A 130,236-nucleotide genomic window follows, 5' to 3' on the forward strand; every position below is an offset into this window, starting at 1 on the left:
CCCCGAGAAATCTTATCTCGCCCCCGCCCTGGCCGTCACCCCTCTACATCCCCTTTCCTCCTTTTCCTCTTTAGCGCCCACTGTAGAAAACTGCGGTCCTAGAAACACCCCACCCTCGGCCAGCGGCTGATGCCCCCAGGGCAAAGCCTCGGGAAGACCAGCCGAAAAATCAAGCGAGGACAACCCCCCTTTCCTGCAGAAAGGGCCCCAGACTCCAGCGAAAGGGCCCCGACTGCTGAGAAGCCCCTCCCGCCCTTGCCTCATCTTTCCGACTTCCCTGCCTGCCACGTCTCCTTTCCTTTCAAGCAAGGTCGGTCCTAGCTCGGTAACCCCTCACCCGCATCTCTTTTTCCTCTTTCTCCCCTTCACCTACCGCCCCCCACTCCAGCTCCTAATTCACCTTTCTCAGAAGCAGAGTGTGGAACCCTCATCCATTCCCAGCTGACAGCAGAGCCCGGTCTGTGAGTCCTTGACACCCACACACCCTCTTCCACCACCGCGGGCAACATCTGAGCTCTCCCGGGGAGGGGGGAGGGGGCGGGCAGCCTGACAGCCCCGGCCGGACTCCCTCCCTGGCGTCCCCAAGCCAGGATGGGACCAAGCGTGGACACTTACCTGGCTTCTCCCTAGTCACCGAATGCTGTGGCTCCGTCTCACACCCACAGACGTGCCTTTCCAAGCCCAAGCACGCTCGCGGGGTCAGCGGGGTGGGTGGGCACAGCAGGCTGAGGTCACACGGAGGTGTGGGAGGTCCCTGGGAGGTGCGGGAAGGGGCTGTGTCTTGGGCAGCTTGTGTCGCCTGAGTCGGCATAGGGCTTCACTTCAATAAGCACTGGCTGTGCACATAGTAGGTTCTTGAGAAATGCTGAGTCCACCCCAGAACAAAGCCTCATTCCCAATTCAGGCGGGGGAGGGGAGGTTTGGGAGGTAAAAGGAGCAGCAGCAAAAAGGGTAGTGTCAAGTCACCAGAGCGCTGGGAGCAGCCCAGGGAGGGGCTGGGTCGAGGACCGCCTCTGGCAGAGAAGCACCCCGAGCGCTGGGGCTTCCTGAGCCTGAGGAGAAAGCCAGCCTCGGAGTGGGGCTGAGGGGCTCCTCCTGCACCACACATGCTGCCTAGCCTTTCCTAGACCTTGAGACTCAGCACTCAGAGAGGCAGCCTTCAAGACAATCGGGGCTGCTAGCCTCTGTGGCAGGGAACTAGAACTCTAAAAGATGGTTTCCCCATCTGCCTCCAGAGCTGTCAAGGGGGCCCAGACAGTCTAAGCTGTGTTGGGAAACACGTTTAAGGACATGGTCACCCAGCAGGGGAAATGTGTGAATGAGAGCTGAAAGCTAAGACCATGGCACGGAAACTTTTCAAAGGGCCAGCTTCTCCCAGGACAAGTGCCCCTACTTCTCCTACCTCCCACCCTCAGGGAAAGCAAATTCCCCAAACCTGTAAAAAAGTGGGACACCAAAGGATTTCTCCCCTCCCTGAGCTTCCCAGGACAAAGATTCCTAGCAGTTCCCCCCCCATCAGGCCAGCCCTACCCCCCACCTCCCCAAATGCCCCTTCTCCCTGTCCCAGTCGGCCTCATGGGCTGATGTCCCCCACCTCATCAGAGACTGGTGGTGGAGGGTAACAGCAGCAGTGGCCGCTGGAGCTGAGCCATGCCATTCTGGCAGCCTAGAGCCAGAGCAGAAGAGGGGACAGGGCTTCTGTCAGCAGCCCAGCCTGTGCTGACCTTGGCTTCATGCCCACTCATGGGCAGGGATGGAGGCCAAAAGGGTCAGAAGAGAAACGTACCTAGTCACAGGGAAGGAGACCCAAGTGGCAGGAAGCCCATGCTTGGCCTAGGAAGTGGTTGCAGGGTGAGGTTGGAGGACTGCCCCCCCCCCCCCAGTAACCAGGAGTGACCATCCATTGGCTCTGGGAAAGGTGGGGGGAGAGTTGTCTTTATTTGGGGTCCTGGTGGGAGAGAGAGAAAGGAACACTGACTAGAGAGGAGGCTGAGGGGTCAAGAGAGCCCATTCCCACCTGCCCAGCCTGCCCAGCAGCTGGAGTTCCACTCTGAGCCTCCCCCACGTGGGTGGCTGTCTCCTTTGCCCCAGGAGGCTCGGACTGAGTGGGCTACAGTCACAGGCTGGCTCAAGGCACTTGATGTTCTTCCTGTGCCTGCCCACTGATCTACCCCAGTTCCCTGCCCTCTTTGTTAAAGCTGGGCAGCAAACCCACAAAGAAGAGGCCAGGGGCTGCACACCCTGCCTGTCCCCCAAGGGACCTTTTGGCCTCTCCTCTCTTCCTTCACCCCACTTGCCAGGACCTCCTCACCTGGGCCTCCTTCCTTCCCAGTCCAGAGCCCTTCCACGCCTGGAAAGGCCTCCACCTCTTCCTCCTCTAACCTTCCTTCGGCTCCTCTAACCTCTCCTGAGTGCTGCTCCCACCCCTGCCTCCAAGGCACTTGTGCCAACGCCTGGGCCCCATCACCTCTCCTCGCCCCGGGCACACCCGGCAGCCCAGACGTCCCCATTGCAGAGGACTTGCCACTTGGTCTGGGGACAGGAATGGATCCATCAGTTCTCCTAGACCACCTCTCCGTGCCTCCAGGCAGGGGGCTCTCTCTACCCCGATGCCTTCAGACCCATCAGGAAGGGTTAACTGCCTCAGAGCGGGAGAGCAGAGAGAGGGAGATGCAGAGAGGAAAACATCCAGGGCTGAGAGAAAACACGCTGCACACCCCTCCCCCACCGTGCACGACCAGACTGACAGCCGGGACAGACTGGCTGCTCGGTCATCTCCAGTCCAGCCGCTGAGCACCTCCCCCACCGCCCGCCGCAGTCCCTGCAGACCGCCTGCCCTTGGTTCCAGCTACCTGGCACTGGGCAGGGCACCTCGGCAGGGCAGCGAAGTCCCTGCAGTGATGGCAGTACCCACTTTCCCCTTCCTCCATTCCACTCCCTGGTCCCCTCTCTCCTGGGAGTGGGGCGGCTGCTCCCCAGCCCCCTAAAGTGCCTGAACTTTAGGTCCCAGGAACACTTACTGAGCCACCTGGCCCCTCAGCCCCAACGGACAAACTGGAGGGCACAGCTCCTGGGGGGAGGGACGCCAGGGCACCAATTAAATTTGGCTGCAGCACTTGCCCCCTCCCCGATCAGAGGAACCCCCCGGGGGTGGGGGAAATAAAGAAAGCTGGACTTTTATAGTCCTTTTATCTGACCCACTCCCTCTTAAAGGGATCGGAACCCTCTCCTTAAAGGGATCTCCTGAAATTATTTGCCCCCAAGCAAATCCAAGTGCAAGCTTCTGTTTGGTCTTTACCTGCTGGGGCCCCTTTCTCTAGAGATGGGGGAGGAAGACGTGCTCTCCCTGTGACTCTGAACTGGAGGGCCAAGGCCCCCTCCTGCCACCAAGGAGCCAGCTGTTGAGTGCCCAGCAGAGAACAGGACCCCTCTCTCGTCTAATGGCACTCACTGCCACAGCCTTGTGGGGGGGGGGGTCAAGGTGAGGTGGGGGCCTATGTGGGCCCAGTCTCTGGTAAGACAGAACAAGGGGGGCTATGTGCACTCAGACTTTGGGGAACACATGTCCATGGTGCTGTGTCCAAAACCCCCATCTGTCCAGTGCAAGCCTCCAGATTGCTGGCAGGGAAAGTCTTAGCAGGCTGCCTCTCCCCGCAAAAGCTGCATTCTCCTTTCTTCTCTCCCAACTCCTGACTCTTACCCTCCTTGGGGCCCCTGGCCCTCCCCTTGGGGTGCCCTCTCTGCCCCTTATCCAAGTTGCCTCTGCCACAGCCCCAACAACTGCAGACTACATCCCATTTCAAGCTCTTTCCTGCCCTAGGACTCGTCCCTGGGGTCCGTCTCACCCCCTGCGCCCTACCCCCACCAACCAAGGGGGTGGGGGATGGGCACACCTCGGCTCCCGGGAGCCCAGCAGAGCTGCATCCTCTCCCTCCTGCTTACCCGGCACCTAGTCTCACCCAGCCCTTGGGGCTTCAGGGTTCGAGGAAGGGTGGGTTGTGAACGGGGTGGTGGGGGGAGGCAGAAGGTCCGAGGGCACTCCAGCCCGACAGAGGGGCATAGTCGGAAGCAGACACTCATTGAAGCCACCCCTTCTGCCCCTCCTCCCTTCGCCCGTGGAGGGTCGAGACTGCCAAGGGAGGGCTTCCCCAGGCGCTTGGGAACTCGCCAGGGCCCCCNCCTTCTGCCCCTCCTCCCTTCGCCCGTGGAGGGTCGAGACTGCCAAGGGAGGGCTTCCCCAGGCGCTTGGGAACTCCCCCACCCCCCTCCGGCAGCTGCTGCAGCCTCCGGCTGAGGTCAGGCTCCACCTCCTTTCTCCGGAGGGAGAGCGCGAGGGTTGTTTGTTGTTGGGGTGTGAGAGGGAGAAGGTTCGAGATCACCTGGTTGGGTGGGCACGGGCTACGAGGACGGGAGAGGGGCCGGGTGGGCTGGCTTCGGCAGGAGCCTCCTGCGGTGGATGACACGCTAACCTCACCCTCCGCCGCCGCCCTCCCCCGCCCCCGCGGGTCCTGAAAAAGCAGCCCCGTCCACTGCACTGGTTCGTGCATCCAGCCGCCTGCTGGCCCGTGCCCCCGCCCTGCTAACCGTCCCTTCCGGAGCGGCCAGAATGCCCCCGGCCAAAGGGCAAGTCCTTGAGTTACCGCGAGGAACAAGACTGTTCCTGCTCTCAAGAAGCTTCCAGTCGGGGGCTGGAATGTGTTGGGGATAGAGGGACAAGTACACAGCAGACAGCGTGATAAACATAACTTCATGACAGCAACGCGTAATGGCTGCTGCGGAAGCAAAGGGAAGGGTGCCATGGTCTGCCCCGGGAGTGGGGCTGGGGTGAGGTGTGAGAACGTTCGAGAAAGGGCTAAGCTGTGCGCAGTCTTTTTGAAGGCGCGGGCATTCTTCCCCGCAGACCTGCCATCGGTAGGGGGAAAGCTGAGGAAGCCCCAGGCGGGGCGCCGGCGTTAGCAAAGGCATAGAGCTGTGAAATAGGGGCCGAGGCTGGATAGGAGACTGGAGAGAGGCTGGGGCCACCCAGGCTTTGTAAGCCTTGTCACGGAGCTTCATTCCAAAGGCACTGGGGGCTACTGGAGGATTTTAAGGGAAAGAAGGTCCTGGTCAGATCTGTTGTGTCTGACAAGGGATCTGGGGAGGTGGGTTGGGGGAGCAGCGGAATGTGGCTCATGGGGGTTGAATGTTGCGCCTCGGTTTCCACCCAGCCGACTGGGGGGCATCCCAGAGGGATGGGTCTCTACCCTCCCTCTCAGGTCCGGGTTGGGCAGTGGAATGGTCCATCTTTGGGGAAGAATCCTCTCTCAGCACTGCTCTCAGTGCTGTGCAGGGACTCTACCTTCTCTCACCCCCATGGGAAGGGATGGGGGGGCCCAATATCTCCATCTCCTCTCTCCTAGATAGTTCTGCCCTCCCAGAATCAATGCTATTTCCTGGAGCAGCGACAGGAAAGAAGTCGGCAAACACGGGGACCGACTTTCCCCTCTAGGTGCTTTTTCTGCACCTCACTCGGGACTAGAATTCTCAGGTAGTGGATATTAGTGATAAAAAACCATATAGAGACTCTGGCAACGGTCCCTCAGTGGGGCCCTCGGGCTGGCATCGGGCTGAGCATTTGCCTTTCAGGAGCTGGTCCCGCCCTCACCTCAATACCAAAAGGTAGGGATGATTACTGTCACCATTTCACAGATTTGCAAACCGAGGCTTAAAGCAGTTAATGTCTGTCCCAGGTCACACAGGCAGCAGACTCAAACCCTAGCCTGCCTGACTCAGATCAGGGTCAGATTCCCTAGTGCCACTGCATAGCACTGGAGAACCTTGCCCTGCTTGCTTACCCATTTCCATTTGACCACGACCACAACTGGGATTGCCAGGTGAGTAGGACATGGTGTGGGGGTGTCAGTGAAATCTCACACTATAGCCCTGCCCTTTCTAGCGAGCCTCTTCCTATAACATCTGGAAGCAAACTCTGTGGCTTTTCTTTGGGGTCTCTAGCATAGGTCGCACCCATTCATATTTGCTCCTGGGGCAACCTGGGCTCTGCCTCCACCTCTCAAGCCTTACTTTCTGTAAAGGTCTCCTGAAGCTCTGGTCCACCTTGCTCCCCAAATTCCCAGGGAGTCCACCCTGAATTCACAGGGGTTCTACACTCTCTTCCTAACCATCTGCTGCTGTGCCTGGGTCTCTGTGATGAGAAGATAGACCCCTGATGGGTACGACTATGGTTTCATCTTCCTCTTTATGGCTTCTTATGTGTCTAGCACATCCCTGGACCCCAGGAAGGATGGCATTCTAGGACCCTCAGAACCTAGCCTCAGGACATACAACCCTCTACCTCTCTCCTTCCACAGACCAACTCAGGAATCCCAAACTGGCAATCTTGGAACAAAACTCGGCAGGCAGACAAGTTCTGCTTGTCAAATTCTTTTTTTTTTTTAATTATTCATTCATTTAAGTAATCGCTACACCCAACACGAGGCTCAAACTCATAACCCCAAGATGAAGAGTCTCACGTTCCTCGGACTGAACCGACCGGGCACCCTGGTTTGACAAGTTCTTATCTCACAGGGATTTCAAAAAGATTAAAATTAGGAGCTAATGCTGAAATTTCTTTTTTTTTGTTTTGTTTTTTTAAGATTTTATTTATTTATTTGACAGAGATAGAGACAGCCAGCGAGAGAGGGAACACAAGCAGGGGGAGTGGGAGAGGAAGAAGCAGGCTCATAGCAGAGGAGCCTGATGTGGGGCTCAATCCCATAACGCCGGGATCACGCCCTGAGCCGAAGGCAGACGCTTAACCACTGTGCCACCCAGGCGCCCCTGAAATTTCTTGAGATCTAAAATGAAAATTCAGATTTCCCGTTTCTCTTGAAAAAGCAGAAAATCTGGCTACCTTTGGCCCACATCTGCACTTGCGAAAGTAGGCTGGTGCCAAGCAGCAAATGCCATCCTTACGGGACAGGCGTGCTTCGGTTTGCCATGGTTCTGCCTGGCCCTGTTCAGGCACTTCTAAGTCCTGCCTGATCCCAGAAGGTTTTCAGTCCTATGATCCTTGCGCTGTGGCCACAGAAACACAGATGGGTGTCAGGGTCCAGGCCTTTGGAGTGTCTGCCTCCCTTGGACCTACGTGAGGAGCCGTGTTATATTCTCACGGGCCATCCCTAATAACACCTTTATTATTGCCCCGGGTGCAGAAGCCATAGACATCGGCTGGAGATGAAAAGGGACGTTCAACATGGTCCAGAGTCTTTGGGCTTCTCTAAATGACTACTCCCAAGAGCAAGGCATAATGTCTTGCAAAGAGTAGGTGCCTAATAATGTTTGATGAAATGAATAGTATATGGTTAGTAAGCAGTAACTAAACAAACAGATTAATGGAGAAGGGAAGACCATTCCAAGAAACAATGTCTGAGATGTTCAGGGTGTGGGTTGTTGCTTGGGACCTCAGCTTCCTCGGGGTCACTGCTGTCATGACGCTTGTCTGCTCAGATATCAAATGGGAATATTTTAAGGGAGATGCCTCCCTTGAGGAATCCCACGGCTGTGGATTAGAAGCGTGTGGGGGTGGGGCACCCACTGTGGTTCCTTCAACCCAGACCTGCAGACGCCTGGGATGAGGAGGAAACTCAGTGTCCTGAGAGCCTCCAAAGCCAGGGGTCTTGAACAGAACGCATGGGCAGGCGCTCAACACCTGTTTCTTTCTTTAATCCTCAGCAACCCTATTAGCAAAATATTATTCTCAAATTTATAAACGAACGAGGAAACTGAGACCTAGAGAGTCTAAATATCTTCTCAAGATCACACAGGTCTGGAGTGATTCCAAACCTTTGCTTTTTTAAGTAGAGGAGTTAGCAGAAAGGTTAAACAGAGGTCTAACCCTTTGTAGGTCTAAAGCCTTTACTCTTTCTACATTTCACAGAGTGCAGTGGTTAAGAAGAAAAACTCTTTAGCCAGACTTCCTGAGTACAAGTCCGGGCTCTGCAGCTTCCTAAAACACACGAAGGGCTTGCAGCAGTGCCCAGCCCCTACCAACTGCCCCCGAAGCATTAGCAGTCATGAGCCTACTTCATCACGCCTCCATCGGGCCATTCCTGCAGTCTGCCCTGTTACCAGATTCGAATCTCGTCCTGCAACCCCTGTTTGCAGCCTGTCTCCCACGTGGAGTTCCTACTACATCGTGCCCGTGGCTGTATTCTGTGCACCCGGCTGCCGCATGTCCTACTCTGGCTTCAGCCAGGCTGCCTGCCTTCCTTTGCTGGCTCTAAACGAAGGACCAGCCTCTCTCCCCAGGGCTTATCCACTACACCGTCCCAACACCAGGGCTGTCTCTGTGACCCCAGGCGTCCTCCTCTGCATTTGGACAGATCTCCCCTGGCATCCCTAATCCCATTCCCCAAGGTGGGGTGGCTCCATGTCCTCCAGGCTCCCAGCCACAGCCACCGAAATCTTGCGTCTTCCGAAACCAAGACTAGAGGGAGAATCACCTGTGCCTGGTTTTGCTATCTTCCCTCAACCTCAGTGAACCCACAAGAGCCAGGACCAGCCCCCCTCTCCCCCACCAGAGACACTCCCTGGAGAGGTCCCCGAACTACAGTCTGGGCCACAAGTACTGTGTCAACCAACGTCATCGAGCACTCCTCAAGCTCAGCACCATTCAGGCACCAGTGGGACCTAGAAGGTGATGCTAATCATATTGCTTCTGACCTTGGGAAGCTTCCCCTCCACCCAGCAGAGGACCCTCTGAAACTGAAGAACCTGGCCCAGAGTCCATGACTCAGGCAAGACTGGGTCAGATGATAAATGGCTGGGCAGGTGACACCAAGACTTAGGCACGAGATCTGACAAATATTGTTCCCGATTCGTGAATTTCACTGTATTTAGAAAACTCTCAAGAGGGGATTTGTGAAATTCACACTTAGTTATTTGGGCAACTCTGCTTTATTCAGACGCATATGGGGAAGTCAGCAACTGCCCTCTTCATCTGTTTCTCTCTGTTGGAGTGTGTTCTGTGGAGATAGGTAACATTCCTAGAGAGACCTCGTGAGCCAGGTGCTTTGTTAAGTTCTTTATATGCTCTCATTTAATCCTCAACCAGTCTTATGAAATAGGTTCTGTTATTCCCATTTTTACTGATGAGAACGCGGAGGCACAGAGAAGTTCAATAACTTGTCCAGAATCACACAGTTAATAAGTAGCGGAGGCAGGGTTCAGATCCCAGCCTTTTCACTTCTAATTGTTCCTCTATCACTTGTTCCTAAATGAGCTTCCCCAAACAATTCTCTATTATGTTTTCCAAACGTCTGTTAGCAACTCATTTGGATTTTACACGTGAAGTTGTAACATTCATCTCACTGTTAGATTGGGGGCAAAATGTTGTGAGTGTATTGTCATATTTCTTTATAAAAAGAATATTCCTTTTGCAAAGCCTCATCAAAAGTACCCTTTCCCTGCCCTCTGCACTCATTTTGACACTGAAATAACAATGTGGTCTTTCAGGCACATCAGATACACTACAACCAACTTCCAGCTACAGGCAAACCCAGTGCTCTCCCAGTGTTTTGATTTTGGGGTAAAGGCACCACCTCTCACCCAGTTTCCAAAGCCAGGAATATTCCCGTCTTCCTTGGTGCCTCCCTTTCCCTTGCCAGCCACCTCCCATAGCTAATCCATCACCACAGCCTGACTGTCATTTACCAGCACTTCGACCACCCCCTCCTTCCCACTCCAGGGACCACAGCCCGGTCGTGCACACACCCCACCCCATGTCTGTTTTCTACGCAGCAACCAGAAGATCTTTCCAGAACAGACTGCATCATATCATTCTCCTACTGAAGCCCTTCTGAGGCTCCTGCTGGCTGTCAGGATAAAGGTCCGAATCTGGGACCCAGGACAACCTGAGGCTGCCCCAGCAGGGAGGCTTCCTGACCCCAGCCCCTCTCCCCCAAATGACACTCCTGAACCAGAGATGTCCCTCTCTCCCCAGCCTGGCTGAGCAAGTCAGTGGTTCCTGGGTGAGGCCTGTCTCTCCGCCTAGGCGAGGGGGAGAACCCCATCTGCTTTGGGTCCCCTTGGTTCCCCACAGTCTGGCCAGGTACCCGCACATGGTGGGTTCTCAGTTACTGAATGGCGAATGAATAATGGCCGGCAGAGGACTGAAGCCTTTGTCTGTGTCACAGTGGCTCTGCCGTGAGACTGCTTTGCCAGGTGGCCACGGTGCTAGACTTTTGTACCAGCTTAGCAGACTACCTCCTGCAGCCACACTGTGCGCCGGGCCCTGCCTGCTTGCCCTGAGACTCACTCCTCCCAGCCCAAGTTTGCCTGGTTTCAGGACCAATTATGATGTTACCCTGGCCTGTGAGTCTCCACCATTCGTGGGGTTTGTAATGTGTGTATATTCTTACTATCAAATCTCCTGATTTGATTAATTCAGTGACTGGATTATAATAGTTATGGTTCCGACAGGGCAGACTCTGAAATCTGAAGACAAAAAAGTCACAGTTCTGCCTTTGGCAGTCCAGATGGCTTCTCCAAGAAGCTAGAGTCTGTGACCCCAGAACCCCGCTCTTGCTCTTTCCGCTGCTACTAAAAAGATGGGAGAATTTAGTTCAAGGCAAAGCCTTGGGATTTGCCCTGCCCCCTTCTGTCCCTCCGCCTGCAAGTCTGCCCTTTATGTTTCAGTTAAATCTGATTTCATATAGAAAAGCTCAGTGGAGGACGGCAGGGAAAGACGTGGTCCCCTCCTGCAGCCCCCAGGGCAGGCATTCATTATGCAAGTATTTATTGGATGGGCACCTCTACTTAGCCAGGCTTCGTGCTGGGACGATAGCACCAAGCCAGAGACAGGTATGTTTGGGTCAGGAGTGCTCAGGGCTGGGTCTTAGAGAATAGAAAACCTTAAAAGTGACTGGAGTGATGGAAATGATCTGGTTTATGTCTACCTCCTCAACTATCTCGTAAGCTCCTTTGGCCCCACAACTCTTACACCCCTGGCACACAGGCACCACTCAGTAAATGCCAGTTATTCTTAATTCAACTGGGGATGGTGGGTGAAGGGGCAGGTCACTCAGGTAGGCTGAGCCTGGGGTATACCAGCCGCGGGGCGGGAGGCCAGGTGGCAGGAGGTCCATCTATTGACTGAGGACTGGGTGGTGGGCCCCAGGCAACCCTCGCAGACTCTGAGGTGCAGAGAGATGAAGTTTCCAGGAGGCAGCGTGGAAATGAATTGGGTGATTGTTCCTGGTGAGAGGAGCAGGCTGGGGGTGGGGTGGGTGACGGGAAGAGGCTTATCAGGGGACCTGGTGGGGAAGCATAAGATGGTTGAGCCCACGGGAGTGGCCACTTGGGGCTTCCAGCCTCAGAGCAGAGGGGACAAAGAAATTTCAGGAATGCAGACAATGGGACAGGAAGGGTCCCCATCAGTGAGGGAGGTGGCCCAGAGCTAACACTGAGAAGCCAACGTTCCCGTCTGACCCTCCCTCAGGGATGGCTAACCGCCTCACTTACGGGTTGTCTTGGTGCCCATTGACAACAGGCTCCACTCTCCAGGGGCTCTTGCCCCACCCCTCCCGCCCGGGGCTCACTCCAGGGCTCAGGAGACCAGGACAAGAGGCTCCAGCCAGTTGGAGGTGTGGGTGAGAGCAGAAAAACCCGCAGCCCGAAGCTCTCCAACAGGCTCCTAGGAGTCAGGAGTGGGGCACAGGGGTGTGTGCGGCAGGGTTCCAAGCCCCTGGGAGGCCCGCACTGAAGAAGACCAAGGAAGGCCCTAATTGCTTCCCAGGGAGACTTCACTTTCTTCACTCCGGAGCCAGGCAGCCTCCCAAGGAGTGGTGTGCCCGGGTGATGGAGATCCCAACAGCCAGCCTATTTCCCATCCCCTCCTTTTCCGCTTTGCAGGACCACAGGGGATACTCTGCCCAGGGGTACCTGGGAGGTGGGAGCAGGGAGAGAGGTGGGGAGAGCAGCTGGCACTTGCTGGGTCTGAGTAGCTGGGTGGGGATTCTTTAGTCTGAACCGTCCCCAGCTCTGGCGTTGGATGTGGTCTCAGCCCAGGAAGCAGATCCCTGCTCTGCCAGGCAACCACAGTTCTACAAAATTCACATACCTTCAGCCTTAATTAGCAATCTTGCAGTGGCTCCAACCTCCCCTGCCCTTCCGCTCTGAGCCAACGGTGGGAGTCTGGACAGCAAGGAAGGACGGGGCAGGCAGCGTGCCAAGGACGAAGGACAGCAAGTCTCACCTCCATGCAGCCTGTTCTCCTTTCAGATTCCTCCTTCCCCTATTTCATTTCATTTATTTATTTTTCTTTAAGGTTTTAATTTTAAGTAATCTCTACACCTAACTTGGGGTCACAACCCCGAGATCAAGAGTCACATGCTCTACGGACTGAGCCAGCCAGGTGCCCCCCTTCCCCTATTTTAAATCTGAATTCATCACACAATAAATTTAATTAAACAATTTTACTTCCACAAGCAAAGGGACCTGACGCATTGTCAACCCTGCCCAGCCTGGTAGCATCAGACGGGGTAAAGTGCGGACTAAGAGACTTTGTTACCCCACTCCCATAAACAGAGCAAGCATGTGGGGTGGGGCCTCAGGTGGTCCTGAAAACACTCTGCTTTGCAGAACCTGCGTGTGGGGAGCCCAGGCGGACTCTGCAGGTGGGCCAGGCCGTGGGCCCCCAGTGCTGGGCTTATCTCCCGAGGGCAGCTGCAAGCTGATGCTCCTTGCCTCTGCTCCTTCAGGGTGTCTAACAGCCTGTCTCTTGGCGTGTGTGGCCGTGTGCATGTCTCTGTGGTGTGTGCACATCCGTGGTTGGCCCCGGATGGGCACGAGGGCCCAGGTGTGTTTGGATGGAGCGGTGTCCATCTCTGCGGTTCCAGGCATAGCCCTTCCTTATTTCTTCCCTCCCTCTGTGGCTGGTGAGGGTAGCCCTCTGTCCTTGCTCCACTGATCCACTGCCCTCTTCTGAGGATGGAAGACACTGCCTGTGCTGTAAGGCCCGAGATAGCCTGGGCCTGGAATATTGTTCCTCTCTTCAAAAAAACTCCCACCTGCCTGCCTGTCCCTCACTCTCCCATGTCTTTTGGGGCAAAGCTGCGTCAGATGGCTTGCAGAGGAAGTGGAAACATAACCAGCTGTCTCTGAGGCTGATCTGTGCTCACTCAGTGCTGTCTCCCAGGCCCTGGCTGGTGCACGGTTCTCAGCTTGTCTTTTAAGATTTGTTGACCATGTGGTTTATGGGCCTGGGCAGGGAAGCAGGGATGGACACTTTTGTGCCGACTTCTTCCCCTTGCTGAAAATAAGCTCATAGAATTGGTTGGCCCTGGGGCTGGCAAGCCACCTCTGTCCCAGGTCACCTCTGGTAGCACCAATCTAAAAAATATAGGCACACAACGACTCGGGAAAACAGTTTGGAATTACCTAGTCAAGTTGGTCACATGCATACCCTACAACAGAAAAATTCTATTCCTGGGAACGTACCTAGACTCTGGCACACAGAAACCAGAAGACACATACAGAATGTTCTGAAGTAGTCCCAAACTGGAAACAACCCAAATGTCCATCAACACTAGAATGGATAATTAACTTGTAGTATTTTCACACAATGGAATGCTATACAAGAAAAAAATTTTGACCAAATTATAGCTCCACTCATTAACATGAATGAATCTTTAAAAACCATACAATGATAAGCCAAAGAAGCAAGACACAGAATATATTTAGAATGAGTCTAATGGTAAAAAGTAGAAAAAAAAACCAAACACCAAAACCAACCAAAACCCCAAAAACCAAAAAAAACCCCAGGCAAGCTAAATAATNAAAACACAGGGGGAGGAAATCGTTAAAAAAAAAAAAAAAAAAAAGAAAAAAAGAAAAGAGAAGGAGGGATTGGGGAGGAGAGGGCTGTCATTAAATGGAGGATGGTGGCTCTTCTGGGGAGAATGTGTCAAGGTCGGGCACGTGGGCTTCTAAGGAACTTGGAACATTCATTGACCTGGGGGCTGGGCACACAAGGGTTTGTTTTATGATTGTTTTTTACACCGCATGTATGCAAGTTACATACTCTTTTGTCTATATCAAACATTTTACCCAAGAAAGAAAAAAAGGATGGTACGTGCTCAACTCTGCTCCTTTTCTCCATCCAATCCCCATTCTTGTCCTTGACTGCCCCAGGAGGGGCCAGGGTCCCTCATCCACAGTTCTCCTCTGTTTCAGAGTAGGTCAGAGGAATACGGGGGTGAGGGCCTCCCCTCTGCATCTGGGCCCTGGCTACTCCAGGGTGAGAAGGCCTGGGGAAAGCGGGGCCAGGCGAGGCCGGCTGGCTCTGCTCTTTCTGCCAATTCTGGGGATTAGGCCAGGGCTCTGGCCCACCTGTTGTTTCACTCAGTCAGCATGCACAGAGCCACTGAACGCTTACTGTGAGCACTGGGTGCTGCTGGGAGGGTTCAGATAAGTGAGAAATGGTCTTTGACCTCAAAGATCTTACAGTATACTCAGAGGGAATCATATACACAAATAATACGGTACCAGAAAAACCTGAGCTAAGCGTTACAGGACTACTTATCTACTCTTTCAATAAACATTTCTTGAGCACCTATTATGTACCAGGAACCGTGCTGGATAGTGAACATATAAAGGTAGTGGAATCACAATCCTGGCCCTTAAGCTCTTAGCCTAATTCGGAGGAAACACACATACAAGATAAATACAACAGTGGGGCAAGCCCACTAAGGCAGATAGGCCCAGGGAGAAGCAGGAAGGCCACCGCCAGCCCTGCCTGCTTAGGATAGGTGAGATGGAGTGGGGAAGGCTGGACTGAGACTTTAGGGATGAGGAAAACAAGAGCAAGGCGAAGGGCTGGAAGGACATCTTTCGCAGAGGGACCGGCTAGGCAAAGGCACAGGAGTAAGGGACAGCGCCTGAGGACTATTTGCTACCAAAACACAAGTCCTCAGCAGGGATGGGGAGAGAAGCAGGTGGAGGGGAAGCCTAGGGGGATCAGACGCATATTTGCCTCGTAAAACCTTAGATTCTATAGATGCTGAGATCCACGGAAGGATTGGGGGAGCTGGATAGTTCCCTCTGGCTCAGAATAGAGGAAGGGTTGAGGGACATGGATTGGAGGAAGGCAGACAAGTTGTCAGGTTGTTGTGGATCCAAAAAATATTTAGATAGGCTAGTTCTGTCTGAGAGTGGATGGGTGGTGGGTGTAGGAGACACCAGCTCCTGTCCAGCCACCAGGTGGAGCAGCGTGAAAAGAGGGCTCCAAGCCAGAACTAGTGAGGCTCTGGGCTCTGGGGACCAAGGAGCACTAAGTGTGGGCAGAGGAACGTGAAGGGGATTCTGCACCATTTGGTCCATCCCAGGGTTCCCAAAGACTGGCTTGTGGACAGGACTGGACTGAGGAAGCGAGGAAAATACGGGCATGTAATGAGCTGCTTATAAATTAAACGTATGCACACTGAAGAACTATCCTTAGAAGTGTTTGCAATTAAATCAATAAAAAAGCACATCATTTAGAGGCATCAAGTGCATTACCAAAGAAATCTCTTAAAGATTCAAGAGTGGTTTTGTCCTGGGGAGGAGGGATGGGGGCAGGGATGATTTTTTAAAAAATAAACGTGTTAAACTATCATATTCTAAAACTCATGAACATAAAACATACGAAATTTTAAAAATAAAAAAAGCACTGGCTTTTGTTCTGAGTTTATGTCCCTTCTTTTTTTAATTGCTAAAAGTGGCTTTTTTTTTTTTTTATGAAACGACACAAGATAGAGGATAGCCAGCTTCTCCCCTATCACTCTCCCCTCAAGTCCTCATTTGGCAAAACAAAAAACAAAACAAAACAAAACACAGACAAAAAAAGACCTTGAGTCCTGTGCATCCTGAAATCCGAGACGGGGGGGGCCGGTAGACCAGAGAACCCGGTCAGAGGCTGGAGAGCGGCGACTCTGCGCGCCTGCAACCCCGAGAGTGGCCGGTAGAGGTCAGGCGAGTTCCACGCAGGCCCCGTGGAACCGCGCCCGAGCCCGCGAGTCCACGCAGCGCTCCGCGGCGCGCGGTCCCTCGGCGGCGGCGGCGGAGCGGGGTACAGGGAGGCCACCCGGCCCGCCCTAACCTAGGGGTCGCGACTAACGGCCACTTGGGCTCTGGGTCCCGGCTCTGCCGGGCTGGGCGTGAACTGCGCGCCAGCCGCCAAATTAGAAAGGGTTCCCCCACCCCTCCTCTCGCGCCGCGTTCACACCCGCTCTGGTTCCACCTCGCGTCTGGGCGTGGCTGGCTCCCTGCCGAGGTCCATGCCCCTGGGCCACTCACCTAATCTGTCTTGTGGAAGCCCCGCTGGACAATATTGTCTCCCGCACGGGGGTGTGGTGAAGACCCAGGAGCTAATATATCAAATCCAGACTTGCGAGTGCCACATAGGCAAGACTATTTTTTACTAGAACTAGGATTCAGGCCTCTTCAGGTCAGTTATTCTAAAAGGTGGCCCGTGCCTCAGAATCGCCCCTGGAGATGTGATTCGGTCTGGGGTTGATCAAGGAATCCGCATTTTACAGTTTGCCAAATTCTGATCCACAGCGTGGCCAGACCACACTTGGAGAGCCACTTTCAGCTCCTGTCCCCATCCCACAGGGCAAACAGCAGGAACACAATGAATGGGATGGTAGTCAACAGGGGGCTGGGCTGATAGTGTGACCTGCCTACAGTTGGAGTGGGTGGAATTAGAAGCAGCCCCAGGAAGGACTAGTGCTGGCAGCTGGTGCTGTAGTTACAGAATGCGTGGAAACCAGAACCCCCCCCAAAAGAACCAAAGTGATGTGCGCCTTGCTCTTCCATTCACGGCTCAGGCTACACTCTCTTACTTATTTTTGGCTTTACTTTAAAATATACCTTTTCTATTTCATATATAGCATCAGAACAATCACATTCTCCCCGAGTTGGTGGTAGGGCTCCGTAACGCACGCGGACTGGAGGAAACGTTCCATCCTGTCACGTTCTGAGTGTCTCTAGGCTGCTTGTTCCAGCAACACGTTAGACCCAGCAAGACCACTATTTTGGCCACGTTCATCTCCAACAGAGCAGGGGGCAGGCTGGGGGAGTAAAGGGACAGTGCAGCAAGCCCTGGGTTTCTCCCTCAGGACATAACTGGGCTGGGATTGGTAAGGAGCTAACAACACCTATCTCAGGCATCAGGCTGGAACAGCACTTGTCCACTGGCCACGACCAAAAGTCAGAAAGGCACCCCTGGGCCCAGATCCAAGAAAAGCAGTTCTTTTAGGGAGTTTACATACAGTGGAACAACCCAAACCCATTCCACTCTTAGCTGTGCGGTGGGGCTCCAGGCCCACATTCTCATTTCTGCTGGTCTGGATTCTAGCTCCAGTTCTGACCTTGGGAAAACCAAATTGTCGTGATCTTTTCAGATTGTGTTTATTTGAGAGAGAGTGTGTGAGCAGGTGGAAGAGCAGAAGGGGAGGGAAGGGGAGGGGAAAGAATCTCCAGCAGACTTGTGCTGAGCGTGGAACCCCACATGGGGCTCAGCCAAATGACCCTGAGATCATGACCTGAGTCGAAACCAAGAAACCAAGAGTCCGAAGCTTAATCGACTGAACCACCCAGGTGCCCCTTAGTCTTAAAAACCATGGGGATGGTGTCCAGAAATGTATAAGCTTCCTTCTGGCTCTAAGACTTTTACCTCTCTGGACTCCCTCCTTCCTTTAAAAACCACTGGGAGATCTGGGGAAGGGAGGCTGAAACCTCTTCTGTCCTCAAGGCAGATGCCATCTCTTTGTTCCCCATAACCAATGCTTAGGCAGGAGTGCAGGAGTGGGACCTGGATTAGCTCCTCTCCAAGGACACGGGGCTAGGGCCAGGTAGGAGGCAGTAACAAGTGGATTGCTTTCCCCCAAAAAACACCAGTTTGGAAGCAGATGGGTTTGCTTCCTAATGCTTAATATAAAATGGCAGTGGCCGTGGAGCTGTTGTAACAAAACTAGCATAGGGCATCCAGAGAAATGTACGCAGGCAGCCTTGGCTGAAGTTGAGCTGCCAGCCAGGCCTGCTGCCCAGTCAGCTGTAGGCTGTCATCCGGCCAGGACTGGATGGTGGCGGTGGCAGAGCAGGGCTGAAGGGCTCAGAGGTGCTGTCACGGAGGCTGGCGCCGAGCCGATCCCTCACAAGACGCTGACCTCTGCCGCACGGCGGAGTCTGGGTGGCCCAGGTGTTCTGAGATGCCTCTTCCTGGAGCTCCACCCCAACCCTAACAGGTGAAGGTCTGGGGGAATGGAGGGACTGCTGCCGAGCGGGTGCCTGCTCATAAGCTACTGGGAGCTGATGCCTCTAGAAATCGGCAGAAACAGAGGCTAGTTTGGGGTTTTTTTTCCCCTAGAAAGAAGAGGCTGCCAGGTTCAAATACATGTAGAAGGGCAATGCTTCTGGTGTACTGGGCTCCCTGCCAGAGGCATAGCCCTCCTCCCCTCCAAAAAAGAGGTGGCTGCCTGCCCGCCCCCAAGTGCAAACCCAGGGAGGTGGAGGGCTCGGACTTTAGAGTCACCAAAGCCTTCCCAGCAAGCCCCAGAAAAGCCAGTATGCTTCCTGCTGAGTCCATTTTAATCCACAGAACACTTTTCAGGTCGGCCCTCCACCCACCACAACCCTCACTGATGTCCTGCAGCATCCTCAGACCAGAAGGTGTGACTAGGAATGCCTCTCCCTTTCCCCCGCTCCTGTCTTCAACTTGCGGCATCCGGGCAGGCGGGCCGGCGGGTGGGCCCGGGCTCTGAGGCCCGCTGCGCGGGTCAGCCGTGGTAGACACCTCACGCAGAGGCCAGGGCCTGACGCAAGTGCAGCTGAGCAGTGGGAGAGCTGCCGTAGCTCTACTTCCAAAGAAAGGCCTCTAGGTGCTGACAAAGGGGGCGAAGGGTCTTGGGGTTAGTGGAAGTCCGCGTTGAAGGCTCTGCCAATGATCAGCCGCCTCACCTCACTGGTCCCAGCCCCGATCTCATAGAGCTTGGCGTCTCGCAGAAAGCGGCCCATGGGAAAGTCGTTGATGTAGCCATTGGCACCTGCAGTCAGGGTTTGGGCGGGGAAGAAAGGACAATAGGAGGTGATGGGCAGTGAGGAAAGCAAACAGAGAGCCAAGTATCCAGAAACAGGCCAGAGGAGGAGAGACTGAAGAAAGAGAAGCAGCAAATGGTGATGAAAGGGGAGGCTGTGGAGAGACCCTGGCTGCGGGAGCGGGGACGAGGGGCTGGCAGGCCACCCATATTGCTGAGGACACCAGGCAAAGATGGGGACCGCCGCCGGCAGACCCTGGGAAGGGGAACAAGAAGGTACTGCAGAAGATTCACTGGGGTAAGTCATTTGCACAGGTCACAAGGCCAGTCGGTCGGGGGGCTAGGGTTCAAACCCAGGCCTTCTGGCCCAACTCCGGGCCCTTAAGCCCTGTGCGGCACTGACACGGCCGTCCTGCCTCTGAGGCATCCCTCCCTCGCCATTCCCCAGTGTTCACAGAACCAGGCCAGAAGTGCGAGGGGGAGGCATTGCTGACATTATGAGCAACTCGTGGCCTCTGGCAGTTTTCTCATTTGCTTTAACATGTCTTCCTAGTAACTGGGGCAGAAGGAGCCTAAAGGTGCCAGCGTAGCTGCAGTGAGCTGCAGTGCAGAGTGAGGCGTGGAGAGGAACTTTCTGTGGCTGGGAGCAGGCAGTGGGGGCCACTCACCGAAGCACTGAATGCCATCCAGGGCAACCTGTGTGGCGCACTCAGCCGAGTAAAGAATCACCCCCGCGCAGTCCTGTGGGAGGGGGCTCTGGGTCAGTGGGGCCCTAGCAGGGCCCTGCGGGGAGGGAGCCCCAAAAGCCGGCCCTTACCTTGGCAGTGCAGTGGCCCTGATCGCAGGCCTTGGCGACGTTGTAGACATACTGCCGACAGGCCATGAGGCGGGTGTACATGTCGGCCATTTTCCCCTGCATCAGCTGGGCACAAGGGGAGGCCACAAGTCAACATGCTGGAGCCGCGCTCCTCTGCCACTCCCCCTAGTCACCCAAAGTGCGTCCGCGGTAGCCACCTGATAGCCAGGCCCAGGGATGCCGGGGCAGAAGGGAGATTGCACTTGCCTAGGATGACAGAGATGCCCAGAGAGCTGCTGCCACACTGTGGACCCGCACGCTGACGGGGCCCTCCACCGGCCACTACACCCACAGACGTCCTGCAGTGGCTTCACGCAGGAGGCGTGACCAGAAATGCTGCTCCCTTCCCCACAGCCTGTCTACAACCTGCACCCTTCACCATCCAGCCTTACAAGGTCTAGTTCATTCATCTTGAGTAGCAAGTGGGCAGACATGTGAGCCACTCGCTGACAGGTTCCCAAGCCAGGCAGCATGCTGAAGGAGCCCGCGTTCCAAGCCTCCAGACTCATTCTGGTGGTGAAAGATAGGGAATGCCCCGTTTGCTCATTTGTTAAAGACAGTCTGGACCCTGTGAAAAAGTGCATTTCGGCAAAAGCATTGCACTCACCTGGAAGTGGCCAATCTTCTGGCCAAAGGCTTCCCTTGTGTGTAGGTAGGGAATGGTGTGGTCGAGGACGGCCTGCATGAGCCTGCCAGGAAAGAGAAAGACACTGGGGAGGCGCCTCGCTGTACCCCCACTGCCAGCGGGGGTGGCAGAATGCCAACGTTGGAAGGCCTGGGGGGAGACGGCTTGGCAAGACAAGGAACGGGAGTCCCAAGGAGGAGAGAAGGAGCATGAAGACTCTGATCACCCTCGCCAGTCACTGCACCGACTGCCCAGGACTTGTGCTCCTTTCCCTGGCAGCGGGTGGAGGGGCAGGACCCCTGTGCAGACACGCCTCAGAGCCTCGGTGTCCTGCTTCATCCTCAGTAATTATGTACTATTGCACCTCAGGCCTTCTGTCTGTTATCTGATAAAATAGTTCCCTTCACCGTGAAGAAAGTACATGTGGGAGTACTTGTCTCCCAGAAAGAAGGTACATCTTCCAGGAGGCAGTTCCCATTGGTCCCCCGCCACGGGGAAGGCTGTGACGTCACAACCTGCCAAGGAGGCCAAAAGCCCAGCTCCCCCGAGCCTCACACTCACCCAAGGGGCCCACCAGCCAGCACCAGCCGCTCCAGGTCCAGCCCACTCATCAGCACGTAGACGCCCTTACTTAGATGGCCCAGGATGTTGACAGCTGCCGGGAAAAGTGCCAGTCAGGGGGAAGGGGGCTGTCCACAGCCTCCTCACTTTTATAAAAGCTGCCACCTTTGGTACCGTGGCTTTCACACAGGCCTTAGAATGTCACCTGACCTCTGACCTTCAACTAGGGTTCCGAGTGAGAGAAAAGGATGGAATTTTGTGCTTCCAGTTAGATGTAGAGTTTGCTACGGGGCATCTGGGAGGCTCAGTCAGTTAAACGTCTGCCTTGGGCTCAGGTCACGATCTCGTGCTCCCTGTTCAGCGGGGAGTCTGCTTCTCCCTCTCCCTCCCCACTCCTCCGCTCGTGCTCTCTCTCAAATAAATAAATAAAATCTTAAAAAAAAAAAAAGAAGTAGAGTTTGCTAGAGGGACCCACCTCCACCAATCCGCTCACACACACACACACACACACACACACACACACACACCCCATCCACAAGACAAGACACAAAGGCCCCATCTTCAGGCATTCCCTTTCTCTTCCTCGACTGCTTTGGATGGGAAAGAAAAGCTAATTTGGTCTAGAAGCCATCCAACCCCTCCCTAGTTCTTTTTACCCATACCCATAAAGGCAACTGAGAATTACTCTGTCCCCCTCTGTTGAGTCTGCTCTCTGCCCAGTATCACCAGCCCCACCCCTGACCAGAGTGGTCTCTGGAAGGGTCTCTGTGTAAGAGATGGGTCATTCAGTGCTAGTTACCGAACCTGCTGGGCACCTCCCCACCCTGGAAGCCAGGGCACTGGATGGCCTTGGGAGGTGTGGGCAGGAAACTCAGTACAGCGTGGACCACTGACCCACCGAATGATGGCGGTTGTTTCCTGCTGACAAAGAAGGATCTGCTCTGATCCCGCCTCCTGAGATGCTCCTTGTAACCGAAGCACACTGTTCTGGGGTCCCGGGTCATGGGGGAGAGGGGTGGTCTATGGCTGAGGCACAGAGCAAATCTGGCTGGTCAGCAAAACTACACCCTTGGTCTAATTCACATGTGATGGGTATGCTGGCTCTCCCACGACGTGTCACGTTTCTAGTTACACTTCAGGGGCAAAAATACTCAAATTGAATTCCCTTGTCTTCACTGAGTCTGGCTTCCATCAGTTTATCTGAATGGTTTTTTTAGCACCATTAATGACTCCCTCAAGTGGGCTCTTCAGAGAAATGCAAAAACAAGGAAGTCTGGAGGCCATGAGAGGGTGAGGGCACGTCCCCCCCTCCACCCCAAGTACTGGCATACCACCTCAGGCCCAGTGTATTAGTCACATAGGAAATTGCTCCCTTCATGGCAGCCACAGGCAGGCACGCAGCTCTGGCCGGGGGGAGAGCTGCCCGGCAGCCACATGTATGGGCGCATGGGCAAGCGCGGTAGAGACAGGCCCACCATCTAGACACATGTCGTCAGTAAGCTAACAATGGTGAGCTTCTCTTACCCAGAGATGGGCTTTCGCAGCTTAGGAAAGGGTCAGACAGGGGCTGGCCCATTCTCAGAGACTCACCGGGAACCTTGCAGTCTTCAAAGATTAGCTCACAGGTGTTAGAGCCCCTCATCCCCAGCTTGTCCAGCTTCTTGGAGGTGCTGAAGCCAGGCATACCCTATACAGGGAAGAAAAGTGAACCTGATTACAGACCAGTCCCCAAGGGGGGCTAGTAAAAGGCAGACCCTTGGGAAATGCCCACTTTCCCATCTAGGTCCCGAATTTGCACAACACACTGCACCCTCCTCCCGGGGCCCCCACTCTGTGTGACCGCTCCACTCCTAGAAGCTCCAGCCCTCCGCCCCACTGTCCTCTGCCACTAGGTGCGTTCTCCCCACTTCTCGTGGGAGCAGGTCTTTCTCAAGAACTGCACTCCTGGGCAGCCTCTGACCTTTGCTGGCTTTGTTTCCTCTCCTCAGGGGAAAGAACTTCCAAGACCCTCTCTCCAGGTAACTCAATTCCTTTGCTGCTGTCCCTCTGCCATCTGTAGTGGAGTCCCACCCAGGATCAAGTCAGCCGTCTAAGGGCTTGGGCCTGGCTAACCAGAGGCACCGTGCATTGCCCAGTGACTGGCAGGCGGTGCACACGGGCAGGCTAATGAGAGTGCCACCACGTGACTGTGAGACTTCCAATCTCGGCCAGGCCGTTTGTTAGTTATTTGTTTGTTTGTTTGACAAAGAGAGAGACAGCCAGCGAGAGAGGGAACACAAGCAGGGGGAGTGGGAGAGGAAGAAGCAGGCTCCCAGCGGAGTGGGGAGCCTGATGCGGGGCTCGATCCCAGGACCCCGGGATCACGCCCTGAGCCGAAGGCAGACGCTTAACGACTGAGCCACCCAGGCGCCCCATCTGCCAGGCCCTTTGGACTACTCACTTTTCTTCCCTCCAGTCTTAGTCCGTCCCCTCTCTCTATGGGGGTATTGCAAACCTTTATGACACCCAATTCTTGGAATTCTCGCCCAGCTCCCCGACCCCCATGGTTCCCAGCCCTCAGATCTCACAGTCGTGAGTCAGATGGCTTCTCCACCATCGCCTGTAACCCAGGCCTACCCTTCCCACAGCTCACCGCTGGGTTTGGCTCACTTGCTCCCACACACCTCCATTTCTCCCTCTCCTATTTTCCTTTCTCTCTACCAAATAATTCGCTCAGTTTTCTCCCACTCTTTAAAACAAACGCAAATGTCCGCCTTTTCATTTCAACTCCTGCTCCGTCTCCCCCTTGCTTCGCTGCGGCCTTCATCCACCGGCCCCCCCTTCTGCCCCCCGCATTCCTGTTCACACCGTGGTCTCCACAGCCACTCTCCCCGAGGCCACCTAGTGACATTCCAGTTGTCAGATCCAGCTGCCTCCTTCTAGTCCTCATCTTCCTGCATTTCTCTGTGTGGCTCCACCACACTCAGACCTGACTCATCCTTCTCGGGCTCCCACTTGGCTACCCTCCCTTCAGTCGGCTCCCCTACCTCCTCCCACCTCCGGGAGCCTTGGCAGAGCACATGCTGACGATGTCCGCAACCCGCAGATGAGAGCCATCTCTGGTAATGACCTCAGGAGACAAAAGGCTCCCAGCATGCACTGCCCTCCACTCACCTTCTCCACGATAAAGGCCGTGATGCCCCTAGAGGCTGGCACAGCAGCCGGATCTGTCTTGGCGTAGATAATAAGGATGTCAGCATCAGGGCCATTGGTGATCCAGAACTTGTTCCCATTCAGGATGTAGTGATCGCCTAAGGACAAGAAGTTGGTACTTACTCAAGCCATGTTGGCCTTGTCCCAACCAGTCAGTTTGGGGACCTGCTGCTGAGCAGAAAGCTGCCCTGCTGGGAAACAGTTCTGGAAACCTGGCAGAGGCCACCCCCAATGACTGCTCCCTCACCCTGAGAAAGGCTGTCCCCCTGTCCATTTCAGCTCCCATTCCAGAAGCTCCCAAGTCAAGAGGAGCCTCACCTTTCTTTTCCGCTTTTAGCTTCATGGAGACCACATCAGAGCCAGCACTGGGCTCACTCATGGCCAGGGCTCCGATGTACTCCCCACTGATCAGCTGCAAGGGAAACCACAAGGGCTGGTTATGACTTCAGAAGTCCCTACGGGAGCTGACGACATTGCTTCTCACCTCCTCACATGTCACCCCTTCAGACTTCTCTCAGACCAGGTATCGGTAAAGTCCTGGAAGAAAAGCCCACTATCTCCCTAAGACTGAAAAAAGCTCCCGTTTCCCGTTCCCTTTGCAAGGGAAGCGGGTCCTAGTCCATTTCCTCAAATGCTCTGCAAATGATGTCCAGCGACCAACTCAGGAGTTCTGGTCCTATTTTTATTTCTTTTGACTGAATTATTTTAAAGCAAATCCCTGACCCTTCCTACGTGTACCTGGTTGAGGGTGGCATGCTGTAGCCAGCAAGTCTGCTGGCCCTTGCCAACCCAGGAGGGTGCCTCAGGGTTTCTCCCGCCCCATCTCCTCACCTTGGGGAGGTACTTTTCCTTCTGGGCCTCATTTCCATTGCGCACAATTTGGTTGAGGCAGAGGTTGGAGTGAGCACCGTAACTGAGCCCCACGGCTCCAGAAGCTCGGGATATCTCCTCCATCACCAGCACTTGCTCCAGGTAGCCCAGGCCAGAGCCGCCATACTGAACTGGGAGTGGAGGCGGGCAGCGGAGGGGAAAAGGCAGCCCAGATTACATTGGGACATTCACAGGAATGTTTATTGGCAGCAAAGAAACACCCTCGCAGCTCCTATTCCAGGTCACCCCCCAGCAAGGTCGACAGGCTGACGCTGCTGCGGGCCCTGCTTTCCAAGCTCACAGAACTGGCTTTGCTGCCTCTGGCGAGCTGACGTGTGGTTCAGAAAACGGTCATTGCAACGCCTGCGTTATCCCGGACAGACCTCTTACAGCCTGAGCACCCAGTGTTCAGAAAGCCACAGAAGTGCACGGGCAGATGAATAAATGAAAGGGGACCTGGAGTTAACCAAGAAACACAAAGGCGGGGTTTGGGGGAGTCAGAGTACTAAGAACAGACACCAAGCGAAGGACAGCGCATGCGAAAGGCCTGAGGAAGGTGAGATTTTCATAGCATAGTGACTGGACCTGACGAAGCACAGCTATCAAATCAACAGGTTATTTGATACGACGTCATATGTCAAGTATGTCTTTAAAAAGGTAAAAAAAAAAAAAAAAGGCAAGACTAGTAATGGGACAGGAGTGCCACAGATAGAGAATTTCAGAGCTCCTCACCAAAAATTGTGGCTTTTCCTTGGCAACAGATCCAAAATCAAAGTGTCTGAATCATCTGGTACTACCACCTCCCACCCCCACCTTGCTCTCTGGGTAAACCCTGGTAAGACTCTGCACACGGGCGCGTCTGGCTGGCTCAGTCAGTAGAACATGTGACTCTTGATCTCGGGATTAAGAGTTCAAGCCCCACGATGGGTAAAGAGGTTATTAAAAAAAAAAAAATTCAAAACAAAACAAAATAAAACAAGGCTTTATACATGTTTACTCTGACCAAGAAGTCAGGCTCATCCTAGGCTCTAGGGAAAGGTTAGCTCAACCCTTACAACTCTAGGAAGGTAAGCCCACACAGGTGGGTGACACTGGATAGCAGCCACCAGGACAACCAGGTGGAAACCAGAACTCACCAGAACTGGCTTTCCTTGGGGGCTCATAAACCCCCAAAACACAGTGTGGTCTGGGAGTTCCCAGTGGCATTCCCCCTATCACTTTCCATCAGGATGGTCTACATTTTTAAGTCTTTCCATTTTATCATGACTCTGGAAGCAGCTCGAATCCCAGGAACCGTCTCCAAGTGGTGAGGGAAGTCATAAGAACACTGAGTTCCAGAACTCTGTTCTAATACATGAGGCAGTGGGGACTGTCCAGACTTCGGCAGGTGAGGCCACAGGCTTATTTCTTTACTAGGCACTGCAAGCCAGGCTGGGCCTCTCCTTCAGGGGCCAACATTCAAACCAAAGCCACCAGTTCTGTGCCCTCGCCGCCTGGAAACAAGTAGTAAGACCCATAGAGGACAGTGGGCAGGCCCAGGGAGAGCCTATTAAATGCATCATCTGGCCACCTCACGTGGAGGCTCAGGCATCTGAACCCCCCCATACCACCCCCATACCACCATCTGCTCTCAAGTGAGCTCCCAGGCCAGCTGTGGGGAGAGGACACAGGCAGTCCCCACAGGGACAGACCTGTCCTGAGTGGTCCTGCCTAGATGCCACTAATAGGGCAGAACTTTGGGATTAGGGGAGATGGTAAGACTGAAGTGCAAGGCAGCTGCATGATACTGGGGTTTTCTAAACTCCCCAAATCAGCTGGGGGAGCTTATTAAACATGCAGAGTTCAAGAGTCTAAGTGATTCTCACCCAGTGAACCACACTGGCCTCATCCCTTTGCCTTCTGGATGTTATTGCTTAAATAGTGTATTCTTCTCTGGGCTGACAGTCAGTGGGTGTTTTCTCAGGTCCAAGAGGAAGTCTTGGGTTTCTCTGAGCACAATCTCTCCCCTCCTTTCCTGTTTCTTTTGGAAACAGTGTTAAAGGGCATGCAAGAAAAGTTCTCATTAGGGAAGGAAACTATACTCACCAGGGGCGGTAATACCTAAGACCCCCAGGTTTCCCAGCTGCTTCCAAAACTCCTGCCAACAGAAAGGAGTGAGTGCAATGAGCTGTGAGAAGGCAGCCAGTCACAGGTGTCTGGCACATCTGGAACGAGACCCAAATGCTTCACACAAAGGGACTGCACTGTTAGGGAGGTTTTATTTACCAGAAGACCGTGAGCTCTTCCCAGCACCAGTACAATTCCCAACCCAGCCTAGCCCAGCCCCCAAACTGCCCCTTGCTGCACTCGGTCCCACCCCCACGAGACCCCCCAGCACGGGCATTATGACTCACTCGAAGGTTCTTGAACTCATTGATATGATCAATCTCCTGGGCCTGGGGGGCTAGATGCTCCTGAAGAAACTTAGCCATGGTCTGGCGAAGCTAGAGGGAGAGAGGTAGACAGATGTCACTGAAACAGCCCCTCACTGCCACTAAGAACAGCATCTCCAATCCTGAGGACACATTCAGGAAAACAGGCGACAAGTAACCCCACCAAACGGCGTCAGACTGAAACTTAGAGGACACACGAGTTTATACTTCCTCGGAGATGATCTCCATCTCTTTTAAGGTCCTCAGCCTGGACAGCTTGGGTATTTTTAAAATGTCACTCCCATACATAAAATCATTCCATGGCTTTACATTGTACTTAGAAGTTAAGCTTCTTACTCAGGCCTATAAGGCCCTGCATGAGCGGACCCCTACTGACTCTTCCAGCCTTTTCCAGTACCTTTCTGACCACCTCCCCCACTCACTGTGCTCCAGCGATACCCTCTTCAGTTTTTGGCACATGCCAGGCTTTCTGTCCCTGAGACTTTGGTTACAACGGATTATTCAAAGAGATTAGAAACTTTTGGCAGTTAAGTTTGAGAGCTAGGATTGAACCCTTTCTGTGGGAGATGAGTCAAAGCTCTGTCTACTGACTGCAAACCCAAATGCGTTTTGGAGTTCCTGAGGCTCGGGCACTTGCTGAACAGCCAGGAGAATCAGGTTCCTGGGGAACTCTGTGCCAACATCCAAGTGAACACAGTCTCCTTCCAGGAAGGCTCTGGTTCAGCCTCACCTGTAACTCCCTTTCAGGTTACTGTTCAACTTCGTGCTTGGACGTAAGGGGTTGAAGAATGTATAGCAGATTATACAATGAACTTCAAAGCCCCCGAGGTGTGTATTCGAAAAAGATTCCCTGGTGATGATGATTAGGCAGGCTTGAGAACCAGTCTTAGGACAGTGTTCGGGTGTAAGCAGACCTCACACAGATGTTTTTGCCACATGCCGGTGGCCCTGCCAATCCACCAAAACACCATCAGCCTCCCAGGAGGCTTCCTGTCTTCGACTCCTTACCTAACTCGGCAGCTAGGCTTTGCTGTTTCCACAGAGGGGAGGCTGAGGCCCGCGCCCGCCCCCCGCGCTGCCACTGCCGCGGCTGCGTGGGCGCCGGGCAGACGAGCGTCTGGGCGACCTCCGAGCGGGGCGGTGCGGCCTGGCCAGCAGGCTTTGGCGCCCGGAAGGGGATGAAGCTCCCTACCTGCTTCTGCTCCTCGCTTAGCCCGTTGATCGCATCGTCCACGGGCAAAAGGGAGTGGGCCCGCTGGGACACGAGGCTGGCGAGCGGCGCCCGCGGCGCCCGCAGCCTCCAACTCGCCGCGCGCAGTCCCAGAAGCCAAGCCGAAGTCGCCATCACGGCCTTGCACCGGGAGCGAGAGCGGGAGCCCGAGCAGCCGCTGAAGCGCCAGCCCCAGCACCAGCGGCGACGGCCCGCCCCATGGGCTCCACCAATCCCGGGCCTCGCTGCCGCCCCCCACCCAATCGGAGAGGGGGTGGGTCTCCAGCAGCCGATCATCCTCCGCGGCTTGATCACAGCACGAGCCAATCAGCGGTGACGGGTTGACCGTGAGCACCCGCGCGGGGCAAGGTTGGGGCGGCGGGGCTGGACCTGCTTTGCGGGAGTCATCCCTTGGTGGAGACTTTATTTAAGTAGAAAAGCGAGAACGGCGTCTTCGGAGTCGAGGATTAGCATCTCCCCAGCGTTGAAGAAGCAGTCCGTAACTACAGAAGTCTATCTCTGCGGCAAAGGAAGTGTTAAAACGGTCTGGCCAAACTCTCCAGATGCCCAGGGCTTGAAAATAAATTGTTAAAGCCAATCTGGGATCTCCAGGATTGGGCAAGTAGCGCTGGTTCTGATGTGCACATTGTTAGAAGCCTGTAAAATTTGCTTTATTATGTAACAGGGCTTGGTGATTTTGGAGTTTTATGCAGAAGAGTGACTGTCTTCCAAATTATTTAATGTACAAGGAGAACATCAGGACTTTTTAAGGGGCGCCTGGGTGGCACAGCGGTTAAGCGTCTGCCTTGGGCTCAGGGCGTGATCCCGGCGTGGTGGGATTGAGCCCCACATCAGGCTCTTCCGCTGTGAGCCTGCTTCTTCCTCTCCCACTCCCCCTGCTTGTGTTCCCTCTCTCGCTGGCTGTCTCTGTCTCTGTCTCTGTTGAATAAATAAAATCTTTAAAAAAAAAAAAAAGGACTTTTTAAAAACAGGGTTGGGGGTGGGCGGGTGTGAAGATACAGAAAAGGAAGAGTAGTGTGTTACGAGTATTAAAAAGAAGGGCACAGAGCCATAGGGGAGCCACTTAAGGCTCTGAATCAGTAAACCAAGACTTTACTACCTAACTGTAGTTTCACTGCCCCAGAAATGTAACCTCTAATCACTCAACATGGGAATTTCCTATCAGCACTGGGAAATTTATTGATATACACCGGCCTTGTGTTCCACTTAAGATAGACCTTGCCTGAAACAATCAGTTCTTTGCTCGTTATTTCCTTTTTCTGTTTCTTTGCCACCTTTAAAAACCTTTCCTTTTCTGCACCTCCTTGGAGCTCCCCCCTACTTGCTAGGTGGGATGCTGCCTGATTCATGAATTGATTAATAAAGCCAATTAGATCTTCAGATTTACTCTGTTTTGTTTTTTAATGAGGAATAAAGGAGATTGCCTACTTGGTGACAATGATTTGTTTCTTCTTACAGCACCCCATTAGTCCATGGTCTGAAACACAGCTAAGACAAAAGCCAGGCTTTGTGAGCTTGTCCAGACTAAAATGCTTTGTCACCCCACTGCTTCACATATGATGGGTCTCCCCTAAGTGGAGAAAAGGCTTCCCCTCTAAACCCCAAATAGAGGTTCTCCTTCTAGCCCCCAAGCAGGGTCTTGGCCCCTACCTCACCCTGTTTTCAAGAGCCACAGCTCAGCCAAAGGGGTAAGAACGTCTCTCCGCAAGACTTCAGGCCACCAACACAGGGAGAGCCAAGATTCCAGACTTCAAGGAGGTAGTTAATAGTGTCTTCAGCTCCTCTGAAAGTCAAAACAAAGACTGAAAAAGTCCAATAGATTTGCCCACAGGCGAGTCATTGGTGACCTTAGTGAAAACTGTTTTGGTAATGAGACAAGAAGCCAGATTACCCATAGGTAAAATAAGAAATCACAACGGAAATTAGAAAATATTTTGAAAGGAAGGATAATGAAAATATGACAAACCAAAACCAGTGGGATGCAGCTATCTGGTCCTTAGAGATGTAAAGATGTTAAAAAGAAATAACAGGTCCCAAGTGGAGCCACTTTTGCTAAGCCCTTTAATAGAAGGGAACTTATAGTTTTAAGGCATATACGGAGAAGAGAAAAATTGAAATTATTCCTTTTTTAAGAAGGCAGAAAAAGAACAGTAAATTAAAACCCCATATATAAAGGGAAATGAATATGAATAAAATTATGAAATAGAGATGTACAACAGAGAAAATCAACATAAAATTGATAAACCACTAACAAGACTGATCAAGAAAAAAGAGTAATTGCCAATTACTGATACCAAGAAGGAAAAAGAAGACAGCTTTCAGGTCCTATAGATCCAAAAAAGACAAGAGGGTATTTTGAGCAATTTATGCCAATACATTTTACACTGATGCGATGGGCAAATCCATTTATATAAAGTTCAAGAAAAGACAATACCCAAAGATTGTGATTTTCTGTCGGAAGAGTGCTCCTTTCTGGAGGGGAGCAATAATTTATTGACGTGTACATTTAAGGTTAGTATACTTTGTGAAGCCTCGGTATATTTTCTTTAAAAAGTACAGTATACATAACATAAAATTTGTCATTTTGACCATATTTGTGTACAATTTGGTGGCATTAAGTATATGCACAATGCTGTGTCATCATCACAACTTTATCCATTTTCAGAATTTTTTCATCCTGCCAAACAGTGTACCCATCAAACCATAACCCCCTGCCCTTCCCCCTCCCAACCCCTGGTAACCTCTAGTCCACTCTCTGTCTCTGTGAAGGAGAGTACCTCAGGGACTCAGGTACTTTAGGGTATCTCGTGTAATTGGCTTTGTCTTTAAGCCAGGTTGAAAGGGGAAGAGGACAGACAGGAAAACTCAGAAATTTGCCTGGAGGTGGGGGCAGCGCCTGGCCGGCTCAGTCAGTGGAGCATGTGACTTTGATCTTGGGGTTGTGAGTTTAAGCCCCACGTTGGGTGTAGAGATGACTTAAAAATAAAAATCTTAAAAAAAACCAAAGAGGGGTGCCTGGGTAGCTCAGCTGGTTAAGCATCAGACTCTTGATTTTGGCTCAGGTCATGATCTCAGGGTCATGGAATTGAGCCCTGCCTTGGGCTCTGAGGGGAGGCTGCTGGAGATTCCAACCCCCCCCAGCCCATTCTCAAATAAATCTTAAAAAAGTAATCTTTTGAGCTTTTACAAGATGTAAAAAAGGATAACACCATAAAAACTGTTGATTCTCCAGGTGCCTGAGTGGCTCAGCCTTCCGATCAGGTCATGATCCCAGGGTCCTGGGATGGAGCCCCATGTTGGCTCCCTGCTCAGTGAGGAGTCTGCTTTTCCCTCTTCCTCTGACCCTACCCCTGCCTGTGCTCTAGCTCTCTAATGAATAAATAATCTTTAAAACAAACAAAAAACCTGTTCATACACTGAAGCACTTTCTTTTTTGTTAAAGGTCATGTTTACCCAAGCAGCTGTCCTAACAAGACTCCTTACTTTTATTTTTTAGCAGAGACGGTGGGGGTGGGGGAGGCACAGATGGGGAGGGTGAGGGACAAGAGATTGCGCTGAGCCCGAAGTGGGACTTGATCCCACAACCTGAGATGATGATCTGAGTGGAAACCAAGAGTTGGCAGCTTAACCTACTGAGCCACCCAGACACCCCTCCTCACTTTTAGAGATTCTAAAAAGTTCGTTCACTTTGTGTTGACAATTTCATTAGTGAATAATTGTCATTATTTAAAAATGAAATAAAAATATTTTTTCCAAATACCTACTAAGTTGTTGGATCTAACCTCTTAAAATAAAACCATCGATACTTCTTTGGGTGTCAGAAACATTACTAAGACACTAACTAGGGGCATCATGAACTGAGAAAGTTTGGAAACCTCTGGCCTAGATGATAAAAATCCACACTTCTTAGCCTGGCATTCAAGGATCTTCAAGACTTCTACTGACACCAAGTACCTCCCATCCCCACTAACTTCCTGGCTCAAATCTTTCTCCAATATTTGCTTGTTGTTTGGCCTTGGGGACATCAACCTAACATCTCTGAGCCTACTTCCCTGGCTGTAAAAAGAGGTAATTGTGCTTACCTTGTGGTGGTCATGAGGATTATCTGAGAAGTGAAGCAAGGAGTTCTGTGTATAGGCACCGTGTAGGACACAGTACCCGTGCTCAATTACGTGTCAGACATAATCCTCTCTCACCTCGAACCTCTGAATAAGCCCAGTCCCCCAACTCGCTTCCCCAAGATTCATCTGGATATCCCTCTAGCTCTTTCTTTCTTTCAGCATTGCATGGTTTTATTTTCTCCCTGGAGGTTCCAATGAGACCCCCCTCCTTGGGGGTATAATTTGTAAAGCAGTTCACAGACTCAGAGAAGCATTTTGTTTTCTAGATGATCAGTTTCATGCACAGGCCAACTTCAGAACAGCCAGGCAGGAGAGGTGCAGAGGGCGAGGTGTGGGGGACGGAAGTGGAGCTGCCCTGACCTGAGCTTGCCCGCTCCCCAAACCTCCGCGTGTTCACCGACCTGGAAGTTCCTCCGCTTTCTAGCTGGCCTCTCCAAACGTCGCTCTTCCTTCAATCTCCAGTCGACCTCCTTCATCGAGCCCTCCCCAACCAAACTAGCCCATAGTGACGTGCTAGAGCGCACGACTGTGTCGCACACGCACCGAGTCAAGTGTTGCTGTTTGTTATTTCACTTTTATGTCACCTGCACATGTAAGTTTTACCGAACAGACGGCAAGCATCTTTGAGGTTACGAATGCCATGCTACGTAAGTTTCCCATAGCATCTGGCAAAGTGGAAGGTACAGGCCACCGTTTGCTGAGTTTCTATAACATGAGTTCATCCAGGTGCCAGACAGATTAAGCATCTAGAACACCTCTGCGTGTACAAAAGGCAGCTGGAGCAACAGAGGTCGGAGGAAACTGGAGAGAAGGCAAAGGTACACGGATGCCAGCTGGTGATATAAAGAACCGTGAGGTGAAGGCCCCTTAGGAGCCCAAGCTGCCAGCCAGCAGGGTTTTGGCGCTGGGAGAGAGGAGTCACAGGCCTTGAGAGTTACATTCCTAGGTGTTAACTAGGGAGGCCTGACAAGGAGGGGATAATCCCACAGCTGAGCTCTCCTCCTTCTTCCAAGAAGCTAGTAGAACTTTTTTGGGGGGAGGGGGACAGAAATGCCAATTACAAATGCGTTTGGGTAAACAATCTTTTTAAACTATAAACATGCTGAAAAGGGGCAGAAGAAAATACTCAGCCCTTCTCACTGGTGAGAGTTAGGTAACTGAGTTTCCCCCTCATAATTTTTGGGACATCAGCAACTGTGTGGATGTTTGTGTGTGAAGGCAAAGAAATTTAGCCCTGACAGTTAGGGTGGGGGTGTTACCTGGCCTGATTGTGTGGTAGCCTCAATGCTCAAGAGTGGAGGTGGCGGGGTGGGGGGTTGGTGAAGAAATTGGAAGATGCAGAAAAAAAATGGAAGATAGCCAAAGCCAAAGTCTGCCTAGATCAACTAAGAACTGAAATAGAGCTGTGCCTTTGGTGAACCAGGGGGGAAGCCCACCACGGACTTCAGCTGGCTAAGGAAGGATCCGCGGGGCCAGGCCTAGGATTGGCTGTGCAAAGAGCAGTAGGTAACCAGGCTCAGGAATAGAGGGAGGACACAGGCAGCCAGTGGCACACAGCTGGGGGACAGAGTCGGGCGCCCACTGCTACGAACAGGGGACACCCCCAGAAGACCAGCTACCGCTCCTGGAAGACAACAGGGCTAGCCACGGAGCACTGAAGTGGAAGAGAGATAGTCTGGGTTACACTGGGGTCTTGAACTTGCTCACTGGATCAGGTCAGGAGTATTCAGTGGACAGACTTCAGTTAAAAGGCATATTTTCATTTCTCAATGTTGTAGTCCGGATAGTCACAGAAATATTTATTTTAAAAGTAGCACTTAATAAAAAAAAAAAATCAGAAGTGATTTTGATTAAAAGCTCCAAGGTGTATTATTTCAGGTGGGTGTTCTCGCTATCTATACCTTCACCCCATTTATCAAGCCATTGCAATAACTTCGCGTTAATTTACAGTGAGGTAGAGAGCCCAACCAGGATGAGACCGAATGTGTTCCAGGTTGAAGGGGACAGCATCGCTTCTCAGTGATGTGTCCTGCGGAGCCTCTGCGCTCCCCCGCACCGCTAAGGTTTTCTTCCCACGCATCTGGATGTGACTTTGGGATCCTCTGGCTGTGGCTGGTTTAGTCTCCTGACTCTAACGGCCTGCCGCTCTGTTGCCTAGAACGTTGATCCAAGCTTCTGGGGGGCCCCCTCTTGTCGGCCTGGATTATGTGTGTGTGGGGTTCAGGACAGCCCACCAGTCTGAGGGTGGCGCACGCTTGCCTAAAGGAGGAACCGCCATCCCAGCATAGACCGTCCTTAATCCTACTGCAGAAGATGTTTCCATTCTGGGGCTGGTGAGTCCTAGAAGGTCATGGCCAAGAAGCAGATGTCCTAAGTGGCTTCCCCTGAGGGAGCCGTGTGGTCACTTTCTTTTTATCACATTTCCAATAGCTGCTCCATTTCCTCAAGGATTGCTGTAAAATCATTTACTTGACTGTTACATAATGTCTGCTGTTCTAGGAACCGGGCCCTCTCTTCTTCTTTCATCTTCAACTTTACTTTTAAGGCCTGCATGGAAAGACATTCAAAAAGAAACAAACGATGGGGTGCCTGAGTGGCTCAGACGTTAAGCGTCTGCCTTCAGCTCAGGGCGGATCCCAGAGTCCTGGGATCGAGCCCCATATCGGGCTCCTCTGCTGGGAGTCTGCCTCTTCCTCTCCCACTCCCCCTGCCTGTGCTCCCTCTCTCGCTGGCTGTCTCTCTCTGTTAATAAATAAATAAAATCTTAAAAAAAAAAAAAAAACAAAAACAAACGAACACTCACAAGACTTTGATTCACATGAAAGGCAATACCGTTTCAGGACACCATGCTTCTCTTCCCTAGAAGAAGACCACTCGAATACAGGCATGAGATTTTCTATCTTAGATCTGTAGATCTGTGCTGGTTTTAGGAATGGTCTCTCTCTCCTACAGACTCCTATATCTAAACTGGAGCCATGAAATCCTCTCAGATTCAGTGTACTGTCCCCTGATTCTTCCAAGCAATCCAGAGCAGTCCAGACTTAAGAATCCGGGTTTCCTGTTACACGTTTCCTTGAGATACCAAGTTTCCAAAGCATAGCTGTCACACAGGTCCACCTCTTACACTGAACAACCTAGCATTTTGCACATTGCCTCAAGCCCTGTAGATGTGAACATTTCTGAGTCTTTGGAACAGAAAATCAGTTGAAAAAAAAAATGGTGAAATCAAGTGAAGTCTTAGAATTGAGTGAATAGTAATGCATCAATGTTGGTTTTTAATTCTGACAAGTATACTATGATAATATATGATGTTAATATTAAGGGCATTGAATTCTCTGTATTTATCTTTGCAACTTTCCTATAAATCTATTAATACAAAGCAGTTTATTAAAAAGAAAGAGCCCTCCAGAGCCCCACCCACTGTGGTAGGAAATGGTAATCCTGCCCCAGGCTGAAGTGGGCCTCTCACCTGTAACTCCTCCATCTGCTTTTTGGCTGTTTCGTTAAAAAGCTTCAGCTCATCTTGCAAGGTTTCTAACAGCAACTAAGAGGAAAGTACAACGTAGTAACAAAACTTTACTGATATGTGAAAACTTTCTTCATATAAACTAATCTCTTCATATGAAACCAAAGTTGATTAGATGATTGCTAAAAACTCTTCCATTCGTTCAGGTGTTTACTGAGCGTCCCCCACGTGCTGGGCTCTCTCCTGGGCACCCCTGGAGGAACTCGGTCCACAGGATGGACAGACCACCCCACTTCTATGTGCTCTATGTTACACAGGCAATACGGAAAAAACAGAGTGGCCATTGAAGAGGTGACTACTAGCCTGGGGGTGGGGGTGGAGGAAGGCTTCCATAGCCAGTATTCTATGATTCTAAGATGACAACTGATCTTCCTGGGGAGAGGGCATAGAAGCTCAAAGACTTAATCCCAAACAACTACCTTCTGACTTTGGTGAGGGAACCAAAAAGAAGCCAAATTTAATTCAGGCTGGACCTTTCCATCATACAGTTCTCAGTAAATGGACAAGGGGAGAAATTTGGTAAAGTGGAGAATAGAGAAACCAGAAAGTTCTCTATACAGGTCCATCTTAACATGCATCTTAAAGTAGCATATTTTCAACTCAGACTCACATATGTAAGCACAAAGTTGCCTCCCAAGGAAAATATGCTATTTTAAGTACATATCCACTGCTCTCTTCCACTATCGTGGAAAACAAAGGCTGCTTCCTGGGGTTTGCTGAGCACGTGGCAGAGACTTTCTTGGCTGGGCAGAGCCCCACGGTCACTTGGCCCTTACCCACTCACACCCACGCCCTCACCATAGAGTCCGTGTGATCTGCGGTGGATTCTTGCTGTGATGCCAGGGTCTCAGTGCCTAAAACTGATGCAAATGACAAAGTCAGCCTTGTTTAGGGAACTGCACCTACAACGAAAACTAAAAACCCCTCCACGGACAAGTATAGGAATATTCATGAGGGAAATTTCTCGAAGAGTCTGGTCCCTGACTTTCTCTTGAGTTTTCACCTTGGCAGGGCCACCTACACCTACCCTCAGAGCTTTATTTTACCTCCTTCCTCTCTAGCTTTGGATATGGTTAAAGTTCATTCTGCTCTCAGGGCGCCTGGGTGGCACAGCGGTTAGGCGTCTGCCTTCGGCTCAGGGCGTGATCCCGGCGTTGTGGGATCGAGCCCCACGTCAGGCTCCTCTGCTATGAGCCTGCTTCTTCCTCTCCCACTCCCCCTGCTTGTGTTCCCTCTCTCGCTGGCTGTCTCTATCTCTGTCAAATAAATAAATAAAATTAAAAAAAAAAAAAGTTCATTCTGCTCTCTCCTCAGCTTAGCAGAAAATTTGTCCAAAGGAAATGTATCGGTTGGATTTTTTTTGTTTATAATACAAAAAAATATTTTTATTCAAAAAAATTTTTTAAAGATTTGTTTATTTAGTTTAGAGAGGAGAGAGAGAGGGCATGAGCATGGAGTGAGGTAGGGGTAGGGGGAGCAGGAGAGAGAGAATCTCAAGCGGACTCCCCACTGAGCGCAGAGTTTGTCAGAGGACTCGATCCCACGACCCTGAGATCATGACCTGGGCCGAAATCAAGAGTCTGGAGCTTAACTGACTGAACCACCCAGGTGCCCCACAAAAAAACTATTTTTTAACGCTTTTTGGGCTTAAGGAATTATTACTTTCAGTAAAAGTAGTGCATATGCATTGCAAATTAAAATCATACAAAAACATATATGGTGACTATAAAGAATAAACCCTAAAATGTACAGGTTAATCAGCAGCATTCAAAGTCAGTGTTCCTGGGGCGCCTGGGTGGCTCAGTTGGTTAAGCATCTGCTTTCGGCTCAGGTCATGATCCCAGGGTGCTGGGATGTCCAGTGTCAGGCTCCCGGTTCAGCAGGGAGCCTGCTTCTCCCTCTCCCTCTCCCTACTGCTCTGCCTACTTGTGCTCTCTCTCTGTCAAATAAATAAATACAACCTTTAAAGAAAAAAAAAAGAAGCCAGTGTTCCTGAATTCAAAGAAGCCTGGGGCCCTTCACTGGGTATCCTCAGGCTCCTCAACTTTTTGAAGCTGTTGTAGAGTCTCTGGGCAAGTCCTCCTTCTACTCCCCTCTTTGCTACAGACTCTGTTTTCTAGGGACAGGGTCAGAACAGAGATCACATTTAACCATTGTGATTCTCCTGAGGCGCCGGGTTTAGAAGCCCTTGAAACAGTGTCACCTCTGTCTTTTCCCACCTGGGAAAGTTACCATGTTTGCTATCTGCCTTGAAAGAAACAAAATATTTCTGGTCTATTTGCAAGGTCATACTTGTTGGCACCAAAGGAATGGCATGAAAGTGCTCAGATAGGAGATAATCCTCTCTCCACAACCATCTGAAATTCTGTTGGTTAAGTAAACACCACAAGAAAACAAAGAAAACCTCCTCCAGGGCACCTGGCTGGCTCAGTCCATAGAGCACATGACTCTTGATCTCGGGGTTTGAATGAGCTTGAGCCCCGCATTGGGTGTAGAGATTACTTAAAAATAAAAAATCTTGAAAGAAAGAAAGAAAAGAAAGAAAAGAAAGAGAAGAAAGAAAAGAAAGAAAGAATCGTCCCAATCTGTATTGCTTTGCTAAGCAATCCCACGCTGAATGGGCCGGCTGATGCTCCGTGGACTCCTGACACGCAGGCCACACTCCCCCCAGGAAGGGGCACGTGCACGGACTCCTCCGAAGGCAACCGTGTACTGTGTCTCACCTGGGTTGAGGCCCTTGCTCTCCAAAATTGCCAAACAGCTGTCCTGAAACTTCTCCAGCAGCTCCACCTTTTGGGTCAGGTCCTTCAGTTCTCCCTACGGGGCGCCATGCAGACAGATCAGGCGTGTCCCCCTCTGCAGGGTGGTGTTTCCCACCCCTGCTCTGGAGTCTTCTCTACCTCCCCTCAGGCGCCCGGGCATTACAAGCTTCTCCTCCCCCAGGGGCCATCGCTCAGGAGTCCACGCATTACCTGGTGCAGTGACGACAGAGTTCCGGCAGGTCTCTTACCTGAGTTTCAGTCAGCTTCTGGTGCAGCTGCTTGTTGACGGCCTCTAAGAGCTGGTTCTTATCCTTGAGCTCCTCCTCTGATTTCTGCTTACTCAATGGTTTGTAGCTGTAATGACAACGGTGCTTAGATGAAGAGGTGGAGGTCTTAAGAAAATGGGCTATCGCACCCTACGAACAGGGGTTCAAATCTTGGCTTCATTATATAGTGGTATGTGACCCTCAGTACGTTACATAACCTCTATGAGGCTTTGTTTCCTCATTTCTAGAATTAGGATAATACCCATGTCTCATAATATTATTATGAAAAATAAAGAGAAGGGGGTGCCTGGGTGGCTCAGTCAGTTAAGCATCTGCCTTCGGCTCAGGCCATGATCCCAGGGTCCTGGGATCGAGCCCCGCATGGGGCTCCTGCTTGGCAGGGAGCCTGCTTCTCCCTCTCCTTCTACCGCTCCCCCTGCTTGTGCTCCCTCACTCTCTCTGTCAAATAAATAAATAAAATCTTTAAAAATAAATAAATAAAGAGAATACATGTAGAATTCTTGGCACAGCTACTGACACAGTAAATACTTAATAAATAATAGCCATTACCATCATCACTTCTTTTCAGTGTCTTCAGAGTCCTTCTTGAATTAAAAAATTTTTTTTTTATTTTTTAAGTCATCTCCACACCCAAAGTGGGTCTCGAACTTACAACCCCAAGATGAAGAGCTGCATGCTCGGGGTGTCTGGGTGGCTCGGTCAGTTAAGTGTCTCTCTCGATTTCGGCTCAGGGTCATGAGATAGAGCCCTATCCATATCGGGGCCCCATGCTCAGTGGGGAGTCTGCTTGAGATTCTCTCTCCCTCTCCCTGTGCCACTCCCTAGCTTATGTGCACTGTCTCTAACATAAATAAATCTTAAAAAAAAAAAAAGAGTTGCATGCTCTACCAACTGGGCCAGCCAGGGCCCCTATCTTCAGAACTTTTAAGACATGCCCAAATAATAGATTTAGAATTAGAACCTATTTCTGGGGCGCCTGGGTGGCACAGCGGTTAAGCGTCTGCCTTCGGCTCAGGGCATGATCCCGGTGTTCTGGAATGGAGCAGGCTCCCCCGCTGGGAGCCTGCTTCTTCCTCTCCTACTTCCCCTGCTTGTGTTCCCTCTCTCGCTGGCTGTCTCTATCTCTGTCAAATAAATAAATAAAATCTTTAAAAAAAAAAAAAAAAAGAATTAGAACCTATTTCTATAAACTTTCCAGTTCGTAGTATTTCTGTCTTCAGAAGCAAAGCATCCAAGCTAGCCTCAGAGAGACGGATCCTTCCCCAGGATTTCTACCGCGGCCATCTCAGTCACTAATGGCACGCAGTGTCCCCTATCCTGGAGGCTCATGCGCCTCTCCCTGCGCTCTAGCTGGGTTTGACTGCCAGTCAGCAGCAGTCCTGGCATGGAGCCCAGAAAGCTCTCGTCTGGTTCTCAATAGGAGCTTCGCAGATCCTTGCTCTGCCAGTGGTTCTCAAACCTGGCTGTGCCTCACCCCCGAAAATTCCACTTGGATTTCTGCAGTGGCACCCAGGCTGTCACACACCAAACCAGAATCCACGAACCCACGAGTGATTCTGAGGCACAACCAGGACTGAGATCCACCACCTTAAAATGGTGGCCGACTTTCGCTTACCCTGATGCTCACCTCTTTCTGACGTTCTTCCTGATGGCAGTGTCTGCAGCTTTTACCTGCCTAGAGAAGCAAAGACAAAGAAATCAGGATGTTCGCTCCTCTTATTGTGGTGATCATTTTGCAATATATAAAAATATCTAATCATTACGTTGTGCACCTGAAATTAATATGGTGTGTGTTAACATACCTCAGTTAAAAAAAACAACAACAAAGAAATCAGAGACTGGCAGCATTGCTGTTCTGTGCGTTGTGAACAAGGCAGAACAAAGAGCCTGGTTTTCTGAGGAAAAACCCAGAGACCACATACAATGCAAACAGTCTGAGAAGCTCTGAGGGTCCATGCACTTTTGTTTCAGCCTATAGACTATTGGGAAAGGCTTATGAACAGGGAATGGGCTCCTCTCCTGACCCACCTCAACAGCCTGACAGACCTGTCATGGCTCACAGTGGCGTGGCTGCCTTGAGTCAAGCTGGCTTACGTGGGAACTGAGTAGACGGATACACACACCAACCTGGGCAGGACTATGCTCACACCAGCAACCTAGGCTCACAAGCAGCCCCACCCACCCCGACCACCACTTAGACCTGGCCTTTGGCCACCGTACTGCTGTTTGCACACTCAGAGCAAGTGGTGAGAGAACAAAGTACCTCTTATCCTAACCCCTGGGCCTCTTCAGAACTGCTCGACACAGAGGGTTCTGACACACCACTGCTCCGGGCCACTGACCCCGGCTGCCTTGTGCTCTCAAAACCCCTATTTTCTAAATCTTGATACTGAGCAATTTCTAGCAAGATGTTCTCATTGGATACCAATGATCTGACTCTCACCCATTCTCTCGTCTTGGTTTAGTGATTTTTGTAACATCATTCTCTGAACCTCCTGAGTGAAGCCTGGAAACATCCACTTCTTTGCACTTGACGGGTAATAGGCTCTTAGAAGTGGCTCGAGTTTGTGTGTCTGCAAAGGAAGGCAAGCGGGTGAAATGTCAAGCATCACGTGACCCAACAGCGGCAACCCTGTAACAGCTCCGTTCTAGGTTGTCAGAACCCTGTATTTTCATCCTGGCCCATCTCAATTTGCGAAGACTAATTCGGAAGAATACGACTTCTAGATTAACTGGGGATGGAAACCAAAGTCCTTTGAAGGTGACAGTGCAATGTATTTGAGGACAGCCAAAAGCCTGATGATACAGCCAACTGAAGGGCCCAAGGGTTCCAGTGTGAAAGTGGATGTTGATGCAAGTGAAGAGCTAAATGAGAGGCAGCGTGGCAGTCCACAGGGCAGCCCACAGCTGGAGCCTTCTTCCAGAACCGGTGGAACCCAACCATCTTGCCAAGCTCCTCCACCCTCTGCCCGCTCTCCCAAGGCCACACTCAAGCTGCTGTGAGGTTCTCTTTTAACCGTTGCATAGTTGTTTTTATCTATTTTTCAATATTATTTGTTTTCTAAAGTAGGCTCCATGCCCTACGTGGGGCTTGAACTCACAGCCTGAGCTCGAGTCACATGCTTTACCAAATGAGCCAGCCAGGTGTCCCAGGTCTCTGTCTGAAGTAAAAGGTAACCTTGGGGGAACATATTTACCTCCTCTTTCAAGTATTAGTAAGTTATACAGAATACAAATGTACCTCCCCCGAAAAGGTGTTAATAATAAATTGATCCAAATTAACACTCCTCATTGACTGGAATCAGTTCTAATAATCTGTACTTGCTAGAGCCTAAGGACTGCACTGTAGGAAAAACTTAGCAGGATTTAACAAAGACTGTCTCCTTGAAAGGAGAGATGCGGGGGGGCGCTGGGGGGCTCAGTCGTTAAGCCTCTGCCTTCGGCTCAGGGTGTGATCCCGGGACCCTGGGATCGAGCCCCACATTGGGCTTCCTGCTCCGCTGGGAGCCTGCTTCTTCCTCTCCCACTCCCCCTGCTTGTGTTCCCTCTCTCGCTGGCTGTCTCTCTCTCTGTCAAATAAATAAAAAAATCTTTAAAAAAAAAAAAAAGAGAGAGATGAGGGGCACCTGGGTGGCTCAGTCAAAGTCTCAGGATCAAGCCCCCATCTCTGCTCAGCAGGGGGTCTGCTTCTCCCTCCCTCCCTCTCTCCCTCCCTCTCAAATAAATAAATACTTAAAAAAAAATGAGAGCTGCTAAGGAGGGGAATTGGATAGCTGGTCAAGGAAGGGAAAGAGACTTGTTCTTCACTGCACAATGTTTTCTAACTTGGGATTCTTTTTTACGTGTGTATGTTGCGGAGTCAAAAAACCTAGGAGATAGCCTTAAAATATTAAACTATTGAGATGATATAGGATTGTAAAGCTGGGCCAGGGATAGAAAGCTGAGGTAAAAACGTCCAACTTGGCTCGGGAGAGCCAGCCACTCTCCACTCAACAAGAGGGCACTGGTCTCCAAGGCAAAGGCAGTGCAAGCGGCAGTGCCCCCCCCCCCAACTCCTAGGTCCTGCTGATACCAGATTACCATTCAGGTGTTCCGAGGCCAGGTAAGACAAACAAAAACACCCTGGAAGCCTTTGGGGAAAAGCCTGTTCACTTCACGGATCAGTCCTGCTGCGGTTCATCAACCAGCTGCACAGAGACCCCTGGGAAGGAGCCTCAAACAGCTCTCCCGCCACAGGTTCTGATGTTTGAAGCTTATTTTGTGCCCTGCCCTCGAGCTCAGGCAGCTCCACCGCCGCACAGCCTAGAAGCTGACTTTCAGCCACAACCCCACAAAGCAAGCTGGAAAGCAATCAAACATTGTTTTTAATCCTGTTTCTTCTCCCAAGGTTATGGACCAGTCTGGATAGGGGTAGCTCCTCTCTCTCACTTAACCCAACAATTTATTGAGAACTCACTACATAAGAGACATGGTGCAGAAACAAATGTGACAGAAACAAATGTGAACTAGACCTGGTGCGAACCTAAGAATCACGCTTCTCAAATGACTCTCCTTCCTTCTGACAACAAACCCAGTCCCTCCAGATAGCCCAGATCTGGAAATAAAACTGGCAATTGTTTACAAAGGGATTCCTGGGGTGTCTGGGTGGCGCCACTGGTTAAGTATCTGCCATCAGCTCAGGTCGTGATCCCAGGGTCCAGGGATCGAGCCCCTAACCGGGCTCCCTTCTCAGTGGAGAGCCTGCTTCTTCCTCTCCCCCCTGCTTGTGCTCTTTCTTTCTCTCTCTCTCGGTCAAATAAATAAATAAGATATTTTAAAAAAATAAAAAAGGATTCCTAGCTTGAGGAAGTAATATGTGAAACAATCAGCAACTTAATCTAATTAGTGAATGCAGCACGATTAGGTTTGGGAAGAGGAATGGGGGAGGACACGTCTAAAATCCTACCACAGGGCCCTTGCCCCAACCCCCATCATAAAGCTAGACAGCCCAGTTCTAGGGAAGGTAGCAGATTGTCAGAGCCGATGAATTGCCCTTCCCCTGCACGCGCCCCGCTTTCCTGGCCACTGATCTGTGCCCTCGTACTCCCCGGCCTGACCACCCCCGCCGGTCCGCAGGGCGGCGTGGGTACCCACCTGCCTGCAGGCTGCAGCTCTGCACAGCGGGGGGCTGCAGGGTGTATACTGTCTTAACCACGCTGGTCATCGTAACGAGACGGCACGGCTGGGCCCTGGAAGATGCAAGGTGAACGTTACCCTGTGAACTCTGGAGGCCCAAGTAGGTGGAGTAACCCCCGGAGAGCGCGACCTGGCCTGTACCGGCCCAGGGAAGAAGTCGGGAGAAAGAAAATTCTCCATTCCCAGCCCATCCCGCCCACCCCCGACATCCAGCCCGGTCCCTCGCCCCGGGAGAGTCGAACCCAGGATCCTGCAGCTCCTGCGCGCAGCCCTCGTCGTCCTGGTTCAAAGGATGCTCCTCGGTAACTGCCGCACCAGCGACCGGGTCTGCCGCCGGGCTTTCAAATGGAAACTTCCGGTGATTGGGCGGGAGGAGGAGCGGTTCCCGCTTTGTAGGCGGCCATGTTGTACGGCTAGCCGTGCTGTGGGCCACGCCTTTAGAGGCTGCCATGCTGTACGGCAGGTCAGAGCTGAGGCGAGAGCTTCGAAACTTTGGGTGTCGGAGGCCCCAGGTCTGGGCGGGGGAGGGGAGTGGTGCACTTTGCCTGCCTGAAAGGAGCTATGAGCCACCCTGTCATATTCCGAGCTTGAGACACAAACGTGGTCACGGTTAGAGTCTATGTCACAATCCTCTTTATTTGGTTGGTGATTGTTAGGGATTTTGCATGATGCCTGATTGGCAAGCGCATGAGTATTTGGATCGGCAGGGTGGAGAGTAGCAAGTGAGGCTTAAAAAGGGGCTGTGGGCTGAAATACCCGCCTCACCTACCCTCAGTCCTAACTTTAAATATTTATCTATTTATTTGAGAAAGAGAGAGAGAGCGCACACATGTGAGTGGGGAGAGGGAGAGAGGGAGAGAGAGAGAGAATCTCCAGCAGACTCCTAAGTGGCGGAGCCCCAGGCAGGGCTTGATGCCACCATCCTGAGATCATGACCTGGGCCAAAACCCAGACTGGGGGGCTTAACTGACTGAGCCACCCAGGCACCCCAGTCCTAACTTTAATTATATATATATATTTGTTTTTTAATTATTTTTTTTAAATGTAGGCTCTATGACCAACGAGGGCTTGGACTTACGACTGGGAGATCTAGAGTCCCACGCTCTACCAACTGAACCAGCCAGGTGCCCCAACACTTACCCAGATTTTAAACAGAGATTCGAGCTACTCCTAGAGAACAGGGCAGGGTTCTCAAGCACTTAATGCACTCATTCATTTTACTCAATAAATATATATTGAGCACCTGCTGTGTGCCAGACCACTCTTCTAAAAGAACAGATGGGAGCGGAGAAATAAATATCCAGACTGACTTTGGCTTTGCCCTCTGGAGTTTACAATCTAGAAAATGGAAACAAAAAATCACACAAACTCATTAGTTACATCTTAATTAAGTGGGAAAAATACTCAAATAAATATATATTTACCAACTGTAGTAAAACTATGAAGGAAAAGCACAATGTGCTATGAGAGAGAAAATTGGGGGAACAGTTGAAATTGTATAGTCAGGGAAGGTGACTAAGGTGATGTTTGATTAATGAAAGATGAATGGGAGCTCAGGGTACCTGGGTGGCTCAGTCGATTAAGCATCTGCCTTCAGCTAAGGTCATGATCCCAGGGTTCTGGGATCGAGCCCCACGTGTGTGTGTGTGGGGGGGTCCCTGCTCAGTGAGGAGTCTGTTTCCCTCTCCCTCTGCCCCTCCCCCTTGCTTGTGCCCTCTCTCTCTCAAATAAATAAAATCCCCAAAAAAAAAAAAAAAAAGGTGAGTGAGAGTTAATCAGATGAACAATGGGGGAGAGAGGAAAAATGCAAAGTCCCAAAGCAGGAATGACTAGCGGGGAATGGAAGATGGTAGGAAAGCCGTACAGATAAAGCTGAAGAAATAAGAAGTCAAATGGCAACCTTTGCCCGCCAAAGGTAAAGAGATTAGATTTTATCTCAAGAGTAGTGGGAAGTCATTGAAATACTAGAGCAGGAGAGTGTTATTCAATTTATATTTTAAAAAGCTCATTCTGACTACTTCATAGAGAAAGGATTGAAGGCGGGTAAGGGCAAAACTCCGGAGATAGTTGGGAGGCTACTGTAATCATTCACATGAGAAAGGATGGTGGCTTGGCCATGAGGGTGCTGGTAGTAGTGAGAGTGTAGAGGCCGCCGTTAGGCAAACAGGCTAGAGCGATGGATGGAATGCAAAAGAGCCCACAGCAACCACCTGGCTGACTACAGATGGGCCCATCAGGCAACCCACCTCGTAATCTCCATAGGTCCTAACGGACCAATGAATGGGCTACTACAACTAGGCCCTGTTACCAAAAAAGGGAAGATTCCATATTTCGCCATACCGCCTCACCTTCCCTCTTTAAAAACAGCCCCCACCCACTGTCTCGAGGCAGACAACCTCTCCTCTGCAGTCTTCCCTGTGGCTCCCTTGTCAAGTATTCCACACCCACTGCCTCCTGGCAGACAGCCTCTCCTTTGCTGTCCTACTCATGGCTCCCTTGTGCCGTATTCAATAAACGGCCATCTCTTTGTTTTGCCTCAGGCGAATCCTTTCACCACCCATGCCACGGGCTTCCACCTGATCATTGCCCCACATTTTGGGGCCCCCCTTCTGATTGAACAGGCACCCCATATAGACACCACAAGGATGGAAGAGAAGCAGACACATTTAAGACACTTTTCGGAAGTAGGATCTCAGGACTCAGTGTTGGACCGGATGTGGGAGGAGGGGAAAGGGAGAAGGAAAGAAAATTTTTAAAGATTATTTATTTTAAGGTTTTTAAATTTATTTATTTACTTGACAGAGAGAGTACAAGTGAGCACAGGCGAGCTCAAGCAAGGTGAGTGGCAGAGGGAGAGGAAGAAGAAGACTCCTGGCTGAGCAGGGAGCCTGAGGCCGGGCTGGATCCCCGGACCCCACGATCATGACCTGAGCTGAAGGCGGATGCTTAACTGACTGAGCCACCCAGATGCCCCTACAAGATTACTTATTTTAGAGAGAGAGAGCACAAATAAGGGGAGGGGCAGAGGAAGAGAATCTCCAAGCAGACTCCATGCTGAGCATGGAGCCCAAAGCCAGAACAGGGCTCAATCCCACAACCCCTGAGATCATGACCCCAGCTGAAACCGAGTTGAACGCTGAGCCACTCAGGAGCCCCAAGAAGGAAATCTTAAGGAGAATTACCAGGCTTCAATAACTGTGTGGATAGAGTCACTATCTTATGTTGCTGGGAGATTGAGAGCTTAGTTTTGAACATGGTAAACTTGAAATGCCTCTCAGACATTCAAGTGGAGCTGTCAAGTAGACAGTTTGACATATAGGCTTTGAGCCCAGAGGGGAGTCTGGGTTGGAGATCTACTCTTGAGAGTCATGGGTGTATGGATGTATTTAAGAAAAAAAAAAGCTGAGATATTGGATGAGATCACCAAAGAAAGAAGTGTACAGTGTACAGAGAGCCAAGGATAGGGATAGCAGCATTTAGAAGTTGCAGTGATAAGGTGCCAGCCAAGGAACCTGATAAAGAGGTGTCAGAGAGGTGAGAAGACAACAAAAAAAGGTGGTATTTTAGAAGCCAAGGAGGAGGAAGTGGTAAACTGCTGAAGGAGGGAGTGGTAAACAATTGAAAATAATTGGTAAAGAAGTCATTGGCAAATATAGCAAAAGGAATTGTGGCGGAGAGGTAGGTCTGCATAGAAGTCACATTGGAGTGGGTTAAAGAGTACATGAGAGACGAAGAAGCAGAGATGGCAGATGCAGACATGAGCAACTTGGTGAATGGAGTAGAGCAATTGGGCAGTAACCGTGGATGTGGGTTGTGGGGGTCAAGGAAGGGTTTTCTCAAAGATGCAGCTACTAGTGGGCACATGTGCTAAGGGGAATGAGCCAGCTGAGAGGAAGAAAAGGATGCTTCAGGGATGATCAAAGGAGCAAAGTCATACACAAATAGGGAAAGAAGATGAAATCTCAGTAGCATTTCCAAAATCTTTTTTTGTTCACATACCTCCACAAATAATCAAACAGAAATAAAAACAGTGTGCCCTCTCACCCATTTTTAGTTGATGCCTACATTTTTTCATAATTTTAAATAGTTGTAAAGGACCAACTTTCTACCTATTATATATTGTGTACCTCTTTATTCATTTCTAAAATTCTTTTCTTTTGGTGTTTCATTTTGGACAATTTCTATTGCCATGTCTTCAAGTTCACCAATCTTTTTTTCTGCAGTGTCTAAATTATTGTTAATGCCATCCGGTGGTTTTTCATCTCAGACATTTGTTTTCATCTCTGCAAGTTCAATTTGTATTTTTAAAGATATCTTCCAAGTCTCTACTTAGCTATATGAACATATGGAATACAGCTATAATAATGTCTTTGTCTGGTAATTGTCACATCAGTGTCAGTTCTGGGTTGGTGTCGATTAGTTTTCTTCCTCACTATGGTTCATATTTTTCTGCTTATTTGCATGACTGGTAATTTTTTTTATTAGAACTCAGACACTGTAAATTTTGTGTTTTTGCATGCTGGTTATTTTTGTATTCCTGTAAATACTCTTGAGGTTTGTTCTGAGACTCAGTTACATTACTTAGAGATAGTTTGATCCCTTCAGGTCTTGCTTTTAAAAGTTATTAGATGGGATGAGCAACTAGGGCTAATAAAAAAATTAATAAACTGGGGCTAATGTGTCCCCACCATTAAGGCAAGACCCTTCTGAGAACTCCAACAAATGCTTCATAAATTATGAAGTTTTCCAGTCTGGCTAATGGGAACAGTCACTATCCCACTCCTCTATGAATATTGGCTACTGTTCCCTCTAATCATTTTGGATGATTCTTTCCTTAGTCTCAAGTAATTTCCTCACATTTACATGATGAGTAGTGCTCTGCTGAATACTCGAGGGGGGCCCTTTACAGATTTCCAGAATTCTCTATGCACCTTTTTTCTCTCCAGCACCCTGTTCTGAGCACTTTAGTTTGGGTTGCCACAAACTCTGAGCTATCTCCTCAGCTCAGGGAGCCTGCATGGCCCTGCCTGCGTTCTCCCTCCCTGCAATATGTCCTGGAAACTCTCTTAAGCAATAAGCTGAAGCTATCATAGGGCTCACCTCATTTGTTTCTTATCTCTCAGGGATCACTATTCTTTGTCGTCTGATGTCCACCATCTTGAAAACTGTTGTTTCATAGTTTTTATGTTTAGTTGATTGTTTCAGGAAGGAGGGCAAATCTGGTCCCTGCTACTCCATCTTGTCTGAAAGGGGAAGTTGTATATGTACTCTAAATGTATTTTTGTTCAAACCATGGAGCTGCAGATTTAAATCATCCCATTTTTGGAAAATGCCCACCATATATCCTATGTGCAAAGCCAGACCTCTGTACCCATCAGCCAAATCAGATCGGCTTTCTTTTCTTTCTTTCTTTCTTTCTTTCTTTCTTTCTTTCTTTCTTTCTTTCTTTCTTTTTTTTTAAGATTTATTTATTTTAGGGGCGCCTGGGTGGCACAGCGGTTAAGCATCTGCCTTCAGCTCAGGGCGTGATCCCAGCATTCTGGGATTGAGCCCCACATCAGGCTCTTCTGCTATGAGCCTGCTTCTTCCTCTCCCACTCCCCCTGCTTGTGTTCCCTCTCTCGCTGGCTGTCTCTATCTCTGTCAAATAAATAAAATCTTTAAAAAAAAGATTTATTTATTTTAGAGAGAGAGACAGAGACAGACACACAGAGAGAGGGTGTGGGGGAAGGGGCAGAGGGAGAGAGATAGAATTTTAAGCAGACTCCACACTGGCCATGGAGCCCTATGCAGGCTGACCCCATGACCCTGAGATCATGACCCCAGCAGAAATCAAGAGTCGGATGCTCAACTGACTGAACCACCCAGATGCCCCCAGACTGACTTTCTATCATAAAAGTCTGATACTGTCTTTCAGTTCAAACAAATGTGGTTAAAACACATCCTGTATCAACCTTTCACTCTTGAATTTGAATTTTTAAATGAAGAAGGCACAGAACTGAATAATCACACAGAGGCCTGATAATGATTATAACTTTATCAAGGTCCTTCCAGGGCTTTTCAGCACAGAGTGGCTTTGGACAACCAATCATTTACATAGCACACAGTGGCTTTCTTTTGTTTCTCATCTTCCCATCAAACTGAGTTACAATTTCTTCTCTTGAGCATAAATACCTCCAGATCTTGAGTTATAGTTGTCCCTGGGATCAAGGGTGTGGGTGGAAAGGTTGAGGAATGCCTGTTTTTTTCTAACCCCAAGCAAATGGAATCTTGATAGAAGGGATGGGGGGTCAGAGAGCTTGTCATGGCCTACATGTGTTATCAAAGGCTGAGATAAGGCCACCATGGAAAAAAAGATCAGAAACTCCCCAGATAAATGGGTGAATGTTGTAAACTAATGAATCTTCTTTCCCGATACCTCTCACCTGCTTTCCTGTCCTGTCGTGCAACGGGAGAAGAATGGAATGAGTTAGACGGGGCTGAGGAAGTTTGGCTTATTAATCTCTTGCGAAATGTGCCTTTCAAAATCAGGCTTAAGATGGAATATTGCCTAAATATCATGGTATCAGATATGCCATGTGCCAGTAAAATCTAAGAGTCTGCTAGTCAAATCAATCTCTGTCCCTGTCAACACAGCACCACCGCCATGGAAGGATGGGTTTTCCCATAGTAACAAAGGAGACCAAGTTACATCTTAAAAACATACAGCACACATACTCATAGTCTGAGTGTGAGGTCAAGGATCTGTGGCACAAATAGGAGAAATGACCTTAAGTCCCAAATGGGTGTTAACATAGTTCTATTTTAAAGTGTCTCAGTGTTAAGAAACTGCTTCTTGAATTTTTCAGAGCAAACATGAATGCCTTGGCTGGCTTTCCCCTGCCTCAGCATGCTTCTAAGCCATATATTCATTGCAACCGCTGATAATAATAATAAAGTGAATAGGTCTGCTGAAACTCACAGGAAATTGGAAATGCTTTAAATCCTGCTTTCCAAAGTTGGGGCGGGAGAGGCAGGCTGGATTATCCACTGATGTGGGCTGCCTGCTGTTGGTACGGGCCACTCTAGGTGTGAGGTGGTTTTAGCTGACCTCTGGGTTCTTCCAGTCTTTTGGGCCCAGCGGTATAAAGAACAAATCCACCCAGTACCTCGCTATCCTGGCTCATCTGCCTTCCTGTAGGGTTTTGTGGCTGTGGCCTGCAAGAATGGGACCCAGAAATTTCCAAGTAGGATCCTCGGCTGTGCCCACATCCCCGATGCCCGTCCTACCCACCCTTCCATATTCTCTCTGACATTTCAGCGGTGGTGTTCAGGTGAAGTTTTGGAACTCCAGTCCCAGACACCACAGGAGCAGGCTCTTCTGGTCCAGGTCCCTGCTGCCCCTGGACAATACAGGGCAGAAGAGTGTTGGTGAGCTGCGCAGACGCAACTAAGACACTGGTCTCTCTTTTGAGTCGAGGTCAGACTTCTGCACATGCTGAGGAGGAAGGACTCACCCATCCTCCCTCTGGCTGATTGTCCCAGATGAGACCGGGGCTCTCAAGGTGTGGCTGTGTGACACAGAAGGACACGGTTCGTGGTGGAGAGAAGCCAAGACCCTGATGAGGCCAGAGAGGTGGAATTCCACTTGGACGTGAGGACGCAGTGGTCCCCGCAGACCTCCGAGAGGATAGGTCCAAGTTAGGTCCTAGTCCTGCCTCCTCTTCCTGGTGTCAAGGGTCAGATGGGTTTGATTTCCTTATCTTGCAAAGGAGCTGATGTATCCTGTCCTTCCAGCCCATGGTCTTCTCTCTCTTCCACAACTCCTGTGTGTCATTTGGATTTCTGCTCCACTTCTCATGGGCTGCTTGGGCTGGGAGGTGGGTCTCAACGATGTAGGAAAAAAACAAAACAAAAACGCCTCTTGATTTGCCTCCAGTTTCGTCACAGACTGTCTGTTGGGGCCTAGAAAAACCCCTTCCCCTCTGTGATGCTCGTCTGTCAAACGGCCTGGGTCAGTGGTTTTCACACCACACTCTGTGGAGCTGCCGGGAGCTTGCGGGCTTCCCCAGGGCCCCCGAGAGGCACAGTAGAAAGGGAGGCTGAGCTGCTCTACACTCCCTGCCCAGCACCCGCCTGACGAGCTGCTTTTTATCTGTTTTATATGCTGTGTTTTCACACAAGGATTCTTTGAAGAAAGGGTACTGAGGCTAAAAAGTTTGAAAACTGCTGGAATAAATGATCATTAAGGTCCCTTCTAGTCTGAGATACTTGGACTCCTAAAGCCCAGCTCAAGTTGTCTCCCCTCCGGGAAGCCTTCCTGGTTACCCAGTCCTGGGTACTTGACCTCCAGCAGCATGAACGGTGACAGGCATGTGGCCCTCAGCCCGCACTGCGTGGTGCCATCAGTGACACATCCGTGCCTGTGTATATGTGTGAGCTGTCCCCCCAGCTAGCGCATGAGCTCCCGGAGGGCACGTGTTCAATCTCCCTTCCATGCCTCTGTCTCCTTGTGGTTCCATATGAGAGAGGTGTTCAAGTAAATTTGCTCCACGTGCCAGGACCTCTCATGTGGCATAAAGCCTTGCAGAGAGACTCTTTGCTTTGGGGACGGGGAGTCACCTTTTCGTCTCCTTTTTTTTTTTTTAAGATTTTATTTATTTATGTGACAGAGACAGCTAGCGAGAGAGGGAACACAGCAGGGGGAGTGGGAGAGGAAGAAGCAGGCTCCCAGTGGAGGAGCCCGATGTGGGACTCGATTGCGGAATGCCGGGATCACGCCCTGAGCCGAAGGCAGACGCCTAAGACTGTGCTACCCAGGCGCCCCACCTTTTCGTCTCCTGAGTGCCCCCGGACAGACTTGACTCACACGCTCCCAGAAGGGCCGGCCTGAGTTCCTGCCTTAGCGGCATTCTGTTCAACCTCTACACGCTCCATGCCTCTCCTGGCAGTGGTCCTGGAAGCCACGTGCCCCTGAACCTGGGCCTCAGCTCAGCCAGGAGGCCCCAGAGCCGGCAGGTTCTCCACAGATCCGGAGGGAAGGACGGGGTAGACATGGAGCAGCTCTCGGCTTGCTCAGAGTCAGCTCTGTCTGGAGATGGAGGCCTGAAAGGGAAGGACCGGAGTGTCCTCAGAGACACCTGCCAGGGGAGCCAGCACGTCAGGCACAGGCCAATGCCCTGGGGCAGGTAGGCAGGAGAGTGCGAGTTCCAGTGGTGAAGTGAGCCAGGAAGGCTGCTCCCTCACTGACTAGCTCTGTGACTGTGGGTCAATCACTGAACCTTACTTATTCTCAATGACTTTACCTATAAATCGGGCGGGGCGGGGCGGCGGGGGGGCGCAAAAAGACCTGGCTAATTGCAGGCTGCCCCATAGTGAAATGCGAGATTCCAAGGAGACGTGGGTATGCAAGTTAAGCACTGTGTGAAGGAAGAGATGCAGGCTGTGAAGGGTTCTTACTGTTTGCTGACAGGGGAGCGCACTCTTCCTGTGCCAGAGCAGCTCTCCACGAGGGCCCATGCTGCAATTTAGAGACACTCTGGTCCTGACCAGCCCCCGTCCCCCTGCTCCGTTCCCAGCAGCCATCTCTGCCCGGCTTTGATAAATTTCTGGTCAGACTGGGGAGTGTGAGGGGATAGGGCTGTTCAAGGAAGGAGGCCTCAGCCTAATCCTGGCCCAGAGAAGCTCCCAAAGAGAAGGAAGTGTCCTGATAAAGAGCCCCTGAAAGGTGTAAGGTCCCGGAGGCTGCTGAGGCTCCCCAGGGCTCTTTTGGTTGGTGAGGTCCCTGCAGGGTCCCAAGGACTGGGTCCCTCATGTCCACTTGGCATAGGGGCCAGGTCAGCCTCCCCCTGATACCTGCAGCTACACGTCTGGCTTTCCCCCTTCCAGAGGTCCTGGCTGGCAGTACAGAGGGCAGACGAGACCTCAGCAAGTCACAAGACATGAGCTTGTGACCTTTCTCTCCAAAAATCCTCCCCAACGAATCCTCCAGATGTGGGGAGTAAGCAGCAGCCTGGACCAAGCTGACACACGTGGCAGGGTTAAAAATCCACAGCGGGACAGTGAAACCTCTCCATGCTGATGTGGGGAGACACCATCAGGCTCCAGTCTGGGGCTGCCTCGTCACCTCCGACAGGCTCTGCACCCTAGTCCGGCCTCCCGGGACCCCCCTCAGCTACTGTAGCCTGAAGTGTGGGTGCTGGGCCTGCGGAGCCAAACGTCGGGCAGATCTGGCTGGCTGTTGGGCAGCACCACAGGGCTGCCATCCCCCGGTGCCCCACGGCCCTTCCAGGACGAGCTGCTCTGGTGGGAGGCAGGCAGTGATGGATCATACACCGTCTCCCTCAGTGCCAGCCACAGGGTGTCCCGCTTCCCATTCAGCTGGCCCCGCTCCGGCACTGTCTGCTCCGTTTCGTCCAGGTCGTCTGGGGAGGCACCCACAGAATCCGGTACTCGGGCACTGGGCTCAGAGGTGCTCAGGCAGGTCTCATCAGAGACGCTGAGCCCCTCCAGGGTGCTGGCTGAGGAGCAGAGGCAATCGGGAGGCTCTGCAGCCTTGGGTTTGGCAGAGTGGGCGGGGGCTTCTGGGGAGGCCTGCCCAGGTGCAGCCTTCTGCCCTGGGGAGTCCTGCCTGCCTTGGGTCTTGGGGCTGGGGCTAGCCTGCTTATAGGGGGAGGAGGTCTGCAGGGCTGGGCACTGGCTGAAGACTGCCTGGTGGTCCAGGAACAGCTCCCTCGGGGAGGCAGGGGCCGGTGGGGGCCGGGAGCAGCAGGGGCCATCATGCAGCTGGAGATCCTCAGAGAGCACGGAGGGCCGATGGGACAGTTTGCTCGTGGCTGTGCTGGTGTCAAAGCTGGGGCTCCGGCGCCGTGCCAGGGGCTGGAGCTCGTGCTGTTCCAAGCAGGAGGCGGGCGCCCCTCCCACTGGCCCTGCTCGCGGTCGGCCTGCCTTCTCCCCACTAGGCTCCCCAGTTCCAGCGTCCCACGGCAGGTGGGCACAAGGCCAGAGGATCTGCCCGCAGTTCTTCTCTGGCCCAAAGAAACAGCACAGAGATTGGAAGAAGAAGCTGGCAAAGCCGCAGCTGACACACTTGACCATCATGAGGACGATGCCCAGCTTGCGGTAGAGCAGCACGGTGGCGGGCAGCGTGAGCACCCCGGCCGCAAACAGGGCCGCGGCCCCCACTGCCGTGGCACAGCTGCTCTGGCGCAGGGAGAAGGCCACACGGCTCAGGCGGTCAGGGTGTGGGCACAGGTGATAGGAGATACAGTAGTTGACAGTGAAGTCCACCGACAGGCCCACAGAGGCCGAGAGAAAGAGGGCTTCGGCAGTGTTGAGCTGCCATTCGAGTAGAACCAGGAGCCCCACGGTGAGCAGGACGGTGCCTGCCACAGCTGCCACGGAGAACAGGCTAAGCGGAACGTTCCAGGTGCCCAGCAGCAGTGTGGCAAAGGCCAACGCCAGAGCCAGGCCCAGCACCACGGCAGGTTCTGTGCTCAGGCTGTGCTGCAGGCTGTAGAGCTCCAGATGGCTGGTAAACCAGCCCCGGTGGAGGCCGGGAGGTGCCCTGCCCAGCTCGGCTGCCAGCCAGTGGCTGACCTCGGTGTAGAAGTGTTGGGCCTGGCTGTAGTCCGGACTATACTGGAAGTTAGTCTGGAACTGCAGAACCAGGGCGGCCAGGCTGCCGTGAGCGCTGAAGCGGGGTCCTAGGTCACGGGTGCTGTTGGGGCCTTGCTCCAGAGCCATCATCTTGAGGCAGTGCAGGAAAAGCTGGGGTGCCCAAGGGAAACCCGAGTGGCCACAGCAGAGGCCCGGCCCCAGGCGGGCACACCCAGGGCTGTCCACCCAGCGCTGGAGGGCCTCCATGAAGCACAGTGTGGGCCAGCCCTCCGGCTGGGCCCCGAAAAAGCTCTGATTCCGAGCTCCGTGGCAGAGGGCCAGCAGCCAGCGCTGTGCCTCGGGACCGCTGGCCGAGAAGGCGGGGTCGCTCACCAGTGAGCTGTTGCTGCGGGGGTCCAGCGGGTCGCCGGTGTCCACGGGCAGGATGCCCCACACCAAAACCACGGGCATGTGGCCGCCCTCGCCCTGAGGCAGCCGCTCGAACAGGAACTGCTGGCGGTACTCCGCGTCGAAGCGCTCGAAGGGGTGGCTGGGCCGGAAGACCTGGCCGCGGGGCGGCGGCAGCGTGGGCAGCCGCAGGCGGGGGCTGACGCCGGCGATGTAGGCGCCCCCTGCCGCCAGCGCGGCGAACCAGCAGATCCAGATGTAGCGGAACTTGATGACCCCACAGGGCAGGAGGCGCTGGAAGAGCAGGCGCGAGGTGCCGGCCGCCGCCCTCCGCAGGCCGCGGAGCCGCCGGTGCAGCGCCAGCGCCAGCCGCCGGGGCGCACTGCCGCCGCGCGGGCCCTGCGCCCGGGCCGCACAGCCGCGCGCCAGGTAGCGCTCGTGGAGCACGGCGGAGGAGGGCAGCCAGGCCAGCGTGAGCGCCAGGTGCGCCAGCACGGCCGTGCCCATGTAGAGGGCGAAGCAGCGCACGGCCGGCAGGCGGCTCAGGTAGCTGGCATAGAAGGCCGCGGCCGTGGTCAGGCCCGAGACCAGCAGCAGGTAGCCGAAGTGGTGCATGGTGCGGCCCACGCGCGGCGCCAGCCCCCTGGAGGGCAGCTGGCTCTTGCTGAGGCGCCACAGGTCGAAGAAGATGAGGGTGTGGTTGGCGCAGACGCCGCTGAGCAGGACCAAGGCGGCCAGATTGACGAAGGGGAAGAAGGCCATGCGGAAGGCCACTCGGTAGAGAAAGAAGGCGACCAGCAGGGAGCCCAGCACCCCCAGCAGCACCATGAGGGTGAGGAAGAGGGAACGCAGGTAGAGGGCGATGCTGAGGAAGATGGCAGCCAGGGCCAGCAACGGGTACACCGTGTCCTGGGCCAGGTAATGCCTCAGCAGCTCCTGCTTGAGGCCCAGGTCCATGCCAGTGATGGAGGTGTAGTTGTCAGAGAGCCCCCAGGGCGTGGCGAGGCGGTCCAGGTAGATGCCCATCATGGAGGCCCCCTTGGGAGTGGGCAGGAAGAGCAGGCTGTACTTGAGCGAGGGCACCTGGTAGTCGGCAGTCTGGGGACTCAGGAAGTCCCTGTCCAGCAGGAAGTGGAGGAGTTGGTAGACGGCGCTGCTCCGGGAGCACTTGGCGGGAACCTGGGCGCAGTGCGCCGGCCTGTCCTGCCCGGGGCCCAGACAGGAGGGCACCAGGGCCCCGCGGTGGTAGTAGATGGCACAGGCCCGCAGAAGGGCCAGTGTTCGGGCTGCATCGGCTTGAGTAGTGTCCAGGCAGGAGGAGCGGTTGGAGAGCACGGCCACGTAGTTGCCCAAGGACCAGCTGGGGCAGCACTTGTTGGCTTCCGTACGCTGGCACAGAGCCCCAAAGTGGCTATGGGAGCGGATCTGTACGGCACACACGGCAGGAGAGAGCTCAGGGGCAAGGCAGCGGCCCAGGTTCCCTGGCCCTGCCCAGGGCCCTCTCACCTCTTGTCAGGCTAGAGGGTGGGGGCGGAGAGGTATCCTGACAGCCCAGCGCACGGAGCTTGTCTCAGAGCTGCATTTAGTTCCTGGCTACATCTTGATTCCACCAAAGGGGAGCCTCAGGAATGCTGCCCGAGGCCTTGGCCTTAGAGGTCCTGCCCTAAGGGCCCCTGCAGGTCATATACCGCAATCTACACTGCCTGAGCCAGGCGTGGAAGTGGCTGTGTTGGCCACAGATGGCTCAAGGGTCCAGGGAACTGGAAGCAAACAGTGGGAAAAGGAGGGGCCAGAACATTCCAGGGTAGGGTCAGTGCCAAACCTTAGCCCACTGCCTCTGTCCACTGGGCTGCTTACACTGTCTTAGGGATGGGGCTATTTCTTTTTCAGACCTCATGCCTCCTTTTCTCTCCCACCTGCCGTTGACACAACACATCACAACAGCTGGTGTAGCTCTGGAGGGCACTGGCCTGGGGATCTGAGGCCTGTTTTGCTACCAACCAGTGGTATGGCCTTGGGCCTGAGGTCATGGTGACAATAGCAACATTGATTGAGAGATTTCTACTGCCAGTCATTATGGCAAATTCTATCTTGTTTAATTGTCACAACATCCTTATGAGAAAAGTACCATTATTTTTCCCATTTTCCATATTTGAAGCCCGAGGCACTGAGAGGTTTAGAAACGCGCCTCCAAGTCACACAGCTAGGGGGTATTAGAACTGGCCTTGGGGCATCTGGGTGGCTCATTTGGCTGACTGTCCCACTCTTGATTTTGGCTCAGGTTGTAATCTTGGGGTAGTGGAATGCAGCCCCATGTGGGGCTCTGCACTCAGCGTGGAGTCTGCTTGTCCCTCTCCCTCTGCCCTTCCCCCTGCTCTTGCTCTCTCTCAGATGAAAAATAAATAAAACCTTTTTCAAAAAATGGCCTTGAATTCAGGAGTCTGGCTGCAGGGCCCATGTTCCTAACCAGTGTCTCTTAGTACTTCACACACACTTGTGTGGAGTGCCTTGGGCTACTCAGCGGTGTTTACACTGTTTTTGGCAGCAAGCCTTTCTTCAGATGTTATGGTATATGGCTCTCCAGGTAGCATGACTGGACTGGCACTGCTTGGGTTGATGGAGCCGGGGGCCTTGGGCTGGGGCCTCCTCAACAGCCCTTGAGGCTCCTTTTCGGGACCTTTTGAAAATCCCCCAGGCTCTGCATAGTCCCTGTATCTTGGCTTTTCTAAAAACAGCTGACTCCCCGCCCCCCGCCCCGACGCCAATCTGGAGCCTTTCAACAGGGTTGGAATACTTTTCTAAGGAGGATATTCTCTTCCCCAGTCCACCCCGGCAGTCCCGGCTCAGCTGTACTTCCTTGGGATTCGGTCCTTCATGTCTCTCGCCCGCCCCTCGCCCCACCTCCCGCCCCCTGGCTCCTCCCCAGTCAGCTCACCTGGTCCTGCTCCATGCGACACATGGAGTGGATGGCGTGCAGATTCCACAGGCTGCCCCCCGACGTGGACATGAACACCAGCTGTGCATAGCTCTTCTCTGCAACACACACCCCACCCCCACCCCAGAGCTCAGCTCTGGGATCAGGTCCTGGGCCCACTGGAGGGAAGACACTTGCCCAGGGCCCTGTGAGGTTCAGATTCTCAGGAGTCTGAACCCTGTGCCTGGCTGCCTGATCGGGTGCCCCTCACCCCCCAACTTTTTGTGGCTGGAGCACCTGAAACCTACCCCAGCCTCCCAACTGTGACCCAACTTCCTTGGCTTGAATGTGGCCAGCTGGCCTCCTTCCTTTTCTGCCTGCCCAGATTTGTTCTGGGCCCTGCTGTTCTAGTAGGTACGATGGGGACCACCATTGAAGGCAGGAACTGGCCAGGTTGCAGCTTACCGGGCGGGCCACAGAAGAAGTCCTCCTGCCCTCTGTCCTCCGGGGGCTCCACCATCCTTCGAGGCCGCACTAAGCCCTCCTGGGCACTGCTCCAGGGTGTGGGGCTCAGAGTGGCGTGGGTGTTTGAGCTGAGGTAGAGAGAAAATCTATGCCAGGCACCATCAAGAGGTGGGGGCTCAGAGGAGGCCAGACACCACATCCCACTGGACCCCAGCAAGTCCCTTTGACCTGCGTTTGGGGAGGTCACCCGATGCCCTCTCTCTTTCCCCCATTCCCTTCAATAGTGAAAAGACGGAAACCCACTACCTGTTCTGCTCAAGGTCTGGGGAAAGAGAAAGCAGCTTCCTGGGGCCTGTGAGGGTTTGCAGTGCTCTCCAGACCACTAGCTTACGCCCAATGTCTGTGTCTCGAGGCTCAAAGCCCTGCAGGGAGGGGGACAGAGACGATCAGGCAGGCAGAAGGAGGAGGGCTCCATCTGGCCCTTCTTGGCTCTGCCCCTTTGAGTCCCTGGAGCAGGGAAGGCCAGCCCACCTTTCTGGATTGTTGGACAGGAGTATCACCTCCGTACCATCTCCCCAACTCCCTCTGGGGGTCAAGAGCCCACCACTGCCATCCCGCCCCCACTGGGGTCACTCCAACTTTCTGCCCCAGACTGAGCTGAGGTGGCCAGGCCAGGGTGGGGGGGGTGTCCCTGTCCCTCCCCTTAGCCGTTTACCAGCAAGGGCTTGGAGAAGTCGGGCAGCTGGTCCCCCAACAGTCCAGCCAGGGTGCAGAGAATGATGACGGCCAGACAGAGCAGCAGCACAGCTGCTGGCCACTCGGCAATCAGCTGGGAATAGCTGGGAAAGAGGAAGAGAAGCCACTGGAATTGGTGTTGGGTGTGGTAGCAGAACGTGGTGAGTTTAGGAGTCACCAGGAAGCGGTGGTAGGGCCGGACTCGGCTCCAACCTAGTCACCCCTAGGGGGCCAGAGAAGGCCCAGGCCTACCTCTTTGGCATCTGGAAGGTCCGTTCCTGCCTGTGGAAGAGAAGAAAAGACACTTGCTTGTCAGAGCCCACTTGCAGGGTGGGAGGTAGGGTGTGGAGACGGAGGAATTTGGTACTAACCCTTTCAAGCTGTTCTACTCCCAAGCTCCAACCCTTACCTCCTCCTCCATCCAGGCGACATCCCAGGCTGCCTCTTTATGAAGGAGTCTAGAGCCCGGCGGGCTCACCCCACTTTTAAGCCCTCCCCCATGTTCCAGCCGAAGCTTGCAGGCTGCTGGACCCCTCCTTACCTGACGCTGACCACATGGTGCTGCACAGACGGTGGCTTCCAGGCCCCATCTCGCTGTGAGGGCGCTGGGGAAGGGCTGAGGCTAGAGCCATGGGAACACAGAGCTGCCCGGTCCCCAAGTCCTGGCAGGGAACTGTCCCCCCGGTATTCCTGTGGTGCCCGAGGATAGGTGAAGTGTGCAGGGGCCAAGGGGCTGGATGGACCCACAGGCTGGAGGGTGGAAGTGGCTGGTGGGGGTCCTGAAGAACTGGAAGGGTCCTCCAGAGGGCGGCTGTGGAGGGAGCAGCTTTTCTCTGGGCTTGCCTCAGGGGCCACAGCATTTCTCTGGGACCTGGGGAGAGAAGAGACCAGCGTGATGGGGTTGGGGGATGGTGTTGGGCCACCCCACGCCCCAGCGTTGTTCAGTAGTCTGAGACAAGGAGACGGGGGCTTGAGGTTGTTCTTATTAGTCCCGGGGGAGAGGAGAGGAGGGTGCGGCCTCCAGCTGTACATCGCCTTCCTAACCCTTGGGTCCATTGTCTCAGTCACTCATCTGGCCATGAACTCAAAAAACGTAACTGGCAGCCTGCGACCAGCCACACGCTGTACTTTTACGTATACGAGCTTGTATACTCCTCACAAAACCCTATGGGGGAAATACTTTCCTTGTTCTGTATTTGAAAATAGGTTCAGTGAGACATGAAGACCTGGGCCTTCAACCCATTCTGACTTGCAGTTCTGCGCTCCAACTTCTTTTTTTTTTTTTTTTTTAAAGATTTGTTTGAGAGATAGAGAGAGAGCAGGGGGAGCAGCAGGCAGAGGGAGAAGCAGTCTCCCTGCTGAGCAAGGAGCCTGATGTGGGACTCTATCCCAGGACTCCGGATCATGACCTAAGCCGACCTTTAGTCTCAGTTCAACTACGACCTTCTTAGAGAAGCCTTCCCCGACTACCCGTTCTAAATAATCACCTGCCAGCCCTCTATCCCCTTACCCTGCTTTATATTTCTTCACAGCATTTGCCCCAACTGGACATTATACGGTTGTTGTGTTTCTTGCCTGCCTCTCCTGTGGAATGTGAGCTCTGGGAGAGCAGGGTCTCGTGCCTTTGTTCACCTTTGTAGCCCAAGTGCCTTGAACAGTGCCTTGCACCCAGGAGGGGCCCAGGGAATGTTTGCTGAATGAATACTGAGCACTAGACAGCCTGCTAACGGTGGTGCTGGGATGAATAAGGCCCGTCTTTGTCTTCTAGTCACTCACAGTAGGCGGGAGATTTTGACAACAGTCCAACATGCTGAGTGCTGTGAGAGAGGAAGTCACAGAGGGCTGAAGGAGCCCAGAGGAAGGCCCAACTTTGACAGGGGTCGGGGTAGTCAGGGAAGGTTTGGTAGAGGCAAGTGCTGCCCTTCCAGCACCCTTGGGCCACGGGACAGAAGGTTCGCTTTGCAAGAGTGTGCACAGTTGGGAGAGGGACTTGGGACCCCCAAAAAACTTGCCAAGGAAGAGTCAGCAATAGATTCTTCTTTCAGAGTTACTCATGAGGGTGGTACTCAGTGCATGGACCCAGCCCCACTCCCTGGGTGCAGGGGGAGGCGGAGTCCCACCCAGTGGCAGGACTCCCAGACCTAGGACAGGAGTAGATGGCTACAGAACAGAGTCCCCGAGGGCTGTGGGGTGTTCCCAGAGAGGTTCTGAACTGGGAAGTGGTGGCAGAGCCCTGTCCCCTCTCCCCATTCACCTGACTCGCCTGGCCGGCCAGAACTTGTATAGCTGTGTGGTTTACTCTGAGCCAACCCTGGCTTTCAGCCCTGCCTGCTGCACTCCCAGAGGGACTATAGGCCAGAGCCCCAGCCATGGTGGCAAGCAGACATTGCCCAGGGAGCCTGGGTTCTGCCCAGACTAAGTAGAGGAACTGGGAAGAATAGGCAAGCTCTTCCTCCTCCTCCTGGAAGGCTGGCTGCCTGGCATAGCAGCCAGTCTGGGAAGGCATGACCTTCATGCCGAGAGCAAAATGGGGGAGCACTGGAGGTGGGCTCCTGGCTCTATCATTCTTTAGCTCCGGGGCCTTGGGAAAGACACACAATTCTTGGGGTGCTGTCCTCCTTGTCTTTTGAGCGAGAGGATGATGATAACGCCCCCTCTCAGGTTTGGTACAGGAATTAACTGGTGTAACATACGTGAGCTGCCTGCTACGGAGCCTGGCATGTGGAAGACACATTTGCTTTCCCGCCCCCTCTTGCACTCAGCGCTGCAGGGAGCCTGTCGTTTGAGAAGTATATTTATATTTACAGTTTGACCTCTTTAGGCACCTCAGATAATATAGCTCTATTTTAGAACTCCTCACACCTTGAGAATCTCACTCCATATATAATTATAAATACTTTCCTTTTTCCTACTCAAAAGCTGCATCAGAATTTGATCTCATGATTTAAATCACTGACACTTATTTTTTAACTAAGTCAACATTTAGAAAAAGAGGAATTTGACCAAAGTTGTTCTAAAGCAAGACCTCAGATGGCCCATAAAGTGGATATAGCAACCAGTGTCCTAGCAGATAAAAGACCTTATTTGCCCCTCCCTGTGGGTCAAAGGGAAGCTGGATAATGGCCTGGGTTTCTGTGCATAAGTGTGGACATTTACTTCTTTAAGGTTTTTATTCTGCAGGTCTTTTTTTTTTAAAAAAAAGATTATATTTATTTATTTGACAGAGAGAGAGTGAGCACACAAGCAGGGGGAGCGGCAGGCAGAGGGAGAAGCAGGCTCCCTGTTGAGCAGGGAACCCAACTCGGGATTTGATCCAGGACCCTGGGATCATAACCTGAGCCGAAGGTAGATGCTTAACCGACTGAGCCACCCAGGGGCCCCTTGCAGTTCTTTTTTGAGCACTTATCACATGCTGGGCACCGTTCTGGGTCTGTGTTATCCTGAAGGTATGAAAATGACCCATTAATCTTGGTCTCCCATCCATTTATTTATTTATTTTTAAGATTTTATTTTATTTTTTATTTTATTTATTTAGAGAGAGAGAGAGCGTGTACCCTCGCATGGTGAGGAGGAGAGGGGCAGAGGGAGAGAGAGGGAATCTTAAGCAGGTTTCATGCCCAGCGCTGACCTCCATGCAGTGCTTGATGTCATAACCTTGAGATCATGACCTGAGCCAAAATCAAGAATTGGATGCTTAACTGACTGAGCCACACAGGAGCCCCAAGATTTAGTTTTTTTTAAATTTTAATTTTTAAAAGTAGGCTCCATGCCCAGTGTGGAGCCCAACATGGGGCTTGAACTCATGACCCTGAGATCAACACCTAAGCTGAGATCAAGAGTCAGATGCTTAACCCACTGAGGCACCCAGGTGCCCCAAGATCTTTTTTCTTTTTAAGTAATCTCTACACCCAATGTGGGGCTCAAACAATCCTGAGATCAATAGTCGCATGCTCCACTGACTGAGCCAGCCAGGTGCCCCTTGGTCTCCCTCTTTAGAGCTAAGCCTGCATTCCAGGGGTCAGGAGGGCGGGGCAGCCAGGGTGCCTATTCCAGCTGCCCATGGCCTTAGAGCACTCACTGAGTACTGGGCTTTTCCTAGAGCCAGGCTTCCCCTGCCCCACTTGGAGTGGGGTTTTTTTTTTTCCCCATTAAGGGTACCTAGCACTATGGGGGTGCTGGAGGAGAAAGGGAGCACTCCCCCTTAACCAGTCTGGCAAAGTTCTAAGCCTGTGCTGTTCTTTAGCTGGCTTCTGTTCAAGGAGGATTCCAGCCTCTACCATTGGTTTGATTCTACTGGGGTCTCCCTGGCCCCAGCCTCTTCTTCTCAACCCCTCTCATCCCTCTCCAGGGACCTAAGATTAGCTGCTCCCAAATCTCATCCTTCTTGACGGTGCCCATCATTGTCACTGTGGCAGAATTTGAAACCCTTCACATTCCAGCTGCTGTAGAACTGGGCCTTTGTCTCAACCCTCCCAAGGAGAAGAGCCAAACTCTTCTGAGAATAAAAGCTTTCTCCTGCCAGCTCCTGCTGCCCTCGGTTTTCAGGAGACTTAGTAATAATACAGGTTAAACGCCCCAGGCCTTGCCTCCCAGGCAGCTTCTATTCTTTTTTTTTTTTTAAGATTTTATTTATTAATTTGACATAGAGAGACAGCTAGCGAGAGAGGGAACACAAGCAGGGGGAGTGGGAGAGGAAGAAGCAGGCTCCTACCAGAGGAGCCTGATGTGGGGCTCGATCCCAGAACGCTGGGATCACGCCCTGAGCCGCCACCCAGGCGCCCCAGGCAGCTTTTATTCTTATCCCCCTCAGTTCCATGCCTCCGACAACCCCCCAGGCTGGCCTGTAACCCAAGTGACTGGGGCGGGCAGGCAGGGGCATGGGAAGTGGCGACACAGGCTTCCTCAAGAGGCCAAAGCTAAAGCAGCCAGGGCCTGGCTGACAGGGTCCCCTACACAGAGCCCCACTTGGGAGACTCATAAGAGGTAAATGTACAAGCACATTAACGGCACCCCCAGCCCACAGACACAGAGCCTTATGGACATCCATGTGATCCCGCAGAGTGGCCAAGACAGATGAGGGAGCAGTTCATGCCAATAGGAAAATAAAAAGGCAATTTTAAAAATACAGAGAATGAACAATTTCAAATTGCTCTGGAGTCAATGAATTAGTAAAGGACCATGGTGTGCTTACACAGGTGCACTGTTTTATTCACTGAGTATCTAACTCCAGAGTACTACTTAGCTTAGCAGGAACATATATGTGTTTCTTGAATTGAACTGTGTCCCTTTGCCTGATTAGTGTCCAGAGTCTCTGGGGAAGTGCAGAGAGAGCCAGAGGTCCCAAGGAATGGCTGAAGAGTTGCTGAAGGACAGCAAGTGGTTCCTGTGCTCAAGAATGGCCCCCATGTGCAGGGGAAGTGATCAGACCAGACAAGGCTTATCCTTGATGAAATATCCAATCAGCAAATGACTCTCCAGACCCTTCTAGGGGTACTCCTGGCCCCAGGCCCCTGCCCTGTCCTGTCCTGTCCCTGCCCTGTCCATCCTTGGCTCTTTCATCAGGCAGTAGTCCCAGGCAGCCCCCTAGTCCAGGGAACACATCCATTCTGTGTCTCACTCCCTTGAAGAAAGCTCCATGCCTTTCAGAGTGAAAGGTGGCTAAATCTACCCAGGCTGATGTGTTAACAATAGAGGGAAGGAAACATTTTTTCTCTACTTGTGGGGCCTCCTCTTTGCTCTGAGGTACAGAATATACATTTTAAATGGGGAAGTGTATGTTCACCTCTGCTTTTTGCCCCTAAAGAATGCCTCTTATTTCAGTCCAGGCAGGAGAGAGAGAGGCAATATCATGGCAGGAGAGGGATTCTAAGGGTGGCAGACCAGGCAGGCCACAGAAATTGCGCCATATTGCTACCTGGCTGGGTTGTTCCCTCACACAGACGGTGGAGGAAGGTGGAGGGGGGAGAGGCGCTGAGATCTGAGCCTGGGACTCCTTCAGGGATGGTACTGACTGCCGCCTGAGTCTCAGAGCCTGCCCACCCTTGCGCCTCCAGCGAGTGAATGCTGGTAGCTGCCACACGCGGGGACTCAAGCCCACACGTGTGCAGCTGGCCATGGAGGCAGACTGGAAACTGATGGTGATGGACAAAGACAGTTCCTGGTGTGGTGGAGAGTGTCAGCCCTCCCCAGAACACACACCTGGGGGATCCTCCCGTCTATGCTACACGCGCACCTTCAAGCACACTGACATGCTGGAACCCAGACTAAGGTCTCCGCGGGCTTGGGGCTTACTGAGAAGATGCGGGGGCGGGGCCTAGAGGGAGGGGCTCAGGAGGCCGGAGGGTCGGAGGAACCCCCGGACCTAGAGGTAAGGTAGGAACAGTGGGTGGGGCAGGTACTGGGGGAGTGAGGGCGATGGGGACTGACAGTAGGGGGTATCAGGGAGACAGAAAATTGACCCGGCAGAATGAGGGCGTGGCCAGGGGGCCGGTAGCTCCGAGGCGCTGGAAGGGGCTCTGGGAAGAGCTGGGGAATGAATGAGGGAGACAGATGGCGGCTATGGGGATACCTGGGGCGGGGGTGCTGGGAAGGTCTGCGAGCTGGGTTTGCGGAGCGTTCCTCCCTACCTGTCCGGGGAGCTGCCGTCTGGGGCCAGGGGCTCCCCCTTGGGCCGCTGCTCCCCTTCCGGATCCGGGCGGGGAGCAGGACCGCTGCTGCTGCTGCCGCTACCAGCGTCCATGCCCGTGGGCGGTACCGCTGTCCGGGCGCTGGTGCTGAAGCGGTGGCGGTGGCGGGTTCCCGCGCATGCGTCAGCTCCAGTCGGACAGATCTCTGGGCGGGGCCGACAAGGAGCCCAGCCAATGGGCTCGGCACCGGGGGGGGCGGGGACAGAGGCCCCTTGAGGCGCGGCTGGCTAGCGCTGGAGGCTTGCTGTCTTTAAGATCCCGGGACGGGTAGAGGTGGGCCGCTCTATCCAGGCCAGGTCTGAGAGGGGCTGTTAGGAGTGCGGCCGGCTGGCTGTAGTCCGCATGTTGGCCTTTCCCAGGGGACATCGATCTTCCCGTAAGGGACCAGGAAGCGCGACTCCAGGCACCGTGCAGAGAGCCTCACTACTTGAAACGCACTCTTCCAGCCAGAAAGAGGGAGAAACTTCGGTGCCCGCACTTCACTGCAGGAAGCCGAAGGGTTGAGAGGTCGGGCGACTTAAGTCCCACATTTCTCTCGGCTTTGCTTAGCAACTTCCTTCTCCCCAATGGGACTAGGCACTGTTCAGGTTGGCTCTGTCTTTACATTTGTCTGGACCTGGACCTGGGTTTGCACTCCTTAGGACTGGAGCCTGGCTTCTATGATTCAAGTGCAGAGTATGGGGTGTGGGAAGAGGGAGAAGAGAGAATTCACAGCTCTTTTTCTTATAATCACCTCACTTCAGCCTGGGAGGTACCCAATAGCCACTCACTTTAAGACACTTGCTGCTCCACTATTAGGGAATGGTTATGAGGGAGGGGCGGGGGTGATGGGCCTGGGACAGGCCTGGATAGAGGGCTAGAATAGACATGGGTAGTGTGAGAGGCCTGGGAGTTGAGGAGTAGAGAGGGTTCCAGATGTGGGATTTGGAGGGAAAGGGTTTCACAGCAAGCATGCTGGCTGAATGTGCAGGGAGGTGCCATGGCTGAGGAATGGGGCTAGGAAGAGAGTCAGAACTTACAAGTATTTAGAATATAGGTATCCCTAAACTGTGTGCAAATGTCACTCTGTGCAAGGCATTGGTCACTAGGTGGGAGAATCTGGAGGTAGGTGTAGAAGGGGTGGGCCTGTCCTGAGTAGCTTACACTTTGGCTGGAGGTATAAAAGCCAGCCCATAAATTGGTGCCAACTGGGTAGGGTGTGGTTAGGCCCATGTGGTGGTTGATATAATCTACAGAGAAGGGCACAGCATACAAGGAGGACCTCTCTCTTCCTAATGGGCTTTAGGGAAGACTTCATATTGATGGTGGAGCTTCAGCTGGCTGGGAGGGAAGGTATTTGTGACTTGGAGGTTGGCCATGGCCAGGAGGGTGCCCACAGGTTCCTGGGGGGTGCCCTGGGCCAGGGCCACCATGGCAGTGCCCCTGTGGAAAGCCAAATGAACAATGTTGGAGTCAGAGGTCAGTGCCAGTTGCCTGAGATCAACTTCCCTCTTCCTCCCCCCTTCCCTCCACCTTCTGTTATAGAGGATTCTGGATTCCTGGGCACTAGCAGGGGATGGTGGTAGAGGACTGGGAGGCAGGGACAGCAAGTGGTGAAGCCAAAGCACTGAGCGGACCAAAGGGGAAGAACCTAGATTCATTGGTTTCCATTCCTTGAGCCAAGAAAGAAGGGGTGGTGGTGGTGGTGGTGAAATAGGCAAAGTTAAGGAGGCTGGAAAGTTCAGTGTCTTTTTAGGGAATGGTGAGAAATACATCTGGACAGTAGGAATCCATTGAAGGCTTTTGATCTGTAGAGGCATCTAGATGGAACCTTGGGAGGCCCATGGGATCCAGGTGTATATGATGCGGTTAAAGTTGAGGTTGTTTGATGGGAGAGGGCAGAAGTGAAAAGGAAAGGAGCAGTGGCCTTATGCAATCATATGTTATGGGCACCACTGAGTCAAGCTTCTGAGAATGCCTTGTTTTTATAATTAGGGAACTCAGAGACCACCAGGGCCCTGGATACCAAGTTGGACACAAAGGAAGATAGGCTCTTTAAGAGTAAAATATGGCCTCTGGGAGGCTGTTTATTAGGAAGAGAAGATTCTGCTTCGGCCTCCACGCCAGGTCAGCAAGGCAACCCAACGCAGGCTTCCCATTCTCGTGTCCTCTTTCTTCTGCTTCCTTAGTGATGTGGACCAGGTGGGGGCCCAGGGTGCCCTGGGGGGTGTTTCTCCCCAGGAAAGTGCTCTGGGCCATGGCCAGGGGGGTTCCCACAGGGTCCTGGGGGATGTTTCCCCCCAGGACCGTGCTCTGGGCCATGGCCAGGAGGGTGCCCACAGGTTCCTGGGGGGTGCCCTGGGCCAGGGCCACCACCATGGCAGTGCCCCTGTGGAAAGCCAAATGAACAATGTTAGAGTCAGAAGTCAGTGCCAGTTGCCTGAGATCAACTTCCCTCTTCCTCCCCCCCTTCCCTCCACCTTCTGTTATAGAGGATTCTGGATTCCTGGGCACTAGCAGGGGATGGTGGTAGAGGACTGGGAGGCAGGGACAGCAAGTGGTGAAGCCAAAGCACTGAGCGGACCAAAGGGGAAGAACCTAGATTCATTGGTTTCCATTCCTTGAGCCAAGAAATGACTCCTACTCCCTGGACCTTGGTTTATTTCTGTAACTAAGGAGCAGAATTATCTCATCTTCTCCCTTTTCTCACCCAGGAACCCTTACAGAGTCGTTCGAGATTTTGCTAGGCTAGGAACTGCAGGCTGACTATTCACAAGTGAGGGTGGGGCTGGGGGCGGCTATAAAGGAGCTCACTGAGGGCCAGGAGCAAGGAGGAGACGAGAGGCAAGGTCAGGGGAGATGCAGGAGCCGAGGTGGAGAAGAAGGAGGAGAAGGAAAGGGGGGTGGGGAAGGGCAGGGAGGAGAAGGAGGAGGAGGAGGAAAGTAGCTGGGGGGGGGGAGGAGACCAAAAGTAGGAGGTGGCAAGGTGAGGAAGTACATGTTCTCTATGTGAGCGTGTGTGTGTGTGTGTGTGTGTGTGTGTGGAGGTACAAGGGTGTGTGCTCCATTTACATGCAGAGTTAGGTCTGTGTACCTGTGCATGGGTGGGTGCCGCCCCATGCCTGCTCTGCACACCGGTACATGCATGTAGGCTCATGCGCACGCTTGCATACACATGACAGTGGGAGCGTGTGTGAGCCCATGCCTGTCCCTGAGCAGGTGCTAGACTCAAGAATCCAGGAAGAATAAAAATAGTAAAATCAAGGCTTTATTGCCTCAGCCAGAAGAGGCCGGAACGAGTGTGGCTTAACCTTCTGTGTTTGCTGGAACAATTCCTTAGGACCCCAAGCCAGAGGGGTTTCTTTGCCTCTTGCCACAAGCCCAGGGAAGAGAAGAGAGGCACCAACCACCCTGCTTCTGGTGCTGGGGCACTGGGGGCCTGGAGCCCTGAGGGAGCGGGGGTGGGGCTATGCTCCAATCTTCAGTCGGCTTCTGCCTCCTAAGCCCCAATGAGGGCTTGGCATGGGAAAGGAAGGGGTAGGCTCCAGGGCTCAGGGCCTTCCTGTCACCATGTCAGAGTAGCCCCTTCCTCATCCAGGCTCAGTGATGTCTGCAAACAGCCACTTCCCACCCTGCCCGCCTTTTCCTTCTATGTCTGTCTTTGGGGTGGGGCCAGTTCCAGGCCTAGGTGCCAGGTCTGCTGGTGGGAGCCAATGGGGGGAGGGGGTGGGGGCCTCCCTTCTCTGGCAGAGGCAGGTCCCTGGGGCACTGCAGTGTGGTTGGGGTTTGGGAGAAATCCAGCCATCCAGGGAGGCTCTGGGGTTAGCCAGGAAAGCAGAGAAGCATGGAACAGGCGGGGACGCAGCAGGAGACAGGCTGAGATAGGGAGGGGATGTGAGGAAGCGGGAGAGACAGATGGGAAAACAGGAGAGGAGCCGAGGAGAAGGCTGCAGCCCGCAGGGGGTGGAGGAGCACTGTGGTGCCCCTGCCTGCCTCCCATGGGGCTGATGGCCAAGCCTGCTCCCCACTTTTCATTTCAGGAAGGTCATGGCTGCTCCCTGAAGGTCAAGGAAGTGGGCTGGAGGTCTGGAGGACATGGCAGTGGGGAGGAGAAAGGGGAGACGGCTGGAGAGCTTTCCTACCTTTGGACCTGTGGGAGAGGAAAGGAGAAAAAGAAGTAGCTTTGGTCATTTGGTTCTGTGGTGAGATACCTGTCCTGTCCCTGGTGCCCATTTTGTGGCCACCAAACCCTGCCCCACCCCCACTGCCAAGCCCCGCAAAGGCTCCTCAGACTCGGTCACTTGCCTGACCATCATTCCTTCTCTCAACAACAGATACAGATATATTGAAAGTCAGTTCAAAGCTCAGTTGTGCATCCCTGTTTGCTCAAGAGCTGACGGTGTCCTCCGGGGTGGGGTGAAGTCAGGGAGTGTGGGTTCTTCTCCCCAGCCTGCCCGCTGTCTGCCCTCTCAGCCTTGGCCAAATTCCGTGACACTGAGGAAGGCACTCCACGGTGGCAAATCCTGATTCGTCTGCTTCCATGTCCAGACAGTCCCAGCCCTGCCTCCCCGCCTGCCCCCTCCCCCAAATCCTACTTTTTCCAGCCCAGTCTCTGCTCAGACCCTCAGCTGTTCATGGGTTCCGGCTTAGGACCTTCTGGTCCCAGCTCTTAGCCTTTGCTCATGTCTCCTGACACTTGGACATCTTTGTTGCTCTGTTCTGTGTGCCTTCCAGTGGAGTGTGCTTATACTGGGCCATCCTGCTGCTCTGCTTGCCCACGGCGGGTCCAGGGGGCTCATTCTGCAATAACCAATCTGAGCGGTCCTGCATGTAAGTGCTCCAGGGCTGGGAATCATCTGCTCGATGAGACTGCTGTTTCTTGAGGACCAGGATAGTCTTTTGTTCCTTTTAAGGGGAGCCAAGGGCATAGCTGCCAAGAGCTGAGTTCTGGGCTCCAGGCCCTCCATACCTCCACAGCCTCATCCTGAGCATGACCCCTAATTTCCCTGGGCCTCACGTGTACAATGGGAGAAGCGCCTGTCTGTTTTACTCCTGAGGGTGAAGATATAGTGAGATGAAGGATGTAGGAGCATGTTTCCTAAACTGTAAAGTGCTCTACAAAATATAAGAGATTGTTTTCCTTTCAGGACCCTCTACCACCTTCGCACAAACACACATTCTTGCCATGCAGTAGATATGGCTGACCGACTGCCTCTGCCCTCACCTCTCTCCCTCCTTCTTCACCCCACAGCCTCCCAGCCACAGCACTTACCTGGATCCATCTTTATCGGCCAAGCACAGGGAGTGACAAGAGGAACACCTGCGGTTCAACAGGTCAAGTTTAGTTGGCTGTAATCTAAATCTCAGTCTCTCCTTCTTCCCTCCTGGGGAAGCCCCTTCAAGGGATAAAAATGCTTCCTCTGGCTTAGCTTGGTACCCAGTATGGAGCTGGGCACCGAGTAGGTGCCAGGCATGGGTGCTGAATGGACACAGCGGGTCCACCCACATGGTGGGTAGACAGGGACATGAAAGTATCATGCACTGGCCCCTGAACCCCACAGCCTCACACTTGATCCCCAGAACCATCGCTAGACTCCCAATCATGTATTGATTCCACTTAAGTCAATGTCAGTCATGTTAATTATTCACGTGTGCCTACCCTGTGCCAGGCTATGGTACCCAGTCCCTATAGATTCTTGTCCCTGTGTAGACACCTGGCATAAAGGTGGGAGCAGGAGGCTTGAAGACAGCAGTGTACTCAGAGAAGAGAAGAGAAGGCTGGGGTTGTAAGGGCCTCTGGGGGACTCAGCACAAGTGAATGGAAAGCCTTCCAGGGCCCTAGCGGCTTGTTCCTACCTCATCCCACCAGGGTTGGGAGTTGGTAGGAGGCTTGGGGTCTGAACCAGTTTGCCATTCTCCCATTCTCCAACGAGTGTACTCTCGTTGGATGGAGCTGCTGATGGGCCCTGGTGCCAGGGCTGGCTTCGTCTTGCTTGGGGCTGGCACATAGATCACAATGGACAACCCCAGAATGGACCTTGTGCACACACAATACATTCATTGTTTTTCTGACCCCCAAGTCAGACTATAGTATGACAAAAGGACCAAATACCTGACATCAGGGCACTCTGGTACTCATATGGTTGCTGAACATGCCAGCACAAACGTTCACACACACACACACACACACACACACACACACACACACACACACACATCCCTAATACAACAGCGCCTTGCACCTCTTGAGTCACCCATTTTTGTTGCCTTCTACTTGTACCACAAATTTTCAGCAGAGGTTAGCCTCTGAGCTATGCCCATGGTCCTTTCCGACCCCTGAGCCTTCCCCTAGTGAGTAATGAATTTGGAAGAGATCTATGAGGCTGGGGTTAGGGAAGCGGGTGATAAAGAAAAGCTTAGGACTAGTTAGGTTGGAAGAAGGAGAAAAAACCCAAGCCTGTTAAAAATGGGCAGCACATCTGAATAGACATTTTTTCCCCCAAAGAAGATGTACAGATGACCAGACGTGAAAAGATGCTCAACGTCACTCATCGTCAGGGACATGCCAATCAAACCACAGTGAGCTGTCACCTCACACCTGTCAGAATGGCCAGTAGCAAAAAGACAAGAAATAACAAGTGTTGGTGAGGATGTAGAGAGAAGGAAACTGTTAGCAACTATTGGTAGAAATGGGAATTGGTGCAGCCACTATGGAAAACAGTATGCGGTTCCTCAAAAAATTAAAAATAGAAGCACCATATGATCCAGCAATTCCACTTCTGGGTATTTATTCAAAGAAAATGAAGATACTAATTGGAAAAGATGTGTGCACCCCCATGTTCATCGCAGCATTACTTACAATAGCCAGACGCAGAAGCAACCGAAGTGTCTGTCAACGGACGAGTAGACAAAGAAAACATGGTACATGTGTACAGTGTTCTATCACTCGGCCATCAAAAAGAAGGAAATTTTGCCATCTGCAACAACTTGGATGGACCTTGAAGGCATTATGCTAAGTGAAATAAGTCAGAGAAGACAAACGCCATATGATCTCACTTACATGTGGAATCTAAAAAAAACCCCCAGGGGCGCCTGGGTGGTGCAGTTGTTAAGCGTCTGCCTTCGGCTCAGGGCGTGATCCCGGCGTTCTGGGATCGAGCCCCACATCAGGCTTCTCCGCTAGGAGCCTGCTTCTTCCTCTCCCACTCGCCCTGCTTGTGTCCCCTCTCTCGCTGGCTGTCTCTCTATGTCAAATTAATAAATAAAATATTTTTTAAAAATTAAAAAAAAAAAGAAAACCTTTAAAAAAAAATCCCAAAACCCCTCAAAATCCCCCAAGCTCATAGACACAGAAAACTGACTGGTGGTTGGTGGCCGGTGGGTGGAGGGGGTAAGGGTCAGTGGAGGTGCAAAATGGGTGTCAAAAGGTACGACCTGGGGTGCCTGCGTGGCTCAGTTGTTTGGGTGTCTGCCTTCGGCTTAGGTCGTGATCTCAGGGTCCTGGGATCAAGCCCCACGTCAGGCTCCCTGCTGAGCCGAGAGCCTGCTTCTCCCTCTCCCTCTGCTATGCCCCCTGCTTGTGCGCTCTCTCTGTCAGATAAATAAAATCTTTTTTAAAAAAGTACAAACTGTTGTACACATGCAACTAATATAATGTTATGTTAATTAAACCTCAGTTAGAAAAACAAGACGAGCCTTGGACTTTCCTCCAATTCAGACCAACCAGCTTGAAGGACCAGAGTTGGCGTGCAGGTTCCTCTGAAAAGGACCCTGCACACCTGAATCCCCTCAGCGCTCAGTGAGACCCCTGTGCCTGGGGCTCAGCCTGGGGTGGCGGCAGGGCAGGCGGGCAGGCACATATGCGGATACACAGACCACAGCACATAGACCCGCGCTGTGCTCATGAGAGACACAGACCAACCCACACAGATGTACGACACCCACACAAGCAGAAACAGAGGCACGGATACCAATGTACACACGCGCACATACTCAGAGAAGCACGACCAGACAGACCCACAGCACACTTGCACAGAGAGCCTCTCCTGGCCCCGGTCCACAGCCATTAGAGCCTTACCTGAGCGCACAGAGCAGGCAGCCGGAGGAAGTCTGAGGCTCTGTCTGTCCTTAGGTGTATTTGTATAGGGTGGGGAGGGGCTCGATGAGTCAGGTACCCTGGGAGGGTCATGGGCAGAGGGTGTGGAGGAAGGAGGGAGGATGGGCTAATCTTTATCAGGGCAAAGAGCAGCTGGAAGCAGGATGGGTGGGGGTGTGGGTGGGGAGCAGGTGGGGGGAATGGGGAAGAACCCTTTACCCCATCCGTCTGCTCAGGAGATCCCATAGAACCAAGGAGGGCCCCAAACGTCGGTGGCCCTTGGGCTCCCAATACTGGGTGAAACTGAAGCCTGCTAACACTCCCACCCTCAGCTAGACAGAAGGGCTCAGTTGGCCCATTTCAATCAAGGAGAACAAGAACCCTGAGAAATTGGAAGCATGCAAGAGAAAGTAGAGAAGTTAAAACAGCCACTGTTGCCAGGCCTCCCGGTAAAGAGCCTGGATGGACTGGCTGTCCCTGGGCTGCATTAAATTCATTTTTAAAAAGTAACATACCCGATTTAAAAAAAAAAATGTAACATACCGGAGAGAAGTGCAAACAGGTCCTCATGAGGGATTATGCTTGAACGTTCATAGTAGCTTTGTTTGTAATAACTGAAACTGGAAACCGGAGAGTCTTCAAATTGTATCAATAGGCCAAATGGATAAACAGATTGCGGGACACGCATTCAACGGGATAGCTCTCAGCAGCAAAAAGGGACGAACTGCTGATACACGCAAAGACGTGCCTGCCCCTCAAAATCACTGTGCTGAGTGAAGGAAGCAAGACATAAAGAATACACAGTGTATAGTTATGTCTAGAAAGTTCTACAATTTTGTAAAATTCTAGATAATGTAAACTAACGACAGCAGACAGTGCGGTAGGATTGGGAGGAGGTAGAAGAAGTCATTAGAGGGGCGCCTGGGTGGCTCACTCAGTTAAGCAACTGCCTTGGTTTCAGCTCAGGCTGTGATCTCAGGGTCATGAGATCGACCCCGCATGGGGCTCTGTGCTTAGTGTGGAGTCTGCTTGGGACTCCCTCTCCCTCTGTCCCTCCCCCCTGCACTCACATGTGTGCATTATCTCTCTCTCTCTCTCAAATAAATACATCTTTTTTTTTTTTTTTAAAGAAGCCATTAGAAGGGACATGAGGACGTTTTAGGGTTTGACGGATATGTTCATTATCTTGACTGTGGTGATGGTTTCATGGAGTGTACACATTGCACGTAACAAATTGCACAATTTGTGCAGTTCATGGTGTGTCAATTTGTTCACTGTAAAGAGCTGTAAAAACAGAAGTAACATAACCACATCAGAAAATGATTCAAGGGGCGCCTGGGTGGCTCAGTCGGTTACTATTGATTTCAGCTCAGGTCATGATCTCAGGGTCTTGGGATCAAGTCCCACAGTGGGCTCTGCGCTCAGCAGGGAGTCTCTGTTTGAGATTCTCTCCCTCTGCCCTTCCCCCCCACTCATGCGCGTGCTCTCTCTCATAAATACATAAATCTTAAAAATAAAAAAAAAAAAGAAAATGATTTGAAAAATGGAGAGAAGGAAAAAGTGATTCTCCTTTATTTCCATGGTGGACAGGAAAGGAAAGTATTCCTGTGTCAGGTGCTGTTACGCTATCAATGATCTCATATCAGCTCTTGGAGAAAGGTGTTATTATTTACCCCTTTTTTATAAGTAAAGAAAAGTCAGGACTCAAGAGAAGTTAAGAAACTTGCCTGAGGTCCCCCCGCCAGTGTGTCGTTAGTCCCAGTCAGGACCTCCGGATCTGGAGACTGAGCCTCTTTGCCTTCCGTTGCTTTTCCTTTCAGGAATGCTCTTCAGAAAAGTTCCAGCCTGCTCTGGTAACATTGTGAGCAAAGGGCTTTGGTTCATGAGAAGGTGGGGGGTTATTAATCCATCACGCCCACAATTGTGTGCCTTCAGGGCGCCAGGGCACAGAGGACAGCCAGAGTCCAACGAAGTCGACAGAGATGTGGTGCCTGCTCCCACCCTCCAGCCCACACGGCAGGAATAGCACTGCTGGCATCCATGCACACCCTGGCCTCGGCAGCCCTGCACACCCCGGCCTCGGCAGCCCTGCAAGACCCCCCTTCTGGGAATCCTCCTTTTCCCCTTCGGGGACTCCAGTGGTATGACTTCCCCACCCCCAGCCTTTGGCAGGAGGCTGAAAGGAGAAAGCCTGAGTCCTCAGGGCCTCCCAAAGGGGGCAGTGGGGCTGCAGGGCTGAGGAGCGCAGTGGGGGCCCAATGCCCTGGGCTCCAGGTTCCACTCTCACCATCTCCGGAGTCAGGGTCTGAGCTCGGGTTTGAGTTCTACAGGCAGGCTGTGGGAGGCAAGGAGGCTGTGGGCAGAGCAGGTAGACCTGTCTTGATGGGCTGGACAGAGAAGCTGGGACAGTTGGAGTGGCCGTGGCCCGGGCCGGGGGGGAGGCCTGCGGCAGGTGAGGATGCCCATAGCAGTGGCGGACACAGCAGGGGGAATTTGCCAGAGTATGATGTGTGTGGATGCTCCCCTGCCCAACCTTAAGATGTGGGTGAGCAGAGCCTCAACTGTGGGTGTGTCCCCTCCTTCCTTGGGTACAATGCCTTAGAGATGGTAAGCGTTCACCAAGCATTTGGATTTACTGTCTGAGAGAGGTGGTCTTCCCTGCCAGAAAGTCATGAGTGGAGAAGAACAGACTCTGAGGAGCCAAAAGAGACATTTCTGAGGGGAGCGGTTGGGCTCGGGGAGAGGAGAGGCAGAAGGGAGTCTCCCCTAGCTATAGAGGCTGTGGGGCAGGCGCGGGGGTGTCTCAAGGAGGGTGCTGACTGACAATGAAGGCCAAGAAGGCAGGATGTCACTCTCTGTGACCCCTAATTCCTGCCAGCAGAGCCGGCAAAGCGCCCTGCTCCTGGGCTGCCCTGTGGGTTGGGGAGAGAGGCAGGAGAGCCAGGCGTCTTTATACAATTTGGGTGGACAGGTTTCTGATGGCAACAGGGCAAAGGTGGCTGGTCCTGGGCATGGGCTGGAGAGAGTGTGCAGGGCTGGGCATCGGCCTCACTGACGCAGCACAGGTGGAGTGGAGAGACCCCCCACCCCCCCACAGAGACTCCTGGGCCGGCCACTGACTCTGATCTCCAAAAAGAAGCTAATAGTACCCTCCCTAGTTAATTCACAGATTTCGGGGCGCCTGGGTGGCACAGCGGTTAAGCTTCTTGCCTTCAGCTCAGGGCATGATCCCGGCGTTATGGGATCGGGCCCCACATCAGGCTCCTCTGCTATGAGCCTGCTTCTTCCTTTCCCACTCCCCCTGCTTGTGTTCCCTCTCTCGCTGGCTGTCTCTCTCTCTGTCGAATAAATAAATAAAAAATCTTTAAAAAAAAAATTCACAGATTTCAAAGCTTGATGAGATCAAATGACCTCACAGGTGTAAGGTCGTTGGCAGCGTTGTATGTAAGTGCACCGTGGGTTTTTTTTTTTTAGAGAGAGAGAGCTGTCGAGAGCATGCCCCCCGCAACATGTGTGCACAGTTGGGGAGAGGTAGGGGGAGGGGGAGAGCCCAACATGGGGCTCAGTCTGACAACCGTGAGATCGTAACCTGAGCTGAAACCAAGAGCTGGGCGCTTAACCGACTGAGCCCTCCAGGCCCCCCAACACGGTGTTCTTATTATTGTCAGTATTAGCACCGATGACTTACTGACTTCCTGGCCTCATCATCCCTGCCCTTGCTCACACTGTGATCTTCCTGCTGGACATGTCACCATTTTTGGCTTCTGGATCACTGAGTATTTTACTGAGAGGCTCTCAAGACATTCCCTCTCTGCCCCAGCCTCTTGTAAACACTCTCCTTCCCCCTAAGGTGACCAAACATCCGGGTTTGCCGAGGACTGAGGGGTGTTCTGGATGCAGGACTTTCAGTGTGCAAACGGGATCAGTTCCAGGCAAGCCAGGACAATTGGATACCCTGCTTCTCTCCCCACCCCGAGGCTGCTTCCTCTTCCCTGCCGTGACCATGGTGTCCCAGGCATTTCAACACATTCCCTTTCACTTAGGCTGTGCTTTCCTGTCTTGAAGCCTCCAGGCTGGGTGATGCCACCTGGAGAGGGGGTGTGTGCCGCTCACCCTGGCCCTTCCCTCTTCTCAGTGGGACAGGCCAGCTCTCAACAATCCCTCTGCCTTCTGTTGGGCTTCTGTCCTTCTTTCTACCCCTCAAAACCGTGCCAGACCCCCTATGCCTAGAGGGTATGCCCGCACCCACACCCCACCTCCCCGAGGCCCCTGTGGTGAGCAGCAATTGGGGGGCAGAGCCTGCCTATCCCATGCCAGCATTCCAGGCTCTCTGCCTGCCCTGAGGAAAGAGCCCCCTGGGTGCGTGCGGGCAAACCTGGCCTGCTCCCCACATCTGTGGGGACCCCTACACCTGAGTCCTCGATGTTGTCTTGGTTCCTCCCCTCTCCGCCTTGCTCCCCTCTCACTCTTCCCTGGACCCCCACTGCTCGGCCTGACCCGGACCACTCCCTCCAGGATCTGAACATGCCCTGCTGCTTGTGCCACTGCCACTTCCCGTGGCGCGTTTATGGAACGCCCTCTCACGACCATCCCTCGTGAATCTTGCTCATCTCCTTGAGGCTCAGCTGGAAAACTCCTTGGCTGGCCTGAGCCCTGTGCTGCCCTGGCCTCAGGCTAACGCAGCCTGGTGTTGGCAAGTGCCTCGGAGGTGGAGGCTGGGTCCTTGCGTCTTGGTTCCCGCACTGTCTTGGCCCGGGAAAGCACACAGTAGGACCGCATTAATGTGGGTGAGCTCTTGACAGGGCAGCACTCAGCTCCCGGTTGTGGGCAGCTCTGGGCTGGGGGTGGGGGGCAGGGGTGGGTCCTGGGAAAACACGGTGGCGAAGAGGGCCCCAAACAAGGGAGACCCCAGGGGTTCAGTTCCACACTAGAGTTCATCCCTCACTGTTGGGGTGGAACCTGGAAAGCTCGTGATGTCCAAGCCTTGGGTGTGCCCTGGAAAGCAGAACAGAGGAACAGATCTCCAAACAGCCTTCCTTCTGCCTCCTGATGCCTCAAAGCACTTTAGTCCCACCCCGCTCTGGCATGCGTGCTCTTGGGAGAGGCAAGGCCCACACTGTCCCAGGTGGCTGGAGCCTGGCCAGGGCTTGTCCCTCCTGCCCTACCTCATGGACTCTGAGTCCTCCCCACCCAGGCGTAGGCCTGGCCTGGCCTGAGAGGCTTGCACCTAGACCTCGGGTCAGGAGGAGTCAGGACAGCAGTTTCTTGAGCGAGGCCTTGATGGGATTGGCTTTGCAGGAAAGAAAACCCAGGAGGCTTTAAGCCACCTTCTTGACCTTTCCCATTTGGAGGGTTGCCTGCCTATTTTCTGGGTGCTCATGTGATCCAGCCTTGCCCGTCCTCAATACTCATCCATGCACACAGAGCTGGGAAGGTGGCACTGGTGACCTCTAAGGTTCGGCCCCAGCCAGGAATGGTTCCTGGGCACTGGGATGTGAACCTGGAACTGGGCCCTCCTGTTCCCCTGCTGGAACAGACGCAGGTGAAGCACAGGGACTGCTTCCAGAGGCACCAGCACTAGCTGGCCAGAGATGGCAGCCAGAGCCTGGGACTTCAGAGGGAGCAGGCGGCGGGGGGGAGGGGGGCAGTTGGGGGGGGCAGGAACCTGGCCTTGCAGGCTTTGCGGACAGGAGTCACCATGAAGGGAGGCTCAGAGAGGGTGCTGGGGGGGTGCCTCAGGATCTCCCCCCCAGGTTATAGGTGGGCCTCAGCCTTCAGAGGGCTTCAGTGTATTTAGGTGCCAGCGGGCTGGCAGGAGGCAGCCTTTGGGGCCCCTCAAAGGCTGCTGCAGTGGTAGCTCTATCGTGCTTGCTGAGGCAAGAAGAGAACTATGTTGAACTCTGCTCTGGGGCACACATCGTTCCAGATATGGATATTACATGTTATTTCATTTCATCTGCCAATGACTTGGAGGAGTAGGTATACCTCATTTTGCAGATGAGGACCAGAGAGGTAAGGGACTTACCTGGAGTCACACAGCCAGTGAGCGTGAAGTTAATCTGGGCCCCCCCATCCCACTCTGCCTCATTTTAGGGCGAGGCTGAGGGAGGGCAAGGGCCAGAGTGCTCCAGTGTTAGTAATCAGCCACCAGCAGCCATTCCGGAAGCAGGGAGCGAGTCCCAGGAGTGGGGGCCTCTGTCAGGTCTGTGCTCCCAGTCTCGGTGTGTGGTCCAGAGAGTCCCTTCCTCCCTTGCAGGCCTCTCCCTCCTCTTTCCTCCTCCATGACGATCCCCAGACTTGCAGCCATCTTGTCCTCAGGACGAGCTCCCCGTGTATATACCACAGACCACAAGGTCCGTCCAAATATGGTCCGCTCCAGGCGTGGGGCTGCAGGCTGGGCTGGCAGGCCACCTGAGAGGGAAGAGATGTGACCAGGACCCATGCCGAGGTGCTGGGACAACGGCTCCGCTTCAGGGCAGAGAGGACAAGGGCACAGAGTGAAGTTGGTGTGGCAACAGTGTTTCGGGGGCAGCCTGGGGGTGGGAGGGCAGGAGAGCGCTTGCGGGATGGCAGGTGCCTTGGCTTCTAGTCTCATGTGTGACGCAAAAGGCTGTGCGCCCTGGGCGGACGGTGCTACCTCTCTGGGCCTCCTCATCAATAAAATAAGGCTTCTACAACTGTGTGGCTTCTCTAGCCTGGCAAAGTTGGGAGTTCTCTAGTCCGGGGATTAGAAAGACTCGAGGGAGAGGAGCTGGGGAGCAGGAGGAGAGAAGGAAAAGGGCACCCCCACCTCCTCAGGCTTTGTGACTCTGCTGTCCTCTGGTGGTGGAATGGAGTAACAGAGACATGGTCTCTCCCTACCTCCCCCCAGGCGAGAGTCCTTTCCCCGGGAGGGGCTTTCACTGCCTATGGCCTCACCCAGGGCTGCGTGTGTTCTGGGTGGAGAAAGGCAGTCAAAGCATATGCATAGGACACCCACGGGCCCGCACAGGACAGCACGGCTTATTCATGCACGTATTTGCTCTTCAAGCACTGAGGAAGGGTCTGTGGTTTATTTATTTTTTTATTTATTTTTAAAGATTTTATTTATTTATTTGAGAGAGAGAAAGAGAGCACAAGTAGGGGGATCAGCAGAAAGAGAGGGATAAGCAGACTCCCCACTGAGCAGGGAGGCCCGACATGGGGCTCGATCCCAAGACCCTGAGATCATGACCTGAGCGGAAGGCAGACGCTTAACCAACTGAGCCACCCAGGCGTCCCAGGGTCTGTAGTTTATAAGGGCACTGTGCCAGGCCCTGGGGATCTGGAGGCACTTGGCACACCATTTCTGCCCTCAGGGAGCCTCTGTCCAGTGGGGGAGCAGATAAACACACCTTGGACTCTGGAAAATACAGGAGAATGTAGCGGCTGCTCTGAGGTGTGACATGCTGTGTGACATTTGGGAAGGGCAGGCCAGCGACTTGGGGTCCTATCTGATCAACGGTTTGTCCTCGGCACGTGGGCCTGCAGCCTGATGGGCCCCGAGGTCTTTGTCACTGGGTTTGGAGAGTCTCTCCCTGCAGGCCCTTCCAGAAGAGCTGGGTCGCCCTCCCCATGGGACGGCTGGATTGCTACCCATACCTCCTGTTCCCTGGCTGCTGTCCCGCCCCAACTCTGGCTGGGAACAGAAGTGAGGGGCGCAGCTGACCCGGCCCCGCCCCTGTAGCCTCCTCTAGCTACCCTCCACTGCCCCAGGCCTGGTTTGCAAGCCTGGGTTCCAAAGATGATGGAGAACATTAGGTCTCAGCGGGGGCATCTCCCCACCCCAGGCTGGTGCTGGGCAGGCCTCCCAGTTCCAACAACATGGTGTGGGGCAGGTGGTGGGAAGCCGGGCTGGGCTGGAAGTCAGCAGCCTGTTTGAGGCAGTACACAGAGAGGGTGGGAGAAGGACAAAGAGAGAGATTGGCTCAGGGAGAGGAGCCTGGGTGCGTCACCATTGCTGGGAGTCTGACTCAGTGGGAACATCCGGCAGGAAAGGAAGAGAGAGTGTGGTGGCATTTCCAAGCAGGATGGGAACTCTGGGGCTGTGGAGACCGGGTGTGGGGTCAGGGGTACTGCATGAAGGCCTGGCCAGGAAAGAGGCTAACTGTGGTGGGGATGGGAGGGGGGCAGGAAGAGATGGTTCAAAGAGAACAGAGATTGAAACGCTGGCTGACTGGGCTGGTCTGGGAAGGAGAGAGAGAGCAGCGGGGCTTTCTGCTCTGGAGACAGAGCATGGAATTAGGGAAACTGAGGCCTGGTCAATCAGGGATGTGGGGGATGCAGGGACCTCTGACCTTCCCTTTAGGGCTTGGAGGTTGGGGCCCTCTAGCTATTGAAAGAGACCACAGGTACCCCTGATACAGAGACATCCCCCCCCCCCAGAACCGCAAGCCCCAGCTCCTGGAGGCTCCAAGAGTGGGCCTGCCAGGCAAACTGCTCCCCTGGACAGAAGAACCAGCCTCAGCTATACTGGGAAGATCTGGGGAGAGATTTTCCTGAGAAAGGCTGCTTCTTTTCTCGGGGTGAGAGAGGCTGAAAGGCCAGCCATGGAGAGCAAGGCCAGGAAGGGCCTGGAGCGAGGACCCTGAGTGGGGAAGGCTGTTGGCTGGCTCTGAGCTGCGGTGGCATGGGCCCTGCAGGAAGGCCCAGTTCCCCACACCAAGGGGAGACTGGAGCAGCTGAGCCTCCCCAAGTGGCTGTGCTTTAAAATACAGGGAAGACAATGTTCAACCTAAAAGAATGACTAATGGTGTTATTTCAGGTATGTAGCCATATTTGGTGGCCCAGGGGAGGTAAGCTTCTTGTCCCTTCAAATCACTTAAACCAGAGCTGATGAGGGCAGTAAGGGGAGGCTCATTTGAGGTGGGGGCCTTCAGACTAGGAGAGCTGATGGGCTCGTCTGCATCCCGCAGGCCTTTCTTTCCTAATGGGAGGGATGGAGGCTTAGGTTGGCTGCCTGTCCATCTGCAGGTAGGTCCGGGCTGGGGCTCTGCTGGGCCTAGGGCCTCTGAGAATTCAGGGCCTGGGGCAGCCAGGCCCCCTGTGTGTGCTCAACCCAACAGAGAGAGAGGTTCCTGCTTGTGTCTCTGGGGACGTGGGGCAGGACTGGGAGAGGTGCTGGGCAGGGCCAGCGCCCCGTCCTTGCCCTCTGAGAGTGGATGGGTGGGGGTGGCGGCGCGCATTCCTGGCTGGGAGCCCAGAGGAGTCTTTTGTAATCACAACATGATCTCGTGTGCTGAGCAGTGAAGCCGGCAGGGAGAGGCCAGCAGAGGCCCGGCTGCGGCTCTGGTGGCTCCGCGGCTCCGGCTTCCCTCCTGCTCTGGCTCCCCTGGGGCTGCTCTGGAATTCTCTCGGTGCCCACTGTTGCCATGCACTCAGCTGTGAGTGGCACCTCACCTTTGGCGGGGGGCTTCTTGGGGCTGGGAGGAGGCTGGGACGCCAGGCAGTCACACTCCGGGGGCAGCTGGGGACAGCTGGGCCTGGGAGGAAGAGGGCTGTGCCTAGGGCTGTAGGGGGCTGGGCAGGGGTGTTTGGCTACAGTGGAGACCCTGCGGCCAGACAGGGAGAGACCTGGGATCTCTGGGCAGAGGCCTGGCTTGCTTAGGGTGGCTCCCCAGCTGGGCCTGCCCCCGGAACTGGCTCTCTCCTGCCCCGACTGCCAGCAGCTCCAGGCCTGGAGAGGCTGGGCTTCTGGGAGCGGCTCTTTCCCACAGGCTGCGCACAAGCCTGGGGAGTGGGGCCCACGGCCTGGGAGCCCAGGACAGAGCCGAGGCCTCTCTTTACTGTGGTTCTGGGCCTGGGAGCCAAACAGCTCCCCCCCTCGACCTCCTGAATCCCCTGGCAACTTCCCAGTCACGGCGGGTTCCGCTGCCAGAGCCATTTATAACTCTCATTCCAGGCTCCGCTCAGCAGTGGAGCTCCCTGGAGAGCCCGGGGGAGGGGCAGCCCACTGCTGGGAGCTGCGGGCTTGGATATAAGGCCCTGACCTGAGCCCCTGAAAGGCAGACAGACAGGCACACAAGCCCAGTAGGGTGGGGACTTGAGGCCTTCTGCGTGCCATCTCCCCTTGTGAGCCTAGCTCTGGGGATGGCTCCATTCATGGTAAGAATATGCTTCTCAGGTGAACGTGAAAGTTAGGGGCCTGACAAGGGATGGGCCCAGCAGTCAGGAGCTTGGGCCCCCTGCCCTCTGCAGGGGTCTCACGGAGCTGAGTCCCCCATGAGCAGGCAGGAAGAGAAGGATGCCGAGCTGGATCGGAGGATAGTTGCCCTTCGAAAGAAGAACCAGGCCTTACTACGCAGGTACCAGGTGAGTGGGCCGTGATGGGGGGCCAGGAGGACCAGCTGGGTTGGTACTCCCTGTCTGACCCACAGACCCCTGCCCGGTGGTCTGGCCTGAAGGCGCTAGGCCTGGGGCCAGAGTCACGGTGGTGTGGTCCATCTCAGAAACTCTGTGAGGATCTCGGGGACGCTGTGATGCGGTGCCTCTGCCCCCTGGTGTCCCACTGGTGTCTCTCTGTGTAGGCCTGTCTGTGTGCATCTGGGGGGCCATGGCCTGTGCTGACCCCAGGCCCTCCCGCAGGAGATCCAGGAAGACCGGCGGCAGGCGGAGCAGGGGGGCATGGCCGTGACCACAGCGGAATTCCTCCGACCCGATGGCCTCACTGTCACTATCAGCCAGGTTCCCGGCGTAAGCCCCGCAGGGACAGAGGGTGGGGTGGAGAGAAGGTGGAGGCCCAGCCCAAGTCGGGGAAGAACAATGCTCCTGCTCCGTTTCCTCGCTGCCAGTTGTGGGGTTTACCCTTCAGTTCCCGGCCTGAGGCAGCCCAGCCCACTGTGGTCCCTCTGACCCCAAAGGGCCACAGCTAAAAGGCCACCAAATAGAACCCTCCTCACACCCTTTTCTAGATGAATGTGCAAGTTAGGGGCCCTGTGGCCCTGCAGCTATGCTCCAAATCACAGGCCACTCCTAAACCCCCAACCCTAGAGGGACAGAGAAGGGGGGCTGCATGCCGGGAGCAGTGTCTAAGGGACAAAGCCCCATTGTCTGAGCGCTCTGGATTTCCCAGCTCAGAGAGGACAGGCTGCTGTGGCATCTTGAGCCCTGGGGTGGCCCTGGCCCGGTCCTTGGATAACCTCATGCCGCTGGCATGTGAATGCCCCATGGAGTCGGCTCCTCTGTGGGCATTCCAGGGAGAGCCAGGGCTGGAACCCGGCCTGGGGCACCTCCCACAGGACTCCGTCCACAGCTCCTGCTCAGTGCTGGCCATGTGGTCTGAGGGCATGGCGTCTCATTCTTCAGGAGAAGCGGGTAGTCTGCCGGAACTGGGCAAGGTCCCTCAGACCTGGAGCAGCCAGTGGGATGCTTGAGGATGAGGACGTGGAGGCCCACACTGGTACTTTCTGCTTGGGGGAGCGGGTGGAGCTGGCTGTGACCATGGAAAACAAAGCTGAGGTGAGCAGGGTGGGTGGGGGAAGCCCAGGTACGAGGCTGGCAGCCTCCTCTTACCAGGCTGTGCCGCACTGCCCATCCTCGCCTCCCCCCAGGCCAAGCGGATCGTAAGCGAGAAGCCCACCAGAGCAAGGAACCAGGGGGCAGAAGGGTCACGTGGAAGGGGCTTGGGACGGACCCCCTCCACGCAGATGGCCACCAGCTCGGATTCTGCACGGAAAGTACATCTTCAAGAGGGGATGGGGATATGAAAGTGGCAGTCATCATCTGGGGGAGGCAGAGAAGCTGAGTCACTTATGTCCCCTATCTCTGGGGACATGGCCCAGGCAGCACCAGCAAGAATTCCCACCCCTTCTTCCTTTCTCTGGCCAGTCTCCGCATTGGGTGGAGACCCTCTGACAGGGTATGTCAGAAGTCAGCCCCTTACCCTAACTGGATCTCTGATGGCAGGCATGTGGGGGCTTGGGGTGGGCCATGTGCCAGGTGTGACCTCTAGGTGGCAGCAGCCCCTAGTCCTGGCTCTTGCTCACCGCCGCCGGCTGCCTCTCCACTCTGGGCCTGTCTGCACACCCTGCAACAACCCAGTGGATAGGCACCATTATTAGTCCCATTCTACAGAGGAGGAAATAATACACAGAGACGTTAAGTAACTTGCCCAAAAGACACAGCTAACAAGCGGATGGAAATAGTATCTTTAGCAAATGAACATGTTGGAGATGGAATGGATCTCATTTTTAGATGGGGACTTCAAAACCTTGAGGGAAGGGGTTGGTAAGATTCAGATTTCCACTCCAAGTCAGGCTTCCTGCTTTTATCCCATGGTGCTGAGTGTCTTCTCCTTGCAGGGTGTGCGGGAGCCCCAGAGTCCAGGCCTGGTCCCAGGCCCAGTTCCCCGCCGGCCAGTGGGGGGACCCTTGGAGGTGGGCTGGGACTATGCCCAGTGGAAGCAGGAGCGGGAACAGATCGACCTGGCCCGTGTGGCCAGGCATAGAGATGCACAGGGTGACTGGCGCCGCCCATGGGACCTGGACAAGGCCAAGCCCACGTGGGTGGCTGGGCTGGGCAGCTCATTGGACTGACATGCTTGTGGGGCTTGGGGGTAGGACTAACTGTGGATGCTTCTGGGAGGGCTGGTGGGACCCTTTCCAGGGTGGTTAAGGGTCTGCCTGGGCCTCTCTGGTGGGGCCTTTGGCTCAGGGTGGGCTTGGGGTCCCCTGATTTCTTGGGCCCACTGTCATCCTGTTGCCGTCAGCTCTGGGGTTGGGGCCGGGGGAGGCAGTGGCCGCATGGGTCTTGCTGTAGCTTGTGTCCACCCCACAGAAGCCTGGCTTTCTGGCTCCACAGGCTACAGGACTCCAGCAAGCCTCGGGAAGAGGGCCCGGCCAGGGTGGGCGGCGCCAGGGGTGAGCCAATACCCACCTCACCCCCTTCCCCTCCTTGGCTTTTATCACAAACCCCCCAACCCCCCGGCTTCCTCTCCTTTCTCTGCCTCTTGGTGCGTCACTTATTTTTGGAGCTGGAAGGAGACATGGAAGAGCATCTTACTTCCTCTCCCTCACTATCAGAGCAGGGCACCTTTCCACCCTCCAAACCCACATCCTCTACCCTGGGTTCTGACCCCAGAAGGTCTGGGGAAGAGGCTACAAGAAGTCTGCGCTGCGATCCTTTTGAAGTTGGTCCCTCATGGGTGAAATCTCTAGTTTCCTTGCCCCTGGCCTGTTGTAGGAACAGAGCTTTTAGAATGGATAGTTCCTTTATTTTTTTTTTTTAAGATTTTATCTATTTATGTGTGTGAGAGAGAGAGAACGAACAGTGGAGAGGGGCAGAGGAAAAGGGAGAAGCAGGCTCCCTGCTGAGCAAGGAGCCCGATGTGGGACTTGAGTCTAGGACTGCAGGATCATGACCCGAGTCGAAGGCAGACGTTCAACTGACTGAGCTAGAATGGCAAGCCTGCTTATTTTACACACGAGGAAGCTGGGGCTGGAGAAACTCAGCCAGCTACCTAGCCAGGAATGGCAAAGGGAGCACAGGGACCCAGCTCTCTTGATCCCCAGACCAGGGATCTTTTTGGGAGTCAGAAAACCCACACCTGGACCAAGAGAAAGACTGACAGCTTCCCGGTCCTGGAAGACTGGCGTTAACTGCTTTGGATCCTTTATCACCCCACTCTTTCTCTATTTCTTTTGCCTCATTTAGGTCCCAGGAGCCACCGGAAGTCACAGCCCCCACCACTGTCCCTTGATGCTAAAGGTGAGTTAGGAGAGAAGAAGCAGAGTCGCATGCCCTGGTAAAGGAGCTGGGCTGCCATGGCCCTCTTCTCTCCTTTATTTGTGGACCATCTCTTACAGGTGGTACGACTTGGGGTGGGCCCCCCAGCAGACCCTCAGCGGTGTCTGCCACACGAAGCAAAGCCCGGGGGACAGAGAGGCTGACCGGCAGGGCCCGCAGGTAACAGATGGCAGGGGGCAAAATCAGGGGACGCATCTGGGCTTCTTGATTTCCTGGATCTCCCTTGCCCCTGGGAGGTCAGGTCCAGCACTGTTCCAGGTCCCTGTTCTGGCCCTTGGGGCTGCTGCCTTCCGCCTGACAGCTGCCTAGCGGCAGGTTAATGAGGTTCGGGGAGAGGCCGGTAGCAAAGGCAGCAGCCGCAAGAGCCTGGTGCCCAGGGAGGCCGGCAGTAATTACAGCAGTTGCCTTCCCCCTGGGAAGCCGGGCGTGCCTTTCCCAGGCGGTGCAGGCAGGAACACGTCCAGAGTCCCCATGGAACTCGAGGTACTGCAGGCTTGGCCATAAACAGCAGCTGGGGACCTGGGATGGTGCTAAAGTGGGTGGTGTTCAGAGGAAATGGCTGGATGGGGAACAAGGTCAGGCTGGAAGGGAAGCATCCTGGAGCCTCGTTCTGGCTCTGATGTTCCTTTGAGACCCTTGGGCTCTGGCTGCTTCCTGGGAACATGGGCCACTGGCTACAGAGCGACAGACGTGAAGGGGGGTGGGTCGGAGTAGGGCCTGCCACATGCTGTGTTTCTACAGGTGGGAAACCAAGGAAGTCAAAGAGGAGCTGGAGAACCAGGAGGTGGGTGCTTGGGAATAGGATGTGGTGGGCTAAGGACGTGAGCTCTGAATCTTCCAGCCAGCAGGGCCCCTCTCTTGTTTCAGGGAAGCCACAGTACCAGAAAGACTCGGAGCGAGGAGGAACATTCACAGAAGCAGAGCAGGATGGGGCTGGGCCGACCTGCAAGTGCCCCAGCAACCTGCCCAGCCCCAGGATCCCCAGGGGGGCCGAAAAGGGAGTCAGGAGCGTCCATAGCCAGTCCAGTCCCTGGCTCGCCACAGAACACTGACTTGGTTCCCCTTGACCTTTCTCTAGGAGGGGCCAGTAGCCCTGGGTCCGGGGAGAGTGTGTGTGTACTCACTCCAAGGCCCGGGGCTCAGGAGAACCCTGTGTCCTCACCAGATGGTTCTGAGCAGCTCCTGGGGTGGAATGACCCCCAGGCTGAGCTGGAAGCACAGACTTGTTCGGAGCCACAAGGAGGCGCAGGGCCCTCAGAGCCCAGAGAAGACAAGTCTGGCAAGGCTGGGGCCCAGCAGGGCTTGGCACCACGAAGCAGGCCCCCCAGAGGAATGGGCCAAAGGGCAAGGGGCACAGGAGGTGTGAGAAGCAGGACAGGAGGGCCTGGCCCTGCAGGAAGATGCTGAGCAAAGCTCCTGGGAGCATGGGGGCCAGGCTGGGGAGAGCAGGAGGGAAGAATGAAGTCAGCACTCTTGTCTCTTGTGTGTGATGGATGCTGGTGGCTTGTGGCAGTCTGGCTGAGCAGCTGGGCAAACTCTCCAGCGGGGTGACATTGTGAGGGCAAGGAGCCATCCTTCCTTGCCCCTCATGGGCACAGCCTATGCATAGGTGTGTTTTTACCTGCAGATAAATCTCCTGGTGTATTCCTATGCCAGGTCTCTAAGGCTGTTGAGCCCTGTCCTGGGTCTGTCACCATCCAGGCCACCAGCTTCCCTGCCCTGGCAAGAATGCGAGGCTTGGGAGCGCTCGGCACCTGGCTCTCCTGGCCTCTGTCACCACCAAGGCCTGGCTTCTCTTTCCAGCTGCGGCTTTGACTCCTCCAGTGCAAGGAGCCTCAGTAGCTGGCAGGACCAGTCCAGGCCTGGGGCCCTTCCCCTGCCTCTGCCTTGCACCCAGGTGACTCACAGCCCCAAACTCACAGGATGGCCAAACCAGGGGAAATCTTGGCCATCAACTGGCAGCCTCTGGCCCTTCTGGAAGAGGAGGCTGAGGCTCGAAGAAAGGGAGGCCACAGCAGGTAGGGACAGCTGGGGACAGAAGAGCAGAGCTCAGGTTTCCTCCGCAAAAGAGAGGGTTCATGGAAAGGCCTCCTCTCTGAAATGGTCTGGGGTTGGGTGGGGAGAGGACAGCCTTCTTCTCCCACAGTAGGATGGGAGAGCTCATCAGCAGGGATCCCCTCCCCCCCACACAGGTCAGACATCAAGTATACCATCAAGACAGCATGGGGGATGGTGGGGGAGGTGNGGTGGGGGAGGTGGGGGGGAGTGGGGGGCAGGAGGCAGCCCAGGGCCATTTCCTGCCATCTCCTACTTCCTCTTCCCCACCACCTCCCCTGCACCATGGGCATGTGCCGAAGCAAGGACTCAGACAAGGGGCAGAGAAAGTGACTCTGCCACAGTAAAACTTCGGGACTAGTCTCTGTTCCCGCCCCTCCCCTGGGGCCCACGGCTGGTGAATTATTCAGACTCCACACAAGCTGTGGCTTCCTCTCAATTCAACAAACATTTCCTGAGCACCCACTAGCAGCAGTGCAGCCAGTGGGCGATGGTGACTCTGCCAGCAGGAGGGAGGGGGAGTCAGTCACCCAGCAGATCCAAGCTGCACAGCGGGAACCATGCTTGACTGAGAGCCTTGACGGGAGCTGGCGATGGCGGTAGGAGCCCAAAGAGAAGCACCTCACCTCTGCTCGATAGGGCAGGTGCCCCTTCCTCTCTCACCACACTGGGCTCTCCCCATGTGGCCCTCTCCGCTCCCTTCCTCTTTGGCCCCACAGTGGCTCTTCCTCTCAACTGAGGGCCCTGGGCCTCACCAGCCTCTCTGGCTTCTCTGGGGAGTGTCTCGATCATCCCAAAGGTGCTCCCCTGTCAAAGGGAGGGCTAAACTGTGGGCTCACAGCTGGGGCTTCCTCACTGGCTCCATCTCCACCCTCCACCCCCTCTACTCAGGAAGCATGGGGAGGGGGTGTCTTTTCAGCAGATCAGAGTGCTTCTCGCATATTCAGGTGCAGAGTGACACAGAGTCTAATTCAGTAGGTCTGTGGTGGGCCTGGAGATGTGCGTTTCTAATAGGCCCCTGATGATACCTGTGCTGCTGGCTCCTGGACCGCAGGTTGAGTAGTAAGGGTTTGGACTAGAATATATGGAGGGCTAGGGGCAGACAGACTCTAGACTCTGAGGACTCATTGCTGGCTATATCGGGGACCCGGCGAGGGCTGCCCCTGCCAGGTGGGACTTCCTGGCTTCAGAGTTGGGTGAGAAGCTGAGGCACCTGGGAAGAGGCTCAAGAGGCTAGTGAGTGAGTGCTGCCAACTTCCTGGAGTGGGGAGTGAGGAAGATGGTTGGGAATGGGATGAGGTGAAGGGGTGGAAGAGGTTGGTGTGGGGTTGATTAGAGGAATTTTGACAAGGCTTGGGAATATTCATATGCACGTGGGAAGAAGACCCCTGTGAGACATGAATAGGTAAAGGTGAATAACTCTAAGCTCAAGTTTTCCTCTTGCCCTCCAGTCATACATAAATGCGTTTGGAGCATGACCCTGGACTTGACCCATGATTCCCAAAGGATGGAGCTGGGAAAGAGCAGATTCAGGCAGAGTCCTCGAATTCAGATGTCTCCAAAAATAATCATGATCAAGAACTTGAATTCTAAGATTCACAAACTGCTCCCCAACCCCCCCCCCCAGTGCTACCAACTGTACAGATGGGCCTTCATTAGAGAGTATATGCCAAGGTATGTTTGACTATGGGATGGGGATATAGCATTCGGGCAGAACTCTGGTTCAGCCCTCACAAGAGGACCTAAGCAGGAGAGAAAGGTGGGTTATGAAGTGCTATGGAGAAATAGGGCTTCTCTCCTCAAGGGTAACATCCAAAAGGATGTTAGGAGAAAGGATGTCCTGGGAGTCACTAGGGGTTGGAGAGACTGGCCCAGGACATCTTCCCTGTAGGAAGACTGCAACGCCAGGCAAGTATCACTGAGCTTTTCTCAAAAAAGGGGGAGCCCTTCTTCAGAATAAGGGAACCAGCAGCTCCGGTGGCCACCCTCCTCCCCTCAGAGGGAACGAGCTATGGAGCAGGAGGGAAGCATGGACACCCCTCCACAAACCTCAGGGTCATGGAAGCCTGGCTGTAGCAATTCCTGGCTCCTTTGCTTAAAGGCCTGGCTGGGAGACTTTCTCTTAGATGCCTTCCTCCTCCCCAACCAACTGACAAGACTCTCTTCAAAGATGGGAAGTTCTTCATGAGACAGAGCTCTCAGGAACCCAGGCACAGAGCTGGAGGAATGGAGAAGGAAGCTGCCCATAGGGGAGTGGGGAGATGACAGCTTGACTTAGGGCCTCATAACAAGGACGGTGGAAGGGGCAGACGATAGCTCTGTCCTGAGCCCCTATCACGTGGGCAGAAGGGAGCAGCAGAGCAGATTGCAAGGGAGGGATGTTTTTGGAGGACTGGCAGCATGGTAGAGTGGAACAAACATGGGCCTTGGAATTCAACAGACTGAATCTTAACCTAGGTCTGTCATCTGCTAGCCGGGTGACCTTGATCAAGTTTAACCTCCAAATCCTCAGTTTTCTTATCTGCAAAATGGGGCCATTAACAACCTTGAGGGGTTGTCAAGAAAATTAAAGATAAGAGTAATGCAAAACATGCCTGGCCCACTAAGTAGGCACTCTATGAACAGCTGCCTGGCACTCAAATGTGTTGAATAAATGAAGTAGCTATTCGGTTTGATCTCCGTCTACTTTGTTTTCGATTTTCTCCTTTACCTCCTCTTTCAGCGTCATTTTCACTGGGGTCAGTACACCTCAGGGAAATGAGGGTTGGTTTGTCAAGTTTACCCAGCCTTCCAGGGCAGTGAGCTTCCTTTATCCACCTGGGGGAGACGACTGGAATTAAGAGCCTCACAAAGTGACCCTGCTCTTACTGGGGTTTTTTTTGCCCTCAGCATTTCCCTTAACTCCACATACCAACTTTCATAACTCAGCATTTCCTCTTTTCCTCCATTAACAGCAATGGCAATCTCGTGGACTCCCACCACACTCTTCGCTCACTATTTTCCCCAGAATCAAAACTCCCTTGTGGCATTTGCTCTATGCCTCCCAGAGTTAGGGTTTTTTTTCGCCCAAAGGAGCAAGCAGCATGACTGTATTTTCTTATGGTCAAGGGACAGGTAACTGGGGATCCCCAGCTATCTAACAAGGCCCTAGTTTGGAGGGTTTGACCACCAGTCATCTCCGGCCCCAACCCTGGCCTCAGGGACGGGAATAACAGGAAAAGATGGTACTAGCCACCCCCCACCCCCAGAAAAACCCCACGAAGGAAATGGCTAAAATCCCCATGGCTGTCTATCTCTTCTTATTTTGGGTACTAGGTCGGGAAGGGGGGGTCAAGGGAACAGGAGACACTAAAGATGCCACTTTACTCTGCCTCTCCAGTCACTTATCAGTATCCACAGACCCCAGGAAGCAGCTCTTTCTGAGTGAGGCCTGCCCCGGGGTGACCACAAGCTCAGCGAGGGGAGCCCCCGAGGCTGGGAAGGCAGGGAGAGGAGCTGCAGAAGGCGCAGACCGAGGCTGCTTTCTCTCAAGCCTGCCGGCCTGCGTCACACCCTCTCATGAAGCATCCACTTGACGCCGGAGAAGTGAAACAGCACAGACCTGGCACCAGAAAGAGCAAATGTGGCACGCACTGCTCCTTTTAAGGACTGACTGGAGGAGCAGCAGGCCCCCGGGGCAGGAGGTGAGGCCAACACAGCAGTACCTTTGTGGGAGGGGAAGGAGGACTCTTTCAGGCCTGTCCCTTCTTAACGAGCTCTCCAGGGCAAGTTCTCCTGGCACCTTCAAAAATAACTAATAACGCAGGCTTTTTCCCTTTCTCTTACAAACTCTGGGGATACGGTGTTTCCTTTCTCCCCAGCAGGGCAGCTGGCTTCAACCAAGAAGAAAGGTCAAAAGTCACCTTGTAGCCATCTGTCAAAACATTAATACCTAAACCCTAAGTTACAAAATCAGAGGGAAAGTCTGGGCCAGTGGTTTTCAGATTTTAGTGTCAGAATCACCTGGAAGGCTAGTTAAAACACAAAGTTGGGCTTCATCCTCTGAAGCTCTCATTCAGTTGGTCTGGGAGGGGGCCTAAGACATGGCAGTTCTACCAAGTTCCCAGGTGATGCTGACGTGGGTGGTCTGGGGACGGGGTATTTAATGTCTACTACCTGCCCCTTCATGTCTCTTTCCAGGCATCATTTAGCCCAAAGGGACAGACATTTGAAACTATATTACCTCCTAGGTATACATGGTACTTTTAGTCCCCAGATCTCTAAGCCCTGTCACATCGATTCCCTTCAGTTGCTCTCACGGATTCCCATTGGGTTAGGAGGAAAAAGTGGGGCCAAGGCCCTAACCAGTGTCTGCAAGTTTCCTATTTCCCAGGTCAGGGTCCCTTCCGAGAGCACACAGCCTTCCCCCCGCCACCCCCAGGTCCTCGTGATGCCGTGAGCTGGCCACACACATAGAGCTGACCGCCGTGATATAATCCTGCCCAGACTACCAGCGGGGAGCTGAGGTGGCCTCCAGGTCACAAGCTGGACAGAGACCTCCACTCATGACTCTGAACATGGAGGTAGCAGAGAGAGGTAGACTTAAAAGGAATGACTTAGTAATCAATTTGAACTGCTTTTCTGGAGAAGTCGGTCTGGGGACTTTTGAGGCCCACTCGGCACACTGTAGGCACTGAACAGTTGGATTAATGGTAGTGGCTCGTGGAAAATATTCTAAGGGAAGTTAGAACCATATTGCTGTTTAACTGATAAGCTACTATAAAAGCAGATTCTTGAAAGAAACAGGGCAGTAACAAAGGTAGATTCTTGTTGGCATGACTGTAAATTTCTTGAGGGCGAGAATTGTGTGGGAATTTTCTGGTTCCTTAGAGTAGCTTAACAAATGTTTATACGATACATGGAAACTGTCTGGCCCAGGTGCTCCTTACTGACCAGGTGGCTCAGGCACACAGTGTAGGACTTGGAGCCATGGCTTTCTCTGCACTGATGGAGAGGCTGGTAGAGTCTAGGTGTGTGATTAAGGGGGAAAAATTGTTTTTGTGTTTCTTAAATTAGCTATTGGAGGGAACAAAGAGTCTAACATAGGTTTTCTGGCAGCAGAAACCCACAAGCTATGTCAACAAGTAAAACAGATGTGACCAAAAACTGTCCATAAAGCAGGTATTTTTATAGCTCAGCATTGGGCCACAGGGCCAGGACAGAGGGGACAATGAACGGGCCACATGTTCTATGTTGCCTCCATCAGGCACCGCGTGGACTTCCAGTGCAAAGAACAGGCAGGCCAGGCCCAAGTCCTTCACCTCGGAAATAAAGAGACTGTGGGCAGAACAGCTGGTGCAGCTGTGGTCTGCGGGGTTCTCTTTAGCCATCTGCTCCCCTGAACCAGACTGTGGGCTGTGGATGTGGGGACACAAGTGGATTATGACGGCGACACCACACTGATACTGAACACGGAGGCTCATCATCTAGCACAATTATCAACCAGATGACCAACCACCTCTCAACACCCACTACTACGTGCCAGGCACTGAGATTAGTGCTGGTCCCGCGAAGTGAGCAAAGCTCTTGTGGTCCCTGCCTCCACTGAGGGAGACGAAAAACAAAACAAAACTATACAGCTGTGGCCCTTTTGTTATTGCACTGCAATTCCAGAAATACCTCCATTCTCTGCAGACAGGAAGGGGAGGACAATTATTACCCCTTCTAAATAGCTGTGGTAGCCCTAAAGCTTGGGACCTGACCTTTCGGTTCCCCTTAAAGAAACATGTAGAAACAAGCAGATGCTCTCCACTCAGCATTTCAAAACAGGATATAAATACTCAACTGAGGAACACAGTATCTTAGAATTCCCTAGTGAAAACGGAAAACCAAGGTAGACAGAAAAGCTTCCCAAGCTGTGGTCTCATACTGTGCAGAAATCTAGAGCTGTTAGGAAGACAAGTATTTCTTGTGCTTAAAACTTCAGAGAAACACTTCTCTGCACCTCAGCATCATGGGGGAAAGAAAGGATTCCAACACAAACTCAGTCTAAACAGCTTAGCAAACTCCTGATCCTTCACCCTCCAAAACTTCACTTTCAAGAGAAGATGATCTCCTCCAAACTCAGGCTGCCAGGGAGTGAATGCACACAGGAACTTCTGATAGAAGTAAACACCTAGAGGGGCGCCTGGGTGGCGCGGTCATTAAGCGTCTGCCTTCAGCTCAGGGCGTGATCCTGGCGTTATGGGATCGAGCCCCACATCAGGCTCCTCTGCTGGGAGCCTGCTTCTTCCTCTCCCACTCCCCCTGCTTGAGTTCCTTCTCTCGCTGGCTGTCTCTATCTCTGTTAAATAAATAAATAAAATCTTAAAAAAAAAGGAAGTAAACACCTAGAAATGATCCTGGTAGACCAGGGGCAAAGCAGTTAAAGGAAAGTAATCCCCCTCTGCAGAGACCTCTCCTTCCCGACGGACAAACGGACAATTTTTCAGCTCATTTCGAACCCGTGAAAATAAAGCTGCTCCGACCACGGCTCCCCACCAACCTGGGCCTGTTCTGAGGGGCCGGTAGTGCCCTTCTCAGCGGCCAGAAGACTCTTGCTGCACACACTGCCGTATGTGTCCAGCGTGTGAAGCCGTGTGCAACTGCAAAAGCCACATGTCACCATCTACACAAATGGGGGGGGCCGACAAGAACCCTGGAAACTCTTTTACTTCCCTTCTTCTCTGCCTTACCAAACCCTCTCACAGAAAGCCATTGTGTAGGCTGAAGAGGGAAATAAAAGAAGGGCGGCCTTTTTCCAGGCTCCCCTGCAGACTACAAGGTGATGTAAAAGCACAGAAGCTACCCCCCAACAGCTCTGCAGAAGTGCAGGCCTCAGGGGGCCCCACTGACACTGGCTTCTCACTCTGCTTTGTACTGGGCAGCATTGTCTAATAATGAGCTCAGCTCAACTGTGAGCCATGTATTTTGCAGCATAACTAATCCCTCATATTTTGCTGTTCACCCACATGTCTTTTATTGTTTGCTTTAGGGGGAGGAAAAGCCTCACCTTTGAAGCAACCTACACCTCCTCTCAGCCATTTGGCTCTCTCACCCGCTCGCCTGTAGACAGAGCTCTGACCAACCACTGCAGGTACAGCAGAGCATCTCTCCAGTGTTAGCGCTTCTTGAACTGTCCAGGGGCCGATGGTTTACCGGCGAGAACAGTAATGCTGTTAGGTGGCTCATCCTCACCTCAGCTCTCGGCCAGCTCCATGTTTGTAAATTTTTTTTGCGGTAATAATTCTTAATATGTATACTCACTGGTCCCTTAGCTTCCCAGCTAGACATCTGCCCAGAGTCCTTTAAGAGCAGAACCTTTTAAAGGTTTTTAAAGGTTGGTAAAAGTGGCTGAGCTAGACATCACCGCTCATCTGACCTCATGACTGCTTCCCGACTAAGAGGCAGTCCTGCCGCCCTTCACTAATCAGTTCTGTCTAAGCCATCGGGCACAGCAAACCTCAGGGCAACTGCTTTTTCTTCCTACACCTATTCATCAACATCCATCCACCACCTCTCAGACCATCTCTTCTTCCAACCTCTACTCCTTCCCCAAGGAGTACAAAAAAGAAATGGTCAACTTACACAGGCTTATGGAGAGTTCTTAGAATGTATTTTTGTTCACCTGAAAAATAAAACTTTTAAAAAATATACAGGACTTTTTGAGGACAGGTATATCTTAAATGGCTGAATTATAAATAATGTCTCTGGTCATGTTCACAGCTAGAGCTGGAGCTAATGTCCCAATTCCAGTGAAGGCTTTAGAGTCAGGAGGCCAGCAGCTGGACCTATGAGTGGTCTCTCTGGACTCTGATCCATCCGAAAGTGGATTCAACAGTCCAGAATGCAGGGACGGGGACAGGGGACTGGATTCCCAGATGTCCTCCTGCAAGTTCAAAGGATTCTTGGAATAAGAGATCAATTTACAAATTATTAAAATATAGGACTAAAAATTCACACAATAAATATAAATTACAGGCTATTATTGAAGTTATAAAGTGGCATTTTATGTTTCTTCCCCACCCCCAGGCCCCCACCAAAAATTTAAAAAGGCCTCAAAGGCTTCCTAATGACCAAAGTCACATCAGCTGCTCAGAAATCTCCTTCGGGCAAGACACCTTGGGGGTGCTACCAGCCTGCTCCTAGGCTATGACAGCTCATAGAACAGAACATGGCTTTAAGCAAGACTTGTTGTCCTGTAAACTTGGATCAGAGCTAACTAAAGTGTAGGCCAGAAAACTGGAGACAAAACTGTTTTAGGACTCAGGTGGATAAGTTTTTGTCTTTTTTTTTTTTAAGTTCCTAATTTCCCAAAAAGGAAACACTAAGGGGTTTGATATCTTGTCACTACCCACACTCAAATGCCTAAAAGCAAGTGGCAGAAGGAAATGGAAGCCAAATTGAGGATGTATAATTCTTGCTGTCCCAGAACTATACAGATGTCACTTCCCTTGGTGTTTCTCATTTCCATCAAAGTATAGGACATATAAGTAGGGTTTATCAGGAAACGTAAAGACAAACCAATGTAATTTTCCCACGGCTGGTCTATTAACTGGCTATCAAAGCACAATCCTGAGCTTGAAGCCCACCTTTAGCCCTTCTGGTTCTGTAATACAACTCGAAACCAGAAAACGTGCTCAGAGCTCTGGTTTCACAACAGATTTCACCCTAATAGCAGGGCTACACTGTCACTACAGACTCAGGAAAGAGGGAAGGCAAGGGTGATTACTGGAACAAGACAAGATCTGGAGGAGCAGAAAATAAAATAAAAACACTTGTGAGCCACTCTACTTACAAAAGCCTGCTCTTCCTAAGAGAACTCTGTGAGGAGAAGGCCAAGGATTGAAGCACAGAGGCATTGCTCTTTCCCTTCCTTCTTCCCTGGCCCATATCCAGATACTTAGGGCCACAACAGGAAGCCTCATCCGTGGGGGCACTAGGGTGGGAAGAGATGGGGATTAGTTCGTTCTCCACCCTCCCTAAACTGCTTCTACTTCTCCTAAGGTTTTCCACTGTCCTTTCAAGTCTAAGGATGATTATACTCTTTGGGGTCATAAACCTATCTTTCTGAAATAGGGGGAATAGAGTGGGTGGTGAAAAAAACAGTGTTTGTGCCCTTATGGCTAGCTGCACTTTGGGGGCCAGCAAATAGCCCTTGCACGACCCCATCAGTGGGTAGCTACCCAGGGTTGTGGGAGGATACGTATAGTTCTGTGTAATTATAGCTTCTAGTGCATATGTCAACAACTATATACAGGGATCTATAAATTAAATGCATCTGTGGCCACTGCAACTAGGTTGACGTACCTGAGCTCCACTACTTTTGGTGCCCTCCTTGCGAGAGCTTCATCTTATTAAAGAGCCCCTATAGCTCCCTCCTTCCCCTGAGTCTTGGAGGAAAGCCCGAGTCACTCCTGCACAGAGGATACACAAGAGCTAGCGGCGAAAAAGGGTTCGGAGCTGGGATCTCCCCACCCCTTCCCCCATTCCCTTTATGGCTCAGGGCCCTGGCGCAGCACGGTCCTGGGAAGACCAACCCCGAGCCCCCGGCGAATCGTGGTCCCTTGGCTGAAGATCGGGCTGCAGGCCACCCGCTCCCGGGGCGAGCTGGCGATCGTTGCGGGGAAGGGAGGGCGTTCACTCCCGTGGGGGTCACTCTTGCGGGCTCCCCGCCCCGTCCTGCTGCAAAGTCCTGCCTCCGGGCTTAGGAAGGGGAGAATGGTTCCCGGCCGACCCTGGCGCGGAGGGGTTCAACGACTCCCCGGCGCCGCCGCCGCTTCCTCCTCGTCCTCCTCCGGCCCCTGCGGCCGCTCTAGCGGCCCGGCCAGGGGACTGTCGGCAGAGGGCTCGGGAGGCATGGGCCGCGCCGCCTGCAGCGGGGGAGCGTCTCGCGGTGCCTCGCGGCGGGACGACCCCGTGGCATTGGGCCGCTCCGCCGCCCCCGAAGTCCCGGACGGGCCGGTGGCGTTGGAGCCGCCGGGGGGCGGGCCGGCGGCTCCCCCCGAGGTCCCGGCGCCCACCGGCTGCCAGATGAGGCTGTAGTAGACGGCGAGCCCCGCCGCCGCCACAGCCACAGCCGCCACAGCCGCCCGGCTCCGCGTCCCCATCCGCTGCTGCCGCCGCCTGCCCGGCCGCCGGCCGCCCGGTCTCCAGTGGTCGCGCGGACGGCGCGCTCGGCTCCAGCAAGGCTCCCCCACCTCGCGCGCCGGCAACAGGGGGCGGGGGGAGCTCTGCTGGGGGCTGCCTCTTAAAAGGGCGACGCCGGGGTCCGGAAGTGCCGCGCGGGGAGGCGGGCTTCTGTCGGGCGCCGCGAGCCCCGCCGGGACGCCCCGTTAGGAGAGAGTTAAAGGAGGCTGGTTCTTAAAAGGGCAACGGCGCCGCAGCCCTGCGCGGGCTGGCGCGGCGAGGATGGGAGCCCCGGGCGCTTCTTTAAAAGGGGAACGGCGCCGTTTGGGGCGGAGTGCGGAACTGGGAAGGGGGCGGGGAGGGGCGGTCTGAGCAAGGAGCTGTCAACTCTGGCGCCTCAACCCTCCGCTCCAGACTGTCCGAAGTGACAGGTGGAACAGCAGCAACGGCTGCGCCCCCCAGGCCTCAGTATACCCTCAAAAGTGGGGGTAATAACACGCTCGTGCTCTCGGCTCGCGCCCCGCTCCACGTATCTTCGGAGCGGGTCTCCTGGACCGCTTCACTCCTAGTGGGCCTGGCCCACATCCTGCACAGGCAGCTAAGGAGCCTGGAACACTCACTATGGTCACAGCTGGTCGAGCTCCCCTCCCCCCGCCGCCCCATCCGGCCCCGGCCGGGCTCTGGGGCTCTGCTGAAATCTTCCCGATTCCCTCCCTTCTTCTCTTAGAGCCCGGGTCACGCTGCGCAGACCTTTCAAAGTTTCTGGGACAGAACCACATGCTAAGCTAGGCTCTCCAGGCTCGCCTTCCATCTTAATCCTGAAATTCGCAACAGTCCCAGATCCCGCTTTTGGGGGGCTTCCGACTCCCAGCTTTGGGCTTGATTTGGACTTAAGGAGTTGCACTGAACCGGTGGCTCTCAGAAAAGTTCCCCTCTCTGATTCCCTCTGGACCTCAGAGTATGGGCTGTTGTCCCCCCCAAGTCCCCCTTCCCTTGTGAGGTTTGTCCTCCCTAGGGTCCGGTCGGAGCTGGCATCTCCTCCCCAAAGGGAGTCTCAGTAGCCGCTTTCCCCTGTGCCTTCCCAGTCCTTCTGCCCTCCTCTCTCCTGCCTTCTGTTCTCCCCCACTCCCTCTGTAGAAGGCTTTCCAGAATTTATGGTTCCCTCCTCCTTGAATTTTACTTCCTGTGTTCCCAGAGCTGGGTGTGCAGACTGCCTGGGTGTCTTAGTGGGTATGTGAGACTGGGCCTGTGTGACGGCGTATGGGGAGAGGACTGTGGTGGTGATGGGATCCTGTGTGTGACACACCCTCCCTCCTTCGTGTGAGCTTGACTTCTGGCTCCTGACTCTGTGGGACAGGACCCTCTCTGCCCTTCCCATTTTCTCTCCTCCTCCACAAGAATCTTTGCCTTCCAGGCACCTCTCCCTTTATAAGGAAGCTCCTCTCCAGCGCTCCTGCCCTGCTACCTCAGCTGAACAGAAGTCAAGGGCTACCAGAGCTGAGGGTGTTGATCAGCTGCTTAAACCATGGCTGATAACTCAGCCTCTCTCTCTCTCATTCCTGAGATCCAGGTGTGAGTGTGCCACTAGCAGTGGTCAACTGGATGCTATCTCCAGGAATAGCCTATTTGCCTTTGTACTTTTTGAGAAATTTTAAAGACATTGGAAATTTGGAATGTTAATTGTCTTTTGAGGGGAAAAGACAACCACTCCTTCCCCATCCTGCTCCCAGGTTGTCTAGAGCTCGCCCAGCAGGATGGCCTGTTAAGTTAAAATCTCTGAATTGTCTCTGGATGTTGTCCTCTCTTCTCTTCCCTACTTTCTGGTCTTCCTGGCAGAACTGATCAGATCAACTATACCAAGGTGAATTATTTTGAAAGATTCCAGGTAAGCCCAACCCTAAGCCTCCTTCCATCTTCTGTTTTGAGCGTGCACCATATTTCTTCTGTTGCAAAGTAAACTTCTTTCTTCTTACTTGGTTCCCAGTGGGGTAGGAAAACAGCATGTCACTCTTTTCTATGCTAAGGAATAAATATACTCAAAGCCCTTATTCAATTCCTCTCACCCTATTCTTCTCCAAACTAAACAGTGCCAGATTCTTTAACCTGTCATCAATAAGCCCTATTTATTATCTGGATTTACATAGTGTCTTTTACCCTAGGAACTCAAAATGCTTTCAGATATAATTGAGCCTGGTCTCCCTGGTGCCTGAGCCATTAAGAAACCATTAGTGTATTCCTGTTGCAGGCAACTCAATGGCCCCCTAGTGGCCTGAAAGTGAATATGCTTCTCTAAGTGCCTCTTCCCAACCAAGGGTAAGCAGTCAGAAAAATCAGAAAATCAAAGCAGCTTGGGGACAGAACGGGTCCCAAAGGTCATCTTTTGTTAATACCCCCAAGGGCCCTAGAACCTTCTCCACAACATCTCTATGGAGCCCTCTCCAGCGGCAGCTAAAGAGTATCCACGATGGTGTATCTTATTGTCTGCTTTGTAAGGCAGCCTTTTCAGCTTTAGACAGTTCTGACCCCTTATAACGGTATTAACATCCTTACCCTTATTATGTGCTGGCTCCAGAATTAGCCCTTACATTCATTATCTCATTTGTCTCACAACGATCTATCGGGTAGTTACTCTTTTATCTCCATTTTGGAGATGAAGAAACAGCCTCAAAGAAGTAACTTGCTCAAGGTCACACAGCTAGAAAGAATTCAAACCTGAGTCTTTCTGACTCTAGGGCCTTAGATCCTGATCCCTGCTCTACTCTGCCTCATAGGCAGAGATGAAATTTGTCTCTGTAGGGAGGGTACCCTTGGATCAGGGCAGAGGCACTCATTCTTTAAGCTGCCAGGAGTGTTGGCTACTGATGGCTCACAGCTCCCACTGTCTCTGGAATTGCTCTCCGATGCCAAAGGAAGGTGCCTCTCTCTCAGCCTATGAAACCAATAAATAAGGCCCAGGTTGCAACAAAACCCAGCCAGAGATGTTCAGGGGCCTGCTAGGGAAGGAAGAGGGCTCTATGTGCAAGGAGCTACAAAAGTAGCGTATTGGCAGGAGCCAGGAGAGGATATATAGGCTGGATCCATGGGGAGCTGAATCAGAATATGAGGTTAAAAAAAGGGAGAGTTTATTGGTACGGGAGCACTCTCAGGTGAAATAGGATTTAATACCCTGACAAGGATCCTGGGAGACAGGAGAAAGGCAATGGCCAGCCAAGTGAAATGGAAATGCCAGAACTGCCATAGCAGAAGATGGAAGAAGGCTTCAAAAAGCTCCAAGAAGTGAGCCCGCTCTGGTCGGTACTCTGTGTAAGGCCAGAAACCCGCTTCAGTCCTGCAGGAAGGCCCAGAGGATACTCTGGTTATCAAAGCAAAGAGGAACACACTGGGAGAAGCTCAGCTGCGCTGTCCTCTGTAGGCCAGGGCTGACAGCAAGAGGCCATCAGAGAACTGGCTCTTTGATAGCGATGGGGATGATAGGACCACGAAATAATAGAAGCCAGAGGTTGGTACAACTACAGTGATGAGTCGCAAGCTGGACGCAGTGGAGGGTCCTGACAGTAGAGATAGGCAGACAGTGAATAGAACAGAGCATCCCTAGGGCAAACTAGATGGGCAGCCAGGAATGGTTTTGCTCTACCCATGCCAGTGGGTCTCAAACCTTTTGGTCTCAAGATCACCTTGCACTCTTGAAATCTGACGTCTCCAAAGAGCTTTTGTTTATATGGGTTATATCTATTGACACTTGCCACATTAGAAATAAGACCAAGAAATTTATAAAATACTTATCAATTAATTAAAAATAGTTAGCCCATTATATGTTGACATCAATAGTATATTTTTACAAAAAATAACTATATTTATGGAAGAAAAAAGTTAGTGAAAGAGTGGCTTTTTTCACATTTTTGCAAATCTCTTAAAAGTGGCTTTATAGAAGACAGCTGGATTCTCATATCTGCTTCAATTGGCAATATGTTGTTTTGGTTAAAATATATGAAGAAAATCTGGCCTGACCCAGATATGTAGTTGGGAAAGACAGAAGCATTTTAATAGTCTTTTTCACATAATTTGAGACTACACCAAAACTCAACAAGGAGTATTTTCTTAAATGGTATTTGTAATGTGGGATATGAAACCGTTTCAATGAATTCAATAACATTCAAGGCTATTAATCTACCCTGCACTATGAATGGGTTTTCTACCCATGCATCGTTTTATAACATCCTACTTTGGTCATTTGGGAAATACTGGCTCATCGAATTATATAGATTTTTCAAATATGGATACAATCTATTATATAATATTACAAGTTATACTTGTTAATATCAGAAAAATTTACTGGAATCTGTCAAACTCATGATACTGCATATAAGTTTTCTAAAATTCTAATTTTCACCAAAAAGTTCAAATTTTGAAATTAGTCACAAATTCTATCCTTTGTTTTCCTCAAAGTGACAGCTTACTTGGTTTGAATTAGAAAAAACATCTGCCAAATAAGTAAGTCTTAATAACCACAGTTTCTCTGTCAGTTATTCTTTCAAGTGAAAATGATGTTCCATGAAAAAAAAGTGTTCAGCTGGTAGCTCAGTGGTTCATAAGAGAGACCCATTATACTTCTGTGTGCACTACAGTACTTTCCATTTAATAACAGAATATTTATTTTTGTTTTTTCAATAATTTTTGTTTTTTTTTTTTTAAGTAGACTGCACAGTGGGCGTGGAGCACAATGCGAGGCTTGAACTCACGACCCTGAGATCAAGACCTGAGCTGAGATCAAGAGTTGGACGCTTAACCGACTGAGCCACCCAGGTGCCCCAATAGATTTTTTAATTTTTAAGTAATATCTACACCCAATGTGGGGCCCGAACCCACAACCCCAAGATCAAGAGCTGCACACTCCATGGAGACCGCCAGATGCCCTGATCCACAGAGAATATTTGAAAGACATATATTTAAGGGTCATGATTTAATAAATTTTAGAAATTTTTATTGCTTCATTAAGGACATTCTTAAGTGAAACTGACTCTTCTTTCTTTTTTCCCCTCCCTCCATACTCTCTGTTTCCTTCCTTTCTTCTTTCTGTCTGTCTGTCTTCACAATGAACTACTAAAACAGCCTGGTGCCACTGCCTTGCTTTGTTAAGATGCCAGAAGGTTTATTCACCATTGCTTTTGCACCGTCAGTGCAAATGTTCAGGCAGTGAAAAGGCAAATAACATCTTAGTATTATTTTGACCTTGTGCAGTCTCTGAAATGGCCTTAAGGACCTCCAAGGATCTGTAGGCCACAGACAAAATTGCTGAGCTGTACCATGAAAAGAAATCAAGAATGAAAGGCCAGGAGATTGATGGCAGTTCCTCCAGTATAAAATCACAATACCTGTCCAGTTTCCAGACCTGATTCAATTTTCAGATCTAGAATGTGTTGCCTGAAGGAGAGGTTAGGTGCCAAGGAGGAAGACTTTTGTAATACCGTAGCCATTCAGCCATGGTTCCACTAGTCCTTCCCCAAAGGGACCCATGGCCATTTACTCGGGTAACAGTACACTGGGGAAAGTGAAGTGGCCATTTTTTTATTAAAGATTTTTATTTATTTGAGAGACAGAGAGAGAGAGAGTAGGAAAGGGGGGAGGGTGAGAAGGAGAAGCAGACTCCCTGCTGAGCAGGGAGCCCAATGTGGGACTGGATCCCAGGACTCCGGGATCATGACCTGAGCCGAAGGCAGTCGTTTAACCAATTGAGCCACCCAGGCATCCATGGCCAAACATTTTAAGGTCATGCAATGTTTGAATTATATTGATGTCTGTGGACCTGAATCATCATCATGGATCCCTGGAGAGTGGCCCTGGGTAAAAATATGTATAGGCTCATGGGCTGAAGCAAATGTTGGTCAGAGGCCTAGAAAAAGCCATACTGGGGAGTTGGGAACAAGAAGGCCTTGGAGAGAGGCATGTGGATGTATCTATGAGAGTGAGCCCGGAGTGTGAAGATCTGTGTGTTGCACGTTAACGCTCCTCTGAGAGCCTCCTCCAGAGGAGACACTAAATAACCAAGTAGATAGAATGCCTTGGCTAGCTGACATTTGCCAGCCTCTGTCATCAACCACTCATGTTGGCACAATGGGCACATGAATAAAGTGGCCATGTTGGCACAGACGAAGGCTACACGTAAGCATATTGTATATGGTGGCAAGGGTGGTCCAACAAAAGGGGCTCCCACTCACCAAGGCTGATCTAACAATCGTTGCTGCCAGATGTTCACCTGCCAGCAACTGATGGCTAACCAGCCACTTGGGAACAAGATGACTACATCGGACCTGCTCTTCTCTGGAAGCGTTGGTGATTAATCTTGACTTGAATCATCATATAGTCCAGATAAGGATTTCTCTTTCCTGCTAACGGCCTCAACCAGCACTATTCCCTGAGGGCTTAAAGAGTATTTCATTTACTGACATGGAATCTCACATAGCATTGTATCAGAGCAAGAGTGGGCAAAAGATCATGGAATCTTCTGGGACTATCATGTACTTTGCCACCCACTTGAGCTGACAGAGTAAAAGAACAGTCTTTCAAAGGTGCAGCAGAAGGACCATTTTAGAGATGATGGGGCACCATGCTCCAGGATGAAGTGTGTACCCTATTCAATAATTATAATATGGTTCTATTGCCCAATGGGTATGACAGGTCTAGGAAACAAGGGGTGGAAAGAGGAATAACCCCACTTAATATCACTCCCAGTGACACTTTTGGAGGAATTTGTGGTTCCTATTCCTACAGTTCCAGGCTCTCTAGGTCTAGAGAATCTGGTTCCCAGGTGTAGAACACTTCCACCAAGGGACAGAACAAGACTCCCAGAAACTTTAAGTGTGGCTGCTTTCTGTCCTTCAAACTTCTTGTGCCAGAAGACCAGTAGGAAAAAAAAAAAAGAGTCACATCCTCGTAGATACTTCACCCTGATCCTTTGGAAGAGATAGGTTTGCTGCTATCGTGGGGTCAGGGAAGAATATGTTTGGCACTCAGGTCATCCACTAGGGTATCTCTTGGTACACACTTGTCCAATTTTGATAGTAAGTGGACAAATGCAGCAGCCTGATTAGAGGCTCATATCCCTTAGGAATGAGGATCTGAGTCATTTCACCAGGTAAGCCAACTAGACGCATAGGCGTACAAGTTGACGATAAAGAGAATCTAGAACGGGTGATGGTTGGGGAGTGGGGGACGCTGAATATCAGTTATGTCACCAAATCAAGCTGCAGTAGTGGGAGCTATAGTGCATTCCATTCATGTTCCTGTAAGTTTCCCAGGGAAAGCAATCACCAGAATCCTGGAGGAGTTATTCCAGGTAGAATGAGCTTGGCATATGAAGCAAGTAGGTCTGAATTGGGCACAGTAGGTCCTGCTATGGTCGCTATGGTGCACTACCCAGATCCTGCCTTAGGGACAAAGAAGCTTATCCCCACGTTGCCAGAAGTGCCGGCTGATGGTGGCTGAGAGATGAGTCTCTCCCCGGGGAACTCCTTAGGCCTGACTTCACGAACCCTTCCTGGGGATAATCTAGCCAATGTTCAAAGGACCAGTCCTCTTGCCTCAGTTGGGGCCATCTCACTTTGCCTCTGAAGGGTCATCTCAATCCTACAGCTGCTTGTAGAGGTGTCCTTTGTGGTGACTATGTCGTTGATCAATTTCTACCACCACCACCCCAATCCTGATTCCTTCCATCCCTCAGGTGTGCTGTGCTGCTTCTGAGAGCACCTCCCAGTAAATTTCCCACAAGCAAATCTCTGTCTCATAGTGTTTCATGAGAAGGCTGACCTAAGACTGTCAAAGATTCTAACCTTTAGGACCCCAGAGAACAAGTCTAAGCGTCTGAAGATGAACCTCGTGGACCACTGGTGTCTTTCATGCTGCCGTTTTCTCTAACAGTCCTCACAGCGTGTTGTGTGCTTCCTACATCCTCGCTGCCCTTCTCCAAATGTTCTCCAGCTTGTGTGTTTCCCCATGATAAAGCACCCTAAACTGAGGTTCCCAAGTATCTCAGTTGTGGTCTGACATGCATGCCAGGAATGAGAAGGGGCTAAGTCTTTCTCAGTTCTTGAGCCCTGGATGCAACCAGAAACCAAGGGTGAAGCTCTTTAGAAATCCAAACTCCTCACCTTCCTTCCCTCTCCCCATCCACCCATCCCAGGTCCTGGTTCAGAGGGTCTGGTGCAGCAAGTTTCACAGTGTTCCCAGAGCTTCCCAGGCCATGCTGAATGATATCAAGATGGAGAATCACTGGGCTCAGCCCTGCAATTTAGCAGCCCAAGAGTCTGTCCGCTTAGTTAGTAGCCTTTTCATTGGACTCATATGGAGTTGGCTGTCAGCGAAAACCCTCAGTTTTATTCACACATGCTTCTGCTAAGCCGCCACTTCCCCACCCTGTCCTTGTACAGTTGGTGCCTTGGAGCCAAGCCCGGATCTCTCAGTTAAGCCCTGTTCATTTTACCTCGTGAGGTTCAGGCCGCTGCTCCATCTAGCAGCTTAGGACGTTTTGGGATCCCGAGTGTATCTCCCAACGTATTCCCTGTCCTCACTGGCTTCCTACTATCCACAAAGGTGAGGGGCTTGTTCACTGCGGCTTTACCCAGGCCCTGATGAAAAGGTGGACCAGCACGGGAGGAAGCACAAAGCCAGCTGACAAGGTCAGCTCTGAGGGCATTCCTTATACACCATGCCCACCTGGAGAAGGACATCATCTACCTTCCTTCCATCACACTCCTAAAAACTGGTCCATCTCACGGAGAGCTAAACGGAGGCAGAGAAGAGGAATACTGCATCCAAGAACACCCTGCTGGGGTAGGGGCCAACCTTTCCTGCCATCTGCAGCTCTCGTCTCCAGGTTTCTCACCTGTCAGAGGAAAGGCAGGAGAGAAAAGTGATGAGGCTGGCCCTTCTGAGTAGAAAGAGAAAGATTTTTAGAGTTGGAAGGAATCTGAGAAAGAATCGAAAGCTTACTAGATCAAGGAGCGCAGGTAACTTGCCAAGATCTCACAGCAAACTCTTGCTCTGGTTGAGACTAAACTCTGGGTTTTTGAGGATGGGCCCAGTGCTCACTCAGCTATACCTTCGGGTAAGTTGGATGGCACGTCAAAGGGAAACACGTGGGGACCCCGGGAGCTCAGTCACTTAAGCAGCAGACTCTTGATTTCAGCTCAGGTCATGATCCCATGGGACGTGGGATGGAGCTCTGTGCCTCGGAGTCTCCTTGGGTTTCTTTCCCTCTTCCTCTGCCTCCCTCCTTGCCCTCACCCCCTTGCACGAGCTTTCTCTTAAATAAATAAATAAATAAATAAATAAATAAATAAATAAATAAGTCTTTAAAAAAAAAAGATTCTCTCTCTCCCTCTTCCTCTGCCCCTTTCCCTCTCTAAAAACCCTCAAAATGGGGCGCCTGGGTGGCGCAGTCGTTAAGCGTCTGCCTTTGGCTCAGGGCGTGATCCCAGCTTTATGGGATCGAGCCCCACATCAGGCTCCTCTGGTAGGAGCCTGCTTCTTCCTCTCCTACTCCCCCTGCTTGTGTTCCCTCTCTTGCTGGCTGTCTCTCTCTGTCAAATAAATAAATAAAATCTTAAAAAAAAAACACCTCAAAACAAAGGGAAACACATTTGGGACTTATTTTAAGTGTCTCCATCCACAGCCAGCTCTCAGCACGCAGAGGGTGGCTGGATCTGGAATGACAGTTGGACATACAGCTGGACAGGTGGACAGCTCCTGGTCCTCACTCTCCCACCTGCCTCATCAGCGGTGGGGCTGTGGTGGTTAAAGGTGGTGGGAGGTTGGCCCCTGTCCATGATTTGAGTCCTCATGCTCATGACTTCATGAGTTCAGGCCGCCTGCTTGAACAGGGCACAGCCTGCTTCAAGTCTACAAGCAGGAGCACCCCTAACTCAGCCCTAGGAAGGTACGTTAGCCCTCCAGCCACACAAACTGCTGAGAAAGGGGAAAAAAAGCGATGCAAAAAGCAAGTCAGTGAAGATTCTTATTGTAGAAAGGATAGCATATATACTGAAGAGGAAGTACTACGAACTGTATTTCCCTTGCCAGTGTCTGCTAATAAATAATGGTTACAAATAATGATAATGATACTATTAAGCTCATACACAGGCACCATATTAAGCACTTTACATACATTATATTGTCGAATGCTTACAACAACCATTTGAGGTATTATGATCCCCACTTTATAGGTGAGAAAGAGGAGGCATAGGAAGGTTAAGTATCACAAGATAAACCAGCTTGTCAGGGGCTGGGTTCATGGAGCAGTGAGTGGGACTCCCTATGATGGCCTGGGAAACAGACCCCCAAGGATACAACAACCAAGGCATCTTCATTCCAAAAGTAGCTAGCCATTGGCCTGAGAGGCACCCTAGGCCTCCAGGTTCCCAAACCCCACTGCTTTATCAGGTAAGTCATGGGATCAGGTAAGAAACCAATGTAATTTGACCCTCCTGTTTGGCTATAACCTGAGGATAGGAGTTTAACGTCCACTACTAACCTCTGGTGAACAGGCTGAGAAACCACAGCACAGGGTCCCCACACAAAACCACCAAGTAAGCACGAGAATTCCAGACCTGCCTCCTGGGTTCTAGGCACCATCATCTCCTCGGGACGCATTACATTGAATATAAGTTCTTAACCGCCAAAGCTCGCGTGGGGCAAACCCTCCAGCAAACGTGTCTCTGTGGATCACGTATGACACAGACCCACCAGAGACTTCCCTGAGAGTCGGCTTTCCCTGGATCCCCAGCCTTTTCCTAGGAGGCACATGGTTTCCAGTGTACCCACCAGGGGGCATCCTCGCCCTTCTACCTTCTGCCCTGGGGGGTGAGATGGGCAGTTTGGGGTGCCGGCTCCTCAGCTTAGCCCAGGAGCCCCATTTCACGACTGGTTATTCTTGTGACCTCCTTGATTTTCTCCATATCCACTCCAGCATTATTTACACGGTATTTTTCTTTGTCATTGCATGTTTTAAGAAATCTAAGTGTATTTTTAAAAGAAAAAAAAGTCCTCTTTGGTGAAGGTTTTCCTGGCTCCCCTTGCTGTGTTCTTGCATTCTGAGGGCTGCTAGATAGGATGTGGGCAGGAGAGCACAGGCCTCGCTGAAGCTACAATTGGGGGTCTCAAGAACAGGGTCCAGGCACTGCCATTACTGGGCAAAGACAGGTGAGGCTCTATTCTGTGGATTAGAGCCTCAGTCTTCAGAGCCCAAGATCAACAGGATCGGAGTAAGGAGTACTGAAATCTCTGCCTTGCCTGTGGCATCCCCAACCCCATGACACGAGAGGGGCCTGCCTCTTGTCCTTCTCCAGGCTGAGGGAGCCGGAGGGGACTATCTTTCCAGGCAGACAAGAGGGAGGGACTTGGGTCCAGGGCCAGGGGCGGCTGCAGGTGACAGGTGTAGGGTCTTTGGAAAGGGCCAGGATTTCCCTTGCAAAATCCATTCAAACAGACCAAGAGGGAACCTGATCCCAGGAGGGAACCCGAACTGCTGAACTGCTGGGGCACCAGAGGGGCCCCCAGAGGGGCCCACGGCTGCAGGGAGGCAGGGAGGCAGGGAGGAGAGATGAGAGACTACAGGCTTGGAGGGAGGGGACAGAGGATGAGCCCTGACAGCAGAAGGCAGGAAAGCGAGGAGGAGCTCTAGAGCTGCTTCCCCAGGCTGTGAGGTCTTGTTACTGATCCACCCCACTGGTCTTGGAATCTTGGAATCGCTTTTCTGGGGGGTATTTTTGTGCCAGGAATCCCCCTAGCTCCAGCCCTCTCTCCTCTTATCCTGGCCCAGACTGGCCAGCAGAGTCAGTTTAGGGCCTGGGTGAGGGTCCCATAGTTGTTCGGGGGTGGCACAAAGGCCCACGGTGGGCCCTAGAGCAGAAAGGCAGGCCCTGAGAGGGGAAGGAAGTCCCAGGCTGAGCTCCCTGCTCCCCCAGCTAAGTTAAGAAGAGTGATAAAGAGGAACAGTTTAGGCAAGAGGAAGTGGGCTGGCTGAACGAGGCTGCGACTGAGCTCCCTGGGCCGGTCAGTGTTAGGTTCATGCGCCCTGAGAAGGAACCCGGCGGCGCCGAGGCCTCTCTAAGCAGCCTCCTCTTCCCAGTGTTCTCACCCCAGGCCCTGGGCACAGAGCAGAGGAGAGAGCCTGGCAAGAGAGCGCAGTGGAGGCTGGTGGCCAAGGGTTGCTCTGTGTGGAGTCTGGTCTGTGGAGGTTCCAGGCCTCTGCGAGGCCCAGAGGGCCAAGAGGAGTTCTGTGTGGCAGTGGGTGAGAGGCGTGATTGCCTCACTTGTAGCTCATTTTCATGGGAGGAAGCATTGAGAAACAGGAGCTGGGTGTTCAGCAAACTTTGCTTATTCAAAACACCCAATCCCAGCTGGGCCCTACCCCACCTTCAACTCCCACATCCAGGGTGGTCCCAGGCTCCTCAGCCTCTGGAAGAGACTCCTATGCTTTAGAGCCCACCCCTGCGGAGGTCCCTTCCCCTGGGGAGCTCCTGACACCCTCCTCTCAGGCCCAGCCAGGGCAACAGTATCCCCATGTGGTCCCCATATTGTTCCTTCTCCAGCCCCTCAGCTTCATCTGCCGGGAGACTGCCCCTGGGACTGAGCCCACCCCCTTGCCCCAGCCCTGGCTCCAAGGAGACTGGCCTCAGGGCCCGCCCCTCAGTCCCCCAGAGCACGGAGAAGGAAGCCCCAGCAGGAAGTGCTGATGTATGGGGTGAAGGGGGGGGCGCTTTGCCGAGGGGAGCCTAACCTTCCTGGGCAGGAGCAGTGACCATAGGCCTCCCCCCCACTGAAGGCAGGTGGGAGGAGGCTGATTTAAAAGGCAGATGGGCCTCTGGCCAAAGCATTCGGCTCTGCCGCCAGCCACTGCCACCCGTGGGTCCCAGGAGTATCCAGACTTCCGGACCCTCTCAGGGCGGGTGCCATGTGAGCCCAGCTTGGCTCACCTCCAGCCGGCCTTCCTTCCTTCCCTCCTCCTGCCCGCGCGTGCCTGTCCAGCCTCTCCAGAGAGGGACGCTTAGCACCATGTCTCTGCTCAACCCGGTCCTGCTGCCCCCCAAGGTGAAGGCTTATCTGAGCCAAGGGGAGCGCTTCATCAAATGGGACGATGTGAGTAGGGCACTGGGGTGGGGCTCTGCTGTCAGGGGCTTTGCTGGGGGGCTGGGTTGGTTTACGTCTGCTGGGACCAGGTGCCTGTGTGGCTTGGCCAGGCAGCGGCTATCACAGCCTGGATAAACAAACCTGGGGGTGAGGGTGTGTGCCCCTGAGCGTGCATCCCCGACTGCCGACTGCCAGGGCCTGCCAGGGCTAGGGCTCAGGGTCCGGAATTGACAGGAGCCTGGGCTGCCCGGGTGCTCACAGGAGGGACTTTCTTTGGGTTTGGGTCTGTCCTCCCCCAAGCCCCCAAGACAAGCAGGGGGGATCCTAATCTCAGCATGAGTGGGAGGAGAGAGCCCCAAAGCTGTGGCAGGGCCAGAAGCAGAGGTGAGCCCGGCACCTACTCCTAGCATGGATGCCCCCCTCCTGCTCTTCCCGTCTGGCCCTGGGCTGGCCCAGGGAGGCCCCTTTCTCCCCTGAGCTGCCGTGGTGAAGCCATAAAAGGCTGGGGCACCCTAAGGGAGAGCCCGAGGCTTCTGCTCCCAGGGGCCTAGGAAGGAACTGCTCGACTTCTGCTTCTGCTGGCTGCTTTCAGCCGAGCTCCCCGCCGCCACCCGCCTGTCTGCAAGGAAAGGGGGAAGCCACTGCTTTGCCCTGTCCCTCTGTCTCTGCTGTCTGTTCCTTCTCAGACTGGGGCCTGCTTCCCAGACTCTGGTCCTGCCGGCCCCTGAAAATGTTGTGTGGTGACAAGCCAGGGATTCTCTTGGGCAGACCAGAGAACAATCTGGGGTTCTTCATGAAGCTGCTATTCAGGCCCATTAACGGAATCACAGTGGGCTGGTCCCAGGAAGGAAACTGGAAGGCTCTGGGGGGCGAGGAGGCCCTTCGGGCTGTCTCATCCTCCTTACAGGTGGGATGAGGGGAGTCCGGGTCTGTGAGTTGAGGAAGCCTGGGACTCTTGGCCGTTCAGGACTGCACTAGGCTGAGTAATCTAGTTGCCATGACTATGGGTAGGAGGCCTCTGGTTAGACGCTTTCTGCTTCCCTACGAGTGGTGTGGGCGATGTGGCATGGTGGTGACAGGTCCCAGGAGACTGTGGAATGAGGGAAGTGGCTCAGAATGAAAAACGAAGTGGCCTCTCTCAGTTCCTCTGGGAAGTGTGTGTAACCTGACTGGGCAGAGGGTCATTAGGGGTGGGGACATGCTCTACGGCTTCTCTGCAGGCCAGTACCACTCCCCTCCCTGAGGCATGGCCCCAGGATCCCGACCTCCAGGAGCAAGAATCTCCTAAGCCTAGTCACAGGCCGCGTGTGCCTGTGAGACAGGTTCTGCTCAGAATGCCTTTAACCCAGATGGCAGATGACTTGAGTATGTCATGTCATGTTGAATAAGCACAATGAAAAGATGTAACCAACTCCCAACTTGATTTTGCCTCCCATGATCCCTTCACAGTGTATTTGGTGGGAGAAGCTCTTCTCCTGCCCTTGGAAGGAAACAGCCAGTCACAGGACATTCCCTTTGCTTTTGGGCAATAGACAATCCTATGGTCACTTTTCCTCATAAAACCCAGTCTTATTTCAGAAACGAGTTATAATTCAAAACTCAAATCTTAATTTGGATGACATCTTCCCCCCTCCTCCTTCTAGAAGTGGTTTTAGGTAGGCCGTTGGTGCTCTGAAAAGGTCTGTGGCAGGATTCCCTGATCTTCCCCCAAGCCCTCCCCACCACGGGGTGCTGGGAAGCAGGTGGGAGAGGGGTACCGACGTTCTTAATTGAACAGGTGCTATCATCAATGGGCTCATGCTTTCTGAGCCTGGCAGAATGTTAGGGTTATTCTTTCTCTGGTTGACATTTTTGAGGCTTCTCCTCAAAGTAAGGAGACCCTTGCCCACTGAGCTAGTGGTCCCTTACTTAAGGATCCTTCTGCCATCTCTATTTTGGGAGGTCACTCAAAATTACTTCTTCAGCCCCTTGGAATACAGTTACCACCTTCAGTTTCCTGTAGCTTTGGACTCTGCCCCTCTTTCCCATGGGCCCACTCGACCACAGCACATACTGTGCATTCACTGCCCCAACAGACTCTGGGATTTGGGCTCATCTAGCACAACCAGGGTCTCAATGCCTCCAATACTTGGTTTCTTGGGCAGGAGTCAGACCCCAGTCTACTTTGCCCCACAACTGCAGGGGTGACCAAAGCTCTCTAAGTATAGTTGAAACCCCTCACTAGGCTTAAAGGGAGGGGTCAGGGGCGCCTGGGTGACTCAGTCCGTTAAGCATCCAACCCTTGATTTCGGCGCAGGTCATGATCTCAGGGTCATGAGATCAAGCCCTGCATAGGGCTCCGTGCTCTGGGGAGTCTGCTTCTCTCCCTCTCCCTCTGCTTCTCCCCCTGCTTGTGCTCATGCACACACACTCATGCTTTCTCTCTCAAATAAATAAATCTTACCAAAAAATTAAGGGAGGGGTCAGGCACCATCACCAACCCTGCCTTGTGGAGGAAAGGGAGTGAGCTCACAACACAGCTTTCTCCAAAATTAGCCTCCTCGCAAAGTGTTCTTTACCCCAGACTCTAACCATCCCTGACTGGAGAACTTTTTTTTTTTTTTTTTTATACCATTTCCTTTGTAAATGCTGCACTTGCTCTGGTTTGGTATGCTGTATCTACCATGCCTTGTTGGAAACTTCATTTTCATTATCTTGTTTTATATGCACACAAAGACCATCAGAATGAAGGCTAGCCTGTGTGCTCTCTGTGAGTGGAATGAGAATTTAGGAGTGAGTTCATTCATCATTCCTTGGCTTCTTCAGCAAACATGGGGCACTGAGCTCACGGTCTAGCACCGAAGCTGATGGTCTCGCTCATGCTATGGCACAGGCTGGTTTCCCTGGAGTCCACAAGCCCTTGGGGATTTTCTGGATGGGCTTCCAGCTGTGCAAACCACATAACACTGTTATAGCATGTTTCAGGGAAGGCTTTTCAGAAGAGGGGAGTTGGGGTGCTCTTTGAAGGTATTTCAGGCAGGGGAGAGTTGGGTTCTTAGGCTTGGAGGTGGGAATGCGCTTGGTGTCTATGGGACACCATAGACGTGGATTGGATGGTTTGGCTGGGGATGGGCTGGCCGGGGAGTGGTTTGTGGAGGGGAGGATGGGGCATGTGGGAAGCCAGGTAGCAGGGGGATTGTACAGGGCCTCGGATGCAGGCGCAGGAGTTGGGCTCTTAGCTCTTACTGTGTTGGGTTCTCCTGGGTGGTGGCACTGCATCTTGTGAAGAGACATTCTACCCCTTTGGCTAAGCCATGGCCCTTGAAAACAGGGCGAGGTGGGGGGCCAAGATCCTGTTTGGGGTCCAGAGGGAGAATCTCTATTTGGGGTTTAGAGGGGAAACTTCTCTTTCAGAAATGCTATCTCTGATTCTCTGCCCCTCTCCACCCCTGATTCAGAGGTTTTAAGGCTTGTGCCTAGCCCATAGATCTGGAGAACAAAGAATAAGCCTGCAGATTCCCTGGACAGCCAACTGCTAGGGAGATGGTGAGCTCTGAAACCCCTGGCCTGGGCCAGGGAAGCTTGGCCTGAAGTCTCAGAGCAGAGAGCTTACCCCTTCTGTTTTTTTCTGCTTATTTGTCTTTTTTTTTTTTTTTTCTTTTGACCACGTCTGTCTATAGGAAACTACAATAGCCTCCCCGGTTATCCTCCGTGTGGATCCCAAGGGCTACTACTTATATTGGACATATCAGAGTAAGGTGAGGCAGCCCTACCTGAGCTCCTGCTGAGCCACTGAGTCCAAGCAGCCTCTTCATAGTGCAGGGGTGGAGGTGTGAATGCCCAGGGAGTACAGAATGACCTGGAAGGGTGGCTCCGTGGCAGCCTCTGCTCCTGTGGGCAGGGGCTACTTGCTCTGGGAGGGAGAATGCAGTCACTCCAACCATGGCTGCCTCGGGCCAGGATGTTCCAGCCTTAGCATCCCTTGGGGAGAGGGAAAGGGAAAAGGCTGCTTCTCGACCTGTGGTTCTGGGAAACTTGAGGGCTCAGAGAGATCAGGAAGGGTCTCAGCACCTGGATGAAGGGAAGGGAGAGGGAACTTGGGGGAGAGTCCAGGATAGTATGGGCAAGCCTGCAGGCCAGAGCTCCTGAGTCACTTGAGTGGCCAGGGAAGGAACGGACAGAGGAAGGGAGGAGGCTCACCATGAATAGGGAGAACCTGATTGGTGGGAAGGGAAGGCTGGGGTCCAGACCACCCCAGATAGTCTTGGCATCTATGGAAGGCAGTTGGCCAAGACGTGTAGGGGTGTTGGAAGCTCCCTCCTCTCTGTTCTTCGTTCTTCACTGACCTTTTTGTCGACATCCCTTTTTCCGCTCCTGCCGGGGTACCCTATAGGAGATGGAGTTTCTGGATATCACCAGCATCAGGGATACCCGCTTTGGGAAGTTTGCCAAGATACCCAAGGTAGGTGGGCCCTGTGGCAGCCCAGGGTCAGCATGGCCATAAACTCCATGGGGTGAGGGCAGGGGTATCTGTGGGAGTGGGAAGCCTGATGTCTGGAGCAAGGGGAAGAGTTGCCAGGCTGGGCAGCAGGGCCTCCTCCCTGAGTTGAGGAAGGGCTGTGGCTGCTCCCGAGCTTGCAGAGCTTTGGTACCAGGGAGCCACAAACAGAGATGCTGTGTGACCAGGTCCTGCTCCCAGAGCACCCCAGACCGTCTGGGAGTATTGCTTATGCCCACTGCCCTCCCCATCTTATTTGCCTATATTTGTCTAATGCCGGTAGGAAAATTGGAGGAAGGAATTGGTGGGAAGCTGGATTCCATGAGACTGGGAGCTAAGAATCCATCTTCAAACGAAAAATGGCAAACAAAATCCACAGCACTCCCAGGCCGCACTGCTGGGTTCACCTCTTCCTGTGGGCTCTGCACCCCCACTCCAGCCCCTGTGGCTCCTCCCATGGGAATGGGATTCTCCCCTAGTGGCCCCAGTTCTAGTGCGGGGTGGAGAGGGACAGGGAGAGCCACCGTGGGCGGGGCTGGGGGGCGCACTTCTGATCCTAACTGTGTCACTGCTTGCCGCAGAGCCAGAAGCTCCGGGATGTCTTCAACATGGACTTCCCTGACAACAACTTCCTGCTGAAGACGCTCACTGTGGTGTCCGGCCCTGACATGGTGGACCTCACCTTCCACAACTTCGTGGGCTGCGGGGGGAGGGGGGGCGCCTGCGTGTGGCCAGGGGTCTGACTGCAGTGCTCTGGGGTCCCACAGAACTGGGCCGAAGATGTGCTGGCTCTGGTCAAGCACCCGCTGACAGCCAATGCCTCCCGCAGCACCTTCTTGGACAAAATGTAAGTGCCTGCCTGCCCGGCCTTAGTGTGCGGGGCCAAGCGCACCAGCCACGAGGCCTTGATAAGCCGATTTCTGCCTTCCCCCCACCAGCCTGGTAAAGCTCAAGATGCAGCTCAACCCCGAAGGGAAGATTCCTGTGAAAAAGTGAGTTTCCTCGGCTTTCTCCCCACACTTCCACCCAGCTCCTTAAAGCCTTCCCTCTCCAGGTCTGACCCCTCTCTTTGCCTGGTGCCTTTCTTTGCTCCTTTAGTTTTTTCCAGATGTTTCCTGCTGACCGCAAGCGGGTGGAAGCTGCCCTCAGCGCCTGCCACCTCCCAAAAGGCAAGGTGAGTGGTTCTCCCGGCCCAGCCCACCCCTCACCTGAGCTGGCTCTGACAAGAGGCCAAGGTGGCCAGGCCTGGTTGGGGTGGCGGGGGCAGGAAAGATAGCACAGCCCAGCCAATAGCCCGAAAAGCCAGTTAACCCGAGAGCACTGGTTTCTGATACTAGGCACAGAGACAGATCCAGGGGAGTAGGGATGAGGTGCCCGGGTCCAGAGGAACTTGGTCTATACTGCCTGCTCCTGGGTGACTGTGGGGGGCAATGGTTGGTAGACTGTGTTTAGGGCAAGCAGCCGGGGTGGGTACATTCCCATTCTAGCCTTGGAATGAAAGTTGAGAGTGAATGTTCTCGCCTAGAGGAGCAAGACAAGGTCAGCAGGGATGGAGGTAACCTGCTGGGGTCTGCAATGTGGGGAAGGAGTTAGTTCTGCAGAGTGTGGGGGAGGGGAACAGACCAAGAGTCAAAACTGCCAAGACATAGCCTTTAGCTCAACACAGGAAAACATTTTTTTTTTCCCCTTCTGACTAAGTAATTTTTAATTACAAGATGTAGGCAGGGTCACCCCATAAGGGGCCTTATATGGATTACAGAAAGGAGCCCTCTGGGCAGATACAGCCCTGAGCCTAGGGTTTGTGCCTGGCCTAAGCCTGATGTTGGCCTTCCAGTAGGATCCTGGAAGATGTTTAATGGGTTTTTTTCTGGGATGGAATGCAAAGGCACAGACTCCCCAGAGACCACTATTCTCCTTGCAGTTCTATTTCTATAAAGTTGCCTAACCTGGACATCATACACTATGTGACCTTTGGTGTCAGGCTTTAATCCTTTAGCATAGGGGTTTCTAGGTTCTTCCATGTTGTAGCCCGGATTGGCATGTCATGCCTTTTCACTGCTGAGTGATATCCCAGGGTTTGGAGAGACTGCCTTTTGCATCTGCGTTCATCAGCTAATGACCTTTGGGTTGTGGCCACCTTTTGGCCATTTTGAACAAAGCCGCTATGAGCCTTCGTGTGCATGACTTTGTCTGGACATATGTTTTCACTCTCTATACCTAGAGGCAGAATAGTTGGGTCACGTGACAACTCTATATTTAACATTTTGAGGAACTGCCAACCGTTTTCCAAAGTGACTGACCACTGTACATTCATACCGGCAATGAACGTAGGTTCCCGTTTCCTCAACGACACTTGTTATTGTCTGTCTTTTTAGAACTGGACTCATCCTGTGGGAGTGATGTGGTATCTCCTTATGGTTTTGGCTTGCATTTCCCAAATGACTAATGAGATGGAGCACCTTTTCATGTGTTTATTGGTCATTTGCATATCTTCTTTGAAGAAATGTCTATTCAAATCTATTGCCTGTCTTTCCATTGGGTTTTTTTGTCTCTTTACCATTGAGTTGTCCCTTCCTGGATATTTGATTTGCAAATATTCTCCCCTCTTCTGTGGACTGTCTTTTTCCTTTCTTGATGCTGTCCTTCGAAGCACACATGTTTTTAATTTGGATGAAGTCCAGTTTGTCTTTTGTTGTTGTTGTTCCTTGTGCTTCCTGGCGTCTCTAGCTGTCACTGTTGAACTGTCTAATTCTCCCCTCAGTTCTGTCAGGTTTCCCTCATGCCTCTGGGGGCTCTGCTGTTAAGTGCGCTGTTTCTATTCAAGTTGCCTCTTTAGGAAAATTTGTCCTCTACTTTAAAAAAAAGAAAGAAGACACCCCACTGGTCTGGCAGCAGCCCCGCTTACTTCTAACCTTGTCTTCTTTGCTCTGTGGTCATTCCTAGTTCCAATCCTGCCCCAGCCAAGGGACCAGCCAGTGTCCAAGTTCAGGGGCAAGGCAAACCAGCTAAGCAGGCTCTCTACTCAGCAACCAGCCCCTTGAAGAGTGGGTGCTCAGGAGCCTGCCTGATGCCGCTCTGCCCGCCCCGAGCCCTCCCTCTGACAGGCTCCCTTGCACAGGCCTGGGCCTCATTTGTGGTTTTTAGCACAGAGAAAGTAGGTGCAGGAATGACACAGGTGACTATTCCCCCAGAATGATGCCATCAATCCTGAGGACTTCCCAGAATCCGTCTACAAGAGTTTCCTCATGAGCCTCTGTCCTCGGCCAGAAATAGACGAGATCTTCACTTCCTAGTGAGCTTTCTTGGCTGGGCTGGGCACGGGGAAGGGCTGGTGGCTAAAATCCCACTTGCCATGCTGGGAACTAGGTGGCTTCTCTGGAGAAGGCGGTTGTCCGTGCTCCCCAACCCCAGGGGGGCCGCAGACCTGTGCCCTCTCTGGCTTGCAGCCATGCCAAGGCCAAACCCTACATGACCAAGGAGCACTTGACCAAGTTCATCAACCAGAAACAGAGGGACCCCCGTCTCAACTCTTTGCTGTTTCCACCGGCACGGCCTGACCAGGTGCGGGGCCTCATCGACAAGTATGAGCCCAGTGGCATCAACGTGCAGAGGGGTGAGGACTCAGGGAGCTCCTCTCCTCCGTGGGCCTGACCCGCTCTGGCGAGGGGCTGCAGCCCTGACAGCTCTGCCCTGCCCACCTCCCCCAGGCCAGCTCTCCCCAGAGGGCATGGTGTGGTTTCTCTGCGGGCCCGAGAACAGCGTGCTGGCCCAGGACAAGCTGCTGCTCCACCACGACATGACTCAGCCACTCAACCATTACTTCATCAACTCCTCACACAACACCTACCTGACAGGTGACCAGGGTGACCTCACTGGGATGTCTCCTCTTACAGTGGGGGGGCGGCTCCTGTTCCCTGAATCCATCTCTCTGCGGGGCCGGTCCATGGGCTGCAAAAGGACAGACTGTGTGGGAGTGGGCTGGGGTGAGCGGGACCAGCCTCGAGCGAGCCCCTGCCTCCCCCCTCTGCTCTGGCTTCAGCCGGCCAGTTCTCTGGCCTTTCCTCGGCCGAGATGTACCGCCAGGTGCTGCTCGCTGGCTGCCGCTGTGTGGAGCTGGACTGCTGGAAGGGCAAGCCCCCTGACGAGGAGCCCATTATCACCCACGGCTTCACCATGACCACGGACATCTACTTCAAGGTAAGACTCCATGTGTGGAAGCTGGTGGCAGTGGCACTAGGGAAGGGCCCTGGGGGTGGGGATCGGGGGAATGGGTGAAACAGAAGGGAGGGATGGCTGGCAGGCCTCAGACTAGTGAGGGGACTAGAGGGGACCAGAGGAGACAGGGCCAACAGTGGCCATCCAGTTCTATGTGTATTGAAACTGGGAAGTGGGGAAGCATGCCGCTGGGGGGCTGGACCACTGATCTCCTCTCCACCTGGTCCCCTTCTTCTCCAGGAAGCAATTGAAGCCATCGCAGAAAGTGCCTTTAAGACCTCCCCCTATCCTGTCATCCTATCATTTGAAAACCATGTGGACTCGTGCGTATCAGGCCTGTCGAGCATTCTCTCCCCTGTCCCCATCTCCTGCCTGCAGCTGCCCTCCCCCAATGTTTCCACCCCCTAGTCATGCCCCCCAGCTCTCTCCTGGGTCTCCACATAAGCTCCTTTGGACCCCAGGCTCTCCTGCCTATGTCCCTGCCTCCCTGAACCCCTGTGCCCCTGATGACCCAGGTCAGGGGCCCAGAAGGATGGACAAAAGAGGGGTGGAGCTGCTGAACCCTACCCCACTGCCGCTCCCTGCAGACCCCGCCAACAGGCCAAGATGGCTGAATACTGCCGGATGATGTTTGGGGATATGCTGCTCACAGAGCCCCTGGAAAAGTTCCCGGTGAGTGGACTTCGTTGTGGGGCATCTGGGCCTAGGGCAGTGTGGGAGCCAGGTTAAGGAGGCAGATGTCCCCAGAGGATGTTGGGATTTATCTGGGAGGCTTGTGGGGCCAGGATCCTATCATTTACAATGTGTCAGGCACTGGGCTGGGCTTTGCGGGGGGCATGCTAGTGACAAAGACTCAGTCCCAGCCCTCAGGTTGCTTACCTTTAGTGAGGAGACAGATAAGTAATGAGGCCATCGCAACCAGTGGCTGCTAGGGAGTACTTGGGCAACAGGAAAGGCTTCCTGGAGGAAGGGATGGCAAGCTGGCATCCAAGGGGAAACTGGATTTATCTTGATGAGAGTGGGGAAAGGGTATTCTAGGCAGGTGAAGGGGAAGAGTTGTCTGAGGAACTGGATAAGATGGGTTGGGCAGGAGTGCAGCACATGGCGGGGGAAATGGTGGGAGGCGAGGCTGGAGAAGCAGGCAGGGCAGATGGAACACAGCTTGGTATGAAGGAGCCGAGGCTGCCCCCTGAAGGTGTGGAGATGGTGCTGACTCTCTCCCCTCTCCCACAGTTGAAACCAGGCATCCCCCTGCCAAGCCCTGAGGCTCTCCGAGGCAAGATCCTCATCAAGAACAAAAAGAACCAGTTTTCTGGCCCAGCAGCCCCCAGCGAGGAGCCGGGAGAGGAGGCTGAGGGCAACTGCCCACCCAACGCCTCTGTGGGGGAGGACACAGGTGAGTCGGCCTGGGTGGGGAGGGGTTGGGGTGGGGGAGCTTCTAGAGTGGGGAGAAGTGCTGGCCTGGAGGGGATGTGTAGGGACTGTGGTCCCATTGCTGACGGCGGTGCGTGTGGCAGTGTGGGCTGGCGAGGAAGGGGCAGAGCCGGAGGAGGAAGAGGAGGAAGAGGAGGAGGAGGAGGAAGAGTCGGGAAACCTGGATGAGGAGGAGATCAAGAAGATGCAGTCGGATGAGGTGTGTAGGGGCAGCCCCGGGCCCTTCTACTCTCCCCACAGCAGAGCCCTCCAGGCGCAGGCATGGGGCCACCTCCCTGCGGTCGGTGCTGCCTTCCCCTTCTCCACCTCCCCTCTCCTCCCTAGGGTACAGCGGGCCTGGAGGTGACAGCTTATGAGGAGATGTCCAGCCTAGTGAATTACATCCAGCCCACCAAGTTCATCTCCTTTGAGTTCTCTGCCCGTAAGTAAGCACACGGTGGGCAGAAGATGGTAAGCTGGAGGTTAGGCTGGTTTTAGGAGAAGGCCCTTAAGAAGTATGTCCTGACAGCAGAGCAGCTTGATGGGTGGGAGGAAGGGGACGGGGGATCCCCCCTTCCTTGGACGCGGGGGCCCTATTTATAGACAGAGGAGGCAGGCAAAGGGCTTCTTGAAGTGGCAGTGGCTCCCAGTTTCCCGGTGCCGTACTGAGGAACTTGGCACCAACCAGAGTGCTCTGGAGTGTGTCGGTGACAGGCAGGCCACTTATGACAGGTCATCTTGGCCCTCTTGGCCTGGGGCTCCTGCAGCCTCCTACAGGTTCTGTGGCTCCCGGGGCTGAATGGTGCCTTGGGCTGGCCCAAGCCCCGGAGCGCTGGCCCCACCGGGCATGAGAACTCCCGGGAAGGGCCACAGGCAGAGAAACTGGCCAGTGGACATCCGGCCCTCGCACCCTCCCCTCCCTGTGCACACCCACGCTACTCAACTTCCCCGCTCTTCTCAGCCGCGCGTGCCCCCAACGTGAACACCTCCTTCTGCACACACTGGTGCCGTGCGTGCCTCTACAACACTGACCCCTCAGCCCTGGACCCGCAGTCTGCAGCCCCACCTGTGCCCACCCGCAGCAGGTCTGCCCCCCGGTGTACCCCCGCTCCGTCCCCACCCCTCACCTTCAGCCAGAGCTTGGACGCTCACTCTCTGCACATCATGGCATGTTCCTGACCCCCTGGGCCCCCCTTCTCTGTGCCATCCAGGGCACGCGTCCCTCACTCTCCAGGACTGTGCCACACACCCCACCTCCGTGCATGTCTCCCGCACATACACTTTACCCCCAGCGCCATTACCCACACAGATCTGCACATCAGCTTGGCCCCTTCAACCCTTGGGCCTCCGTGGAAATGCTAGGTTGGAGGGATCTCTGTGCAGGAGGGAGCTACGCCAGAGAGAGGGGGGCCAGCCTGACATGGCCCCTCTGCCCTTTCTCTCCCACACAGAGAAGAACCGAAGTTATGTCATCTCGTCCTTCACAGAGCTCAAGGCCTATGAGCTGCTCTCCAAGGCCTCAGTGCAGTTTGTGGAGTATCCTTGAGGACTCCATAGCCAGGGTCCCTGGTTGGGGTGGCGGGATGGGGAAGGCCTGGGGACAGGGCTCACAGAGGGAGCTGTTGGGTCCTTCTGGTGTGGGTGGCCTCAGGCCAGCTCCTAAACTCTGGGGCAGCTACAACAAGCGCCAGATGAGCCGCATTTACCCTAAGGGCACCCGCATGGACTCCTCCAACTACATGCCCCAGATGTTCTGGAACGCCGGTTGCCAGATGGTTGCCCTCAACTTCCAGACGATGGGTGAGCGTACTTCTAGGCCCCTAAGAACCTTCCCTGCCCCCTGCCTCTCCCACCTTCACTGCATTCCTGGGGGGTGTCTTTAGAGCAGACTGGGGGTCCTGATGTTTGTTTAGGCTCTGGGAGCACGTGCAACCATGTGAGTGGTTAGGGATTTAAGTGTGTTGGCTCATGCCTATATGACCGCACGTGTATGAATTCACATGTAAAGATGCCAGTGTGTGCTGGCCTGGCTTCTGGCTGTTCTGCCTGAATGAGCCCAGAGGAACACCAGCTTCACCGGCCTCAACTCCCACTGTGAGCCATGGCCTGGCTGTGCCTTTGCTCCTGCTGACTCCAGATCGTGGAGCCTTCCTGAGAGATGAGACACCCTAAGGAAGCAGGCTGGGTCATGAGAGACCCTCATGCTCCCAGTCCACCCAAGCTCCCCATTCCACAAGACAAGAGAGGCTGAGGGATGTAGGACACAGAGACTGGGTGCAGACCCGGGGCTGCGCCTTCCTCACTGAGTGCCCTTGTCCCCCCAGACCTGCCCATGCAGCAGAACATGGCGCTGTTTGAGTTCAATGGGCAGAGTGGCTACCTCCTCAAGCATGAGTTCATGCGGCGGCCAGACAAGCAGTTCAACCCCTTCTCCGTGGACCGCATCGACGTGGTGGTAGCCACCACCCTTTCCATCACGGCAAGGCCCTGAGGCTCACGAGTGGCTGGGAGGGCTGGGGTCTTGAGGAGAGCGATACAGGAGCTCTACTCCTCCACTCCCAACCCCCTCCCCTGATATCCTGAAAACTTCAGCCCAAGCCAGTTCGTGCAGTAGCAAGTTGCCTTGGAAACTGCCTCCCCCACAGCACTGGAGGCTGCCTCTTGGTCCCCATGGAAACCAAGGGGAAGGGCTGAGGCTGGGGTGGGGGAGGGGAGAAGAGTAGGCAGAGTGGGGCCGCAGGAGCCCCAGGCCCTAGGGGAGGGTGCTGTGTTCCTTCCTTGCCTGCGGAGGGGGGTGGGGAGGCCCACACCGCTTCCCTGACTGCCTGCCGGAAGCACCTGGTTGCCAAGAGCTTAGCTGTAACCCTTGAGCCACACGGCCCCAGCTGGAAGGCGCTCTTCACAGCAGCCCAGAACAGATGCTTCAGCTACGGAGCTAGAGGCCCCAGGTGCGAGGCCAGAGCTCGGGTGGGAGGGCTGAGGCTGGCCTCCCATGGGTCCCCACCTGCAGGTGATCTCTGGGCAGTTCCTGTCGGATCGCAGTGTGCGCACGTATGTGGAAGTGGAACTGTTTGGCCTTCCTGGGGACCCCAAGAGGCGCTATCGCACCAAGCTGTCACCCAGCGCCAACTCCATCAATCCTGTCTGGAAGGAGGAGCCTTTTGTCTTTGAGAAGGTGGGGAGCTAGGGCAGGGCAGGGGCTGGGGTCTGTCCCTACTTCTTGGCCTCTACTCATAGAAAAGGGGAACTAAATGAAGGGACTTCCTTGATCCGCCTCTTCTCCCTACTCCCCACCCTGTGCCCTCCTGATTTTTAAGAGTCCCAAGTCCACATGTACAGAAATTTACTTGGTGAACAAGTTTTATGTGTGCATCCGTGTGTGTGCGTGCACATGTGTGTTCATGTTAGGACGAGAGGCAGAAATGTGAACTCCCAGTCCAGGGTACAGAGTCCCATGGAACGCCTGGTTCAGGGTACAGAGTCCCAGGGTATAGAGTCCCAGTCCTGGGGGGGAGGGGTCTTTTGCCCTGATTGGATACTCATTGGCAAGGCCGTCCAGGACTGTCTGCACCAAGTCCTGGGCTGTGTAGTCAGCCCTTCTCCCCTGTGTGGATCAGCCATGGCATGAGCTAAGAGGATGCCTATGTGTGTGGCCTAGAGTGTGCCCTCTGTACTCACCAAGTCTGTTAACGCTGGCCATGTTCTCACACTGAGGCTAAGACTTCTGAAGCCAGGGAGGTGGGTGGCTTGGCCACCCTCTCCCCACCCCAGCTTGTCCTGTCCTGAACTCTCTCTAGATCTTGATGCCCGAGCTGGCCTCCCTCAGGGTGGCTGTAATGGAAGAAGGCAACAAATTTCTTGGACACCGCATTATCCCCATTAACGCCCTGAATTCTGGTGAGGATGGAGTCCTTCTTTGCTGCTAGCCCGGGCTGAGACAAAGGCCCACGTTAGGAGCCTGTCCAGAGGGTGCAGCAGCCTCAGGGACGTGGCCCTGAGACCTGACCTAAACGTTTCATGTTATCAGCCCTAAGGAGTGTGGCAAGAATAGGAAACAAACGGAGCTGGGGTCTCTGCTCACCTAACAGAACGTCTGTAATTTTCTGGAATTTTGGGGCCATTTCCCAAGTAGCTGTTACATACTGGGTACTAAAATGAGTTATGGGCTTTTAACAAGTTCTCACTTAATCCTAACAATAACCACATGAGGCAGATCCTATTCACCCCATGTCACAGTGAAGGAAAATCGCAAGAGAGTTCGAGTAAACTGCCCAAGGTCACGCAACCAGGAATTTGTAGCACCAGACTCAGACTCTGTCCTTTCTGAGTCTAAACACAGAGGTCTTGAGTACCGGGCCGCTCCCGGGCAGTGCTGGGTGGCACTGGGCATGGCTTACTGCCCACCCTGTCATGCCCGACAGGCTACCACCACCTGTGCCTGCACAGCGAGAGCAACATGCCCCTTACCATGCCTGCACTTTTTGTCTTCCTGGAGATGAAGGACTATGTGCCTGACACCTGGGCAGGTAGGTGGCCCGTTCCCCCTCCCCCTCCTCAAGCCAGCCTCCAGACTGGGGCAGGAAAGGGTATCCTAGGGTAGGTGAGGATGGGGAGGGCTTCCAGGTACATCTCCATACCAGGCCCATGATGCCCCTATACACCCAGATCTCACCGTAGCTCTCGCCAATCCCATCAAGTTCTTCAGTGCCCATGATAAGAAGTCTGTGAAGCTCAAGGAAGCCATGGGAGGTCTGCCTGAGGTCTGTGTTGCCGCGTCCAGGAGCTTTGCCCTCTCCGAGGGAAGATGAGGGAGGGGGCAGGGTCCTAGGCTGAGAGACAGAGAGAGCTGTTGGAGCCTTGTTCGTAATCTGCTCTCCCTACGCAGAAACCCTTCCCACTTGGGAGTCCAGTTGTCGGCCCGGTCAACGGGACATTGGCCCCGACGAGCAACGGGTCTGCAGGTATGCACTGCAGGGTCCTCCCACAGCCTGTAAGGGCCTCGACCTCTCCAGCGGTACCCACAGGAACATCCCCCCCAAAACAGACTTTCACCTGGGATGGGAACCACTGTGTCGGAAGCCTTGGCGCTTGGAAAGTGCTCATACTGCCACCCCCCGGGGGGGCGGGGAGGAACCGGCCAGAACCAGGGGTCCCCGGGGGAACCTGTCAGCCCACCCTGTGGCTCTTGCAGCAGCCGGGGCCAGGGCCAAGCAGGAGGCCACGAAAGAAGGTGCGGGTAAGGCCTGCTGAGTCCGGGTGATCTTGGGAACAAGCCCGGGGAGGGTCCGGGACTCCGGGGGGGAGGGGCTCCCGCGCGGCGGCGCACCTCACCCCGGCTCCCGCAGAGCCGCGGACCGCCAGCCCGGAGGAGCTGCGGGAGCAGAAGGGCGTCGTGAAGCTGCAGCGGCGGCACGAGAAGGAGCTGCGGGACCTGGAGCGGCGCGGCGCGCGGCGCTGGGAGGAGCTGCTGCAGAGGGGCGCGGCGCAGCTGGCCGA

General features: G+C 53.3%; 7 protein-coding genes and 1 long non-coding RNA gene across 20 annotated transcripts in view; 2 read left to right on the plus strand and 6 right to left on the minus strand.

The window, feature by feature from the left end:
* BAHD1 (bromo adjacent homology domain containing 1) overlaps nucleotides 1–635 on the minus strand; it is a 26,742-nt gene extending 26,107 nt beyond the window's left edge. For 2 of the 3 annotated variants that reach the window (XM_034661153.1, XM_034661151.1), the window contains exon 1: nucleotides 616–634. The gene's annotated coding sequence lies outside the window, so the exon portion shown is untranslated. Of the gene's footprint in view, nucleotides 1–615 lie in introns of all 3 variants that reach the window. The other variant, XM_034661152.1, reaches the window with a different exon arrangement.
* Nucleotides 636–18,591: 17,956 nt separating this feature from the next.
* Nucleotides 18,592–29,009, minus strand: IVD (isovaleryl-CoA dehydrogenase). Of its 2 annotated transcripts, XM_002913222.4 has the most exons (12): nucleotides 28,784–29,006; nucleotides 27,553–27,642; nucleotides 27,245–27,296; nucleotides 25,121–25,290; nucleotides 24,608–24,701; nucleotides 24,251–24,387; nucleotides 22,688–22,784; nucleotides 21,098–21,191; nucleotides 20,519–20,600; nucleotides 19,873–19,977; nucleotides 19,724–19,796; nucleotides 18,592–19,064 (listed from the first exon to the last, which is right to left on the minus strand). In XM_002913222.4, exons 1-12 carry the CDS (start codon nucleotides 28,934–28,936, stop codon nucleotides 18,931–18,933), a joined length of 1,281 nt encoding a protein of 426 aa, XP_002913268.3. In that variant the 5' UTR covers nucleotides 28,937–29,006; the 3' UTR covers nucleotides 18,592–18,930. The 2 variants fall into 2 exon arrangements, with proteins under 2 accessions (XP_002913268.3, XP_034517045.1); XM_034661154.1 differs by lacking the exons at nucleotides 18,592–19,064; nucleotides 19,724–19,796; nucleotides 19,873–19,977 and adding an exon at nucleotides 19,984–20,421 and having other exon boundaries at nucleotides 28,784–29,009.
* A 2,805-nt stretch (nucleotides 29,010–31,814) lies between these two features.
* Nucleotides 31,815–45,246, minus strand: KNSTRN (kinetochore localized astrin (SPAG5) binding protein). The gene is made up of 9 exons (XM_002913223.4): nucleotides 44,936–45,246; nucleotides 44,652–44,746; nucleotides 41,962–42,091; nucleotides 41,146–41,193; nucleotides 39,480–39,585; nucleotides 39,193–39,286; nucleotides 37,268–37,329; nucleotides 36,413–36,487; nucleotides 31,815–35,490 (listed from the first exon to the last, which is right to left on the minus strand). The coding sequence occupies exons 1-9, from the start codon at nucleotides 45,142–45,144 to the stop codon at nucleotides 35,359–35,361; spliced, it is 951 nt and encodes a 316-aa protein (XP_002913269.1). The 5' UTR covers nucleotides 45,145–45,246; the 3' UTR covers nucleotides 31,815–35,358.
* A 5,495-nt stretch (nucleotides 45,247–50,741) lies between these two features.
* DISP2 (dispatched RND transporter family member 2) lies at nucleotides 50,742–67,586 on the minus strand. The gene is made up of 8 exons (XM_002913224.4): nucleotides 67,418–67,586; nucleotides 61,333–61,662; nucleotides 61,044–61,073; nucleotides 60,772–60,895; nucleotides 60,363–60,478; nucleotides 60,057–60,184; nucleotides 59,613–59,710; nucleotides 50,742–58,102 (listed from the first exon to the last, which is right to left on the minus strand). Exons 1-8 carry the CDS (start codon nucleotides 67,528–67,530, stop codon nucleotides 54,842–54,844), a joined length of 4,200 nt encoding a protein of 1,399 aa, XP_002913270.3. The 5' UTR covers nucleotides 67,531–67,586; the 3' UTR covers nucleotides 50,742–54,841.
* Nucleotides 67,587–69,537: 1,951 nt separating this feature from the next.
* Nucleotides 69,538–75,568, minus strand: LOC109490056. Its single transcript, XR_004625286.1, has 4 exons — nucleotides 75,534–75,568; nucleotides 72,729–72,776; nucleotides 71,599–71,606; nucleotides 69,538–69,845 (listed from the first exon to the last, which is right to left on the minus strand). It is a non-coding gene; the product is annotated as an uncharacterized LOC109490056 (long non-coding RNA).
* A 9,119-nt stretch (nucleotides 75,569–84,687) lies between these two features.
* CCDC9B (coiled-coil domain containing 9B) lies at nucleotides 84,688–91,553 on the plus strand. Of its 10 annotated transcripts, none has more exons than XM_034661163.1 (11): nucleotides 84,688–84,952; nucleotides 85,767–85,880; nucleotides 86,096–86,261; nucleotides 86,821–87,026; nucleotides 87,119–87,244; nucleotides 87,869–88,068; nucleotides 88,368–88,426; nucleotides 89,220–89,273; nucleotides 89,372–89,471; nucleotides 90,054–90,096; nucleotides 90,161–90,508. In XM_034661163.1, the coding sequence occupies exons 1-11, from the start codon at nucleotides 84,941–84,943 to the stop codon at nucleotides 90,362–90,364; spliced, it is 1,284 nt and encodes a 427-aa protein (XP_034517054.1). In that variant the 5' UTR covers nucleotides 84,688–84,940; the 3' UTR covers nucleotides 90,365–90,508. The 10 variants fall into 10 exon arrangements, with proteins under 10 accessions (XP_034517054.1, XP_034517049.1, XP_034517046.1 ...); XM_034661155.1 differs by having other exon boundaries at nucleotides 84,703–84,952; nucleotides 90,180–91,553; XM_034661156.1 differs by having other exon boundaries at nucleotides 84,704–84,952; nucleotides 85,693–85,880; nucleotides 90,180–91,553.
* Nucleotides 91,554–98,978: 7,425 nt separating this feature from the next.
* INAFM2 (InaF motif containing 2) lies at nucleotides 98,979–101,810 on the minus strand. Its single transcript, XM_034661164.1, has one exon. It carries the CDS (start codon nucleotides 101,492–101,494, stop codon nucleotides 101,138–101,140), a length of 357 nt encoding a protein of 118 aa, XP_034517055.1. The 5' UTR covers nucleotides 101,495–101,810; the 3' UTR covers nucleotides 98,979–101,137.
* Nucleotides 101,811–114,243: 12,433 nt separating this feature from the next.
* PLCB2 (phospholipase C beta 2) overlaps nucleotides 114,244–130,236 on the plus strand; it is a 19,852-nt gene continuing 3,859 nt past the window's right edge. Inside the window, 25 exon segments of the mRNA XM_034661717.1 lie at nucleotides 114,244–114,644; nucleotides 118,295–118,372; nucleotides 119,008–119,076; nucleotides 119,694–119,959; nucleotides 120,051–120,104; nucleotides 120,211–120,286; nucleotides 122,304–122,404; nucleotides 122,559–122,725; nucleotides 122,820–122,966; nucleotides 123,152–123,309; nucleotides 123,568–123,650; nucleotides 123,915–123,999; nucleotides 124,561–124,723; nucleotides 124,845–124,960; nucleotides 125,086–125,182; nucleotides 126,192–126,276; nucleotides 126,416–126,540; nucleotides 127,065–127,219; nucleotides 127,751–127,915; nucleotides 128,538–128,637; nucleotides 129,162–129,266; nucleotides 129,406–129,500; nucleotides 129,626–129,701; nucleotides 129,932–129,976; nucleotides 130,086–130,231. Coding sequence (XP_034517608.1) covers nucleotides 114,561–114,644; nucleotides 118,295–118,372; nucleotides 119,008–119,076; nucleotides 119,694–119,959; nucleotides 120,051–120,104; nucleotides 120,211–120,286; nucleotides 122,304–122,404; nucleotides 122,559–122,725; nucleotides 122,820–122,966; nucleotides 123,152–123,309; nucleotides 123,568–123,650; nucleotides 123,915–123,999; nucleotides 124,561–124,723; nucleotides 124,845–124,960; nucleotides 125,086–125,182; nucleotides 126,192–126,276; nucleotides 126,416–126,540; nucleotides 127,065–127,219; nucleotides 127,751–127,915; nucleotides 128,538–128,637; nucleotides 129,162–129,266; nucleotides 129,406–129,500; nucleotides 129,626–129,701; nucleotides 129,932–129,976; nucleotides 130,086–130,231 — 2,841 coding nt within the window. The 5' untranslated portion in view covers nucleotides 114,244–114,560.

Source organism: Ailuropoda melanoleuca, chromosome 5 (genome assembly GCF_002007445.2).
Source record: "Ailuropoda melanoleuca isolate Jingjing chromosome 5, ASM200744v2, whole genome shotgun sequence".
Taxonomy (NCBI): Eukaryota; Metazoa; Chordata; class Mammalia; order Carnivora; family Ursidae; genus Ailuropoda; species Ailuropoda melanoleuca.

What these genes read in the sequence shown, in the direction of transcription:
- INAFM2 (XM_034661164.1), bottom strand. Translation starts at nt 101,494, where the DNA reads ATGGGGACGCGGAGCCGGGCGGCTGTGGCGGCTGTGGCTGTGGCGGCG.
- IVD (XM_002913222.4), bottom strand. Translation starts at nt 28,936, where the DNA reads ATGGCGACTTCGGCTTGGCTTCTGGGACTGCGCGCGGCGAGTTGGAGG. An exon ending in TAAGCGAGGAGCAGAAGCAG is followed by an intron (nt 27,643 to 28,783) that starts GTAGGGAGCTTC and finishes CTCTCCCTCTAG; the next exon opens with CTTCGCCAGACCATGGCTAA. An exon ending in AGGGCCACTGCACTGCCAAG is followed by an intron (nt 19,797 to 19,872) that starts GTAAGGGCCGGC and finishes CCCCTCCCACAG; the next exon opens with GACTGCGCGGGGGTGATTCT.
- KNSTRN (XM_002913223.4), bottom strand. Translation starts at nt 45,144, where the DNA reads ATGGCAGCCTCTAAAGGCGTGGCCCACAGCACGGCTAGCCGTACAACA. An exon ending in GAGCTGCAGCCTGCAGGCAG is followed by an intron (nt 42,092 to 44,651) that starts GTGGGTACCCAC and finishes CTTCCTTTGCAG; the next exon opens with ACACACAAACTCGAGCCACT. An exon ending in GAGCAAGGGCCTCAACCCAG is followed by an intron (nt 37,330 to 39,192) that starts GTGAGACACAGT and finishes CATTTGCATCAG; the next exon opens with TTTTAGGCACTGAGACCCTG.
- CCDC9B (XM_034661155.1), top strand. An exon ending in CCTTACTACGCAGGTACCAG is followed by an intron (nt 85,881 to 86,095) that starts GTGAGTGGGCCG and finishes CTCTCTGTGTAG; the next exon opens with GCCTGTCTGTGTGCATCTGG. An exon ending in CCATGGAAAACAAAGCTGAG is followed by an intron (nt 87,027 to 87,118) that starts GTGAGCAGGGTG and finishes GCCTCCCCCCAG; the next exon opens with GCCAAGCGGATCGTAAGCGA.
- DISP2 (XM_002913224.4), bottom strand. Translation starts at nt 67,530, where the DNA reads ATGGACGCTGGTAGCGGCAGCAGCAGCAGCGGTCCTGCTCCCCGCCCG. An exon ending in GACGGCAGCTCCCCGGACAG is followed by an intron (nt 61,663 to 67,417) that starts GTAGGGAGGAAC and finishes TTCTCTCCCCAG; the next exon opens with GTCCCAGAGAAATGCTGTGG. An exon ending in CACCATGTGGTCAGCGTCAG is followed by an intron (nt 61,074 to 61,332) that starts GTAAGGAGGGGT and finishes TCTCTTCCACAG; the next exon opens with GCAGGAACGGACCTTCCAGA.